Source organism: Macaca fascicularis, chromosome 17, assembly GCF_037993035.2.
Source record: "Macaca fascicularis isolate 582-1 chromosome 17, T2T-MFA8v1.1".
Taxonomy (NCBI): Eukaryota; Metazoa; Chordata; class Mammalia; order Primates; family Cercopithecidae; genus Macaca; species Macaca fascicularis.
Window position 1 is genome coordinate 7,284,018 of NC_088391.1, and position 143,625 is coordinate 7,427,642.

The following is a 143,625-nucleotide window of genomic DNA, read 5'->3' on the forward strand; positions in this document are numbered from 1 at the left end:
TATTCACCTGTTTCACAGGATTAATTAAAAATTAAGATAATATTTTAGAATTTTCTTGGTAAACTCAGCAGTTATAAATAATAGTGAATTTGGTAAATTCTTCACTACAGGGATGTCTGTGAAGGCAGGCAGGAGTGTGTTATACTTCGCTGTCTTAGTAAATGTTCACTGCTCTTTGTGTTCTGTGCCAGCACTTATCACAGAGCCTCACAGAGTCAATTTTCAGTAATTTTGCCAGCTGAGTTGAAGTAAAGTAGGGAACTGGTAGAGGACAGAGCCGTGATTCCTGTTTAGGGAGAGCACCTCAAAGGCAGGGGCTCTGAGGCTCCAGTAAACTCAGTAGTCGAGGACTTAGGATATACAGGAAAGGGAGTTGATGTTGGGTTATGGCTGGGGTGGGGGAGTTGTTTGTGAACAAGATGGGGACCCTTGGCAAAGTTTTGCCTGGTGACTAGAATTCAAGCTTTTATTTGACTGGGAAAGAGTTAATAACTTCCCAAGACTGCTATTATTTGCATATTACCAAACTCCGGCCTTTATACTCATTCTGAACACCCACAGATTTGTATATCTGTATCCATGCCTACGCATTTCTATTATCTTTTTAAAACCACTTCAGCATGCCTGTTATATTGGTTGCACCACAGTTTTACATAACGCTGGACACAAATTTAAAATGAAATGGCAGAACACAAGCAGCAACAGTTTAGACAAGGCTATTTATAATTCTACAGTTCAGTCATTTATTGTCTTCACTAGAAGGTCATGGATTATTTTATACAGTTATAAATGCAAAGAGCTCTTCCAAGGAGAATGAAATCACATGTTGAACTCTTCTGAGCAAAGGTGCAATGTAATTGCAAAGTGGAACATAATTATCACTGGGCAGAGAACAGTCTTAGGAATCTTCCTTATTGGCAGACCTTAAGCTACGATGGTCTTATTCCAGACTGGGAATGTAAAACAGAGAAGGAGGTGAAGAGAGACAGAGAGATGCAACATTCCACCAAGAAAGGACTCTTCCCTTGAAAGTGCTGGATTTTCACTCCAGGAAGGGGAATAGGGTTTATGGCCGATCTCCTTGGCAATCATTCTCTCTGTGAGTTCTTCATTTTGAATGGGGGTGGTGGTATGTCCAGCTAGAGGGAGGAATCATGATTGTCTAAACCAGTCATGGCCATCCCAGTCTTTGCTAGATACTTGAGTAATATCTTTCCCAGTTTGTTCTGGCCAGTGAGATGTAAGAGAAAGTCTGCTGAGTTCTTGTGAGAACTGCTTTATTTCATAATTAAAGAGAACAACTAACAGAATACTTCCTTCCCTTCCTGTTTGGGTGAGGATGCTGCGGGAGCCACCCTGCATCTATGAAGGAGAAGTGAAGGGAATCTGAGAGACAACAGCCCAGACCCCCATCACAGAGCTGCACGTGACCCTGGAACTTAAGTTTCCAGTTGTTCCCTATATATATATATATCCAGTTGCAACCAATGTAACAGGCATGGTGAAGTGGTTTTAAAAAGATAATAGAAATGCGTAGGCATGGATACAGATATACAGCTACCATTGTCTTTATGGTGCCTTTTCCCCCATCAGGGAGGAAGGTGCCCTGCTTCAGGTCTTTCCAGTTACACTGCAGTTTAACAGAGAAAATTGCCTTATGAACAGCCAAAAGTCAGTACAACTTAAATATGGCAGTTTATCTCAGGACATCTCCCAGCACACGTCCTCCTGAGAGCAAGTTGCTCTCAAAACCAAGGCAATGGGAAAATGGTCAGAAACATGACTTCTATATTTTCCAGTTCATACACTGAAGACACCATTCATTCATTCATTCATTCATTCATTTGGAAAGTCAGCCAGTGAACAAACATTTAATAAGGACCTTGCCAGTCCCAGGTGCCACTATGTGCTGGGTACTCGAGTCACAAGCTAGAGTCCCTGTCCTCCTGGAGACAGACATGAAACAAACATTCTACCAGAAAGTAATGATAGTTGAGATCAGTGCCCTGAGAGCAAGTAACTGCAAGATAGGGGTGGGGACAGTGGCAGTGATCAGAGACGGCTTCTCCAAGGGAGGAACATGTAAACTGAAGAAACCATCTAGTCTAGTTTACTTCAGGATTATTCAGAATTCTGCAGATGAGAAATGAGAACAGTAGGGATACAGAGAGGGAGACACGAAGAAATATAGGAGGAGAAATGATGGAACTTGGTGATTAATCAATGTGGAAGTGAGAGAGTGGGTAGACTCAAGGATGTCTCCCAGGCTTGGGCCACTAGGTGGATGGAGACACATTCATTAGCATGGTCAATTACAAAAATGGGCCCCATTCTCCACCACTCTCTGCTTCCTTGCCCTTTTCACATGTGACTCTTCTGCTGTTTCCACAAAGGGGTGGAGTGCATTTCCCTATTCCTTGAATTTGGGCTGGCCCCATGACTTTCTTTGACCAACAGAATGCAGCAGGAAGGGATGGGTTCAACCTCAAGGCCTGGGTCTCAAGAGGCCTTGTCCATTTCCACCCACTCTCTCGGAACTCTGCTCAGCTACCATGAGGGTAGGCCCTGGCCAACCTGCTGACAAGAGACACGTAACTCAGTCACTACCCTCCCTCATGATGCCAACAGCTGCCAGACATGAGTAAGGCTATCCAAGGGCAGCCAGCCCCCACCTCCAGAACCTGGAAGCTCCCTGCAGATGCACCAAAGGGCTCAACAACTGTAAGTGATTGTTGTTCTAAACCATCTAGTTTGGTGTGGTTTGTCATGCAGCAAAAACTGGTACAACCAGGGTAGAGAAAGGTATGAATAAGGGTGGGGCTGTCTAATAGGCAATTAGGTGAGACTGGAACACAGGAGGCCAGAAGCCAGAAAGTCTTCTAACTGTTCAAGGTTAAAGTCCTCAGGCTTCTGCCGTGCTGTTTCTGGTGGGCTCCGGAAATCCAAGAACCAGTCCATAGCTCTCTTTTGTGTCCTGTTCCTCACACTGCCCCCCACCCCACCCTAGACCCCACCATACACCTAGAAGTAAATACTTGGATAATGAAGCAAATGCATGACTCAAGCACATAGGATAGTATTAATGATGGATAGTTAGTGGAGAGCCAGGGCCGCCAGCCGGTGGAGTGCTCATGAGTGTTCAGGAATGAGCCAGTGCAATCCCTGCCTGCAGAAGAGGGGCTGGTAATGGATACTGAGCTGCTAACCATCACTGCCCCTAAGGGGACTTCATCTATCCCTAGCAAGGTCACAGTAACTGCAGTTGCCTCCACTGATACTAATTCAGAGCTCTTGCCCCCGCCCTCCCTTTTCCCATATTAACGTCATCCGTTAGCATCTTTTCTTTTCTTCTTTTTTTTGAGACGGAGTTTCGCTCTTGCGGTCCAGGCTGGAGTGCAGTGGTGCCATCTCGGCTCACTGCAACCTCCGCCTCCCGGGTTCAAGAGATTCTCCTGCCTCAGCCTCCCGAGTAGTTGGGACTACAGGCGCCAACCACCACGCCCCGCTAATTTTTGTATTTTTAGTAGAGACAGCGTTTCGCCATGTTGGCCAGGCTGGTCTTGAACTCCTGACCTCAGGTGATCTTGCCCACCTCGGCCTCTCAAAGTGCTGGGATTATAGGCGTGAGCCACCGCGCCCACCGCCTTAGCACGTTTTAAAAACAAAAAGGGCAACGTTTTACAGGAATCGGGGTCTCCCATTGTTGCAGAAACATCCAGCTGATCGCACTTTTTCTTCTTTCTTCTCTCGCCAACTCGTAACTCATCTCAAGTTCACCCACAGGTCTAGTGACTCCGGCTGGCTGCTGCGGGGTGAGGAGACTCGCAGAGTGCCTGACTAGAGGCCGCCCGCGCGCTCTGGATGGTGGCCGTATCTTCAGGGTCTGGGCCCCGGAGCCGCAGTCCTGCAGCAGAGCGCCTGGAGCCGCAAGCAGCGAGCAGCCCGGCGAACCGCACAGCCTCGGCGATAGTCAGCTCCGCGGCCTCTGCTCCCGCCCCTCCCGTCAGCTCCGGGAAGGGGCGGAGACGAGGAGGAGCTGGGGCGGCCGCCGCGCTCCCGGGCGCACCAAGCCCTTTAAAAGCCGCGGGTCTTGACAGCTGTGCTGGCAGCCGCCGCGGTCCCGGACTCCTAGTCCCGCTCTCCCAGCTGGCGAGCCGGCTCCGGGTGCGGCGAGGCCCAGTCCGCTCGGCTTGCGCGCCGGACCGCGGGACGCGCTCCATGCGGCCGCTCAGCATGTCGGGGCACTTTCTGCTCTCACCCATCCCCGAGTCCTCCTCGGACTACCTCCTGCCCAAGGACATCAAACTGGCGGTGCTGGGCGCCGGCCGCGTGGGCAAGAGTGGTGAGTGCGGCGGGGACCCCGGGGCGGCTTCGCTCCCCGGCTCCGGCCGCGACCACTGGGGGCGCTGCGGACGGAGAAAGGGAGCTTCGGCCGAAGCAGAGGGCCGGGGGGCAGGTAGAACCCGGCTGCTTTCGCGCTCGGGGGTCCGGGTCAGTCCCGGCCTGCTTCCCCGGCGTTCCCTGGGGCATCTACTCCTGGGCTCTCGGCGGAGTTGGCGCCTGTTCGGGGATGAGGTGCGGGAGAGGTGTCCCGCCAGTCGTACTCGCGGCCGAGCCCGCGGCACCTCAGTTTTGCGGAGCCTCTGGAAGCAAGCAGTGCCCACGGTTCTGCGCCCCTCACTCCCCCCAGGCCGTCGGGGGTTCCTGGGTTTGACCCGCTTGTCCGACTCCTTCGGTTGATTTGCTCATTTCCTTTTCAGCAATGATCGTCCGCTTCCTGACCAAGAGATTCATTGGCGACTATGAACCGAATACAGGTGAGAATACTTTCACGCTCCCTGCTTTTATGCTTGCGTGTTTCTTTTTCCGGATGGGCGTTTGAGAATTGAAAAGCAAACTCTCCTTCATTCTCCAGGCAAGCTGTATTCACGTCTGGTCTACGTTGAGGGGGACCAGCTCTCCCTGCAGATCCAGGATACTCCCGGGGGCGTCCAGGTAAGAACCGCCAGGGGCAAACAGCTCACTCACACCCGTCAGACCACCCTGGTGGGCACAGCACGTAGGGCGCCCACGCTGGGCGCAGGGGTCTGAACAAGGCATCTAAACCAACCTGTGCATTTACAGGTAGGAATGGGCTCTCCACAGGGGGGGCCAGTAGTTGGGGTGTTAGAAACTCTCTAAGGGGGAGGCATGGTTAGAAGCAGCCTCCTCTTCTTAAGCACCTGACTTAACTTCACTTTGCAACCCTGGTGGGCCATCACTACTTAGGCAGGTCACACCATTTCTTCCAGAGGTAGCCGTGGAAACTTTAACAAAGAGAAAGACATTTAAAACAAAACAAAACAAAAAAACAGGTAGGATTCTAGTGGGAGAGAGTCTTCTCCCCTGGTAAGCTCTGCTTTTTTTGAGACGGAGTTTCACTCTGTTCCCCAGGCTGGAGTGCAGTGGCTGGATCTCAGCTCACTGCAACTTCCACCTGGTAGGTTCCAGCGATTCTCCTGCTTCAGCCTCCCGAGTCGCTGGGAGTACAGGCATCCGCCACAACTCCAACTATTTATTTACTTATGTATTTATTTATATTTTTTTAGTAGAGATGTGGTTTCACTATGCTGGCCAGGCTGGTCTCGAACTCCTGACGTCAAGTGATCCGCCCACCTCGGCTTCCCAAAGTGGTGGGGTTATAGGCATGAGCCACAGCGCCCGGCCAAGCACTGCTGAAGTGCTGCTGTTAATGGCTGTTCCCTCAAGTCAGTAATTGCAATCAGATAACCCCTTGGCAGAGGGTCTAGAATGTAACTTGTTTATTAACCAGTTACTAATTGCTACTCCCTTCTCCAGAGGAAAGGTCTTGTGGAAGAACCCTAAGAAAGGAATTTCTTTCTGTAACATTCTTAAGAAGTGCATGTTAAAAATATTTTTATGGGTTTGGGAATAGATATTTATCTTGGCTTATTTTCAAAGTTTTGTTTATTATGAGTTAGTGTTTCCTAAAACTTGAGCCATTCTAGTTTAAGGTCATTCTTCAGTCAGCCATGGTTCACCAAAGACTGCCTGACAAGCAAGGGGTTTAAAAATAATGCAGGGATAACAGCTAATAAAGTAACCCAGGCAGGGAGTTTGCCTGGGAATCTGCTCTTTGCATATCAAAAGCCTGCTTCTGCAGAAGCTGGGTGGAAACTGAAAACTGTTTAGCGATTTCTTTTTCAAGTGTTTCTTCAAGGGTTGCCTTGATGTTTTTGAGTTTATCTCCCACTGAGGGTTTCCTTGACTGGATGTCATTTTGATGTTTTCTCAGATCCAAGACAGTCTCCCCCAGGTCGTCGATTCCCTGTCCAAATGCGTGCAGTGGGCCGAGGGCTTTTTACTGGTCTATTCCATCACAGACTACGACAGCTACCTGTCCATCCGACCCCTTTATCAGCACATCCGGAAGGTCCACCCTGACTCTAAAGCCCCTGTCATCATTGTGGGCAACAAGGGGGACCTTTTGCATGCCCGGCAGGTGCAGACACAGGACGGTATTCAGCTAGCCAATGAGCTGGGCAGCCTGTTCCTTGAAATTTCCACTAGCGAAAACTATGAAGATGTCTGTGATGTGTTTCAGCATCTCTGCAAAGAAGTAAGCAAGATGCACGGCCTCAGTGGGGAAAGAAGAAGAGCCTCCATCATCCCTCGGCCCCGCTCTCCCAACATGCAGGACCTGAAGAGACGCTTCAAGCAGGCTCTGTCTCCCAAAGTCAAAGCCCCCACTGCACTGGGGTGAACTATCTCAGACAGATGCCTCTCCTTTTTAATATGCATTTGTGCAGCTAAAAGACTGGGCTTCTTCCTTTTTAATCACACATTCAGAGTTTATTTTTATAAAAAGATTGATTTTCAAGTACATGTGTATTTCTGAAAATTCAGTGATTGCCTAGAAGCTGGATAAAATTTTGTTTTGGTAAAAGAACTTTTTTTTTTTTTTTTTTTTTTTTTACTGTAACCACTGGCCACTTTTCCATTAAAGGCAAAATGGCAACATTGCTCATTGTTTTCTCAATGTCTTTTTATAGAAATTGTGCTTGCAGCAGCTGCCAGAACTGTCTATGCTTGCCCTCGGTCTGAACTCTGATTGGTGTCTCGCAGTGGGGAGGAGTTCGTGTAGAGAGAGTCTGTTGTGGGAGAAAGGAAAGTATGTGGAGGAGGAGAGGGATTTGAATAACTGCAGGATGTCTTTAAATGGGACACTGCCACCAGTCATGAAATTGACACTGTGTGATTTTCACGGGAAGGGGTACAGTGTGAGCTGATGCTAAAACGTTACAAGTCATGAGTAACATTTATTGGTGCAAATACAAGTTTATACTGTACGCATATTACAAAACAAAAACCCCTTTTATAGTATTCCTTATGTCAGTAAGTGGGCCCTACCACCCAAAAGTTACCTCAAAATTCTCCTTCCCTTCCAATAGGGCACCAGATCTGTCCATCCTCACTCCTGTTTTTCTCTAAAGCCTCACTGTCCCTTAATCTAGCCCTCCCTTTGACTGGCAGGCAAGACTCATGTTTCTTGGCTTCTAGAATGGCATCTTCTATTTGTCTCTTCACATCAGAACAACCCTACTAAAACTAACCCTAATCATTTTACTTCTATAAAAAACTCAACTGGTTTCCCCTTATCTACTGGTTAAGATAGACAGGAGACATGGCATCAAGATTATTTACCACCTCTCCAGGCTTATCAACCCCTCCTTCCAACACACACACCCCAACAGTCAGTGCATTCCAACAGATTGTCTTTCTCAGCCTGCTCCAGACTCTTTCATGTCTTCCTGTCTTGGCACAAACTATCCCTCTGCCTCAAATATTTTTTCCAATTCTATATCTAATGGCTTGCTAACTCGTCTTTAAAAACTCAAGTCACATGCTACGTTCAGCTCTGGGAGGCCTTCTCTGGTCTTCCTCTATTCCTGGAACATTTGTGTTATAACCCAAGCCTGTCACGTAGCTATTTGTTACTCCATTGTAAGGAGTCCCCCTCGAGGGCAGTAGCTGCATTTTATGATCCTGTATTCCAACCTTCTAGTTCAGTGCTTGCCCATAGAGTGGTAAGTTTTAAGTAAACATATAATGAATACATGAATGAATACACCATTTATGGTGCCAAGGGTCAATGATGGGAGATTGGGAGATTACCATGAAACAAACTGTTACTTCTGCAAGGCAAGGACAGGTGTTCTGAGTAATTAAAGATTATTAGCTGTGATGGAGAGCTAATAATTAGAGATTATTAGCTGACATATGCAGCTTCTGGCAATCACAGACCATTACCCTTCCACAAGGACAGCTCTGTCCAGACCTGTGATGTCAGCACCGCTTTTCCCTGTAGTTGAACGGCGTCTACCTATACAAAGTGGTGTGAAGGGTTAAGAAAATTAGATAATGCATGTCTAAAAGAGTGTCCAAATAATTAAGTAAAATATTAATTTGGTCAGGAGGCTGAGGCAGGAGAATGGCGTGAACCCTGGAGGAGGAGCTTGCAATGAGCAGAGATCGCACCACTGCACTCCAGCCTGGGTGACAAAGCGAGACTCCGTCTCAAAAAAAAAAAAAAAAAAAAATCAATTTGGACTCCATCTTTTAAAAAATGCCTCACATCCTCCTCGTTTGCATGCTCTCAGAACAAAAGCTCCATCATCTGTTCTGCTTCCTGCCGTGCATCTTAACATTGCAGGTGTAGACCCAAGAACAACTGATTCTCCTAGTCCCTGCCATGCCTACAACATGTCCAGATTGCAGCCTGTCACCAGGGACTTCTCTGCCTTCAAGGAACTGAGATCAAACATCCCATGGGAAAAAGTTAAATCACAATCTAAAAGCTAAAGAATAAGACAAGAGCTGTCCACAGGCCACCTATGATCAAGTTTCAAATGAGTGAATGCTAAGAACAGAAAGTCATCTTGAACTCTTCAGGGGAGCAGGCTGTGGATCAGAAGGGTCAAAAGACGAGTCCCAAGGCCATTTCAAAGGGACTCACAGCCTTGTGGGCTCAGGCAGGCTGATGGGCCAAGCAGAAAGCACCCTCTCCTGTCTTCTTTCTCTCCCAGTATCATAAATGATTGACCTGCAGGGCTTCACGGCCAGCTTTATTCTCTGGTCCCTGAAACTGGCCCAGCACAGGAGCTGGCTTTTGCTGGTCGTGGAGAAACTTCGTTGTCTGTGGCCGCTCTTTCCCAGGCCTCCCGCTAATCAGCAGTGGGGTCTCCTGGGGATCATAGTGCTTAGGGAGTATCTGGAAGGCTCTTGGGATGGTAGCTCCAGAGATGGAAGAGGTGAGCATGGAGTTATCGGAAAGCGGTTAAACTGGAAAGTTGTGTAGGGAAGAGAGCTGAGGATATAGGCTTGGCTGAGTGCTAAGGAAGCCCTAACAGGGGAAGCTGAGCTCTAAGCCAACCTCCCCTTCCCTCACCAATGGGGAGGGCATAGTTGAGAGAGCCATGGGTGTTATTATTTTGCAGGCAGGGGCAGAAGTCCTGAAACACTGGACAGAACATTGGGTAGAACATTAAAAGAAACTTGGGTGGGTGTGGAGAGAACAGTATCTGTGCATTTTATCTAATAGTTTTGCCTTACCTCTGAGGTGTTATGGCCGGTGCAAGAATTTACCTCTATCCTCATGAGAGAAGTGGGACTGTAGCTTCCCCCACCCACTTCGCCTCCCTCCTCCATCCCTGCCTCTGTGGGAAAATCTGTCTCTGAAACCCCCAGGCCTCCACTGCTGGCATTCGTTCTCCTTCTGGTCAAGGCTCAGTCACTGATTCTGCTTTAAAACTCTGCAGAATGATTTAATTAATGTTGCAATCAGTGTTGTTCTGGAGAAATGGATGCAATCCAAAATGGCTAAATTGTACATCCTGCAAACATTCCGTACTTCACATGCAACTCATGAGAAGCAAACTCAAATAATGGAAAAATAAGTCAATTATAATAGAAGAAGATAAATTTGTTTTGCTTGTGTTTAGGCGAAGGGCACAACGGAAGTTCTAAAGTTTATTAATATCTGTTTAGAGAAATGGATTAAAATAAATACTGGAAGGCAGTGGTAAACAATTGAGCAAATAAAAAAGACAAGATGACTGTTCAGTTATAAATTGGGGCTCGAATTGCTTTTTTGCTCCTTGTATATGTTGCAATTTCAACTTCTCATTATGCAAAGTTACCAATTCAAATTTACAATGCAAATACATTTTCTGTGATTAATAAACTATTATTACCATTTACTCTCTCTCCAAAAGGTGGAATATTTTGAAAGACTTTGTTAAAATTAGTTTCAAGCTACTGTGGTGGCACTTAGGAAGAAACATGTGATATGGAAAAAAAAAAGATTATTTTCCAAACATCATTAATTGAGCTAGGGCCCTAGAAAAAAATTAATCTATGTAAGTGATGATTTGGTTGCAATTGCAAAGCAATTTTCAGCATAACAGAGTAGAAATGCGCCTGCCTTAGATGAAATGTCTAGAAATCTCCCTTGTGTACCCTCTCTTTATGTACTTCTCTAGTAGAAAGTCAGCTCTGTTAGGATTTGAGTGAGTCCTCATTTATCTTCAGCTCCACAGCACCTGTTCAAGTGTCCAGTACACAGCAGGATCCTCAAAAATATTGGCTAAGCTGAACTGTTAGAAATATTGGAGTCCCTAAAGTTACTTTTTTATTGTTCATGAGTACAGAGGTGTATTAGGGTTCTCTAGAGGGACAGAACTAATGAACAGATATATGTGTGTAAAGAGTTTATTAAGTATTAATTCTAACAATCACAGGGTCCCACAATGGGCCATCTGCAGGCTGAGGAGCAAGGAGAGCCAGTCCGAATTCTGAAACTGAAGAAACAGGAGTCTGGTGTTCAAGGGCCTTACCTCTGAAATGGAAGCATCCAGCACAGGAGAAAGGTACAGGCTGGGAGGCTAAGCCAGTCTCTCTTTTCACATTTTTCTGTCTGCTTATATTCTAACTGCGATAGAAGCTGATTAGATTGTGCCCACCCAGATTAAGGGTGGGTCTGCCTTTCCCAGCCCACTGACTCAAATGTTAATCTCCTTTGGTAACACCCTCTCAGACACACCCAGGATCAATACTTTGTATCCTTCAATCCAATCAAGTTGACACTCACTATTAACCATAACAAGGGGTATATATCTATATCCTGAGTTTTCTTCATCAAACTGTCAGAGACAGCCCCTTTCCCACCCATCTCCCCGGCCTCTTTTTTATCTTTTTTTTTTTTTTTTTTTTTTTTTTTGAGGCAGGGTCTCGCTCTGTCACCCAGGCTAGAGTGCAGTAGCATGATCTCAGCTCACTGCAACCTCTGCCCCCCAGGCTCAGGCAGTCCTTCCATGTCAGTCTCCCAAGTAGCTGAGATTACAGGCACGCACCACCGCATCCAGCTAATTTTTGTATTTCTGGTTGAGACAGGGTTTTACCAACCATGTTGCCCAGGCTGGTCCCAAACTCCTGAGCTCAAAGGATCCACCCGCCTCAGTCTCCTAAAGTGCTGGGATTACAGGCGTGAGCCACCGCACCTGGCCTCCTTTCCCCTTCTTTAACTCAGAGAACATTCTCCAGAGAAAGGCTACTTGAACAAAATAGATGCTTTCAATTTTGCTTATATCTTTAGAAAAACCATGACAACAGTGATTTGCATTATTTTAAATCACATCTATTGAGAATTCGCTTTGTGCAAAAAGCCCTGTGCTACATGTTGTTGTGATCAAGACAGCCTTCCTTTCCCAGGAACTGAGTTCAGTGGGAGTTCTGGGTCACACCTCCGAAGGGGTCACTTGTTTTCCGGGAGATGTGAATTTAAACTCTGACCCTACCTGAGGGTGTTGACAAAATCAGTGGGGGATGCAGATCACAGAGCCGAGGGGGGATGGAAGCAAATACCACAAAGAGTGTGAAAGTATCGTTACTAAGAAAGGATGTTTCTTACTTTACAAATTGTAAAGCATCATTTCCTTGGAGGCATGTGTTCAGTTCAAGATTAATGAGTTAAAATTGTAAAATATTTACTGCCATTTCTTATTGGCATTCTTTGCTCATATTGGAAAAACACTGTTAACTGCAGGGCTTACTTCTATAACCCAATTTTGCCTAGCAATACTAATGTGGATTTATAACTGGGAAAACAAGGATGCTTCCGAAGCTCCTGCCAATTAATAGAACCAGCCTTGTGGAGACAGAATAGCACGTGTTCCCAAATGAGGTCTGGGTTCAAATCCCAACTTCGCCATTGGTGATATAAGCGTCCTTATCTTAAAATGGAAATAATAGTACCCATCAGACAGAATTGTTTGTGGAATCTGACACATATATGGTGCTCAGTAAGTTGTAATTGTTTATTTATTTATTTTTAAATATTTTAGGCTGTAGTGCTGGCTACTTGGGAGAATAAGGTGGGAGGATCACTTGTACACAGGAGTTCAAGGTCAGCCTGGGCAACAGAGTAAGACCCCAGCTTTAAAAATAAATAAATAAAAGTAAAATATCTTGGTACATTATGAAGCTGCTTTTGCAAATGAGTGTTTCTTGGGCTTGCTTGGATACTCTAAAAGATACAGTAGTTGCTTTGAAGTACATGACTTTTCCCATTTCGCTTCTGGGAAAAAGAAGGTTTGCAAGGGAATAGTTGTTTCTTCAATAATAACACCTAACAATTACTGATCTTTTATGTATGCTGGGTTAATTTTCTAAATAATCCATTGAGATAGAACTATTATCATTCCCAATGATACAGGAATGCTGGGAAGGGAAGAGTGTGGTCCCTTTAAATGATACGGAAGAGGGGAAGGGAAATGCTGGGTAGAGGAGGGCATGGTCCCTGGCTAGGGCTCCACCCCCACGGACCTGGGTGAGAACAGGCTTTTTTGCTTTTCTGTCAAAAGTTACATTTCCCAAGACCACCCTGGCCTGCCGTGCCCCCATTCTGTGCCTATAAAAACTGACACCGCAGCAAGCAGACACACATGTAGCTGAACAGAGAGAGGAGCACATCAGTCAAGAAACACACAGGTGGCTGGAAGTCCAGAGCAACACATCCACAGGCACCCGCTCGCCAGCAGGCCAGCAGAACAACAGTGAGTTTGGCTGGGGTAGTTGGAGGAGAGCCGGGGCCAGCTTGACTCCAGTGGAAACCCACCTCCCTTCTGGCTCCTCCATTTGCTGGGAGCTACGTCCACTCAGTAAAACCTTGCACTCATTCTCCAAGCCCACGTGTGATCCGATTCTTCCAGTACAGCAAGGCAGGTAACCCCGGGATACAGAAAGCCCTCTGTCCTTGCAATAAGGCAGGGGTCTAATTGAGCTAACACAAGCGGCCTATAGATGGCAAACTGAAAGAGCACCCTGTAACACACGCCCGTTGGGGCTTTAGCTGTAAACATTCACACCTAGACACTGCCGTGGGGTGGGAGCCCCACAGCCTGCCTGTCTGTATGCTCCCCTAGAGGTGTGAGCAGCGGGGCACTGAAGAAGGGAGCCACTCCCCCATCGCGTGCCCTGTGAGGAGGACAAGCGAACTTTCCCATTTTAGTATATTTCGTTTTTTTACATGTGCCCCAAAAAAGTATCTCCCATATTTCAGATTAGGAAACTGAGGCCCAGAGAAGTCAAGCAATGAATGGCCGAAAGTCATATGAGCCAAGAAACCAGGATATCTGGCTTCAGGAAGGGAAGATAATTCCGTGCAGCTCAGGCTGTTTCCTCTGCCCAGTTCTTTGTGCCTGCTGACATATTTGGGGGGAACTTGTAAAAAATACAGCTTCAGGGTCCAGCCCCAGGGGTTCTGTTGCTATGGTTTTGAGCTGTGGTCGGTGGGGATCCTGCATTTCAGCAAACTTCCTGGTTGGCATTGTTACCTGATGTCTGGCTTTGAAGCTTGTGAGAGAGACCCCAGTCTGGACTTGTTCCAAGCTTCTCGTTTATCCAAGGGGCAGTCAGACTTGGACAGCAAGAGCCTTGTTGGGAAGAAGGCAGGAATTGCTGGGTGTCTTGCCATGAGGCTGGGTGCTGGGTGAGTTGATTCAGCAAAGCTGCGTCCAGGCTGCCTCAGTACCACTTGGCAGAGCTGAGTCCTTCTCCATGGCCAGGTGACCTTGAGTCACCCCTTTGAAAGCCATTCTGGGGTGGGCATAGCGGGCTGGAGATGGGGGTAGTGGGCATTATCTACATCAACGGGCCCCAGGGACACCCTCTCGCTGGCCACAGTCTCTCTTCTCTGACCAGTGCCCCTGAGAGGCAGCCTCTAAGGCAGCCCTTGGTGATTCATGAGCTTTCTCTTGTCTAGGAGGTAGCAGGTTAGCATCTTGTGAAGAGGAGGAGGTGACTGAATGTCATCCCAGTGTCCCAGGGCTGTGAGAGTGAATGGTTACTACGCCAGAGCAGAAATTGGCAATGCACCTTTGAGAGCTCAAAGCATTCCCCCCTCCCACTCCCGCCCCCGCCATTGATTTTGTCCGGCACTGTCTCCAGGAATTGCATGCTGTGTGTGCACGTGCACCTGTCCATGTGCTGGGAGAGGCAAGAGAGAGGTAGCAAGTTCAGAGTTTGAAAAGAAAGGCCAGGCCAGGTGCAGGGGCTCACACCTGTAATCCCAGCACCTTGGGAGGCCGAGGCGGGCGGATCATGAAGTCAGGAGATTGAGACCATCCTGGCTAACACAGTGAAACTCCATCTCTACTAAATATACAAAAAATTAGCCGGGCGTGGTGGTGGGCGCCTGTAGTCCCAGCTACTAGGGAGGCTGAGGCAGGAGAATCACTGGAACCCGGGAGGTGGAGAGGTTGCAGTGAGCTGAGGTCGCGCCACCGCACTCCAGCCTGGGCAATAGAGTGAGACTCCATCTCAAAAATAAATAAGTAAATAAATAAAATAAATAATAAAATAAAATAAGTCCCTGGACCATGGCGGTGGCAGAGAGAACAGACGGGATGCGGCAGATGCAGGAGTGATGGTTTAAAAGGAGAGTCCGCAGCAGAGAGATGTCTGCAACCTAGAGGTTGGAGCGAAGGAGACAGAGGTCTTGAAGGTGACCCAAACTTTTGAGTGCAGAACTGGGTGAAAAGAAACATTCTGTTCCGGTGGAAGGTACCCCAGCAGAGGGACTGGGTGGAGGAGGAAGTTGAATTGAGATTCGAAGATGCCCTCAGCTCAGAAGATAAGTCAGGGCGAAAGGAATAGATTTGGGAGGTGGGAGGGGCACGATGCCGAGTGAGTCCTTTTGAAGGCCCTGGGGTGGAAGTAATCATGGAGTGTGTAATATTCCTTATGCTGAAGGGCAGGCTGGGTGATGCAAATAGCTTAGAATTTAATGTTAATGCTTTTTTATCTTGGTAATGTTGCTTGGTAACATTGGTACCAAGCCAGATTAGTAAGATTTACCAAGATTAATAAATCTTGGTAAAATTGCTTAATTTCTTAATAATTATAATACGACTTTTTGTTGTTGTTTTGAGACAGGTCTCACTCCATTGTCCAGGCTGGAGTGCAGTGGCACAATCATGGCTCACTGCAGCCTCAACCTCCTGGACTCAAGTGATCCTCCCACCTCAGCCTCCCGAGTAGCTGGGACTACAGGCACCCACCACCATGCCTGGTTAATTTTAGTATTTTTTGTAGAGACAGGTTTTGCCATGTTGCCCAAGCTGGTATCAAACCCCTGGACTCAAGCCAACTGCCCACCTTGGCCTCCCAAAGTGCTGGGGTTACAGGCATGAGTCACTGTCCCCGGCAATAAGGTAACTTTAAAAATAGAAAATCTAGTTTGTTAAGACTCTACTTTTCTCTATCCAAGGAATACGTACACAACACACACACACAAATTATATATATATAAAATATATGTGTATATATGTATATATAATATACATATGTGTACATATGTATATATATGTATATATAACATACGTGTATATAATATATAATATGGCCGGGCGCGGTGGCTCAAGCCTGTAATCCCAGCACTTTGGGAGGCCGAGACGGGCGGATCACGATGTCAGGAGATCAAGACCATCCTGGCTAACACGGTGAAACCCCGTCTCTACTAAAAAATACAAAAAAAAAAACCTAGCCGGGCGAGGTGGCGGGCGCCTGTAGTCCCAGCTACTCGGGAGGCTGAGGCAGGAGAATGGCGTGAACCCGGGAGGCGGAGCTTGCAGTGAGCCGAGATCCGGCCACTGCACTCCAGCCTGGGCGGCAGAGCGAGACTCCGTCTCAAAAAATATATATATACACATATATATATAAAAAATATATGTGTATATATGTGTATATATAATATATGTGTATATGTTATATTATATATACATATGTCTAGAAACCATTGCTATGGTTACTAAATGACACCACATAGGGCTGGCAGGGCATCGTCATTGTCCATAACCAGTACCTGTTGAGCTTGTGCCAGATGTTTAGCGCATTTTCCACTTCGCTACTGCTCAAACTCTAATCTTTGAATAATGACTCCGTTTCTCTCTTGCAAGGGGCAAGCAGTCCCTGCTGCAGAGGAGCGGCCCCTTCTTTAAAACCGGTGCATCATCCGTTGGCTAGGTTCCGCTTGGGCAGTCCCTTCAGGAAATTCTTGGTTTTCTTTCTGGTTTCTGTGTCGGCGCTGCTTGTCGTAAGGAGGTGGGATAGAATTGGCGGGGGGAAGTCTCCATTGCCTGCTGCCTGGGACCCAGACCATGAGTCTTGTAACTGCATCCGACTCATCTGACTCCACATTTGTGTAACAAAGTTGTGAGTTGTTTTTCCAGGTTGAAGGTCATGTAACCTGAGCATGCCCAGATAAACCAAGTGGGCAACCACAGGCGGGACCTAATTGCTCAGACCAAGGAACAGGGAATGAATTAAGAAGCAGAAACCTGGCTGAGTATGGTGGCTTATGCCTGTAATCCCAACACTTTCAGAGGCCGAGGCAGGCGGATCACCTGAGGTCAGGAGTTCGAGACCAGTTCAGCCAACATAGTGAAACCTTGTCTCTACTAAAAATACAAAAATTATCTGGGTGTGGTGGCACGTGCCTGTAATCCCAGCTACTTGGGAGGCTGAGGCAGGAGAATCACTTGAACTCAGAAGGCAGAGACTGCAATGAGCTGAGATTGTGCCACTGCATTCCAGCGTGGGTGACAGAGTAAGACTCTTACTCTAAAAACAAAACAAAAAAAAAAAGCAGAAACCAGACAGCAGGACCCAGGACCCATTCAGATCATTCCTCATTACCCTCTGACTATCAAACCTGCCCCAACTCCCAGACTGGGGAGACAGATTTGAGGCTGACTCCTGTCTTCTTGTTTGGCAGCTTTGCAATAAACTACTCTCTCTATAGAAACTTGGTTCAGTGTTTGGCTTTCCAAAGTGTGGGCCAATGGGGCCAGTTCAGTTCAGTAACAGCCTTACCTGCTTTATTTCTGGCAAATCTTAGCCTCTTTAAAAAACACTTTAATTTTGAAATAAGTTTGGATTTACAAAAGCGTTCCCAAGATAGCACAGAGAGTTCTTGTGTGGTCTTCACTGAGCTTCTGTTGTTATTATCTTATATAACCATGGTGCACTTAGTGAAACAATGCTATTGTGTTTGTTTTCTATGGCTGCTGTAACAAATTACCACAGACATGGTGGCTTTGAATAACACAGATGTATTGTCTCACACATCTGGAGGTCACAAGTCCAAAATGGGTCTCACTGGGCTCAAAGCAAGATGTCGGCCAGGTGCAGTGGCTTACACCTGTAATCCCAGCAATTTGGGAGGCTGAGGCAGGTGGATCACTTGAGCTCAGGAGTTCAAGACCAGCCTGGGCAACATGGCAAAACCCTGTCTTTACAAAAAATACAAAAATTAGCTGGGTGTCGTGGTGTGTGCCTGTGGTCCCAGCTACTTGGGAGGGCTGAGGCGAGAGGATTGCTTGAGCCCAGGAGGTTGAGGCTACAGTGAGCCGTGATGGCGCTACTGCACTCCAGCCTGGGTGGCAGAGAGAGACCCTGTCTCGAGAAAAAAAAAAAAAAAGAAAAGAAAAGATATCCCTAGGGCTGTGTTCCTTCTAGTGGTCTAGGGGAGAATGTTTCCTTGTCATCTCCAGCTTCTAGAGGCTGCTTGTGTCCTTGGCCTGAGGCCTCCTTCCACTTTTTTTTTTTAGCTGTATTTATTTTATTTACGTAGAGAGGAGAAGCTTGCTATGTTGCACAGGCTGCCCTCACATTCCTGGGCTCAAATGATCCTCTCGCCTCAGCTTCCTGAGTAGGTAGGACTTAGGCACATGCCACCTCACCTGGCTTACTAAACTCTATTTTTAAGAACAGTTTCAGGTTCACAGTAAAATTGAGTAGCAAGTACAGACAGTTCCCATACATCCTCTGCCCCCACACATACATACACTCCCCCACTATCAACATCCAGCAAGACTTGTGCGGGATGGTACATTTGTTGCAATTGGTGAACCTACGCTGAGACATCACTGTTAACCAAAGTCCACAGTCGACCTTAGCGTTCAGTCTTTTGTTTTGACAAATGTGTAAGGACCCGAATCCACAATTACAGTATCATACAGAATGATTTCACTGCCCTAAAAATCCCGTGTGCTCTACGTAGTCACCCCTTCCTCCTCTCATACCCTTGGAAACCACTGGTCTTCTTACTGTCTCTAGTTTTGTTACCCACAGTGGGTGAGTTTGGCAGCTTAGTACTTGGCAGATATCAACCCAATGACCATAACCAAGGAGGATTTAGCGAGAGAATTTTATTTCTTGTAACAAGTAAGGAGAATACCAGGAATAGTTCCCAAATCATTGTCTCCCTACAGGGCTGGGTCAATTTTATAATCATAGGATAATGAGGTGTGATCTGATTGGATCTCGCAATGAGGTGATGCCAGGAGGCGTGATATAATTGGGTCCTGCCATGGGGTAATGCCAGAGCTTGATCTGATTGGATCCTGGATTCTGCCAGGTGGTGTCTGCTTCTTAATTTGGTCCCCTCTCCTTGGTCCAAGCACTTAGGTTCCCCCTGTGGTTGCACACTTGGTTCATCTGGGCATGCTCAGGTTACACGAGGGTCGATGGCAACTGAAAAACAACTCACAACTTTATTACTTATTGAGGCTGGGTGTGGTGGCTCATGCCTGTAACCCCAGCACTTTGAGAGGCCGAGGCAGGCGGATCACCTGAGGTCAGGGGTTTGAGACCAGCCTGGCCAACATAGTGAAACCCCGTCTCTACTAAAAATACAAAATAGCCGGGCGTGGTAGCACATGCCTGTAGTCCCAGCTACCTGGAAGGCCGAGGCAGGAGAATCGCTTAAACCTGGGAGGCGGAGGTTGCAGTGAGCTGAGATTGTGCCATTGCACTCCAGCCTGGGCAACAAGCGTGAAACTCCATCTCAAAAAAAAATAAATTAAATAAATAAACAAATAAATTTTTAAAAAGTTGACCCAGGTGGGGCCGGGCACAGTGGCTCATGCCTGTAATCCCAGCACTTTGGGAGGACAAGGCGGGTGGATCGCCTGAGGTCAGGAGTTCAAGACCAGCCTGGCCAACACAGTGAAACCCTGTCTCTACTAAAAATACAAAAAAATTAACTGGGAGTGGTGATAGGCGCCTGTAATCCCAGCTACTTGGGAGGCTGAGGCAGGAGAATCGCTTGAACCCGGGAGGTGGAGGTTGCAGTGAGCCAAGATTGTGCCACTGCACTCCAGCCTGGGCAACAAAGAGCAAAATTCCATCAAAAAAAAAAAGAAAAATTGACCCAGGTGGATCTGATGCAGTTACAGTTTTGTCTTTTCTGGAATGTCATATAGTTGGAGTCATACAGTATGTAGCCTTCTCAGATTGGCATCTTTCATTTGGCAATATGCATTTAAGGTTCCTCTGTGTCTTTTCATGGCTTAGTAGCTCATTTCTTTTTATTGCTGAGTAATATTCCATTGTCTGGATGTACCACAGTTTATTTATCCATTTGTCAGGTCATGTACATTTGGGTTGTTTCTACTTGTTGACTATTATGAATAATGCAAACAAATATGTACAAGTTTTTGTCTGGACATATGTGTTCATACCTAGGAGTGTAATTGCTGGGTTATATCATAACTCTATTTTATAATAGACTTGAATGCTGGACTGTTTTCAAAAACTGCTGCACTATTTTATTGTATTTCATTATTTTATTTTATTATTATTATTTTTTTGAGATGGAGTCTAGCTTTGTTGACCAGGCTGGAGTGCAGTGGTGCAATCTCGGCTCACTGCAAGCTCTGCTTCCCGGGTTTGCGCCATTCTCCTGCCTCAGCCTCCCGAGTAGCTGGGACCACAGGCACTGGCCACCTCGCCCGGCTAATTTTTTGTATTTTAAATAGAGATGGGGTTTCACCGTGTTAGCCAGGATGGTCTCAATCTCCTGACCTTGTGATCCGCCCACCTCGGCCTCCCACAGTGCTGGGATTACAGGTGTGAGCCACCGCGACTGTCTGCTGCTGCACTATTTTATGTTCCCACCAGCAATGTATGAGGGCTCCAGTTTCTCTACATCCTTGTCAACACTTGATATTATCTGTCTTTGGTTGTAGCAATCCTGGTGGGTGTGAAGTGGTGTCTCATTGTGGTTTTGATAAGGGTCTAGTATCTGAAATGCTTTTTATAGTACTTTTTTCCCCTCTAGTGAAAGATCCAGTCACATACTATATTCAATTGTCATGTCTTTTGAGTCACTTTTAATCTAGCTCTAATATTTTTAGATTCCTTTCCTCAAAGCCCAACATTTATTGGCAAAGGCATTTTTAGAAAATAATATACTTCAAGTATCATTTTGAATTCTCAAAACAACCTACACGAACAGTATCCTTGGTCGTTCTGAGGTAGCACCTCACTCATTTTCTTGGCACAAACCACTCCTTTTGTTTTTCTTCATACTACAGAAGGGACACAGCGTTGTACAAATTTCCCTTTACTGTTTCTTGAGTGCCTTGAAAACGCCAAATCCCGCAAACAAGCAAGAAGGAGGTGCCTGACCGACAGGATTAAACAAGAAGCCCCCTCTTCCTTCAAAATTCCAGCTGCCCGTGGCCAGGCACAGTGGCTCACACCTACAGTCGCAGCACTTTGGAAGGCCAAGGCAGGAAGATTGCCTGAGCCCAGGGGTTCAAGACAGCCTAGGCAACGTAGTGAGACTCCATCTCTACAAAAAAAAAAGAAAGAAAAAGAAAAACATTGGCCCGGTGTGGTGGTGTACACTTGTGGTCCCAGTTACTTAGGAGGCTGAGGTGGGAGGATTGCTTGAGCAGAGGAGGTTGAGGCTGCAGTGAGCAGTGATGGTGCCACTGCACTTCAGCCTGGGTGACAGAGCAAGACCCTGTCTCAAAAAAAAAAAAAAAAAAAAATCCAGCTGCCCTGGAAACCTGTTCAGTCCTCTCAGGGGATAATTGGGCAGCCACAGTCCCCTCTTCATTGCCCCTCACCCTAGCATACTTTAGGCAGCCAATATTATTCCTTTGTGATTCTATTTTAGGGAGTTTTTCCATAGGCACTAATTCCCATGTTAGAGGCCACAATGGGGGACAGCATACATTTCCCTTGGTTCCCACCCATTGAAGCTGGCAAGGCAGTATCAGCATGAGCAATCGTCTTCATCCTGTGAGTGGCATGAAACAAAATCACTCAACCAGTGACAGATTTAAATGTTCAAAAATAGGCAGTCATGTCACTTTCCCCACACAAATGCAAACGCCCCCAAGAATGGCCAGAACAAGAGCTACCGTGATTCCAACTAGAAGAACACTTGTGCTGTTTATAGTCAAACAGCTTGTAATCGTCTGCTTCCTTCCTCCCTCCGTCCTTTCATCGGAAGGAAGAACCATCTGCTTCCCTCCTCATTCTTCCCCGCCTCTCCTTCATCTCTGCAGGTTGACTTGAAGCCTGCCGGAAGTGAAGAACAGAAGGCGAAGTGGAGTCTTCTCTCTTAGGCACATCAGCTTCTTGCCTACACATCTGGATGGATAACCCACTCTTTCCTGACCCAATGGTCTTTCTCTACGTATCAGAACTTACCTACTCATCGATTGTAACTAGGTTTTGTCTTTCCTATTTCCTGGCCTTTATTCATGCTTCTTGGCCTTTATTCATCCTTCCACTTGGAATTCATCTGCTCACCAAAATCTTGGCCTGTGTGCAAGAGCAAACTCAAATGCCATTTCCTACAGGCAGCCTCCTCTGCTTTGCTCCTCCCCCAGGACACCTAGCACATAGAAGATGCTTGAGCAATACTTGTTGAATGAGTGAATGAAGGAAGGAAGAATGAAATATTCATTGCCTTTGTTGCTTCATGTAACTCTTGTTAAAGTCACAGAGTATTACAGTACAAGTGGTCCTGGGACATCCAGTCCACAGGAGATGAGTTACTTTGTAAGTCAGGGTATGACAGCTGAAGGCTGTCACAGGTTGGTGGTATGTAGATATGCATGCTTCACAGGGCCCCTTGGCCCCGACTCTTCTGTTTTATGCAGACAAGGATGTGGTCTTGCGGATGCTGAGTTCGTTCAGGAAACAGAAGTCCGATGTTTGCAAATATTTCTTTAAATGGAAGCATTAAGTGTAGAGGTTGTTTGTGTAAGTTCTTCCTGAGAAGTGTTGAGAGTTCAAGTATAACATGCCCATGGCAGATGACAAGATCAAGCTGCTCAGGCTCAGCTAGACTCTACCTTGCATGGTCAGGGGCCCTGGAAGCTGTACCCTACTCCTGCCTCTCACCCCCAGTCCCTGTCTCCAGTCATCACACTGCTCTGCAGTGCTCAAGAAGCTATGCCAGGTCGTGCCCATGATTGTGCTAAGTTTCTGTAGCTGTGGATAATTATATTGGGCTTATAGCATGATGTGGGATAGATGCCAGAAATAAAGCCCTTGCCCTCTATTATAGACTGAATTGTGTCCCCCTCCAAATTCACATGTTGAAGTCCTAACCCCCAGTACCTCAGAATGTGGCTGTATTTGGAGACTGGGTCCTTAAAGAGTTACATGAATTAAAATGAGGTCATGAAGGCAGACCCTTATCCAATACCACTAGTGTCCTTATAAGAAGAGGAGATTTGGACACAGATATGCAGAGGAAAGATGATATGAAGACACAGGGAAAAGCGGGATGTCTACAAGCCAAGGAGAGAGGCCTTGGGAGAAAAAACCCTGCTGGCATCTTCATCTTGGACTTGCAGCCCCCAGAGCTGTGAGAAAATAAATGTCTGTTGTTTAAGCCTCCCAGGCTATGGTACTTTGTTATGGCAGCCCCAGCCAACTGATACTCCTTTGATGAGGTTTGTTGTGGAGAGTTACATACATGGCTCAAACCTCTCTTCTGCTGGAAGGCATCGTGCACGAACCCATGCCTCCAGATCATCATGTGCTCTCCAAGGAGGACCTGGGGCTGTTCTCTTTCCTTATGGAAGGGATGCAAATGTCCATCCCCAAGTGACTCTTTCCACTTCGAAACAAAGAGGAGCTGGAAGAATTTGCCATTAAACTTTTAATAATAGTCACGTGTCTTCCTTATGCATTTTTATATTTGCTTGTACCTTTGTTCAATAGAAAATGACAAATGCATGACTCTCCAGCCCCACCCACTCAGCTCCCACGTTCCCAGCTGATTCAGTGTTCTCTGATCCACTGTCTCCGCTGGCTTGTCTCATCACTCCAACACAGGTGCTCACGTGCACATGCTTTGCCACTTCCAAGGGCATAGGATGAGGTGAGGAATGAATTGACAGTGTTGGGGTCTGGGCTTATCCACCTGCTGCTGGCATGGTCATCCATAGAGGCAAAAGGAGTCTCAGGTCGGTCATCACACTTGGCATTCTGGAGCGTTCAAACATTTTTCATGAATGCTAACTCATTTAGTCATCAAAGGAACCCTGCAAATTAAGCAGAGTGAAACTATTATTTTCATTTTCAGGAGGAAACTGGGGCTTAGAAAGATGACGTGCCATGTGCAGGGTCTCATAGTAAGGATGAGGGAGCACAGAGACGAGAGCCTTCTTTTAGTCACCACTCCTACGCTCTCCCACGCCTTGTGCAAACATAAAGAACTCTGTGCCCTTGGTTGTCCCGTCACCAGCATTAAACTGGCTTATCTGGTGACATAGTAAGATTTTGACAGCAACCACTTATGCAGTGTTGATGATGATCCAGGCACCTTTCTATGTAAATGCTGTACACGGATTCACATCTAACACCCTTAAGAAGTTAAGTCCTGTTATCGTCGCCCGCATTTGAGACTGAGGTGTGGAGAAGTGATATCGCTGGCCCAAGGTTACACAGCTGTCAACAGGCAGACTCAGCCTTCATACCCAGGCAGTCTGGCTGCAGGCTCTGCTCTCTTAGCTACGGTGCCGTACCTGCCCGTCACCGCTGTCTGTGGCCTCTGTCTGTGCTCAGGATGATCAAGACCACATGGAGGCCAGGAAGGTTGTTACCTGACATATGGACAGAACCTTTGTGTCCTCCCGAAATTCATAATTCAAAACCTTCCCCACTAATATGATGGTATTGGGAGGTGGGGACTTTAGAGGTGATTAGAATTAGGGGGGTCCTGAGGGCAGAGCCCTCATATCGGGATTGGTGTCCTTATAGGAAGGGACACCAGAGAGCTGGCTTCCTCTCTCTGCCCTGTGAGGACACGGCGAGGAGGTGCAATCCAGGAATCAGGAAGAATCTGCTGGAGCCTTGATCTTGGATGTCCCAGTATCCAGAATGACAAGAAATTGCTGTTATGTAAGCCGCTTGGTCTGTGGTGTTTTGTTATAGCAGCCGGGGCTGACTAAGATGACTGCCATCCCCCTCCACCAAGTGAGCACTCTATGCCCCAAATCAAGCCCTGGAATGCCCCGAAGTCTCAGCTCCCTGGAGCCCGAGCTCCTATCCCTCCAGCTAGCATCAGCTGCTCCTGGTGTCCCTCCATCTGGTGTGGCTTCATGTTCCCAGTGAAGCGGGCCAAACTAGGTCAGTGACAGCAGGAACGGGTGGCCTGCGCTTCCTGCGTCCTCCCGCTCCCTGAGCAATCTGGTCCAGTGGCTGAGAACAGTATCTCCCCAGGCTGCTGCAAAGCCCTGCTGAGGAGGATGGTGATTCAGGCTGAGTGTGTCTTAATGGTTCTGCCTGCTCCTTCTTTGCGTGTGTCAGAGCCTGCTGCTCTGAAGAGGTTTTCAAGCTCACAGAAACAATGAGGCTGGCAGTTTTCAGCACAGAACTTGTGCTCACCAGAGGGGACAGGGCTCTGAGGGCAGTGAGAACCCAGGGTATGCCAGGAGAGCTTCCAACAGCAGGGAGAAAGAACTTGGATATTTGTAGCCTTGGCTCCTCACCGGCTGTATGACCCTGGAGAGTATAGTCATCATAGTAGCACTTACGGGTCACTCATTATGAATCAGGCCCTTTGCTAAGCATTTTGCCCATATGCTCTTGTTCACTCCTCACAGCGACCCGGGGAGAGCGCCTCATTTTATGGATAAGGATATTGAGGTCCAGGGACAAGAAAGCTGAGTTATTTGCCCAAGGTCATACATTTAGTAAACAGCTAGGATTTGATCAAGATTGTTCCTTGTTCTCTCTCTCCTTTCCTCCCTCCCATCCACGCTCTCTCTCTCCTTTCTTTCCTCTTTCTCTTTTTTCCACTCAACAAATATTTGTAGCATCTGTCTGATGCTATGTCAACGGGGAGATACAGTAGTGAACACGACATTTTGGTCCCCACCTGATGCTAACTACGCTCTGTTGTCTCCCATGCCATTTAAGCCTTTTCCTGCCAAGCCACGCAAGGAGAAAACGACCCCTGTGAGGCCCCCACTGGGGTACAGAAAGCAATATCCCAAAGTCTGGCACTTTGATATGCAGAGAGGACTTAGAAGCTGCCTCAAAATCAAGGTCCCTGTAACCTTACCTTGTCCTCTTCCCCCTACCTACATCAAGTGCAGAGAAGGGCTCTCTGAAATTTCCTTCTCTGGCCAATAAAGCTTTTTTCCAAAGGAAATGAAATTGTTTTAAGACCTCCTCCCTAGGGATCCCATCAAGTAACCAGGAAAGATAAACTGAAAGAGAAGAGGCTGGGTGTCATCAACACACCCAGACAGATTTTTCATCTATTCCTTTGAGGCCAGCTCCAAGAGATGACTTGCAAGATTTTATCTGCATAATAAGACACCTTTTGTTCCTGTGCAGCTCCACCCCTCACCTTCCCTAATGCCTGCCTCCCACCTCCCAGGTCCTTAAGTCTCTTCCCTATGAAGAGAGTATTTAAGCCTCAACCATCTGGCCCTCTTTGAGTTCATATTGTATATGACTCCTGTGGACACACATGCGTGTAAATACGTTTTATACGCCTTTTTCCTGTTAATCACCTTTCGTCAGTTGATTTTTCAGCAAACCTTCAGAAAACAAAGGAAAAGTTTTCCCTTTGCTCCCACACCCCAATGGTCTTCCCTTGGCTTTTAGATGCATTCAGAAGTGGGCGTATTGAGACTGAGAAGCGGGAAGTATCTGGGCACTTGGGTGCACCTGTTTGAAGCTTGGGGAGAGGCTGGGGAATCAACTTTCAGGAGTGAATGAGTCTGTCCAAAATGAAGTGTGTAGTAAGAGGACAAGAGGGATGATGAGCCAAGGGTGGAACCAGGATGGTGGCAAGGCTGTGGGAATTAATGGATGGGTGAAGAAGAGAAAGCCCATGACAGGGCTATGAAGGAACATCAGAGAGGTGGGGGAAGAACCAGAAGAGAGTATTGTCCTGGAAGTCAAGGAAGGCGTAAGTGCCAAGTTATGGGGTGTGTTCAGCAGGATTACGTGGCAACCTGATAGTTTAGCCTTCTTCAGCAACATTTGTTTTTTTTGAATACACAGAATTCCTGCTCCTATTTCTTTTGAATTCCTTTTCCTCTTTAATAAAGTGGAAGGAAAAGCTCTGACTCTAGTCACCTGGACTCACTCCCTCAATGCCAACTCACTTTTGCCAGGTCCTTGTATATCCTTCCTGTGGTATTCTCTCCAGTTAATTTTTTGCGAAAGTAAAATTGTCAACTTATATACCTGTTCAACTGCTAGATGGAATTGTGTTGAAGTTCCACTTATACAAAAATACCCCAAATTCTGGTTTTTGTAAGTTTTGCAACATTCTTAATGTAATGTTGCAAATACAATACATTTTACATTATTCTCCACTTAGAGTAGGGTTGGTGGTTTGAAACAGAATGTTCCCTTCCCTCCTGAGAACTGCCACAAATTTCCTATTCCTGGCCTGAGGGATAGCCCATTTGCAGAATGAGAAGGTTGACACATGTGAAAACCAGTGAGCAATCTAGTTAATAGCTCTGCCAGCTTCCTGGTGTTCAGAAAGATCACTCACTTGGATTCATTCCCCAGTTAAGTGTCCTTTTCACCATGGCAGCTTTCAATATTTGAGCAAAGCTTTACCAGGCAGGATTGCCACCCAAGCGATCAGGGCATGGTTTTGCCATCACGGTAGGCACTGGGCTCTGCCATTTCCACCTCAAGGACATCTTGCCAGGTCCTCACCACGAGCTTTGGGCTCTCGTTCTTCCTCCCTCGCCTGGGCCCTTCACAGAACTTTCTGCATGGAAGGTGACAGCCAATATGTCTGGTGTAGCACAATCTTCTAGCTGTATTTTTTGAAATGTGTATGTTTTCATATAGTTAGAAATTTTTAAAAATGTAAAGAGGTATAAAGTGAAAATCTTCACTTCTCTTCCTGTATTCATTCACCCAGTTTGCGCTCCTCCCCATGTACCCAAAGGTAACCACTTGTATTAGTTTCCAGCTCAAACAGTGTGCTCTCCAAGGACCAGCATCTACTCCTCCCGCTGGGTCCCATTGCTCCTTTCTCTGACTTCCTGAGTTTGCTGGCACCTGTGTGAGAGAGTATCCTATGTTATAATGAGCTGTTTGGCTGTATATCAGGAGTCAGCAAACTTTTCCTGTAAAGGGTCAGATGGTAAATATTTAGGCTTAGGGGACAAGAGGCAAAATTGAGACGATTATATATGTCTTTATGATGAAAGAGAATAGATTTCCACAATATCATTATTGATAAATTCAAAATATAAGAAAAACTAAGTATAATGTTTTGTAATTCAGGTCTACTAATGAGAGGAATGTTTTTGATTTATGGACATTGTATCTGGGCATGATGACTCACATCTGTAATCCAGCACTTTGGGAGGCCAAGGCAGGAGGATTGCTTGAGGCCAGGAGTTTGAGACCAGCCTGAACAATAAAGTGAGACCCCATTTCTACAAAATAAATGAGCAAATAAAAAAGCAAAATGTTTTTTAAAAATTAGCTGGGCATGATGGCATGTGCCTATGGTCCCAGCTACTTGGAAGGCTGAGGCAGGAAGATCCCTTGAACCCAGGAGGTCGAGGCTGTAGTGAGCTATAATGGCTCCACTGGACTGCAGCCTGGGTGATAGAGTATGACCTTGTTTCCAAAAACAAATAAAAATAAATACAATTTATGGACATTGAAATTAGAATTCCATACAATTTTTTTTTTTTTTTTTTTTTTTTTTGAGACGGAGTCTCGCTCTGTCACCCAGGCTGGAGTGCAATGGCCAGATCTCAGCTCACTGCAAGCTCCGCCTCCCGGGTCTATGCCATTCTCCTGCCTCAGCCTCCCGAGTAGCTGGGACTACAGGCGCCCGCCACCTCACCCGGCTAGTTTTTTTTTTGTATTTTTTAGTAGAGACGGGGTTTCACCGTATTTAGCCAGGCTGGTCTCGATCTCCTGACCTTGTGATCCGCCCGTCTCGGCCTCCCAAAGTGCTGGGATTACAGGCTTGAGCCACCGCACCCGGCCAATTCCATACAATTTTACACCACAAAATATTCCTCTTTTGATCTTTAAAAAAATTATTTTAAAATGTAAAAATGTTTCTCAGCTTGTGGTGTATACAAAAACAAGGAGCAGCCAGATTTGGCCTGCAAACCGTACTGATTCCTGCCCTCTAGGATGTTATCTTCTCCTTGAAAGCAAGGTTTATTTTAGCGTTCCCTGTGACAGCTTGCAAAATCTCAACACATATTCATTCACCACAAGGGTCTTGTCCAGCAAGTAATGACAGCTTTCTCACAGACACTAAATGGAGAACTTCACATTTGCTATCTTACTTAAGGCTCACAGCAGCCTGATGAGGCACTATCATTATCCTCTATTACTGATGAAGCAATGGAGGAACAAGGAGCGAGTCTGTCCTACTCTGCCATGAAGCTGTTATGCAGTAGAGTTATGAAGCTGTTAAGTCTGCCGGCCCAGCCACACGCAGTGACTCACGCCTGTAATCCTAGTAGTTTGGGAAGCTGAGGCGGGTGGATCACTTGAGGTCAGGAGTTCAAGACCGGCCTGGCCAACATGCTGAAACCTCCATCTCTATTAAAAATACTAAAATTAGCTGGGCATGGTGGCATGTGCCTGTAATCCCAGTTACACAGGACGCTGAGGCAGGAGAATCACTTGAACCCAGGAGGCAGAGGTTGCAGTGAGCAGAGATCGCACCACTGCACTCCACCCTGGGTGAGACTCCATCTCAAACAAACAAACAAACAAACAACAACAACAAAAGTCTGTCGGCCCCTACAGCCCACAGACCAAACAGCACCCAGACTGCTTTCAGTGGGAGCAGGAGCAGAGACCCAGATCTGAGAGCAATTTCTTGGCGTTCCAGACTCACGGCCTGGAGAAAGCTGGTCTCTGGAAAGAAGGAGTTATCTGAGTGCAAGCAGAAAAAGCAAGCGCCAACCGTCACCAGCATCTTCCGGAAGCTCAGGACTAGGCGTTGATCCTAGAACAAGTTTCTTGCACCCCACATTTCAACAGGGGCAAGAGGAACCCAATAGCTTTGTTTTAATTAAAAAGTTGTTTTTTTATTTTTTTAAGAGACAGGGTCTCACTCTGTCACCTAGGCTGGAGTGCAGTGGCAAGATCACAGCTCACTGTAACCTGGAACTTCTGGGCTCAAGTGATCCTCTTGCCTCAGCCTCCTAAGTAGCAGGGACTACAGACACGAGTCATGGCACCCAGCTAATTTTTAAAATTTTTTTGTAGACGGCCAGGTGCAGTGGCTCACTCCTGTAATCCTAACACTTTGAGAGGCTGAGGCGAGTGGATCACCTGAGGTCAGGAGTTTGAGACCAGCCTGGCCAACATGGCAAAACCTTGTCTCTACTAAAAGTATAAAAATCAGTTGGGTGTGGCGGCACGCACCTGTATTTCCAGCTCCTCGGGAGGCTGAGGCAGGAGAAGTGCTTGTACCCAGGAGGTAGAGGTTGTAGTGAGCTGAGATTGCGCCACTGCATTCCAGCCTGGGCGCCTTTTATTTATTTACTTTTTTTAGAGATGGGATCTCACTATGTTGCCCAGGTTGGTCTCAAACACCTGGCCTAAAGCAGTCTTCCCACTTCTATCTCCCAAAATGCTGGAATTACAAGCATAAGCCACCACGCCTGGCCAATCCAGTAGTTTTGACTGACTTAACATTGAATCAGGTTGGTGTTTTTCCTTTATGTAACAAAATTTTATTTCCTAATAGAGCTAGGCATGCGGTTACACATACACACACACACACACAAATGTAGTACTGAAGCTTTTAAAATGTGGGTATACAAAACTATTTTGTAATGTAGGAAAATGTCTCCCATCTGTGGCTAACTAGAAGAAGCAGGTTAGAAACAGTATGGAGATTAATTAGCCGGGCGCCGTGGCTCAAGCCTGTAATCCCAGCACTTTGGGAGGCTGAGACGGGCGGATCACAAGGTCAGGAGATCGAGACCATCCTGGCTAACACGGTGAAACCCCGTCTCTACTAAAAAATACAAAAAACTAGCCGGGCGAGGTGGCGGCGCCTGTGGTCCCAGCTACTCGGGAGGCTGAGGCAGGAGAATGGCGGGAACCCGGGAGGCGGAGCTTGCAGTGAGCTGAGATCCGGCCACTGCACTCCAGCCTGGGCGACAGAGCCAGACTCAGTCTCAAAAAAAAAAAAAGAAAAAAAAAGAAACAGTATGGAGACCATGCTTCTGTTTAAACAATCAATGTGCAAAGCAGGAGAGAAAGAGGACGCACCTGAGCGCGCCCACAGCGTGCATCCCGGGGTGGGAAGATTAAGGTGTTACTTTCTTCCTTGTGCTTATGTGCATTTCTATGGCTTTTCTTCCAAAAACCGATTACTGTTGTAAAATGTTAATTAAAAAAGGAGCTACTGTCAAGGATTAGACAGGCTGCAATGACCATGCTATGGCGAAAACAACTGGAAACTGGATGTGCTCACTCCTGTGTGTGTGCCTGGCGGTTATGTCAGATGTATTACGTTCAGTGCTTGATTTGAGTCCCTTTTTTTTTTTCTGGAATGTGCCTTCATTTGACAATGTCAAATATTTTCATGAGAAAAATGTACCTGTTGAGGCTAAAATTTGACTTTGAATTGCTTTGAATTATAAACTCTGTGCATAGTATTTTTTTGAGGGAGAGGGGGATATAGGATTTGGTTCCTCTTTTTTCTCTGTTAGGAAACTAGTTCCAAATGGTTAAAACGTTCATAATGTTCGAACAGCATCGTGAACAAACTAAATTTACAGAAGGAAGCGTCATACCTCTTGAATCAGCGTCTTGAAGACATTGACTCAATAGATCATCTTCCCACTGGCGTGGCGCCATTTTGCCTTTTGCCAAAGGGCTTTCCCTGTGTGGTTTGGATTTAATAAAGGGCAGAACGAAATTTCATGTATGCAGTTTCCCACTGATTTGAGTCACTGTGTCACTGCTTTGGTGCAAAACCAAAATCACAAGACACAATCTATTAAGGGCTGGTGGGCAAAAGAGCTTCCTCGGCCCCAGATTAATGCCTGCACGGGAGCTCCTTAGTTTAATTTCAGCAACATAGTTTCACATGAAGCATCTTCTTAAGTTATTGGTTTTCTTTTCGTACGCAAACACTTCAAGACTTCTATATCCGAGTGAATTTTGTTCTTCAAAGTACTTCTTGTGAAGTAATCCACTTTTCTTAAAGCTGATAGTACTCTTCAAAGTGTTTTTGAAACTCTTCTTTCATAATTGTTCTCTGAACCAGCCTACAAACTGTAATAAAAACAGTCTTTTTACTTTATAGTTATGCCGGACATACAAATCAAAATGGAATTTCCCTATCTGGGAGAAAATAAAGTTATATTCTTAATCACATGTTACGCCAAAATAAAAAACAAATGGATAAAACATTAAACAATAAAAAAATGAAAACATGAAAATGTGAAAGGAAATTGTGAGAGAAAATTGTTTTACTAATCTCAGAATGGTGAAGATATTTTTAAATATGACACAACCATATGTATCAGTCAGGGTTCTCCAAAGAAACAGAACCAATAAGAGATCTATCAATCTATTTTCAATCAATAGATATATTGAGAGTGAGATAAAAAGATGGAGATTCAGATAAGAGTTGATGATGTTGCAATCTTGAGATAGAAAGCTGAAAATTTAGACAGGTTTCCATGTTGCCGTCTTTTTTTTTTTTTTTTTCTGAGATGGAGTCTCACTCTGTCACCCAGGCTGGAGTGCAGTGGCATGATCTCTACTCACTGCCACCTCCACCTCCCAGGTTCACGAGATTCTCCTGCCTCAGCCTCCTGAGTAGCTAGGATTACAGGCATGTACCACCACACCCAACTAATTTTTGTATTTTTATTAGAGTTGAGGTTTCACCACATTGGCCAGGCTGGTCTTGAACTACTGACCTCAAGTGATCCTCACTCCTCGGCCTCCCAAAGTGCTGGGATTACAGGTGTGAGCCACCGCGCCCGGCCTTCCATGTTGCATTCTTGAGGATAATTCCTTCTTCTTTCAGGAACCTGGGTTTTGCTCTTAAGGCTGTCAGCTGATTGGATGAGGCCCACCCCTATTACTGAAGTCATCTGCTTTACTCAGAGTCCTCTCACTCAAATGTTGTTGCTGTTGTTTTTGAGACAGAGTCTCGCTCTGTCACTCAGGCTGGAGGGCAGTGGCTCGATTTAAGCTCACTGCAACCTCTGCCTCCTGGCTCAAGCGATTACTACAGGGATACTCCACCACACCCAGCTAATTTTTGTATTTTTTGTAGAGATGGGGTTTCGCCGTGTTGTTTAAGCTGGTCTTGAACTCCTGACCTCAAGTGATCCTCCTGTCTCGGCCTCCCAAAGTGCTGGGATTACAGGCATGAGCCACTGTGCCCAGTTGTCTGCTGACTTAAAATGTTAATCACACCTAAAAAAATACCTCCACAGCCACCTCTAGATTAGCATTTGACCAAACAACTGGCACCATAGCCTAGCCGAGTTGACACATAACATTAATCATCACAACACGGAAACGGTAAAACAGGAGGCTGACAATCCGACCACAGACAGACACAGAAAGTGGACCACAGGCCCGCGCCCACGGGGCGTGCATTCCAGCAGCCTTGCTGTCAGTGCGTGGCTAACTCAGCCTGTCTTTATCCTTCTAAACAGCAGTTTGAAATGAAACATGGACTTGAGAAACAGCCCCCTTTTTCCCCTAAAGGCTTTTTAAAAGATGTATTTAAAATAAGAATTATTAGACTGAGAATAGAAGCTGAGCAGTTCTCCAGCAGCAGCATGATCGATGTGTCTAGCATGTGGAGACACTTACTGCTTTATCTTGCTCTTGGGCTGTTTCTTGCTTGGGGAAAAGGTTTTGAATGAGAAACTTCCATGTGTTAGTCCAGATGTCACTTTGTATTCGATATTAATTGTTCACACCACTTGACACTGATTTTTTAAATTATAAACTGTTTTGTTTTTTCTTGCGTGAATTGTCTCCATTTAATTGAATTTTAAAAAGTTTTAAACTGAGAACAAAGTTCTGCTGTGTGCGGCTTTCTTTTGTAATAGAGAAGTGTTTGGGAGTTTCCATTGGATTTATTGCTATGTATGTTAAAAGAATGTAGGGTGGCAAATCATAGTGAATATGGGAATAGTCATCACGGTGGTTTTGATTCGCTAAACTTCTGTGGGGGTGGTCGATAAGGTTTAGCTTTAGGAAGTTGGTTTGCATAAGCTTTCTCCAAAAGTCTGGACACTTATTATGGACCTAAGACTATGCTTATCTTTTTTTTTTTTTTCCCGAGATGGAGTCTCGCTGTGTCACTCAGGCTGGAGTGTGCAGTGGTGTAATCTCGACTCATTGCAACCTCCACTTCCCTGGTTCAAGGGATTCTCCTGCCTCAGTCTTCTGAGTAGCTGGGATTACAGGTGCCTGCCACCATGTCTGGCTAATTTTTGCTTTGTTTTGTATTTTTAGAAGAGACAGGGTTTCACCAGGTTGGCCAGGTTCGTCTCGAACTCCTGACCTCAAGTGATCCACCCGCCTAGGTCTCCCAAATTGCTGGGATTACAGGTGTGAGCCACTGTGCCCAGCTGAATGATGCATTATTTAAAAGAACCTCCAATATAAAGCTTTTACAAATATTAATCTCTGAGGGAAAAAATAGCAGCAGTTTTTTTGTTTTTTTTTTTTTAGAAGAAAACTAGGTGGAAATTTCTTACATAGCTGTCTTTCTTCCTGAGAGGAACATCACATGCCTTAGTTCTATTTGTGAAGTATAATTTCCTCTTTTGGCTATTTAGTTTCACAAAAGAAGAATTTCAATGGTGTTAGTAATAACTGGGGAAAAAAAGCAAAAAACAGGTAAGAAAAAGCAGCGCACAAAATGTACCATAAACATAGTGGAAAATAAAAATGGATTGTAATTAGTGCTGAGGACTCCTCCTTGCTAAGTCACATCTGGTTGCAGTGAAGTCTGTGAATTTTAGAAGAGAAAAGATTTTTGCCTGTAGAGTTGAAAATCATGTTGAAGGGCAATACAGACAGCTCACCAATACTAAGGCCATCTGCATGCCACAGAAGTGGGAGCCCTAAAGGCGCTATTGAGTGAGAGTGTGTATGTGTGTGTGTGTGTGTGTGTGTGTGTGTACACATGTGGGCTCTCCTACCTTCCTCATCTCCTGGCACCTCCCACCCATATTGGGAGAAGGCTGTGAATATATCAATATATGCAATAGACTGCATTGATATTGACAGATTCCCGTTCCACCCTTCCTCATCCTGTCGGTTCTTGAGCTGAACCCCACATAGGGTGGCCTGTGAACAGATCCGGGAAAGAATATTTTGTCTGTGTCATTTTGGTTTATATGAAAGCTTCTCCCTCTCTCTGTTTCTCTCGCTCTCTCTCTCTGTTTCTCTCTCTCTGTCTCTGTTTCTCTCTTTCTCTGTCATCACAGGGATTAAAAAGGATTTGACTGAGTCTTTCATCGGCCCCTCGTCTGTAATGATCTACAAACAGGCCCTTTGAAATGCCCTCCTCTTAGTTTGCTCCAGGCATCAGCATTAGCAGGAATTGGGGTGTCCTTCACAAAGGGAGAACAAACTTATTAGATAAGCCACTCTCACAAGGCAGAGCAGATACAACTTATATTCGGAAACGTCAGTGAGAAGGAAGTTGCCCTGGTTGAAAAGATGAGGAATGGAAATTGTAAGGGACAGGAAATAGTTGTTCTTTTTCAGCCATGTGAGCCAGGTGTGGCCAGACGTGTTCAGCTGATAGAGGGACCACTGAAATTGGGGGGCTCTGGAGCCATGATGCTCAAAGCATTATTTGAGTGGTTTGACTCTTAAGTCATGAAGCTGGTTGCCTCTGCATTTTCATTAATGGAAGAAAAAAATTATTTGGTGTTTTCAGCACTGGCAGTTTCTAGAAATTCTCAATTTGTGTCCATGGGCTCCAACCCCAACATTCTGATGCACTAGCTGAACTTTAAAGCAGCCACTGCAGGAGGTTTTGATGCAGATGGTCTCCAGAGCAGGCTTCGAGGAACATTGCTGCAGGCGCACACAATCGATCAGAGTGAGACAGAACCAGCCGCGTTTCCACCTCTCTGGGGGCCTCTCTGCTGGTTCCAGTCTGCTGGGGACTCGCTTACATTGAGACTGGGAGTGCAGGCTTCGGGCAAACATGACTTAGCAAGGCGGCGTCCTCAGCATTGAAGCACTCTGTACTTTCTGCTCACTTACTTTGTAAACATAAAACTGCTCAAAAACAGTAAGTCTATTGATCTAAAAAAAAAATCCAGGTAGGCTACTGGGCTGGCATAGCAGCTGTTGCCTGAGACCCAGGAACCTGTTCTTGTTCTGCCCCTGCTAGCTATGCTGTGTGGCCACTCCCCCATCGTGGTCCAGGATGGCTGCTGGAGTACAGGAAGTTCCAGAAAGCAGGCAGGAGTAGCCCTAATGACCTATGTTTCATTAAGCTTTGTAGAAGTCCTACCCAATGCTTGCATTTGTATCTCATTAGGCACATGGCCATATGTAGCTGCAAGAGAAGCTGGGGAATGCAATTTTCTCTCTGGACATATTGCCGCCCTTGAAATATTGGGGTTCTGTCACTAACAAAACATACGAGAACGGGCATTGGGCAACAACTAGCTGTCTCTAACCAGAAAGGTGCTACCATTCTTGAAAGCTTAGGATTTGCCTCAGAAGAAGCCCTGCAATTTCTCAGTGAACATGCTCAGTCTTCCACAGCCCAGAGACCTTCCAGAAGGAATTTCTGACTGCTGGGGAGGTGTGTGTTGACTGCGTGGCTGGGCAGGGAGCTGAAGAGGACCACTAGGACCACTGCCCACACTTTTCGCCCTCAAGTGAAGGCTCGCTAGGCTGCCTGCTGCCATCACTCTCCTACCGTGCGATAGACAAGCTGTGACTAGTGCCACCCTGTGAATGGTCTGAAGTAAAGCGCACTGAGAGGCACTTGCCTGGGTGCCAGGTGGTGTTTGGGAGCCAGTGCAGCAGGATATAACCCATGTGTTTTCTGCTCAGTGGGAAGCAGAGGTCTCTTAAAGAGCAAGTGCATTAATGATGGCTCCAGGACAAACATCTAGAACCGAAATGGGAAAACTTCCCTTGTCCCCCTCGCAGGGCGTGTGACAGGGCAGTGGCTCCCTTCTCCGCTGCCCCGCTGCTCAAACCTCTAGGGGAAGGATACAGAGGGCCAGGCTGTGGGGACTCCCACCCCACAACAGTGTCTGGGGGAATGTTCACAGCTCCTGAAGCCCCAGTGGGCGTGTGTTACAGGGTGCTCTTCCAGTTTTGCTGTCCATAGTCAGCTTGTGTTAACCAACTCAATTAGATCCTCTCTTGTTGTCACAAGGACAGAGCGCTTTCTGTATCCCAGGTTCTAGCCTTGGTGTACTGGAACAATGGGATTACCGCTGGGCTTGGAGAATGAGTGCAAGGTTTTGAGTGGAGGTAGGTCGGGGGAAGTCAGAAGGAGGCGGAGTGGAGAGATTTTCCCATGGAGTCAGGTGGCTTAAAGGCCTGGGCTCTCCTCTGACTGCCCCAGTCAAACTCCTCATCCTTCTGCTTCTGCCAGTCCTGTCAGGCCGGTCCTGTCTGCCAGTGCCTGTCGGTGCATTCCTCTCAACATCCAGCCGCCTGCGTGTTCTAGCCGCCTGTGTTCCTCCCCTGAGGTGCACCTCTCCGCTTCCTGCGTCTGAAATGTCTGCCTGTTAAGGTCTTGGGGGTTTTTATAGACACAGGATGGGGGCATGGCAGGCAAAGGTGGTGTTGGGAAATGCAACGTTTGGGCAGGAAATGTCTGTCCTCACCTAGGTCCGTAGGGGTGGAGCCTTAGCCAGGGACCATGCCCTCTTCTACCCAGCACTTCCTTTCCCCACTTCCATACCACACTCTTCTCTTCCTAGCACTCCTATATCAGTGCCAAGCCCCAGTTCCTTCAGCCAGGCTGGGACCTTTGTGTCAGGGAATGAATCCCAAGCCCTCCAGAGAGGGAACAGAGAGGGAACAAACACATGGGCAGAGCTGATGGGGTTTCTTCCTGATGACACCAGCAGCAATCCGGGTGTGGCAGGTGCCCTACTAATGGCTTTAGATGACTACACAGTCCTGGAGGACAGAGAAGCAGGCACGGCTGTGACAAGGAAAGAAGAGTGGTTGGAAGTCACTGGGACACTGGGTCAGAGCCAATTCATGATGTGCTTCTTTCCCCCTTCAACTTATTAATGGTGCTGTAACCTTCCTTAACCACCTACTACCAGCTCCTCAGCCCTGGAGCTAGCAGGACCTCTGAGGCATCAGACACAGGGTCCTGAGAACAGGCTTGGGCTGCTTGTAGGTAGTTCAAGCTGAACTTCCCTATAAATGGGGGCCTGCTTCTCGGCCCCACTCTCCTTTCTTGGCCAGACAGCTAGAAGCTCATTTGACTTTATGAACCAGAGCTCAGAGAAGTAAGGTCGAATACATTTTTCTCTTTGAGTGGGAAGAAAATACTTTTTTTACTTTGTTTTAAAACCATATGTGCCTGCTCATATATAACATCAGTTATCAGGGAAGGATCAGAGTCACTTAGAAGACCACTTCTGCCAGAGTCCAAGAGTTGAAAACGAGTAAGTGGACCACTTTGTATTTATTAGGATTTATTTATTTATTTATTTATTTATTTATTGAGACAAGGTTTCACTCTGTCATGCATGCTGGGAATGCAGTGTCATGATCTTGGCTCACCACAGCCTCCATCTCCGGGGCTCAAGCCATCCTCCTAACCCAGCCTCTCAAGTAGCTGGGACAACAGGTGCGTGCCACCGTGCCTGGCTAATTTTTGTATTTTTTTTTGTGGAGACGGGGTTTCGCCCTGTTGCCCAGGCTGGTCTCGAACTCGTGAGCTCAAGCGACCCACTTGCCTCGGCCTCCCAAAGTGCAGAGATTATAGACGTGAGTCAGCTGGGATTATAGGTGTGAGCCACTGAACCCTGCCCTATTAGGAGATATTTTGTGTTTATGTACCAAATGAGAGAAAGAAGCTTAAGGTTCTCTAGTAGAAAAGTGTCTAGTATAAAAAGTCACACAATGTTGCACAATGTTTCTTTCTCTTCATTCACTCAAAAACTTTTTCTTTTTTTTTTTTTTTTGAGACGGAGTCTTGCTCTGCCACCCAGGCTAGGGTGCAGTGGCCGGATCTCAGCTCACTGCAAGCTCCGCCTCCCAGGTTTACGCCATTCTCCTGCCTCAGCCTCCCGAGTAGCTGGGACTACAGGCGCCCGCCACCTCACCCGGCTACTTTTTTGTATTTTTTTTTAGTAGAGATGGGGTTTCACCGTGTTAGCCAGGATGGTCTCGATCTCCTGACCTCGTGATCCGCCCGTCTCGGCCTCCCAAAGTGCTGGGATTACAGGCTTGAGCCACCGCGCCCGGCCTCAAAAACTTTTTCAATGAATATCTACCATGCGCCAGGCGCTATGTTGTTTTGCCAACAAGTGAGGGGAGGTAAAAGTTGAGGGGTGGGGTCCTCTGGTCACCAATGACGGGCCCACAGTGATCACTGTTGAGACCGTCATTGTGGGCAGCCTGGTCCAACAGGCCTCTGAGCTTCCAGCCAGGCTGGGGAATGTCATCTTCCTGAAGGGCTGCCTCAGCCATCTCCCACCTCTCCTCCAGTCCAGTACGGTCCAGCCACCTCCCCTCAGGCATGGCCTGTGGCACTCCTCCCCACTTCTACCCAGCCTGGGATCTCCTGCCCTAGCCTAGGGAGGAAGGATAACCCATTCTCACCACATCCCAACTTCTCTGAAAGGCCTTTTGTATTCCCCAAATCTCCTCTCCATTGTAAATATGCAACAAGCATGATTCTGACTATCACAATTTATCTATAAACAGAATCTGCTAGAAGCTTTTAAGGGCCCAGGCTTCAGCAGCACCAAGCTGAGACACTCTGGTTGCCTCTGCTTTCTGTGGGTTCCTCTTTGGAGCTGGCTGAGCCTGGGCTTTGTCCCGGAATCATGCTTGTCTTTCCTGAGGCAGTGAAGACAGATGGAAATGATAATGGGATGAAGTCTCAAAGTGGCTCAAGGGGCATTCTGTTTCAAATAGGTAAAGAACTCTTTGTCACCATTGGAACACTTTTAAACATCCTGCAGAGAAACACACACATACACAAAATGGAAGGAAATGTTGAAATGAATGAGAACTGAATCGCAAGATCACTTAGCAGTAGTTCCAGTTGTCAAATCAGCCATTGCACCCAAGATTTTCCTTGACAAAATTATCTTCCTCTTTTTCACTCCCAGTTGTTGCTTTTATCATTTATTGTTAATTGTTAAGACAAGCTGGATGACAGGTTCTATCTTTTCCCATTTATCACCCACAGAAAGCTGCATTTTATAGTGTCATTTTGGAGGTTTACCTGAGAATAACACCAAGTTAGGACGACTCTTCAAATTAATCTTGCCATAAAGATACCATGTATCCTTAGTGATTAAAACAAATAAATCTTTACAGTCTCATCTATTCATGCCTTTTTAAAATTTTTTATTTGTTATTATTATTATTATTATTATTTGAGACACGGTCTACTCTGTCACCCAGGCTGAAATGCAGTGGCACAATCATAGCTCACTATAACCTCAAACTCCTGGCCTCAAATTATCCTTCTGCCTCAGCCTCCCGAAGTGTTAGGATTACAGGCATGAGCCACCACATCTGGCCAAAAAGAATTTTTTTTTAATATACATTTTTTCAGATCAGTTTTAGGTTCACAGCAAAATTGAGCAGAAAATACAGAGTTCCCACGTGCTGCCTGCCCTCACACATGCACAGCCTCCCCCACTAGCAGCATCCTGCATGGGGGGGGCGGCGGGGGGGGGCACATGTGTTGCAATTGACGAGCCTACATTTGCATGTGATTATCACTCGAAGTCCACAGTTGACATTATAATTCAGTCTTGGCATTGTACATTCTATGGGTTTTGACAAACGTGTGATGACTTGTATTTTCTATTATAGAATCCTACAGAATTGTTTCATTGCCTTAAAAATCTTTTGTGTTCTGCCTATTCATCCCTTCCTCTTCCTGTAACTCCTGGCAACTACTAATCTTTTTACTGTTTCCATAGTTTTCCCTTTTCCAGAACATCATATAGTTGGAATCATACAGTATGTAGCCTTTTCAGATTGGCTTCTACTAATATGCATTTAAGGTTCCTTGATGTCTTTTTGTGGCTTGATAGTTCATTTATTTTGATTGCTGAATATTTTATTATCTGAATATACCACAGTTTGCTTATTCATCCACTGACTGAAGGAAATTTTGGTTGCTTCCAGGTTTTGGAAATTATAAATAAAGCTGCTGCTGTAAATATCTGCACATAGTTTTTTGGTTTTGTTTGTTTGTTTTGAGACAGAGTCTTGCTGTATCGCCCAGTCTGGAGTGCAGTGGTGCCATCTCGGCTCACTGCAACCTCTGCCTCCCAGGTTCATGTGATTTTCGTGCCTCAGCCTTCCTTCCAAGTAGCTGGGATCACAGGCACACACTACCACGCCCAGTTAATTTTTTTTTTTTTTTTTTGGTAGAGACAGTCTTGCTCTGTCGCCCAAGCTGGAGTGCAGTGGCGCGATCTCAGCTCACTGCAACCTCTGCCTTCCTGATTCAAGCAATTCTCCTGCCTCAGCCTCCTGAGTAGCTGGGACTACAGGTGCACACCACCAAGCCTGGCTAATTTCTTTTGTATTTTAGTAGAGACGGGGTTTCACAGTGTTGCCCAGGCTAGTCTTGAACTCCTGAGCTCAGGCAATCTGCCCACCTCAGCCTCCCAAAGTGCTAGGATTACAGGAATGAACCACTGTGCCTGATCTTAATTTTTGTATTTTTAGTAGAGACAGAGTTTCGCCATGTTGGCCAGGCTGGTCTCAAACTCCTGGACTCAAGTGATCCGCCTGCCTCGGTTTCCCAAAGTGCTGGGATTACAGGCATGAGCCACTGCGCCTGTCCCCGTTTGTCTTCTTATTGTTGAGTTTTAAACTTTCTTTGTATATTTTGGATGCCAATCCTTAATCAGAAATGTGTTTTTTAGTTATTTTCTCTCAGTCTGTGGCTTGTCTTCTCATTCTTTTGATGTTGTCTTTCACAGAGCAGAACTTTTTAATTTTAACGAAGTTGGGCTTATCAAGTATTTCCTTCATAGGTTTTGCCTTTGGTGTTACATCTAAAAAGTCATTGCCAAACCCAAGTCATCTAGATTTTCTTCTATATTATCTCCTAGGATTTCATAGCTTTGCACTTTACATTTTGGGTCTATGATCTATTTTGAGTTAGTTTTTGTGAATGGCTTAAGGTCTGTGTCTAGATTCATTTTTCTGCATGTGGATGTCCAGTTGTTCCAGCACTGTTTGTTGAAAAGACTATCTTTGCTCTGTTGTCTTTCCTTTATTTCTTTGTCAAAGATCATTTCACTGTATTTATGTGAATGTATTTCTAGGCTCTCTATTCTGTTCCATTGATCTATGCCTGTTCTTCGCCCAATACCACACTCTCCTGATTACTGTAGCTTTATTAAATCTTGAAGTCAAGTAGTGGCAGACCTCTGAATTTGTTCTTCTCCTTCAATATCATGTTGGCTATTCTGGGGCTTTTGCGTCTCCATATAAACTTAGAATCAGTTTGTTAATATTTATAAAATAACTCTCTGGAATTTTGACTGTTATTGCACTGAATGTAATAAGTATGCATTTTTGTTGAGTCTTTACCTAGTGATGGAATTTCTGGATTGCAGAGTATGCATATGTTCAGCTTCGATTCAGTTTATATTCAGTTTTTCAGAATGGTTTTGCAAATGTACACCCTGCCGGAAGTATTGTGAGTATTCTTGTAGTTCTGCATCCTCACAATATTTGGTGTTTTTCCTTTTGACTGTTTTGGCATAATATGAGCGTTGTAGTTTGCATTTCCTTGGTGACTAATAAAGTTGAGCAATTATTCATATATATGTATATGTGTGTATATATATCTGTATGCATATATGTATATACATATATATACATATACTTTAAGGTTGGGTCTCCCTCTGTCACCCATGGTGGTATCATGGCATACTGCAGCCTTGACCTCCTGGGCTCAAGGGATCCTCCCACCTCAGCCTCCCAGGTAGCTGGGACCACAGGTGCATGCCACCATGCCTGGCTAATTAAAAAAAATTTTTTTTGTAGAAACTGAATAGTTCTCCCTATGTTGCCCAGGGTGATCTCGGACTCCTGGCCTCAAGCAGTCCTCCCACCTTAGCCTCCCAAAATGTTGGGATTACAGGTGTGAGCCACCACATCTGGCCAAAGTTGAACAATTGTTACTTTTTATTTTTTTTCTGGAGACATGGTCTCACTCTGTCATCCAGGCTACAGTGCAGTGGTGTGATCATGGCTCACTGCAGTCTTGACCTCCTGGGCTGAAGCGATCCTCCCACCTCAGCCTTCCAAGTAGCTGGGAATACAGGCACATGCCACCATGCTGGGCTACTTTTGTTCATATTTTTTTGTACAGATAGTGTCTTGATATGTTGCCCACGTTAATTTTTTTATGTTTATTGGCCATTTGGATGTCCTCTTTTGTGAAGTTTCTGTTCAAGTCTTTTGTTATCTTTTTCTAGAATATTCTTTTTCTTATCAATTTGGAGTTCCTTTTAGATTCAGAACATAAATATTTGTTGATCATATGTTGCAAAATCTTCTTCCAATATGTAGGTTCTCTTTTTACTCTGTTAATAGTGCCTTTTGGCGAACATAATTATTTATTTCAATGTAGTCTAATTCATTATTTTTCTTTATTATTAGTGGGTTTTTTTGTTCTCTGTTTAAGAAATCTTTGCCTCCTTCAAGATCATGAAGAGGCTTCCCTCTAAGAGCTTTATTGCATTGCCTTTCACAGTTAGATCTGTTATCCAGTTGGATTTTTTAAATCTAGTGTGAAATAGGAGACAGCATGCCTTTTCCATATGACTTAGCATCTTTTTTAAAATTTTTTTTTTTATGACAGAGTCTTACTCTGTCACCCAGGCTGGGGTGCAGTGGCATGATCTCAGCTCACTGCAACCTTCACCTCCCGGGTTCAAGTGATTCTCCTGCCTCAACCTCCCAAGTAGCTGGGATTATAGGCGCACACCAGCATGCACACCTGGCTAATTTTTTATATTTTTACTAGAGACGGGCTTTCACTATGTTGGACAGGCTGGTCTTGAACTCCTGACCTCAGATGATCCACCCACCTCGGCCTCCGAAAGTGCTGGGATTACAGGCGTGAGCCACCACGCCTAGTTGATTTAGCATCATTTGACTGAAAAGGGCTTCCTTATCATAGCTTCTTAATAGATCTTTATATTTGAAAATGTTCCTTTTTTCAAGATTGTCTGAATATGTTTTTGACAAGAATATAAATTAACTGAGCTGCTCCTTAATGTCAGGTGGTTCTTCAGTTGATCATTTGACTTTGTCAAAGGTCCTCAATGTTTAATTAATTTTCAGAGTACCTAGTTAGATCTGAGAACACACCCCTAGTCTAAAATATTTCTTTTCCCTTTAATGATATCTACGTCCAAATGACACACATGGCTAGCTCTGGAGATGAAGTGTGCTTTAGAGCTACTATATTTTATTATGATAAATTAATGCAGTAGGAGTTTACATAATTGTCGCTGCTGTTATTAGCAACTAGTGATAAATGGGGTGACAGATTTCATGGTCAGATTGCCCTCACATTGAGACACTAAAATATTTTTATCAATGTTAATAGACACTTTTCTCACTCACAGGGTATAAGAGGCTGTACTAGAGAGAAAAACATTGAATGTTTGGTTAACTACAGTCCCAATCTATTATGAACCTGCAATTCTGGTGAGGAAATAAGATGGACACATTGATAAACAGAAATCAATAAATCAATCAATTTTTTAATGCAAATTTATCTAGAACAAGAAACCTGAACTTCGTCATAGCTACTCAGCATAGAACCCTTGTGATTTTTTTAAATGTTTGTTCCTTCCGCATATGTATATGCCCAGGATAGGATGTTCAAAGTGTGGTTGTAGAGTGGTTACTTGATGTTTAATGTTTCTTGCATACATTCACATCTAACACATTCTACCACACCAAGAAGCACCAAGACACCAATACAGAATATTCATGCTGAAAGTAGTGAGACACCATTGGGGCAGGGAATCATTGTCTGAGATCATTTCATGCATCATGTTGACAAAGAGAATGGACATCAGAGGATAGTGGCCAGTCTACAAAAAGAACCTAGACATCATATTAAACAAGAAATGATACAAGGAATTGAGAATGGTCAACTTTGAAAAAAGAACCTGTGGTGAGGGTGTTGGGGGCGGGTGATAAGTGGGGCAAAGGGGACTTGCAAATGCTCTGCAGGCACTGGTGGGGATGATGGGGAAGGGGAGCTAGGTTTCTTGTTTGTCTCTCCAGAATGCAGAACAGCAATTCGTGGGTGAGAGTTACAGGGAATGAGTTTCAGCTCAAGAGAAAGAACTTTGAAAGTAACAATGGCCCGTGGAATGGGTGTTCTCACGAAGCAGTGGGTTCCTCCACACTAGCTGTGCTCACACATCTGGCCATCCACCTGCCAGAGGGCATCATAGTAGATGGGCATCTAGTTATATGCCCTTTAAAGTCTTTTCTGCCTCCAAAAGTTATTGACTGATTGATTGATTAACCACAGAAGATGTCCCAAAGAAGGGTAACTTAGACTTAGAATGAAATAAACCCCAGGATTTAGTACAGTGGAGAGGGGCAGAGCCAGCCTTCAGTCGAAGAACAGTGTTGGGACGTGATGGAGGAGATGTGTTAGGGGCAACGACTGGAAGACAGAACAAATGTTTATGCCCAGAGCAAAATTCTATTGTCAAAAATGGGGCTTTGTATGATGATGGATGTGTTCGCTTATCCATTCACTCCATAAATATTACTTTTCTGGTATATTTATATAATGGAGTACTATACAATAGTCAAAAATAAATTAAGGCACAGTGGGTTATGCCTGTAATCCCAACACTCTGGGAGGCCAAGGCAGGAGGATCGTTTGAAAGCAACGTAGGCAACATAGTGAGACCACATCTCTACAAAAAATTTAAAAAAATAAAAAAATAGACCGACATGGTGGTGTGTGCCAATAGCCCCAGCTACTTGGGAGCCTGGGGTGGGAGGATTGCTTGAGTCCAGGAGTTTGAGGCTGCAGTAAGCTATGACTGCATCACTGCATGCCAGCCTGTGCAACAGAGTGAGACACTGTCTCAAAAAAATGTAAATATATAAAAATCAATAAACTACAGTTGCTTGTATCGACATGAATGTATCTCAAAGGGATAATGTTGAATGAAAAAAGTAATATAGAAATATAGAGCAGTGTTTGATTCTAGTAGTATAAAGTAGAAAAAAATAAGCAAAATTGAACAACATGTTGTGTAGAAATGCATGCAATTATGAAATACTCTTCAAAAAACACAAAAAATGATTGATGTAAGATTCAGTATGCAGGTACCTTGGAGGAGGACAGGCCTGTGCTCAGAGGAGAACACACATGGGCTTCTAAGATGCTGGTAAAGTCCGTTTCTTAAGCTGGTTGGTGAATACACACGTGCTTATTTTATTACCCTGCAATCTACATATATACACTTCATGCAGTCTTTTGAATGTAGGACATGGTCATGGTAATAAAAAGAAAAACAGAGAACAGATGAGCATTTAAATTGAAAGAGCACACCAAGTCTTAAGCCAAAGAGATATAAGTACGCAGCAGAGTACAATAGCAGAACATCAAAAGCATAGAGAAAATCTTCAACACCGCCAGAAAGATAGGAATCTAAAAACCAATAATACTGGGCTGGGCGCGGTAGCTCATGCCTGTAATCCCAGCACTTTGGGAGCCCGAGGCCAGTGGATCACCTGAGGTCAGGAGTTTGAGACCAGCCTGACCAACATGGTGAAACCCCGTCTCTGCTAAAAATACAAAATTAGCTGGGCATGGTGGTGCATACCTGTTATCCCAGCTACTCCGGAGGCTGAGGCAGGAGAATCGCTTGAACCCAGGAGGTGGCGGTTGTGGTGAGCCGAAATCGCACCATTGCACTCCAGCTTGGGCAACAAGAGCGAAACTTCATCTCAAAACAAACAAACAAAAACCAATAATACTTCAACTTACAGCAGACTTCCCTGCAATAATAGATGCCTTCAGTGACCTAAATGGTATCTTCAAACTGCTGAGAGAAAATAACCACAAACCAGAATTCCTTACCTGTGAATTCTCCCTAAGGTATAAGGTGTAAGAAAAATATCTTTAAACATAGACACCAAGAGAGGTCACCCCTCACAAAACCTCACCGGAAGAACTACTGAAGGAGGTTTTTTTAGTAAGAAGAAAATTGAACCCAGGAGGAATGAGTGGGAATCCAAAAACTAGAGACAGCAAAGAAACTGGTTGACTTGTTGGAAACGCGACATTAATATTAGCTGTAAAATACACACAAAAGACTATTGGGGGGTTTTAATGATAAGGTGCAATTAAATAACAAACGGCAATAGCATGACATGGGGCTCAGGATTAAAGGACTCTGAGATTTTCATCTTGAACTCTAGGAGAAGCAATACATTAACCCTGGACTTTTGTAAGGTACACGTGGCAAAAACTTTTAATGGTAACCTCTAAAATAACGGAAACAATGTACAATTTAAAAGTAAGAGAAGAAAATAAAAGAATAAAGAAAACATATTAGTCCAATAGTAGACAGGAAATGAGAGAAAAGAAGCATGAAGATGCATGGTAAATAGAAAAGTAAAAATTACCTGATAGACCTAAGGCCACCTATATGAGCCATCCCAAGAAATGTGGATAGAGTTAAACCATATATCGAGTTATATATTAGTAAAAACACTCCAATTGGAATAAGAGGTTAACAATAAAATCCAGCTCTCTGCTATTTTCAAAAAAAACAGAAAGATCAAATAGGAAAGATCGGAAAAAGCAGAAATGTAAAAGAAAGTAGATACAGCAGGGATTATGCAGAGGAGGAAATGTCTCAGGCTGCTGGCCTGGGTGGAGGGGACAGGCAAGGAAGGCCTAACTGAGCATATGACAGGAGATTTGAGATGGAAAGACAAGGGTGAGCCAGTCATGTGCAGTTCTCTCTTTTTTTTTTTTTTTGTTTGTTTTTTGAGACAGCCTTACTCTATCACCCAGGCTGGAGTGCAGTGGCACAGTCTCAGCTTACTGCAATCTCTGCTTCTCAAGCTCAAGCCATCCTCCCACCTTAGCCTCCCGAATAGCTGGGACTACAGGTGCGTGCCACCACACTCAACTAATTTCTGTATTTTTTTTGTAGAGATGGGGTTTCACCATGTTGCCCAGGCTGGTCTCAAACTCCTGGGCTCAAGTGATCTGCCTACCTTGGCCTTCCAAAGTGCTGGGATTACAGGCAGTTAGTGAACTGTTGAAGCAGCGGTACGAGAAATTGATCATGAAGGGTCTTGAAAGCCACAGAAGGATACTGCATTTTATTTTCAGTGCGATGAGAGTTCTTAGCAAGCCAGTCACATGATCTGTCTTTATTTATTTTTATTTTTGAGATAAGGTTTGGCTCTGCCACCCAGGCTGGAGGGCAGTGGTGCTATCGCAGCTCATATTGCAGCTTTGTTCTCCCAGGCTCAAGCAAACTTCCCACCTCAGTCTCCCAAGTAGCTGGACTATAGGTGTGTGCCATCACACCCAGCTAGGTTTAAAAAAAATTTTTTTTGTAGAGATGTAGAGAGGTCTTGCTATGTTGCCCAGGTTGGTCTTGAACTCCTGAGCTCAAACGACCCTCCTGTGTCAGCCTCTCAAAGGGCTAGGATTACAGGCATGAGCCACCAGATCTGTCTTTAAAAAGACCATTCCGGCTTCTGTGTGCAGAATGCATCACAGAGAGTTATTGGGAAGCAAGAGGGAAGCAGAAAAGCTACTTGGTGGTCAGTACAGTTACTCTAGTGAGAGAAGAGTATGGCTCGTCCTAGGGAAGTTGTAGTAGACACACAGAGACATGACCTGGTTGGAAATATGACTTGGTAGTTGAGTCAATAGGATTTGTTGATTTACTGGATACAGAGTCCACAAAACGGAGGAATCAAGACTGAGTCTCACCTTAGGGGCTTAAGCATCTAGGTAGGTATTAGTGTCCTTCACTGAGATGGGGGTGACTGAGGAGCTGCAGATTAGGTGGGCAGCGGGAGGTGGTTTGCAAATCAACAACTCTGTTTAGATTTGAGATGACTATTGACTAAAAAAGAATTATCAAGTAGGTAATTAGATGTTCGGTGTGGAGGTTAGTGCAGATTTCCGGGCTGGAGATATAAATTTGAGAGTTATCATGATATAGATTGGATAAGTTCACCCAAGATACGGACTGGATAAGCTCACCCAAAGATTGAGTATAGATAAAAAAAAGTTTAGGGTGGAAGTTAGAGTTGCTTGAGTTAGCAAACAAAAATAGAAGACACTCAGTTGAATTTGAACTTCAGATAAACAATAAATGTTTTTTAGAATGAGTATGTTCCATGCAATATTTGGGACATGTTTATACTTAAAAAAAATTGTGTTGTTTATCTGAAATTCAGGTTTAGTTGGGCATCCTGTAATTTATTTGGCAACCCTACCTGAGGCACTCCTATGTTTAGATGACGAGTAGGGACGGATGAGAAGCGAAGGAAATGCTAAGTGCGGCTGTGTACCAAATTTCCCCAGAATGTGGTGCCGTAAAACAGCCATTAATTATGCCCACAGATTCTGTAGGTCAGGAATTTGGACAGGGATTCATGGGCACGGCTTGCCCCTGCTCCGGGGCCTCAGCTGGAAGACTCGACTCAAGGGCTGGGGACTGGAATCCTCTAAAGATTCATTGACTCATGGAACTCATTGATCCACTGACATGTCTGGCGGTGGATGCTGGCTGTTCACTGACATGTCTGGCGGTGGATGCTGGCTGTTCACTGACATGTCTGGCGGTGGATGCTGGCTGTTCACTGACATGTCTGGTGGTTGATGCTGACTGTTCACTGGCTGTTTAGCCAGGGTCATCTGCTGAAGTCCCTCCATGTGGCCTCTCTACATGGCCTGGGCTTCCGCCCAACATGGTGGTTGGATTCTAAGGGCTGGTAAGCAGAGGGAAAAGGGGAAGAGAAAGGAGGAGAAAGAGAGGGAGGAAGAGAAGGAAAAGGGAGAGAATGAGTGAACCAGGTGGAAACTATATCTTTCTTACGACTAGCCTCCAAAACCCATAGCATTATTTCTGCCGTGCTCTATTAGTCAGAGCAGCCACAAGCCCAACCAAGTTTAAGGGGAGAGGAAATCATTACATCCTTGATAGGAAGCAGTAAACTTCCGTAAGAGCATATAAGACCATACACATGGCTGTGGTCATTGTTGGACAATACAAGCTGCCTCAGGAGAGGTTAGTGAAATAGGACAAAAATCAGGAGAAAGAAAGCTAAGAGAAGACCTTGTTTCAAGGAGGAGGGAATGGTGAGCCAAGTGGAAGGAGGCTGGTGTGGAAATGCACCCAGGGTGCTCAGTGCAGAGTGCGGGGCTGAGAGCGGGAGGCTGGGAGAGGGTGACTGTGGATGGGGTGCATATGTGTGCTAGACTTGACAAGAGAAAGAGAAGTCTCGTGATGGAGGAATTCAGTGGTAAGACTGAAGAACATGTAAGGCAGTGCGTGGGGAGAACCAAACCTGGCATGGTAAATGGGTGAACTGCGCATGGGCAGGTGACCGGGAAGGAGAAGGAGTGAGGAAGAATAGAAAATGTGAGTGCATATCTTATTGAGGAGCTAGTTTAATCTCTTTTAAATACACTTTATGGAGACTTAAGGTAATTTTCCTAATTTGCAAAAATGAATAAAATTAATATTTTATGGTACTGAGGAAAAGGTGCTCTGCATGTTCCATAAATTTTCCATTAAAAAAAAAGTTCCCAAGCCTATCAAATAATGCTACCCAGCATGTTTTTCTTTTCACAGTCCTTGAGAAGTAATTTTCAATGCTTCTGTGTTGATCATTTTTTGCTGAGTGAGTAATTGACCCACACATGCAGCTGCAGCCTTTGTATTCAAGGTTTGTTCTGAGGAATACAGTTTAAAGAAGGGAGCCAAGATCTGTGAACCCTGCCTTGATGTGCAGAGTGGGGACCAGGTGCCAGTGCCCCATGGCTGGGCTGTGGGATGGGAATGTGGTCCCTCAGGTCACCACAGCAACCAGCATGCACACCTCCATACACTCGTGGTGTGATATCAGCACACTTCAGGGAAGCTGAACTGTGCCAGCCTGGAGTCTAACAGACAGCTTCCCTTCTAGGATACACTCTATGCTTGATAAAATGCAGCACCTACTATTTCTAACCCACATGTGGGTTTTCAGGGTAAGCAGAAACGCTACCAGGAAATGTCTTGATGGGGTCTCTCTCCTCCCTGAGCGCCAGCCTATTGGAAAATATTTCTAATCTATCAAACATGGTTTTGAAATGAAAAAAAAACAAGAATCTGCTAGTTAATTTTTTTTTCAGTGACTTCACCCGATAAGCAAGTGGAAAACGGGTTGCATTGTGCACATGCAGACCAGGTCACAGGAGATAAAGGGCCTTATCTCACATGACGGACAATTCAGGAGACTTTATCGCTCCAATCTCCTGACGCCACCTCACTTGATCCATTTCAACAAGGAAATTTTAATGGAGAACCTCCTCTGGGTCTTGATTTATGCTCTGAATCACAGCAGCGTTAGGAAGAAAACAATTATTCACTTGTCAAAACTTTATAGGCCAGGTCCTGTGCAGGGGACTGGGGATACAGAGGTGCTTAGCCATGGCCTCTGCCCTTGATCACTTACTGTGTGGAGGACGCAGGCAGAAGCAGGCAGGGGTGCCAGGAGTCAGGACTGGGTGGGGCATCCCAACCAAACTCTGTTCTGGCTTTGAAGGAAAAATAGGAAAAACGGAAGCAATTTAAATAATCTAGTAGGTGATTGTATTAGTCCATTTTTGTACTGCTATGAAAAAATACCCGAGATGGGGTAATTTATAAAGAAAAAGAGGTCTAATGGACTCACAGTTCCACATGGCTGGGGAGGCCTCACAATCCTGGCAGAAGGCGAAGGAGGAGCAAAGGCATGTATTACGTAGCAGCAGGCAAGAGAGCGTGTGCAGGGGACTGCCCTTTATAAAACCATCAGGTCTTGTGAGACTTACTCACTATCATGAGAACAGCATGGGGAAAACCTGCCCCCATAATTCAATTACCTCCCACCGGGTCCTCCCACGACACATGGGGATTATGAGACCTACAATTCAAGATGAGATTTGGGTGGGGACACAGCCAAACTATATCAGTGATGAAGGCCCAGACAGGGTGAGAAGCTGAGATACTGAGGGATGACTATATATCTGAAGAACTTCAATTTTTCAACGCTCTCTTTTTCATGAGGTCTTTTTAACGAGTCCCAAGGAAAGGCCAGTCACAGTTTGAAACTATCTCCAAAATCATGTCATCAACTCTGGGACACAGGAATGAGGAGGAAGAGGAATTCCCGCCAGGTGGCCCTCTGCTCAGTGGTGATTCAGAGATTAATTTTATGATCTTCTCGTTGACATCAATTAATGGAACAGCTGGCTGAGGGCTTCTGTTTTTCTTTACTGAGTTATCACCTGACCCAAGAAACCCAACAGCGAATTCTTAGGGACAGAGGAAGAACTCAGCATGTGCGTGTATGTGTGTGTGTGTGTGTGTATATGTGTGTGTGTGTGTATGTGTTCACAAAAAATATGCATGTCCAAGAGGTCCACTGGCCCACAGGAGACACCAGCAGGAGTGTGACTGCTGTCTGTTGGGTGCTGTGAATCTACGTGTTTTTTGATAGTTCTAACATGTTACTCAATTCCTGGTTGTCTCTTTGGGAATATAGGAAAGTCTAGATCTAATTATATTATATATTAATATACATCACTAACTTAGCAGCTTTGAAGGCAAAAAGATCAACCAGACAGAGATCCTGCTCCTGAGTTTACAGAGTAAAGCAGTGTTTCTCAACATTGGTTACCCATCGAAATCACCCAGGGAACTTCAAACAATGCTGATGCCAGTCTCACCCACAGAGATCCTGAGTGAAATTGGTCCAGGATATGGCCTCGGGCATTGAGATTTGAAACTTCTTGGTTGATTCTAATGTGCATGCAAAGTTGAGAACAATTGCAGTAAAGGAAAGACAAAGTCCTCAGAAGTCTGTAAGCTAAAGAGTAGTAATGGCTGGGCACGGTGGCTCATGCCTGTATTCCCAGCACTCTTGGAGGCCGAGGCAGGAGGATCACCTGAAGTCAGGAGTTCGAGACCAGCCTGGCCAACATGGTAAAACCCCATCTCTACTAAAAATACAAAAATTACTGGGGTATGGTGGCATGTGCCTATAATCCCAGCTACACGGGAGGCTGAGGCATGAGAATCGCTCAAACCCAGGAGGTGGAGGTCACGCCACTGCACTCCAGCCTGGGCATCAGAGTGAGATTCTGTTTCAAAAAAAAAAAAAAGAGTAATAACAATTTTCAGTCTCTAGGAGTGATAATACCACTATATAAATAGTGGAAGTATAACACGTAAACATTGTGGAACTGTAATACAATTTGAAGTTGCTGTTTTCTCTTGCGTGCATATGCATGTATGTATGTATACATATATACACACATATATTACATAAGTAATACGTTCTTCTTGTAATGGATCCAATGATATAGAAATGTTCCTGTTCCCACAGATTGCTCAATGTGCAATTCCCCAGTCCCCTTTCTATGCATTTTAAGCGCATTTATATATATATGTATCTAGTCACATACCAACAAAACTGAGATCAGGTTATCTACTCTGATTTTTAAAATGTTGGCTGGGCGCAGTGGCTCATGCCTGTAATCCCAGCACTTTGGGAGGCTAAGGCGGGCGGATCACGAGGTCAGGAGATTGAGATCATCCTGGCTAACACGGTGAAACCCCGTCTCTACTAAAAACACAAAAACAAAATTAGCTGGGCATGGTGGTGGGCTCCTGTAGTCCCAGCTACTTGGGAGGCTGAGGCGGGAGAATGGCATGAACCCGGGAGACAGAGCTTGCAGTGAGCCGAGATTGCACCACTGCACTCCAGCCTGGGCGACAGAGCAAGACTCTCTCAAAAAAAAAAAAAAAAGTTTAACAACTTTCACACCTACACTTTTTAATGGCTATTTAGTGTCATTGGCTATTTGGTATAGTTAACACTCTGCTTTACTAAGCCACTCTCCAATGACTTAGTAAACTTAGCTCTTTCTAGTTACTTGTGTTTCAATTGCTATAAAAACTCTTTATAGCAGCAACAAAACAACACAAATAGTTAAACAAGTAACTCTAAAACAAGAGCTCAGAATTTCCTTAAGATTTAGGGGCTGAGTGAGATCACTCACACCTGTAATCTCAGCACTTTAGGAGACCGAGGTGGGAGGATTCCTCGAGGCCAGGAGCGTGGCCAACATGGCAAGACACTGTCTCTACAAAAAATTTAAAAAATATTAACCAGGCATAGTGCATGCACCTTTGGTCCCAGCTACTGGGGAGGCTGAGGCAAGAGGATCACCCGAACCCAGGAGGCGGAGGTTGCAGTGAGCCATGACCGTGCCACTGCACTTGAGCCTGGGTGACAGACAGATCTTGTCTCAAAAAAAAAAAAAAAAAGTGAATAACAGCCTGTGATTGAAACCCAGAAACCTTTCATTTTTAATCCTGGAACCACTTCTGGCTTAATCAAATGCTCAGGCTTTAGGGCAAAGAAAAAAAAAGGGAGAAATGTTGCTCTGGAAAATAAGTATGGTTTCTAGTAGAAACTCTGAAAGGAACATAAGCGTGGACATTTTTGAGTAGGAGGAAAAGAATAAGGAGCAATACATTCAACTGAAAAGAAAAGAAACCAGAAAGGGCGAGGTAGTAAGGAGACTCTGCAACAATAAAATCCAGATTTCCTATTTTATTTCATTTTGAGATGAGGGTGATTACGCATATACAAGTAAATCACTTGAGATGACTAAGCTGAAGGTGGGGTAGGAGGCGACAATTGTCTCTCCACCGTCACTGGCATGAGCAAGTGAAGTTAAGTGGGAATAAAATCAGGAGATGCAATTTCATGAAATCACCAGTGCTATTGTGGAAAGTGGCAGCTGCCTCTGAGGACGGCTTGCCTGGCAGTGAAATCAGCAGGTAGATTTTCCAGGCCGGAATGCAATTGTTTAAGCGGTATATTAGATGTCTATTTCATCTGAAATAATAATCATCCGGTGCCCTGTTACGCGCCGTAGCGGCTGCTTCTCTCCTGGCGTGGATGGGATTGGTGTAGAACCTGATGTGATGCTGACTTACCCCAGAGTTAACAGCAGACACCCACAGCAGATGTTATGATTCAACAGGTCATGAGGCAAGCTCTCTGATGCTGGAGCCTGGATGATCGCCCCGAGACTTGCTGGTCAGAGTTTAATTCGATCATTTGTCAGTGTTATGACACTGGATATACTTGTTCCCACAAAACCTTAGCTGTTTGGGGTTTAGTAGTGGATTCATTTCAAAATTGTTCGAGAATTTTTTTTTTTTTAAGAAATAGATGAGAATATGCCTGTTTAGGCAGTTTGACTTCCCAAGTATCGTTTCTTATCTCGTAAATAATTACCTCACATCGAATATGACAGATTTGGGGGATATGTCTAGGCATGCGCCCAGCACTCACCAGATGATGTTGCTGGAGCTGGGGGTTCCTGAGGCTTCTGCCAGGCAGTGGTCTGTTCACTCAGGGCTGCATGCTCACAAATGGCTGTAGCCAAAGGCTGCAGGTCCATTCCGCTGGAAATGCTTTCAGTAATCAGCAGGAAGACAACATTCTGAACCCTCATTTTAGGCAAATTTTAAGTTTCATCTTTTTCTGAACACTTCATAGGACATAGAAAATAAATGCTTTCCCTCCTCCCTTTTAGAAAGTGCACTAGACAGTGGTGGTGAGGTCTAAAGGTAGATAAGAGGGAGAGGAATGGAGAAGCAAAGCACCTGTGTAGGTAAGCCAGCAATGATCTGCCTCAGACATCGCCTTGTTTTATCCCATGTGGTCTGTGGAACTCCCATCCCTCCTTTGCTGGGTGACACTCAGCACAGGGGTTGGAGTGACAGCATGAAGGTGATGGCCCACCGGTGTCAACGGCCTGAGACTGCCTGGTGAAGAGTTGGTGGTGCATTATGACTAAGGCCTCTTATCTTCCCACCCACTGTTCACGGAACCAAGGGTTTCATCAGGATTTGTTATTTCGCTCAAGTCTGGGAATTAACTGTGACTCAGTGTTGAGGGCTAAGGCATAAGAGGGCAACTAGCTAGTTTAACAACAGCCTAGTGGACAATCAGTTATCAATTCTGACTATTCTGAGTCAGGCCACAGCGATCCCTTATTAATTCTGACTGTTCTGAGTCAGGCCAATCCCCAGCCCACCAGCAGCCCAGCATCCACAGTTGCTGACCACGCTGGGGTCCCTGGGCCATGTACCTTCCTGACGTTGCCTGGCAGGTCCAGCACAGGACTTTCTCGCTGGGAGCTCCCCAGTGTTTGGACCCACAGTGAGAGAGCACACAGATATTTAGAAAGTTCCGGTGGTGGGAAGCAGGGTGCAGTCCAGGCAGGGGCGTTTCATCCTGCTCAGCCGGCTGCTGTCCCCACAGGAGGGCAGAACACTTGGTGGGGAGAGCACAGGGCCCACATGTCTGCGTGTGAATGCCATGAGGACAGGCCCGTGTGTGTCCTGCTGACAGGTCCTCAGCACTGAGCGCATGGCAGGTACTCAGTTAATATTGGCTAAATGGACGAAGAGGTCAGAGAGGGACAAGGAAACATTTAAGTCAACAAGATAAACAGGGAGAGTGGAAGATGCTCTCACAAATGAAATACTACCATACAGTGCTGCTCAAAGTTCCCATCGAAATAGCCCTCCTAAGAGAAGGGCGGAGGGCACGCTCAGCCTAGGTGGCCTGGAGTGGAGCCCTCAGGACAATAAGGCACGTTTAGTGATATGCAACTCACATCCGGTTTCCGACAGCCAGCCTCGGGTTTGTGTTGAGGTCCCTGCCGTGGACGACTCCTGACGAGCTCCTTGGCTGCCTTTTGGTAACTCCTACCCCCGCGAGAGTCCCTGAAGCATGTTTAGACCCTTCAAGGTCTAGCCCTGAGGATCACAGCCCTGAGCTAGAGTTGCCTCCGCTGTGTGACTACAACGTCCTTCAAGTCCTCCTTTCCTGTGGAGGTCTTGGGATTGCCTCTTTTTTTTCCTGGAGGAGAGGCTGCCCTCCTGCCCCAGAGGTGTGGCCTGTACCTGGGGCAGTGACAGCGCCCAGCATAACTTAGCAGAGTCCAGCAACAGCACCAGGGATGCCACTTGCGGAAGTTGAGACAACGTGGGAAGAATTTCCTGACAAGCTGGTGGATATTAACGGAGCCTAACAGAAGCTGAAATCCGCTGGCAAACCCCGCACGGTGAGAAGCCCTTTCGCCTGCGCAGACTGCGTGCGGATGAGCTCACTTGGAGTTCGGTGACCTCCGAGTGAGGTCTGAGATCCCACCATTCCACAAGCCCCTTTCAAAATATTATTGTGACCCAGTTTTAAGCCAGTAATTAGACAGTCTTATTTTACAGCCCAGGAATCTAGGCCGTGGCATGGTGGGCCGTTTGCCCACAGTGAACGGAAAGCTAGGCTTTGTCAGCTTTTTGCTATCCTCCGAGGAGCTTCCAAAATTGGCAATGCTCTGGTTTCAGACTTATAATTAGCCTTCAGAAAATGATGACAGATCATCCTGCTATATCGAGGCCAGTCTCTTTTTCCCAGGAACCTGACACAAGGTCCCACTTCAAGCATTCCATGACCCAATTTGTCTTTCTTGGTGACCGGAGTGTGGTGACTGCGGGAGAAGCAGCCTGTGGCTGGCAGCGGCCGAGCTCGAGCTCCTGCCCCTGCCCCTCTCCTAGAGGACGGAGCTCCCCGTAGGGAGCTCCTTTTGGCCGAGGCCCATGGACTCAGCTTCTTGGGGCCACTGAGCCTCAGTTTGCACCCCGAATGCTGACAGTACTCAGAATTGATGTTGTGGGTAGTTACAGGCCCTGGGTGTCTCAAGCCGCTTTAGGGGCTTCTGATTTCTCCTTACGGCTCCGATGCCCTCCCTCAGTTCAAAGTCATTAAGCCCACTTGATTGGCCCTGGAGCTTTTGAGGTAAGCCTTGGGTTGGGAGATATCTCAGGCCCGAGAGCAGTCAAGGCCAGCCCTACTCATCCTGATCCCACTAATCTACTCCCCACAGACCATCACACTCCGCACCCCCACCGCAATACACACCACACATACGCACACACCGCACACTCACACACACCACAGTACACACCACACATACGCACACACAGCACACACTCATGATCCCACTAATCTACTCCCCACAGAACATTACACTCCGCACCCCCACCACAGTACACCCCACACATACGCACACACAGCGCACACACACACCACACACTCAGCCTCCACTCCCCACAGACCATTACACTCCGCACCCCCACCACAGTACACCCCACACATACGCACACACAGCGCACACACACACCACACACTCAGCCTCCACTCCCCACAGACCATTACACTCCGCACCCCCACCACAGTACACCCCACACATACGCACACACAGCGCACACACACACCACACACTCAGCCTCCACACCTCACACCTTGTAAACACACATATACATGCATCACACACCACACACAGTCACACATATACTCACACCCCCACATCCCATACCACATACACAGATACCACATATCACACACACAACACATGCACACTCACACCCACACCACACACACAGCACCCTCCTCATGCCCTCCACATCCCCACACCCCACACACTCATATACCACACATCATACACACATACATTATGCACACCTCACAACTACCCATCCCCATACTCACACACCATACCTCACATACACATACCACACTCACACCTCACACACACAGCACAGCACCTCTACATTCGCAGAGTTGTGTAAGGTCTTTCCAAAACCCATGCACTGCCAGCCTGGCCAACATGGAGAAACCCTGTCCCTACTAAAAATACAAAAATTAGCCAGGCATGGTGGTGGACGCCTGTAATCCCAGCTACTTGGGAGTCTGAGGCAGGAGAATCACTTGAACCTGGGAGGCAGAGGTTGCAGTGAGCCAAGATTGTGCCACTGCATTCCAGCCTGGGCGATAGAGCAAGACTCAGTCTCTAAAAATTAAAAAAAAAAAAAAAGGAAAAAACCAAAACCCATGCAATGCCTCACTTCTGGCGATGGCCAGGGGTCTCCCTCCCCAGTGTCTGTGTGCCATTCAGTGTCCATAAGCAAGACGACACCTTCACTGTGGGTTTTCCGGCTAGAGAAAGGGGTCCAGCTTGGGGACATAGTTTGCTAGTACATCAATCATTAAGAAAGTCATGCGGGCCGGGCGCGGTGGCTCACGCCTGTAATCCCAGCACTTTGGGAGGCCGAGACGGGCGGATCACAAGGTCAGGAGATCGAGACCATCCTGGCTAACACGGTGAAACCCCATCTCTACTAAAAGTACAAAAAAAAAACTAGCCGGGCGAGGTGGCGGGCGCCTGTAGTCCCAGCTACTCGGGAGGCTGAGGTTGGAGAATGGCGTAAACCCAGGAGGCGGAGCTTGTAGTGAGCCGAGTTCGCGCCACTGCACCCCAGCCTGGGTGACAGAGCAAAGACTCCGTCTCAAAAAAAAAAAAAAAAAAAAAGTCATGTATGTTTAAAACATACTGAATTTTATTTTCTTTGGAATTTTTTTTTAATGTTTTACTTAATATTACATTAGGATACAGTATAACACAACCTGGATTTGAATCCTGGCTCGGCCATTTACAAGTCAGCCAGCTAACCTTGGACAAGCAGCTTGATTTCCTCATCTGTGAAATAGGAATGACTATTATTTTTTAAACGCTTTTTTTTTTTTTTTTTTTGAGAAAGGGTCTCGCTCTGTTGCCCAGGCTGGAGTGCAGTGGTGCCATCTCAGCTCATGGCAACCTCTGCCTCTCAGGCTCAGGCGATTGAAATAGAAGAATTCCACGTGTCTCAAAGGTTGTTGTGAAGGTAAGGGCCAGCCGCACAGCGCCCCTAGTGTTCTGTTTGGCACATGGTGGGTGCTCAGTGCACGGTAATGAGGAGATAAGGAATAGCGTTGTTCTCATCTGGCTCTGCCTCTCCCAGTGGCAGGCGCTGTACCCATTCTCAACATTGCCTTGGGCCAGGGCCCCCAACTTCTCCAGCTCCTGGGCAGCTGGTGTATGCCACCGGCTAAAGGATGAATGTATAGCTTTTGGCCGATCACCTCTCCATGAGCGTTCTAGCTCATCTTCTAGCTGAAGCTATCTCCCTATTGGGCACAGTAGCTCACACCTGTAATCCCAGCACTTTGGGAGGCCAAGGCAGACAGATCACTTGAGGCCAGCAGTTCGAAACCAGTCTGGGCAACAAGGTGAAAACCCGTCTCTAGTAAAAATACAAAAATTAGCTGGGCATGGTGGCGCACACCTGTGATCCCAGCTACTCAGAGGCCGAGGCACAAGAATTGCTTGAATCTGGGAGGCAGAGGTTGCAGAGAACTGAGATCTCGCCGCTGCACTCCAGCCTGGGTGACAGAGTGAGACTGCATCCCAAAGGAAAAAAAAGTCTCCTTCTTGGGGCAGTCTGGTTTCTCTGGAGGTTCATTCGCTCCCTGCAGGCACCTCTCACTGGCTTTCTGCCTGCCAGTCTCACCTGCTTCCCTGCATGAACTGCTCTAAGGAAAGGTCAATGTTCTATTTGTTGTCCTGGGTGGTGGTGACTCTGGTGTTGACTTTCTAATACAGAGATGATAGACTTCATAATATTTTTAATAAGTGAAAAACCAAAGTAGCAATATCGAGGGTTGCCTGGAAAAGAGCTGGGCTGAAAAGGAGATGTTAGGAGGCTCCTGCGGGATCCAGGCGAGAAGTGGTGACGGTCTGGACTTGGGCACTGGCAGAGAGAATGGAGAGGTGGGGAGGGCATCCTCACACCCCAAGGTGGCGGAAACTAAGGGCTTTGGCACCTGCTGTTGCACTGAATGCGTACGATGGAACTGTCCAGAACTCCAGTGACCCCTGGGTTTCCTTTAGCAGACTGCATAGTCTGCGGTGGGTGGGGCAGCAGGGGAATGGGATGAAAGGGATGATACCTTTTGTTTAGGATGAGTTGAAGTTGGCGTGCTTGTGGGAACATCCAGGTGGAGTGTCCGGTAGTCAGTCAATACGGGGACTGTAGCTCAGCAGAGTCAGGAGCAGCTGTCTTCAAAAAATGCTCGCCTGCTAAAGATGGCTCCAAGTACAGTCATCCATTGCTTAACGATGGCAATGTGTTCTGAGAAGGGCATTGTTAGGCAATTGCATCATTATGCGCACATCACAGAGTGCTTGTACACAAACTGGATGGCATAGCCTGCTGCACACCTGGGCTATGTGATCTGGCCTATTGCTCCTAGGTTACAATCCTGTACAGCAGGTTACTGTACTGAATCCGGTAGGCAACTGTCACACGAATCACTAGGCAACAGGAATTTTTCAGTTCCGTGGTAATCTTATGGGACCAGCATCCTATATGTGGCCCGCTGTTGACTGAAGCACCGTCATGATTTTTGTTATTTCCTCTTCTACTTGACTGGAGGGGCCAGAATCTCCCCCCCAACCGGGTAATTTTGCAGACTGAGTCACTGGATGGCCTTTCTCCCATGGTCCTTCTTTCTTTACCGAAGCACAGAGTTTAATGATCTTTTCAGGCTCCTTTTCCCTCGGTTATAATGTGGAACTGCTCAGCCTGATACTTGAGAAGCTCATATCCCATTTAAACCTTATTAGAAATCTAATTCCTCCACTAGAAAATGACGGTGCAATAACTTCAGCTTCCTATGCTAAGTGGGGGAAAGAGGCATCAAAAGCCACAAGTAAACGGGAAAGGCAGAGAGAATGAAAGCAAACCTAATATTTATTCCCGGCCCTGGGGCCTCGTTCACGGCTTCAGGGAGGCGCCTCTGCTCTTTGCGCACACCTCCGGGACTCTCCCCTAGTGTCTGCTAGTGGAAAAGACATGCGGGGAGAGAGGCGTCCTCCCATCACCTCCCTGGCCCAGTGGCCAGCCTGTGAGGAAACAGAGACCAGGGAGGTGATAGAGCCTGGCTGGGGTGATGGAGCTGTACAGAGAGCCAGGGCAGGGCTGGGGGTAGCGACAGACGCACCCGGGCGTAATGTGAGGAGCTGCTCCGCCTGCCCTTGCACAACCCTTACAGTCACCTCAAATCTCGGACTCTAGACACTTTTCTTGCTTCAACCACCCCAGACCGCGGTCACAGACTGAGGATAAAATCCCAGGTATCTTGATGCTGGAGTCTGTGTTCTTCTTTGCTGTTCCACACTTTGTGGATTATTTCAAACTCATCTTTCACAACTGGGCTCCAATTTCCCTTCCATGAGGCTGCCCTCCATCTACAGGTTCCAGAGGCCTCTCGCCCCCACCAACCTTTCCCTGGCACTTGGTTCATACTTACCTTTAAGTATTGATCCCGTTAAGGCTTATGTGCCTGTTTCTTCTCCCAACTCTATCCCAGGATAGTCTTTATAACACAGAACTCAGTATATGTCACGCATTTAATAAATACTAGTGAAACAGTGAATGAATGAATGAATGGCCCTGTGATTCGCCGTTCAGAATGCAGAGGTGTGGTCTGGGAACGGTGTGCTGTGGACACAGCTGGTCACAGGGGTCGGGTCCCTGGATGCTTCCTCTCTTTCTACTCTTTCCTCCCCACCCACATGCAGACCTCCTTCCAGTCTGCAGAGCTGGGCCCTTCTCAGGACTCAACTCTAGCTGGGAGGAGTCTTTCCTGAGTGCAGAGTCCCGTGCTCGGTTGCCCTCCCTTTTTCCTTACTCCACTTCGCTGTTCCTTCCAATCCTGGTACCTGGCCCATCATCTGCCTCTCAGGCCGTTTCCATCACAGAGAAGGGATGTCCCCCAACACCTCTCTTCCGGGAGGGCCCCAGGTGGTTCTGAGCACTGCAGGTGCCCAGCAAGGAAACGGGTGAAGCTGACTTACATCATCTACTGCTGTGCCCCATAAACCTCATACTTTACTGCTTTTTCTAAGACTTTCAGATTCAAGGGTGCAACCTGGATGTGCAAGTTTCTTACATGGATGTGTTGCAAAATGCTGGGGTTCAAGCTTCTATTGAGCCCGCCACCCAAATAGTGAACATAGTACCTGAAAGGCAGATTTTCAACCCTTGCCCCCTCCCTCCCTCCTCTCTTTTGGAGTCCCTGGTATCTACTGTTTCCATCTTTATGTTCATGCGTTCTCTTTGTTTAGCTCCTATTTATAAGTGAGAACATGTAGTATTTGATTTTCTGTTTCTGTATTAATTCATTTAGGAAAATGGCCCCCAGCTGTATCCATGCTGTTCCAAAGGACATGATTTCAAGGCTGGGCACCGTGGCTCACGCCTGTAATCCCAGCACTTTGGGAGGCTGAGGCGGGCAGATCACCTGAGCTCAGGAGTTTGAGACCAGCCTGGCCAACGTGGTGAAACCCCATTTCTACTAAAACTACAACAACAACGTAAAAAATTAGATGGGTGTGGTGGCACGTGCCTATAATCCCAGCTACTCAGGAGGTTGAGGCAGGAGAATTGCTTGAACCCAGGAGGTAGAGGTTGCAGTGAGCCGAAATCGTGCCACTATAGTCTCACCTAGGTGACTTCGTCTCAACAAACAAACAAAAGGACACGATTTCATTCTTTTTAATAGCTGTGTAGAATTTCGTAGTGTATATGCACCATGTTACCTTCATCCAATCCACCATTGGTGTGCACCTAGGTTGGTTCCATGTCTTTGCTAATGTGAATAGTTCCACCAGACATCGGCTGTGGCGTGTTTATCACAGCTTTACTGCTTTTGTTTCTATGTATTTATTTAAGGGGCCATGCTAATCTTCTCCGTATCATTCCAATTTTAGTATATGTGCAGCCAAAGCAAGCGCAGCTTTACTGCCTTGGAGCCTACTTTTAGCATCTGTACGTAGACCCGTTTCCCCAAGCGTTCCTTTCCTGAGTCTCTCCTGTGGTCCTGATGAAGAAGTGAACCCTGGGGACAAAGCCTCACCAAGTCCTAAGAAATATTACTACCTGCTTGTTTGGGTCTCATGTTTCTTTAAAAATTAAGACGAAGCATGTCCCTCAGTCTCCTGGAAAAGGTAATCAGAGATGATGATGAGGACCAAAGGCCCACAGTTAAAAATCATGGGTAGAAACACGCCAAACTCACTGTGCTAAAAGCGGGGTGGCAGCTTTGCTGTGTCCTCTTCAGACACAGAGGGAGCAATACCTGCTTTGGGATCCAGGAGATTTTGGGCACCTGAAGAATCCCACCTTCAGACAGAGGGCAAGAGCAATGCAAAAAATTCCTGGACATTGCTCAGCAAAGCACAGATACGAAGTAAAAGGAGAGTAAGCCTGGGCAGCCCTGGGCTCTGTCTCTTGGCGTCCCCGGTTTCCATCCCATTGCAGTGGGAATGGACTTGGCTTAGACATTCCCATTGCAATGGGGCAGACATTCTGATTATGGCAGAACCCAAAACACGTGATAAAGAAATGTCTTTTGTTTTAGCTTTTTATTTGGATGTAGTTTCAAATTTACCAGAAAATGTATGAGGAACATTTATAAACTCTTTACCTAGATTCACTGATTGTTAACATTTTAACCTGTCAGCTTTATTGGTTGATCATCTGCTCCCCACTCCTCTCTCATAATTTAGAAAAAAAATTATTTGGAAGTCAGTTACATATGTCATGGCTGTTTACTCCTAAATACTTCAATGGGTATTTTCTTTTTTTTTTTCTTTTTTTTTTTTTTTTTTTGAGGCGGAGTCTCGCTCTGTGCCCCAGGCTGGAGTGCAGTGGCGTAATCTCGGCTCACTGCAAGCTCCACCTCCCGGGTTCACGCCATTCTCCTGCCTCAGCCTCCTAAGTAGCTGGACTACAGGCACCCGCCACCGCGCCCGGCTAATTTTTTGTATTTTTGGTAGAGACGGGGTTTCACCGTGTTAGCCAGGATGGTCTCGATCTCCTGACCTCGTGATCCGCCAGTCTCGGCCTCCCAAAGTGCTGGGATTACAGGCGTGAGCCTCCGTGCCCGGCCTCAATGGGTATTTTCTAAGAACTGATGTATTAGTCTTTGCTATACATCGCATTACTATAAAGAACTACCAGAGCCGGGCATGGTGGCTCACACCTGTAGTCCCAACACTTTGGGAGGCCGAGGCAGGAGGATCAGTTGAGGTCAGGAGTTCGAGGCCAGCCTGGCCAACATGGTGAAACCCCGTCTCTACTAAAAATACAAAAATTAGCCCGGCGTGGTGGCACACACCTGTAATCCCAGCTACTTAGGAGGCTGAGGCAGGAGAATCACGTGAACTCGGGAGGCGGAGGTTGCTGAGACTGGTAATTTATGAAGAAAAGAGGTTTGACTCACAGTTCTGCAGGTTTAATAGGAAGCATGACTGCGGGCCTCAGGAAACTTACAATCATGGAGGAAGTTGAAGGGGAAGCAAGCAAGAGAGGGGAGAGAGAGAGAGAGAGAGAGCAAGTGGGGACCTGCCAAATACTTTGAAACCATCAGATCTCGAGAGAACTCACTCACTATCACAAGAACAGCATGGGAGAAATCGGCCCTCATGATCCAGTCACCTCCCACCAGCACCCTCCCCAGTACTGGGCATTACAATTCAACATGATATTTGGGCGGGAACACAGAGCCAAACCATATCAACAGGGATATTCTCTTCCATAACTGAGGTTATCAACTTCATGAATTTACATGGCTATGATGCTTTCTTTTTGAGATGAGGTCTTGCTGTGTTGCCCAGGCTGGATCTGAACTCCCAGGCTAAAGTGATCCTCTGGCCTCAGCCTCTGGAGTAGATGGGACTATAGGCGTGCACCACCATGCCTGGTCACGATGCTTTTAACTGAATATTAAATTCATGTTAATGTTCCAATTTTGCCAGTTGACCCAATAATGTCCTTTATAGCATTTCTCCCACTGCAGAATAGGATCTTGTCTCCTGAGCTTCCTTTAATCTGTAACATTTGTGTCACCTTTTGCCTTGTGGAACATTAATGTTTTTGAAGAGTCCCATCCCCCAGTTCCTGTCTAATGGAATGCTGCTTATGTTGTGTTTGTTCGATGCTTCCTCGTGATTAGATTGAGGCTGTGCATTCACCGTGGGAGACAGCGTAGGTGACACTGGTGTACTTCTCAAGCCACCACATCTGGAGGCACATGATATCCACGTGCCCCACAATGGTGGTCATTTTCATCATCTGGACACTGTGTTGCCTGACTTATCCACTGTGTAATGACTATTTTAAAACAAACTGTCTTTTTTTTCTTTGAGAGAGTCTCGCTCTCTCATCCAGGCTGGAGTGCAGTGGGACAATCATAGCTCTCTGCAGCCTTGATCTCCTGGGTTCAAGTGATCTTCCTGCCTCAGCCTCCCAAGTAGCTGAGACTACAGGTGTGCACCACCATGCCCAGACAATTTTTTTACTTTTTGTAGAGACAGGGTCTTGCTTTGTCAGCCAGGCTAGTCTGGAACTCCTGGGCTCAAGCAATCCTCCTGCCTCAGTTTCCCAAAGTGCTGGGATTACAAGTGTGAGCCATGGCCCCCGGCCAAAATGTCTTTTTGAATGTTCATGTATTTGTAATGTAACAAGTGATTTCCCAAACACACACACACAACCATACACACACACACACACACACACACACACACACACAATTTCATCTTCCAATAAAGTTTCTTCTTTGCAGTGCCACATACGCATGAACTCTGAGGTCTTCAAATTCTGCATGGGCAGCGTTGGTTTGCAGAGGACAGAATCCTCTCAAATAGGTTTCATTAAGAAGGGATTTAGGATATTAACGTACTTACAAAAACACTATGACATTTGAAGAAATGGATTATAAGCTAAAGCATGCCTTAGAGTTGGTCTTCCAATCTTCTAAGAGCAGGCAGCCTCCAACTTCAGAATCATAAATTTAGGTCATAATCAAGAAGCTGCCAGGTGGGGCATGGTGGCTCATACCTGTAATCCCAGTTCTTTGGGAGGCTGAGGCGGGAGGATTGCCTGAGGCCAGGAGTTTGAGATCAGCCTCGGCAACGTAGCGAGACCCTGTCTCTATGAGAATTTTTGAAAGCTACCCAGGTGTAATGGCACATGCCTGTAGTTCCAGCTACTCAGGAGGCTGAGGTGGGAGGGTTGCTTGAGCCTGGGAGGTTGAGGCTGCAGAGAGCTATGATTGCCCTGCCCCACTGCACTCCAGCCTAGGCAGCAGAGCAAGACCCTGTCTCTAAATAAATAAATAAATAAATAAATAAATAAAAGCTGCCACGAACCTCAACTGGTTGCTGGATCACACTGTACCTGCTACAGTCCATGTGGACACCCAGGAGGCTAGTGACCAGATGCTGGGCATGGGGCAGCCTCTGCTCATCTCCCACAGTAAAGCTTAAGACCCCCAGGGACAAACTGGCCTGCGGGCAGAGCAGGTACAGAAGGGCAGCCTCCACCTAACAACCACCAAACCGAGATCGCTCTCACAGCCCTGGCTGCAATGGGTCTAGGAACTGCAGTCTGTTGGTTCCAGCCTGCACTGTCCTGGGAGGGACACTCGGAGGAAGGCGGAATGGGTGGTGAGGGCTGACCCATCCCATCCACCTTGCCCCTTGCCCCAGGCTTCCTAAGATGAAGCAGCAATCTTCCTAAGAATTCAGACACTCCCTGTCCCACGCTGTCCTCCTCTAAAGCAAACCAAAGAAGGCTTCTCTTTTGTAGTGAAAATGCCGAATGTCAGAGGGCAGCTGGCTTTGAGACCATCCACGCCACAGCTAAGACTCAAGGGACAGCTTCACTCTGGATCTCCACGCATAGCTTTTGATTCTGTGCCTTTCTATAAATATATTGTTTGGAGCATAAAGCTAATAGGAAAACCAATTACTGTGGTCAGTTGCTGAAAGCATCCCTTTAGAGAATGATGCTGACCCAGTGGGCTAGCAGGTGAGGACTGAGCAGTTACAATGCAATCAAAGAGAGAGCCAAGGAGGGCAGACGGCATTTGGCTCAGAATCAAAGTCAGCGTTGGGGATGGGTCACAGCTGCAGGGGCGTTTCTGGGGCACTGGAATAGACTGCTTGAAACTGTGGGAGTTACGGGGGCAGGTGGGGACTGATGAACCAGGCAGGGAGCGGGCACAAAAGCCACTGGCTAACAAATCACCAAGGGACTTGCTTTCTTCTTCTTCTTCCTCTTCCTCTTCTTTCTTCTTCTTCTTTTTTTTTTCTGAGACGGAGTCTCGCTCTGTTGCCCAGGCTGGAGTGCAGTGGCACAATCTCGGCTCACTGCAACCTCTGCCTCCAGGGTTCAAGTGATACTCCTGCCTCAGTCTCCCGAGTAGCTGGGATTACAGGCACCCGCTGCCACGCCCCGCTCCTTTTTGTATTTCTTCAGGGAGCTTCTATTCATCCCTGCCCCCCATTTCTCTTCCACTCTTCACCAGCCAGCGAGACACTCCACATCGTTTGCCTGAGTGTCAGTGAGAAAGAGAACCACACCGACCATGTAGACCACAACTGTCCATTGGCAGCTGTCCACAGCTCCATTTCGGCACAGTCCTCAAGACTCACCATTTTCTTTCTTTCCGCGTGTGTGTGTGTGTGTGTGTGTGTGTGTGTGTGTGTGTGTGTGTGTGTCAGGGTCTTGCTCTGTTGCCCAGGCTGGAGTGCAGTGGTGTGATCATAGCTCACTGTAGCCTTGAACTCCTGGGCTCAAGCCACCCTCCCACCTCAGCCTCCCAAGTATCTGGGACTACAAGTGCATGCCACCACACCCAGCTGGCGTATTCTTTTGAAGTTCCTCTAACCATGGCCTTCAGTGATAGGTTTCAATGGGGCATGGATAGGGCCCTGTGAAAGAACTGCTATTGAGCCTTCATTCCCTGAGTGGCGAGGGGAGGCGGCAGCTGAGGATAACACGCAGGTGTGTAGCTTGGGAGACTGGCAGACGAGCAGGTTCTAGTGGGGGCAGATTCCAGTTTAGCTTCAAACAGATTGTGTGTGAGGCGACTAGGGGACATGCCCAGGAGCAATGATACCTACAAGCCTGCAACTTGAGACAGGTCTGAGTTAGATACAGTGATGGGGAGTCACCAGCAGTAAGGTTCTGGTTTTTAAAAAGGATGAAGTGGATCACAGTGTTACCATGGCAACAGGCAGTTGAGCTCGTTTTGGGGATGGAGGGTGAGGCAGGGCAAGTCCATGACTTCCATTTGATGGCAGGTTGGGAGCTACCTTCTAGGGAAGTGAGTTCTAATCTTGGCTTTGCCACTTGATTGAGCCATGTACCTTCACAGCCCGTAAAGTGTATGTGAGGCCAAATTGTAAGCAATGCAAAGACAAGGGATGACTATTGTTAGTGACTTTGGACATATATAGTTCTGTCTAACACCAGATGTACTAGAAGTGGGTAATACATATTAAATATAAAAAAACTAATTTAAAAAGTAGCCGAGCATGGTGTTGCGAATCTGTAGTCCCAGCTACTCTGGAGGCTGAGGTGGGAAGATTGCTTGAGCCTGGGTGGCGGAGGTAGCAGTGAGCTGAGATTGTGCCCCTGCACTCCAGTCCGGGTGACTGAGACCCTGTATCCAAAATAAAATAAAAAAGGCCCCTCGCTAAGATGAAAAATTAATTTTAAAAATTACATCCAGGTGCCATGGCTCATGCCTGTAATCTCAACACTTTGGGAGGCTGAGGTGGGAGGATCACTTGAGACTAGGAGTTCAAGACCAGCCTGGGCAACACAGGGAGATAGGGAGACACCTGTCTCTACAAAAAAAAAAAAAAAAAAAAAAAAAAGCCAGACGTGGTAGCAGACACCTGTAGTCCCAGCTACTTGGGAGGCTGAGGTTGGAGGATCACTTGAACCCAAGAGTTTGAGGTTGCAGTGAGCCATGATGGTACCACTGCACTCTAGCTTGGGCGACAGAACAAAACCCTATCTCTAAACAACAACAAAAATTACAAATAGGCCAGGTGTGGTAGCTCAAGCCTATAATCTCAACACTGTGGGAGGCCAAGGTGGGAGGATCCCTTGAGCCCAGGAATTCAAGACCAGCCTGGCCAGCATATAGCTTCTCAGGAATGCTGGGTTGCTTGGTCACAGGTCACGGGCACTGAACATTCCGAAAAATAAAGCTGAGTCAGTGTTGGCTCCTCGCTGCTTGAAGTTCTTGTCTAGGGAAAAACTACTGCAGTAATTATTTTCAAGAAGCAGAAGGGAAAAAGGAAATGAATAATTAAGAGGAATTGAAGAGATGCAAATTTCCCTTTGCTCAAAGCTGGCATATCAGGATGCTTCTTTACCGAGAGGATTTTCTTCCTGTTTAATTTGCTTTTCCACTCCTCCTGAGTGAGTAGAAAAGAGAAGTTATTGGGGGATGGGAAAAATAAAGAGGTGAACAAGAGCAAAAAGAGAAAAAGAATGAAATCATCTTTCTATAGAAAAGATGAGTTACTGCTATTCTATCAGAAAAATAAAATGAAAAGAAATCACTATAATCAACATGTAAATTTTGAGGAATGGGCGAAGATTGATTCATAATCCTTTTGGGAACCCCAGTGTCACAAGGGAAGCATGTCTGTGCCTGTGCCTCAGTGAGAGTGCAGTCTCCTGGGTCCCCAAGTGTGGCCCTCTCCCTCTGTCTCCATGCACCTCTCCTAATGTGAGTGTAGGACCAGTTAGCAAACAACTGCAATCCACTCTTCTTTGACCTAAAGCTCATCAGTAGTTCCCTTTCACTGCCTCCGCTGGCCAGGCACCGGCTGGGCACCTTCCATTTGTGGAAGTGACGTCTCGAGCCTCCCCAGCACGGAGGGCTTCCAGGCTGGCCTGCAGGAGTCCTGAAGCACCCTGCATGGAACCTCTTTGTGGGGGACACTGGAGGAAGGGCTCCCTAAAGGAAAGAGCTGTTGAAGTTTGGTGCCAGGGCTCAGAGCTTCTGGGAAGCTGACCTAGGGGGTGCCTGGTACTGAACACAGAGCCCTCCATGCTCCCAGCAGGGCACTTAGATGTTGAGTTGTAACCGTCCCCTCCTAGCCTGTGAGCTCAAGGCCCTCACTGTGCTCATCGCTGTACCCCTGGCACACAGCACAAAGCCTCACACAGTGGGTGCTGGACAAGTGGATGAATGGGCTGGGTGATGGAAGAGGTGATGTGCTAAGAGCTGCTGGTGTGTCTGGAGTTGGTTCCTTCTGGTGGGTTCTCAGTCTCACTGACTTCAAGAATGAAGCCACGTACCCTTTGCGATCAGTGTTACAACTCCTAAAGGTGGCACAAACCCAAAGAGTGAGCAGCAGTGAGATTTATTGTGAAGAGCAAAAGAACAAACATTCCACAGTGTGAAAGGGAACCAGAGCGGTTTACGATGCTGGCTGGGGTGGCCAGCTTTTACTCCCTTATTTGTCCCCGCCCACATCCTGCTGATTGGTCCATTTTACAGAGTGCTGATTGGTGCATTTGCAATCCTCTAGCTAGACACAGAGCGCTGATTGGCACGTTTACAATCCTCTAGCTAGACAGAAAAGTTCTCCAAGTCCCCACTAGACCCAGGAAATCCAGCTGGCTTCACCTCTCACTGGCATGCATCACCTTTGTCACTCTACTGCCATCCTGAACCCAGCCTGAGCAGGGGAGAGCACAAAGATACGGCTGATGGGAATGGAAAGAACAACACCTCGGGGGGTCAGCAGCTTCCACAATGTGGGAGGTGGCACCTGTGTCCTCAACAGCACTGGGTCTTTGGGTTTCTCCCGTGGCTTCAGTTTAGTGAACCTTGGAGGCTTTGGGCAAGTATTACTGGCCTTGTCTTCCCATCCCACAAAAGTAAGCTGGGCAGAAGGGGAGGAAATAGCAAACCCTGGGCCAAAGCTGGGGTGCCGTTCATGAGGACGTGAGGGTCCCTGCCAGGGGATGACCAGCGACTGGAGAAGAATTCGGTGAGGAGAGAAGGTCCACATTGACCAATAAGGAAATGCTGAGAGTTATTGTTTTGGGGAGCTTCAAATAAAGTCCAGTGGGGGCATGGCCAGGGGAACACAGGTCAAACATAATAATATCTGATTTCTTTATTTCTTTCTTTCTCTCTCTCTTACTTTCTTTTCCTTCCTTCCTTCCTTCCTTCCTTCCTTCCTTCCTTCCTTCCTTCCCTTTCTCCCTCCTTCCTTCTTTTCTTCCTTCCCTCCTTCTCTTTCTTTCTTTTTGAGACAGGGTATTGCTCTGTCTCTCACAGGCTAGAGTGCAGTGGCACAACCACAGCTCATTGAACTCATTGCAGCCCCCACCTCCCAGGCTCAGTCAGTCCTCCCACCTCAGCCTCCCAAGTAGCTGGGACTAGGGGCAAAAGCCACCATGTCCAGCAAACTTTTTATAGTTTTTGTAGATACAGGGTCTCCCTATGTGGCCCAGGCTGGTCTCAAACTCCTGACCTCAAGTGGTCCTCCTGCCTCAGCCTCCCAAAGTGTTGGAATTATAGGCGTGAGCCACTGTGCCTGGCAATTACCTCTAATTTGTAAAACCACCTTGTGAGGTAGGTGCCCTTTGTCACCCTCAATTTGCTATGAGGAACTGAAGTCCGAGAAGGTCAGGTTGCTTGCCCTGGGTCGCAAGGCTGGTGAGCGGGGAGCTGAACCTCACGCACAGGCTGCCTCTCCGTATGGAGGCGGCCATACCCATGGAAGTCACACCTTGGAAAAGAAACCCCACCTTGCCCAGTCCATGACATTTGTTTTGTGACAGCAGATGCTGCGGCATTGCCCTGGCATTGCGTCCTTTGGGCAAAGTCTCAGTCAAAGGAGAGAACGTTGTAGTAAAGAAAGCAAGACAGAGCTTTCAACTCTTAGGCCTGGAAAAGCCTGCACCAGGTTCCTCCTGTGCATAGAAACAGGGAGGCAAAGGAATGAGTTGAGTAATAAGCTCAGGGCTTCAGGTATTACAAACAGAAGCAATAAAATTGACGCTTGGCTGAGTTATCAGGAGGCAAAGAGGCAAAAATCCAATTTAAAAGATTATGCCAAATGGAATAAATCCAAAGTAATGGGATTGCTGAGCCTTAGCTGCCATAAAGGGAAACCATAGCATGTCTTGGTTTAAAAAAAATAATAAAACGGAGGATAAACACAAGCTGATTTAGTGTTTGGACTTAGTGTTTGGGGAAATAGTTATTATTTTTCCAGAGAGGTCTATAGTCAAGGACTGTGTCTCCAGTGCAATGCATTCGATAAATATTTATGGAGAGTCCTGAGACCTCAAGTGTTCTCAATGCACCCAAGCCAGTGGCATGCTGTGTGTGCATCTGGGGTGGTGTGTGTGCGTCTGTGGTGCTGTGTGTGCGTCTGTGGTGCTGTGTGTGCCTCTGGGGTGCTGTGTGTGCGTCTGGGGTGCTGTGTGTGCGTCTGGGGTGCTGTGTGTGCGTCTGGGAGTGCTGTGTGTGCATCTGGGGGTGCTGTGTGTGCGTCTGGGAGTGCTGTGTGTGCGTCTGGGGGTGCTGTGTGTGTGTGGTGCTGTGTGTGCGTCTGGGGGTGCTGTGTGTGCGTCTGGGGTGCTGTGTGTGTGTGGTGCTGTGTGTGCGTCTGGGGTGCTGTGTGTGCGTCTGGGAGTGCTGTGTGTGTGTGGTGCTGTGTGTGCGTCTGGGGTGCTGTGTGTGCATCTGGGAGTGCTGTGTGTGCATCTGGGGTGCTGTGTGTGCGTCTGGGGTGCTGTGTGTGCGTCTGGGGTGCTGTGTGTGCGTCTGGGGGTGCTGTGTGTGCGTCTGGGGTACTGTGTGTGTGTCTGGGAGTGCTGTGTGTATGTCTGGGGTACTGTGTGTGCGTCTGGGACCGGGCGCCACAATTCTTCATATGCTGCTGCCTGAAACCCCACATCAGGTTTGTGGGATTTAGGAGGACTGGGGTGAACGGGACGTCTCTCATGGGAAGATGTGGATTTGGGAGGCACCACCCCAGCGCAGAGGTCTTTCGTGCCCTTCGAGGGGCCTTCAGCTGGAAGGAGGAAAGCTGGAGTCACTGCAAGAGAATCTCAAGCACCGTGACTCACGTTTGATTATACTAAAAGAGAAACTGCTTTGCAGGTCTGCATAAAAATCTCATTGTGTTCCTCATAAGCAGTTATGTTCTGAGGTGACCGAGATTTTGTAAGGCACAGTTCTTTTCCATCATTAGTCTGCAGCACTCAGGACAGCCTCATCTCGGCTGTGGAACAGAGACCAAACGTTCAGAGGCAGGCACCAGAAAGGGTGTTTGAGAAGTGAGGTAAGAACAGCTCTGGCTTTGAGTGCTGAGAAGCACTGTGCTAAGTGCTTTATGTGCTGTCTTTGTGTAGCTACTAAAAGTACCTCATCTGATAGATTCGAAGGCTGAAAGAGATTCAGTAACTTGCCCAAGGCCACGCAACCAATGATTAGCAGAGTGGGGATAGCAGTACTTGACCCCTCTGCTGTCTGGTTTCTCCTAAAGGGGGAGACTTTAAAGCTAGATAATTGGGGGAACAATTCAGCGAAACAAGTAGGGGTTTGAGCTAGTAAAGGCCACATCCAGTTCTGGAGTTTTCTTCTCCTTTGTTTTCTGCTTGTTCAGAGAAGAAGATAGTACAGACATGACTGCAGTTCCCCACCCTCGAACAGTGTCTGCTACACACAACAAAAGCCCCAGTCTATGCAGATCAGGATCACCGACAGAGAATGTCCAGATGTGTGACAAGACGGTGACACAAACATAAAAGTGACACAGTGTCTCAGTAACGGTTTATAGCACAGAGGGTATCATGTGTAAAGAGGGATTTCTATTTGTCTCTTCAGACAAAAAACTTGGTAGTCCAGAGGAAGGAGACTCCCACGCCCTGTGACCCTGGTTGATAAAAAGAACCGGTTGAATCAAGGTACATGGGCAGCTCTTGGTCCTGCTCAGAGCGGCAGCACCCAGGCTGCTGCGCCCCACAGCCAGGCACGCAATCTGCCCACTTACCACTGCCGTCTTCCCGGCACCAGAAAGACCCAGCACAAAGAAGTTTCCAACTTTTTGAGGATAGGCAGATAGGGAAAAGGAGTATCCCTTGTGCTCTCCACTCCTTTTCCCTATCATCCTCATACCACCCTCCTCGGAGCTGTCACTGTGAAATTCATTCATTCATTCCTTCGTTCTTTCATTTGTTCCTTCCTGCATCCAGCCCCTGTCTATTCATAACTCAACATTCACGCAGCCTGTCAGATGCCACACTCAGCCCTAGGGTTATAAAAATGAATAAAATGCAATGAGAGAGCATCTTACACCACTCAGAATGGCTACTATTAAAAAGTAGAAAACAACAGATGTTGGTGAAGATGTGGAGAAAGGGAACCCTGCTGGTGGGAATGTAAATTAGTTCATTCACTGTGGAAAACAGTAAGGCGATTGCTCAAAGAACTAAAAATAGAGCTAGCATTCCACCCAGCAGTCCCACTACCGGGCATCTACCCAGAGGAAAAGAGCTCATTCTATCAAAAACATATCTGCACTCATCTGTTTATTCCAGCACTATTCACAAGAGCAAAGATTTGGAATCAACCTAAGTTTCATGATTGGGGCATCATTTTTGAAATGTGGTGTATATACATCATGGAATGCTACTTGGCCTTAAAAAACTAAAATCAAGGCCGGGCACAGTGGCTCACACCTATAATCCCAGCACTTTGAGAGGCTGAGGCAGGAGGATCACTTGAGGTCAGGAGTTCCAGACCAGCCTGGCCAACATGGTGGAATCCCATCTCTACTAAAAATACAAAAATTAGCCGGGCATGATGGGCACGTGTGATCCCAGCTACTTCAGAGGCTGAGGCAGGAGAATCGCGTGAACCTGGGAGGTGGAGGTTACAGAGAGCTGAGATCACACCACTGCTCTCTGGCCTGTGCAACAGAGTGAGACTTTGTCCCAGAATAAATAAATAAATAAAAATAATGTCTTTTGTAGCAACAACGATGGAACTGGAGGCCATTATCCTAAGTGAAATGACTCAGAAAGTCAAATACTGCATGTTGTCACAAGTGGGAGCTATACAATGAGTACATATGGACAAACAGAGTGGAAAAATAGACAGGAGACACCAAAACGTGGGGAAGTGGGAGGAGGGTGAGGGTTGAAAAAATTACCTATTGAGTACAGTGTTCACTGTTTGGGTGATGGGTGCACTCAAAGCCCAGACTTCACCACAGGGAAATACGTGCATGTAAGAAGCCTGCACTTGTACCCCTAAATATTTACAAATGAAATTTTAAAACTGAATAAAACACGATCCCGGTCCTCAAGCTACTAATTGTCTAGAAATGAGATTGACACATTAAAGGGTCTACGGAGCCTCCCTGCCTAGGAGCTGGGCTGGGCTGGGCTGGGCTGGCAGGGCCCTGGGAGGGCTTCAGAGAAGAGAATCTTCAGCTGAATCTAAAAGGGAAATGGGAGCTGACCCAGGTGGAGGACTGCGGGGCAGGAAAGCGGTTTTCAGTCTGAGGGAGCAGCCAGTGTAAACTGCACAGACAAGAAATCACAGGCCCTTGGGTGGTCCAGTAATCCTCTGGCAACCCCCTGCTTCCAGATCGCCCCACTGCTGATCAAGTCAAAGTCTACCACGGCGTTCTTCTTCCAGCCCGGTTCCCACCATGTCACTCTTCTGTTCCAGTCTTTCGTGGCTTGAGACAAAAACCCCAATGTCTTGCAGTGCCCAGGCACTGTGCAACCTGATCCCCACCTACTGCTGGGCAGGTTTCTGCTACACCCTTTAACCAGCGCGAGTCTCTGAAAACTCAGCCAAGGGTTGGAAACTCAAAGCCTCGGAACTCCAGGCGCCGGAAAGGTGGGAGGTGCAGAGTGGATGACAGCAGGACACATATGACAGCAGACTACTGAGTTGCTTTGTGTGAGGACACAGGGCTGTCCCGGAGCCTGTCCTAGGCTTGGTCCTACTCCCAGACCTTTGTGCAGGGCACACCTGACGTGGCCTCCTCTCCTATCCATTTCCTTTCCTCTCTTCCACACTTGCCTCTCATGGAGACTTCCTAAAATACTTCTGGAAACAAAAACTCTCCTCCTTTCATACTAAGAAACAAATCTATCCAAAACCAGATTTATCTTCCTTTTTGAAACTAGCTCCTTCTCGGTTTTTCTGTCTCTGGGCACGGTCCTGCTCTTCTCCCAGTCACTGAGGTCTAAAAACCCACGTTCCTCCTGTCTTGCCGTCACCCTCAAACCCTGTATGTGCAAAGCATAGAACTGCAGGCCATAGCAGTTGGAAGGGACTTCGGATATTGTCTAATTTACCCGCCCACAAATCCAGGCATCTCCTTTAGAGCAACCTTTATAGCAATCAGATCTCTGATCAATGATCTTCCAGATTATTTTTCATTCTTCTCTAATTGCTTAAAAATTCTTCATATTGAATGAAAAGCTGCCTCCCTGGGCCCCTGTTGGTCTTCTTCTCCAGCCACACAGAATGGGTCTCATCCCTCTTCTAAACACATTTGTCATGGGATTCTTTACCTTCCTCCACTTAAACATCTTTTCAGTACTTTTTAAAATTTATTTTTATTTTTATTGTTTTTGAGATGGAGTCTCGCTCTGTCGCCCAGGCTGGAGTGCAGTGGTGCCATCTGGGCTCACTGCAAGCTCCGCCTCCAGGGTTCAAGCAATTCTCCTGCCTCAGCCTCCTGAGTAGCTGGCACGACAGGTGCCCGCCACCACACTCAGCTACTTTTTTTTTTTTTTTTTTTTGGTATTTTTAGTAGAGACAGGGTTTCACTATGTTAGCCAGGATGATCTCAGTCTCCTGACCTCATGATCTGCCCGCCTCGGCCTCCCAAAGTGCTGGGATTCCAGGCATGAGCCACTGCACCTGGCCCCCTTTCAGTATTTTTTAGGTGACTTTCCCATGACTATCTGGTTACCTCCTTTAACTCGTCAGCATTGTTCCTAATATGTAAACTGGGATTCAATTATATTCTGCTCAAATGATATTTTTTGGGTCTACTATGAGACAAGCAGCAGGTCAAGGTAATTCTGGGCATGAATTCAAGAGTGAGACTGACTGGGGCCAGACCCTGCCCCTACTCCCTACTGGCTAGATGATGTTGACCTTCGGTGCTTCCTTCAAGGCTATGGATAGTAAAAGACTGAGAACAGAGTAATATCCAGTAAACATTCAATAGATGATTGCTCTTTTTCTTTTTGCACTTAAAAATATGAAACATGAAAAAGTGCTAATGATTGAAACTGAGTGATGCATATTTGTGGGTTTATCAAACTTAAAAAACTTTATGTATGTTTGAAATGTTCTATAATGAAATTAAAATTTAAAATGTCATATTAATTAGGTGGGATACACCTATTTAATATCTGGGGATATTATAGCAGCTGGGATACAAAAATAGTAAAAAAGTTCCTGCCATTACTAACCTCTGAGTAAATAGGGGAGATATACATGTAAACCAAGTTTCAATGTAGCATTAGATATGAAATGCAGGCTGGGCATGGTGGCTTATGCCTGTAATCCCAGCACTTTGGGAGGCTGAGGCAGGAGGATCACCTGAGGCCAGGAGTTTGCAACTGGCCTGGGTAACAGAGTGAGACTTTGTAAAAAGCAAGGAAGGAGGGAGAAGAAAGAAAGAAGGAAGGAAGGGGGGGGAAGGAGGAAGGGAAAGAAGGAAGGAAGGAAGAAAGGAAAGAAGGAAGGGAGGAAGAAAGGAAGGAAAGAAGGAAGGAAAGAAAGGGAAGGGAAGGGAAAGAAAGAAATAGAGAAGAAGGGCTGGGCGCAGTGGCTCAAGCCTGTAATCCCAGCACTTTGGGAGGCCGAGGCGAGCAGATCACGAGGTCAGGAGATCGAGACCATCCTGGCTAACACAGTGAAACCCCGTCTCTACTAAAAATACAAAAAATTAGCTGGGCATAGTGGTGGGTGCTTGTAGTCCCAGATACTCGGGAGGCTGAGGCAGGAGAATGGCGTGAACCTGGGAGGCAGAGCTTGCAGTGAGCCGAGATCGCGCCACTGCACTCCAGCCTGGGCGACAGAGTGAGACTCCGTCTCAAAATAAATAAACAAATAAATAAATAAATAGAAAGAGAGAAGAAGGAAGGAATATGAAGGAAGAAAGGAAGGAAGGAATGAAAGGAAGGAAGGAAGGAAATGTGGAGATGCATCCAAGTAATCCAGGTAGCTCAGCAGATGAATACTACAGTGAATGGGGCTGGGGGTGGAACCACAGGTGTCTTTTGTTTTGGACGTTACCTTCCACCCCTTGCTAGGAGTGCATTAGCTGACTGAATAGCCTGAATTGACTTGTACCCATCTAGAAAGCCCAGTTTGGGGTTTTTCACACATAATTTCCTGGGCTCTGGAGTCAGAGTGTCTGGGTTCAAATCCCTTACTTCCAATGACTTAACCTCTTTGAGCCTCAGACTTCTTATCTCTGTTGGGGCCAATAACAGCACCTACCTTGTGGAATTACGAAGTTAAGATGTGGAGATGAGCAGAGCGTTTGGCGTTGTGCTGGGCACGTTGTTAATGCTCAAGCGTTGGTTGTTTCTTACTTCTTCACTCCGACTCCTAAATTATTATTACAGGTAACTCTTCTTCTCTCCTGGAGTTTGTATCCAATCATCACCCCTCTTTCATCCCCACTTCCAGCAAGCACATTCCTGCAAGCCTTCCTTCTGATGGGAACTGGAAAGGCTGATTGGCCAAGCTTTCCATTCCTTCTGCTACCTCGTTCCCTTGGGGAGGCTCCAAGTGACTGAGGGGCCTCTGGGCTGGAGGAGACAATGGAACGCAGGATGATGGGAGGGGGTTAAAATAACTCATGCTCTTGAAGAAAAAGGGTAAAATCAGGCCTTGGGTAATGTGTAAGATGGAGATGTTTAAAAGTGACCCTTCCCTCTAGGGAGAGAGAAGACAAAAGCTCCAGGTTCCACTTATGCTGGTTTAGGGCCGGGCTCTGCTTTTTTGAGGCTACAGCTCCACCTTGTGGCTTCATCCACATGTCTGTCTTGCTGTAGCCCACACTATCACTGTCTTCTCATAAACAAAAATTTGTCCATAATTTAAAAACCGAATGCAATATCTAATTTATTTTCTAAGTCTGGAATGCTGGCTCATACCTGTAAGTCCAGCACTTTCAGAAGCCAAAGTGGGAGGATTGCTTGAGCCCAGGAGTTGGAGACCAGCCTGGGCAACATTGCAAGACTCCCATCCCCACAAAACAACTTAAAAAAATCTGCTGGGCATGGTGGTGCACACTTGTGGTCCTGGCTGCTCTGTAGGCTGGAGGATCACTTGAGCCCAGGAGGTTGAGGCTGCAGTGAGCTGTGATCATGCCACTGTACTCCAGCCTGGGTGGCAGAGTGAGACCCTGTCTCTGAAAATAATAATGATAAAAATTGGCCGGCCGTGGTGGCTCACGCCTGTAATCCCAGCACTTTGGGAGGCTGAGGCAGGTGGATCACTTGAGGCCAGGAGTTGGAGACCAGTTTGGCCAACATGGTGAAACCCCGTCTCTACTAAAAATACAAAAATTAGCCAGGCATGGTAGCATGCACCTGTAATCCCAGCTACTCAGGAGGCTGAAGCAGGAGAATCGCTGAAGCAAACCTGAGAGGTTGCAGTGAGCCAAGATCATGCCACCGCACTCCAGCCTGGGTGACAGAGACCCGGTCTCAAAATAAATAAATAAATAAATAAAAATAATCATCATGGTTTACTTTCTCTACAGTAAAACACTGGAAACATTATGTTCATTCTTGCCCTAATGAGATTTTCATCTTGGGAAAGCATTCTCTTCTGCAGGCGAAGACACTGTTTTGAAATTGCATTTCAGTTACTGCCTTACACATCTGGTACTCCCTTGTATTGTATGGAAGTGCCAGTTTCTCTCCTATAAAAACAAAAAACAAAACAAAACTCATGTTCTAGAATGATACCTGCACAGGTAAGATGCTCAACTCATGTCTTTCCTCCTCTTCCTGCAGATACACAGCAAGGTGTCCCATTCAAACCTAACCTTGTTCTTGCCTCAGGGGTCCTCCCTGGAATGCTCACCCTGCACCCAAGCTGGTTTTTCAGAGTCATTCAGACCCCCTCTAAGGAATCCCTTTTCACTGGGCCCTCTCGACTATAAAATCATCACCAGACATTTCGTCTCCCTTGTAACAGCTACACTCATCAGTGTAGCTGATTTTTCTTCTCCTTATTTCTTGTCTGCTTCTCCCGGCTACCATGCATGCATCATTAACATTCCACGTTTGTTCTCTGCTTTCTTGGCAACATATAGTGCCTGCACCTCGGAGGGACTCAGTACTTTTTTGTTGAATGAATCAATTAATTATATCTTTAAGAACTGGGTTCTGGCCCGGCGCAGTGGCTCACTCCTGTAACCCCAGCACTTTGGGAAGCTGGAGCAGGTGGATCACCTGAGGTCAGGAGTTCGAGACCAGACTGGGAAATAGAGTGAAACCCCATCTCTACTAAAAATACAAAAATTAGCTGGACCTGGTGGCGGGTGCCTGCAGTCCCAGCTACTTGGCACTACTTGGAGACTGAGGCAGGAGAATCACTTGAATCCAGGAGACGGAGGTTGTGGTGAACGGAAATCATGCCACTGCACTCCAGCCTGGGCGACTGAGACCCTGTCTCAAAAAAAAAAAAAAAAAAAAAAAAGGAAGAAGAAGAACTGGGTTCCTCTGCCAGCACAGCAGCCCACCCCATCGTGTGCTGGCCCAGGGGCCAGGGAATGAGAGGAATGACAAAAATGCCTGTGTCCCCCTTGAAGCCGTTATTTTGCAGGAAGCAGTGCGATGGTTGAACATATAGATCGACATGTTTTTGAGGCACGCACTGACTTTATTATTTAGCTCACTGAGCAGCTGTCCAATGAGGCTGGGTTTAGATTGTTTTGGGAAGAGATTCACATCCTTCTCCAATTACCTTTTCCAAGTTAGTCAGCCATTGCTGGTCGGTTCCCTCTACTATGAAGTGGTGTGTGTGTGTTTGTGTGCTCGCACCCTGCCCTCATAACCCAGTTGCAGGCTGAGGAGAGGAAGCATGTTTTATTTATTATTTTTATTTATTTATTTCTAAAATTTATTTTTATTTTTATTTTTATTTTTCTGAGACAGAGTCTCACTCTGTCACCCAGGCTGGAGTGCAGTGGTGCAAACTCGGCTCACTGCAACCTCCGCCTCTGGGTTCAAGTGATTCTCCTGCCTCAGCCTCTGGGATTACAGGTACCCGCCACCTCTGGGTTCAAGTGATTCTCCTGCCTCAGCCTCTGGGATTACAGGCACCCGCCACCACGCCTAGCTAATTTTTGTATTTCTAGTGGAGACAGGGTTTCACCATGTTGTCCAGGCTGGTCTTGAACTCCCGACCTCAAGTGATCCACCCTCCTCGGCCTCTGAAAGTGCTGGAATTACAGATGTGAGCCACCTCGCCCGGCCTGTGTGTGTGTGTGTGTGTGTGTGTGTGTGTGTGTGTGTGTGTGTGTAGAGAAGGGGTCTTGCTATGTTACCCAGGCTGGAGTGCAGTGGCCTGATCATAGCTTCCTGCAACCTCAATCTCCTGGGCTCAAGCGATCCTAGAGGAAGGGCGTTTCGGTATGGACACTTCTTAGGAAATCTTTGCTGCTTTGGAGACTAAAAGAGCCCGAAGACAGGTAAGAGAGCCGCGGATACAAGCCTCCCTGTTGTTGCATACCGGTCTCAGGAAACTGAGTGAGGAGTAAGGAGGGCAGTGGGTTAGGAACAGCCAGCAGATGGCGCCAGCCCCCAAGGCATGACGCGCCGGCCGCAGGAGCGCCTGGGAGTGGCCGCCAAGCTGGTCCCCAAACAAAACTGGAGCCAGTGCGCTCTCTGGGGTCCTTCACATCCTGCCACTGAGCGTCCCGAAGGAAATCAGCTACTTCCTGGCTCTGGGGCTTCACCTTTTAGTGAGCCTCGTTAGCCGGTTTTGTTTTCTTTTGGGGGACGTGCGTGTGATTTGTGACCCCTTTTCCCGTTGACGCTCGGAGTCCAGAGCTCCCCGGGTCCGCCCTGAGCCGTGGCACGGCCTCGCCTCGCTCCCGCGCCCAGAGCGGCGCTCGCAGGTCCGTGGCTGCCGGCACAGAGGTCTGTCCTGGACCTCTTAGGTTAGACTGTCCCATCCCTCCCCGTAGCCGCTGCTGTTTGGGGACTTGGACGCCCGTCTGCTGAGACAAGGGATGCCCCTTGCCTCCAGCCCCATGTGACATCTTCCTTGAAGAATCGCTGCCTCACCTAGATGTCCCTTGGGCGGTGCAGTTCGTTGGCCTTGTAGGAAGGCTGGTTGCGAAGAGCAGGGCTTTTACTCAGGGCCCCCGTGGCTGATGATTGTGTCCTGCATGGGATAATGTAAAATGCGCACAGGTCACTCCCTGATCAGATGTCCCAGGGAGATCGAGGGGTGGGTGCAGCTTGATGGAACCTCTTCAGGGCAGCAGAGGGAGGGAGGGCAGGCCTGCCCCGCTAGCCTGTTTCCAAGAACCGGTCTTAAACCAGCTCACATATCCCCCATCGCTCCCGCTGTGTGTCCTGGCTTCCCTCCTCAGCTAGGAGCATCGGACACGTCTACCTGCAAGGTGAACTATGCCGTCCTGTGCCAACCAACAGGGATCAGGGGAAGGTGGACAGAGGGGGTGCACATCTGTTCCCCCCCAACCCCCAACCCCAGGTCAGATCTCCATTCCCACAATAAATGGTACCTAGCGGGGTGCAGGTGTGGTTTAAAGACATTCTCCTGGCCAGAGTCAGTGGCCTGCAGCGTGGTCTTCCCCAGATGTCCTCGCTGCAGGCCTGAGGCCATGCTAGGTGGCCAGGCTAGGCTCCCAGGAGTGGTCCTGCCAGGCCCTGCTGTCTGTGATGTGTGGGGAGCGGGCCTGGAGGAACTAGATGGATGCAGGGACAAGCATTTCCCAAAGGCCTGATGACCTTTACTGGATTCAGCTGCCTTCATAAGCCTGTGTTTCTAGCTTTCAGTGTTTCTGGGGTTAACTTTAAAACAAAATCAAACCAAAAAAGTTTTTATTATATACTGTGATAGTCCACAACTCTTAAACACAGGGCAATGACAGTTTAATGCGCTACCACATCTGCTCAGGATCATAGAATTCTCTACAGTTAAGAGTCGGGGGCCTGGCACGGTGGCTTACGCCTATAATCTCAGCCCTTTGGGAGGCCAAGGTGGGTGGATCACCTGAGTTCAGGAGTTGGAGACCAGCCTGGCCAACATGGTGAAACCCTATCTCTACTAAAAATACAAAATTAGCCGGGTGTGGTGGCGTGCATGAAGGCATGTGTAATCCCAGCTACTCGGGAGGCTCGCTTGAACCCAGGAGGAAGAGGTTGCAGCGAGCCAAGATTGCATCATTGCACTCCAGCCTGGGCGACAAGAGTGAAACTCAGTCTCAAAAAAAAAAAAAAAAAAAAAAAAGAGCGGGGCAGTGGGGCAGAATTCCTAGGCCTCCTGGTAAAGCAGGGTAGCTTTGAGCCTGTAGGAAAGTTCACTTTTCTGACTCAGTCTACTTTAAAGTGGCCTCTGAGGGACAGAGACCCTGATAGGATCTGGTTGTCTTGCAGAAAGGGTCAGTGAAGTCACTGACTTATTTTGTGGATGAATGCTGTTGCTGGATGTCCTAGCAGATATATTCCTCATTCTCCACTCAGCTTTCTCTCTCTCCTCCTGCCATGTTAGCCCTACCCACTTCCATTCACAAATGCACCTTATGGATGGTTTGCAGGGTGCTTGAGGCTCATACCAAGGGGAATGAATGAACACAGGCATCTCCCGGAAGACAGCAGTCGGTAGAGAGAACATCTGTATTTCTGACTTGCGGACAGTGTGTGTCCTTTTATATAGCATCATCAAGTTCACCTTTCTCCATCTTTCTCACAAAGAAATCCTAAAAGACATTGAACGTGCTTAGGTTTACAAATGGGAGGGCATGATACAGTAGGAAGAGATGGCATTTGTCATGCATCCCCACTTTCTATCGGTGGACATGGGGCAAATTTTCTATCCTCTTTGAGTCTCAATTCTCTCATCTGGAATATGGGGATAGTGGTGCCTCTGCTGTGGGGATTGGTTGAGAAAACAAAGTGCCCAGCATGGAAAGCACACATCAAATGACAACTCTCTTATTTCCCCTGGACTAAGGCAGTAAGGAGCTGAAGTTCAAGTTCAAGTTCTGCCACTCACCAGCTGTGACCAGAGCACTTTGCCTCATTTCAGTGAACCCCGGGTTCCCACCCGTACATGAGTCTAAGGTGCCATTTTCCACGATTCTTGGATTTATTTTATCCACATGTCCTGCTGACTTCCTCTTCACAAAAGGAGTGAGGTGAGTTTGCCCGGCCTGGTCTCCTGATGACCACTGTGGTCCCCCTATTTGCTTGTCATCCCTCCTAAGCTTTGACACAGGTAAGTGGCAGAGATGCTAAATGACAGTGCAGGGAGTGCAGGAAACGCCAGCAACAACCTCTTCCAGGTCCCAGTGCGTCCCCCATGCCCCCTCACTTCCGGGATTCTGATGGCCCTGGCCCTGACTGGGTGTGATGGGACGCACCTGGCATGAGCCGGGGGGACGCGCACTCTCTCCTGTCCCGCTCTGTCGTGTTCCTTCCGTCCTTGCCTGTTTGAGTTTATTCTCTCCTTGAAGAGAGAAAACGAGGCAAAATCATCGGGTAGTTGAGTGGCTTTCTGTCTTCCTCCTGGAGTTTGTTAATTTTTCAAATTTCCTCAAATCTTTATTTGATTTATTTGTTTATTTTGAGATGGATTCTAGCTCTTGTTGCACAGGCTGGAGCGTAGTGGCACAATCTTGGCTCACTCCAACCTCTACCTCCTGGGTTTAAGCGATTCTCCTGCCTCAGCCTCCTGAGTAGCTGGGATTACAGGTGCATGCCAGCACACCTGGCTAATTTTTGTATTTTTAGTAGAGATGGGGTTTCACTGTGTTGGCCAGGCTGGAGTGTAGTGGCACAATCTTGGCTCACTGCACCCTCCACCTCCCGGGTTCAAGTGATTCTCTTCTGCCTTCGCCTCCTGAGTAGCTGGGAATACAGGCATGCACCACCACGCTCAGCTAATTTTTTTGTATTTTTAGTAGAGATGAGGTTTCACCATGTTGGCCAGGCTGGTCTCAAACTCCTGACCTCCTGAGGTGATCCAGCCACCTCAGCCTTCCAAAGTGCTGGGATGACAAGCATGAGCCACTGCACCCGACCCTTCCTTCCTCTTTCAATTGTGTTTTGAATGAATCAAGAAGTGTAGAATTATTAAAGTTGCTGGAGAGGAAAAACGTCTAAATTGCTACCTCTGTGCAACAATTCCAGTCTCGGTTCTTACAGTGAATCTGCTTTTGTAAAGAGCTAGAGAGTGATTGCTATCCCAGGGTGCAGCTATTCACAGCACAAAGCAGAAACGGTCAACATGAATAGTGTGGGTAGATTTCTGCAAGCTATCCTCAGTTTTCTTCCCTTCATTTAAAATACATTTTTCTCCTCACGTCTTGGGTAGCTTGAGAGACACATGAAAAACAAAGTTTGCTTTTTAAAATAAAATGCTAAGTAGAATAGCACAAATGACTCTAAAATCAATGTATATGTGTATTTCTTTCAAACTTTAATGTATAAAACATACATTTCTTTTAACAAGGACCTTGGCTCTGATGGTCTCCATGTTTAGAATTTGAGTTCTTAAGTGAATGAGATCCAGAAAAAGTACTTTTTCAGAAATAAGATATGGGTTATAATGACATCGCCAATTCACAACTGCTGTAATAGAATATCAAAGAGGTTAATTTGCTCAAAGTTATGGCCCAGAGTGCTGGGATATAAATTCATGTTTTCTGGCCCCAGTGGTTTTTACCGTCAGCCACCTCTCATGGGTGCTCCCACAGCTTACCTATGTGACATTTCTCAGGATATTCGAGCTGATAATTTTTGGAAGGACAAGAGGGCACGGAGAGTTTCAGGTATGTGAGGTTTGCTTCTTAAGCACATTCTGGCAAACGTCGGGCCACGTTTTACTCTGGGTCTCCATCAGTGTGCAGACAACAGCACTGTCCCCTTGACCTGCTGCAATATTCGTCTGTGATGGTCTCTGCCTCTTCAGAGCTGCCGCAGGACCCCGTCTCAGTCAGACGGAAAGCAAATGGCACTGGAAGAACGTTTCATCTCCTGAGTTTGTGGGATCAGCCCCAGTACAGGCAAAAATCTCATGCTTTCATACCAACCCCTCTGGTGCTTTCATCTCTGCTCCAAAAAAAAATGGACAGTTTCAAAAATTCAAAAATCAATTGGAATGGAGCCAGCTCTGTCCAGCGGGTTATTAATGGCCCTGGAGCTGACTAATCATATTTGCACAGCCTTTCAGTAAACAGCTTCAACAACAACTAGGGTGGAAAAGAAAACACACACCCCATCCAATCAAGACAAACTTCAAGTATTGATTTCACCACCTCCTTCTCCCCTGCTGCCACTTTTGAAACAAATTTAGAGTATGACACCGGGGTCGCTGATCATCGCCAAACCCCCACGTAACCAGGTCCTGACTATGTTCGGCCGGAATAGTACATCGCTTCATTCTGCTGAAATAACTTTTTCAAGATTTCCTGAGGCCAGGAATAGAAATGGCTGGATCCCAGGGAAGGCAGCAGGGAAAGGAATATCCGGTTGGGCTCAGGTACTCCAGGTACCTCTTCCTGACTGATCACTTCTCAGGTGCCACGTAAACCTCCACAGCAGCCGTGGGTCCTCCCTGAGCCCTGCAAACACACCCCATTCCTGCCCCAGAGTCTTTACGGAGAGGCTTCCAGGTATCTCCATTAAACTTCTTTCTGCTTTAGCTTCGGTTCTGTTTGTGGGAAAGACAGGGAGAACCATGAGAGCTATTTCAGAGGGATCTTGTCTCACCAATCTATACCCTGGGCTTGCTGCCCTGCCAACTTTAAAAAAAAAAAGTTTTAGGACCGGGCATGGTGGCTCACGCCTATGATCCCAGCACTTTGGGAGGCTGAGGCAGGCAGATCACGAGGTTAAGAGATGGAGACCATCCTGGCCAACACGGTGAAACCCTGTCTCTACTAAAGATACAAAAAATTAGCTGGGCGTAGTGGCTCACGCCTCTACTCCCAGCTACTAGGGAGGCTGAGGCAGGAGAATTGCTTGAACCCACGAGGTGGAAGTTGCAGTGAGTCAAGATTGTGCCACTACATGCCAGCCTGGTGACAGTGTGAGACTCCATTTCAAAAAAAAGAAAAACAGGTTTTGCTCCTTACTCATAGTGACAGAAACAATGACAACCTGGTGACACACAGACATCAATTTCCCCCTCTCTTCATTGTTTTAAAATGTGATGTTCCCGGCTGGGCATGCTGGCGCACACCTGTAATCCCAGCACTTTGGGAGGCCGACACGGGAGGATTGCTTGAGCCCAAGAATTTGAGACCAGCCTGGGCAACATAGTGAGACTGTCTGTAATACATACATACATACATACATACATACATACATACATACACACATGCATGCATAAAATGTTTTGTTCCAACACAAATTAACTCTCTAATTGTGCAACATCCTCTTCAACCCTTCACGTCACCTCCATGTGTTTCAATGATTAATAAAACTGATTAATAAAGCAAGAATAACCTTACTTGTTTTATCCTCTTTGAGATGTTTTTGTCTCCTATTTGACTATGTTGTCACCCTAATGGTTGAGCCTGAGGACACTGTCTAGGGTCCACTATCCAAATAATGACAACGGGGAAGGGGCAAGAGTAGGGGTGTTATTGACAGATGGATATGAGTTCATTTATTCATTCAACAAACCTTCATTGGGGGCCTGCTGAATGCCAGGCATTGTGCTGCCTCTTAGCTGTGCCACTCACCCAACAGCGGCCATGGGGTGGGTTTGGACTGGTTCCTTAAGCCCTAAGCCACAGCTGCCTCATCTGAAACAAGGCAGACAATGCCACCTCTGGGATTCTGTGAGGGCTTAATAAAAACTATCACAGGGCCGGCACCCGGCAGTGCTCAATACATTTTTGTTTCTTTTTACCTTTGGGCCTAACACAAGGGAGGCAGTTTGGGAGTCTAATGTAGATTCATGAACCCTCAATTTGTTAGTCAAATGGACTTTGTGGAGACCTAGGCACCCTCTTACACTTTTTATACTCTTACAGGGTATAAAAAGCAAGTCCTCTCACCCCGCTCCATATCTTTGAAAAGTTTACTTTAGCTGGGCAAACACTAGGTATCAAAGAAACAAATAAGAGAAACACAAAAGTTCAGTTATTCCAGGTGGGAGTTAATTAGACAACTAAAGTCATCAAACGGCGTCTGGACTGTCAAGTTTTAGGGTAACTCAGTGGGAGCAGTCTTGTGTTAGGAACCAGCAGACCTGGGTCACCACTTACTTATAAAAGCAAAGAGAGTGACTTTGGACTTCACCTCCCTGGCTCTTGCAAACTTCTCTTTATCTGAACAAGGAGGGGTTCTAAGGTGCTGGAAGGTCTAAGAGCCATCCATCCCTTCCCCACTTTCCTCTTTCCAGAATATCCCCCTGAGTAACTCCTGTGAAACCGAGGCCAGTAAGACTGGCCCACTGTGGAAGTGACTGGTCCACAGCAGAACTCACATCAGGGGCGAGGCGGGGAAGACACATGTGGATGCTGCATTGTCATTTCTGTTCTGGCTGTAGTATAGGAAGCTCCCAAAATGATACCACTGTTCTGTGAACCCAAACTAGGACCAGGAATCACTGTTGGTGTTTTTCTTATGGCTTTCAGTTCTGTTCTATTGTAACAAAACAAAACAAAAAAAACCCCCAAAAAACCAAACCAAAACAAAACAAAAAACGATGAGGTGGACAGAGATGCCACAAAGAGCTTCCTGGGGCAGAAGAATCATCAGATACAGCTAGGGTCACATTGCCGGGCAAGTGTCAGCACCACAATAGACATATTCTTTTTTTTTTTTAATTGTGGTAAAATATACATAACATAAAGGTAATACATGTGTTATGTATATTTTACACCATCTTAATCATTTTAAAGTGGCATTAAGGACATTGGCATTGTTGTGCAAGCATCACCACCATCCACCTCCAGAATTTTTTATATCTTCCCAAACTGAAACTCTGCACTCATTAAACAACAACCCTCGCCTCTCTGCCCCTGGTCACCACCGTCCCACTTCCTGTCTGTGGATCTGTTGCTAGATGCCTCATATGAGCAGATTCCTATAGTGTTTGTCGTGAGCGGAATTGCATGGAGTTTGTTATGAGTGGATTTGAATAGTATTTGTCACGAGCAGAATCACATAGTGTCTGTCATAAGCATAATTGCATAGTGTTTGTCATGAGCAGATTCACATAGTGTTTGTTGTGAGCCAATTTGCATAGTATTTGTCATGAGCGGAATTGCATTGTATTTGTCATGAGTGGATTTGCATAATGTTTGCCATGAGCAGAATCACGTAGTGTTTGCCGTTAGTGGAATCACATAGTGTTTGCCGTGAGCAGAATTGCATAGTATTTGTCATGAGCAGAATCGTGTAGTATTTGTCCTGAGAAGATTTGCGTAGTATTTGTCACGAGTGGAATCACATTATATTTGTCATGAGTGGATTCACATAGTGTTTGCCGTGACTGGAATTGCATAGTGTTTGTCGTGAATGGATTTGCATAGTATTTGTCATGAGCGGAATCGCATAGTATTTGTCATGAGCAGAATTGCATTGTATTTGTCATGAGTGGATTTGCATAATGTTTGCCATGAGCGGAATCGCATAGTGTTTGCCATGAGTGGAATCGCATAGTGTTTGCCATTAGCAGAATCACATAGCGTTTGCTGTGAGCGGAATTGCATAGTATTTGTCATGAGCAGAATCATGTAGTATTTGTCCTGAGAAGATTTGCGTAGTATTTGTCATGAGTGGAATTGCATCATATTTGTCATGAGTGGATTCGCACAGTGTTTGCCGTGACTGGAATTGTATAGTGTTTGTCGTGAATGGATTTACATAGTATTTGTCATGAGCGGAATCGCATAGTATTTGTCATGAGCAGATTTGTATAGTATTTGCCATGAGTGGAATCACGTAGTATTTGCCATGAGCGGAATTATACAGTATTTGTCATGCTGTGATGGTAGCTGTGTTCCTCTGCTGAGGGTGGGAAGGAGGGCTGAGTCCACCTGCAACTGAGGCTCCCACTGGACCAAACCATCCATGGGGAAGGAATTAATCTGTGTGAAGATTGCTGCCTTATGTTATCCCAACAGCATCAACCCAAAAGTCAGCCTCAGGGAATGTGGGTTGTTGCCATGGAGATTCTGCCCAGTGGTCAACCTCTGTGGTCCACGGAAGGAAAAGGTTCTGGCAGCAAACCCTTTCCTTAGTCCTGGGGCCTCTAAGGGGCCCCTTCACATCTGAAAACCCATCTTGCCCTCTCTGAGCCTTGCAGGTGGCCCTCTCTCTGCCCATACCCTTCACCCCTGCTTGCCAGGCCAGTCCTCCCCACCCAGGAAGGCCTGATTTAGCTGTTGCTTCCCGCAGTAGCATCCTATGAGTTTGGTGCCACCTCAGAGTTACCTCCATGGAATTCCTTATGATAAAAAATTGCCCCTTTACTGATCAGTCTCCCCCAGCAGAGCATAAGCTCATTTTGGGCAGGGGCAACTGCTTCTTCATTGCTCATCTCTGAGCCTGGCAAGGGCGGACAGCTGTTTCAGGTCAGGCCCCTCTCTGGAGTAAGGGCTGGAGGGGGGGCACTCAGGGGGAATCCGCAGGGAGGAGAGGGAAGTTATCCAGGGAAAAGCTAAGCAAAAGTGTGGCTTCAGATGAGTGTAACCTGACCTGATTTCCCTGAAGAGTTCTGGTACCTGAATGCACCACAGAGTTGCCACGCCGTGTGTTGGGGGCCAGGTTTTTGCACCTGTATTAGTCAGTCACTGGGTACCCCCTTCCAGGCATAGCCAGGTGGTGCGATGCCATTTGCAGAGGGCAGCTCTCTGGGAAGGCGGCAGCTGTATCTGCAGCTGGCACTCACACACTCTCATGGAGGTGGTGGGAACCAGGAGCATCTACCACAGCACAGGTGAGTACTTGTCCAATGAATGCTTGTCAATAGTAATGATGAAAACAAAATTAGCTGCTAATGTTCACTCTGTGCCAGCCCCTGTGCTCTTTTGCTTACACTGTTTCATTCAGTCTCTACCACCACCCTATGAGGTAGTTGCCAGTTGTATGAGGAAATTGATGTCCCACCGAGCTGAGTGACTTGCCCAAGATGCACAGCTAAGGGCTGGCAATGCCCAGGCTCAAACCTAAATCTCCTCGCCTTGATCCCAGATGATAGGCACGCGTGTTAAAGTCCAGGAAGCACTGTAGGGCAAAGGACATTGAGACTTTTTCCCTTCGTCTCTCTCTGAAAACTTTTGCTCATGTTAATTTCCTTTTGCCAGCTTGCTTCTGTGCAACGTGGGCCTGTGGTAACCTGCAAGGTTGTTAAACTGGTAAAATCATTTAAACAACACCTTGATCAAGTGACGCCTCCTCCCAAGTAGGCTTTGCCTTTCCTTCTGCAAAGCTGTCCCCTTAAATACCAGAGGTGTCAAATGGCTGCAAGTTGACTTCCTCTTGGGTCCCCACAGACAGAGTCCTTGACACAGGTAGACCTAGGGTCAGTGAGAGAGCAACGCTTACAGCCCCGGACTGCTTCTCTATTTCTGCACTTCGGCCCTTGGAAACGTCCTGGTCAACACTTCCTTGCTGCTTTATCTTTCAGAGGTCCCAGGCCACCACAGTATTTGTCCTAATTAGAGTCAGTTTGCTTTGCAAACCACACTCAAGCTCTCCTAGACACCGAGCAGCTGCTCCTCTGACGTCCCCACCAGAGCCCTTGTTTGCACTGTATGTTGTCAGCAAACAGACCGCCTTGAACAAGCCACTTGGGAACGCTCCTCACTCGGGACTGGAGCAGCAGGCACATGGAAAACTCTCCCGCTTTTCCTTAACAGACGGCTACCTTGCTTCATCATTTCAAAAAATGATAGCAAGGAATAAAGCACTCATGCAAACATGTACAAAGAGGTCACGGAGAGTGGAAAGAACAATATGCCCACCGAGGAGCAGCCTCTTGGCCCTTGCTCTGCCAGAACGTGTCCTTCTCGGTAGGAAGAAGTTCAGCAGAGGATTATGGAGATGGTCTCAGCAACACGACTGCCTGGATTTCCATCCTGGTTCCTGCCCCAGGTGGCTTCACCTCTCTGCAGTTCGGTTTCTTCACCTGTAAAACAGGGATAAGAACTCTGTTGGAAGAATTAAATAAGCTAAGAGGTATAGAGTACTTGGTGCACGATAGACTCTCTCTAAATAGTAGAATTTTATTTGTCTCTCTGCTGGCCAAAAGCACTGAGAGATGAGGTTGTTGGCATTGGTGGTGGTATGTTATTTCCAGAGTAAGGGTCCTTCCAGGCAGAACATCAGCAGGGTGAAATGCTTGTCAGTATCTCTACTTCACAGACGTAGCAGAGACTTTGGCTGGAAAAGGAAGACGGTTTCTTCAGAGAGAGGCTGAGGAGTGATAGCAGCTGGCTGCCCCTGGCCTCTGGCTCTGCGCTCACTTCTGTTGTATTTATGCCAGTTGAATTTACCCCACCCCTCCCCACCACATCCCAGGAACCATTTCCAGACCCAGCAAGACAGTATGTGTCTGTATATGCCACTGTTCCTGCGTTTGTGCAGCTCCAAGGGTCTCCTCATACATTCTCTTGTTCCATCTTGCAGGTACCACATGGATACTTGACTGCTAAACTGGTTGTCCTTGGGTCCTTCATGCCAGGCTCCCAGCGGCCCTGCCCTCTGAACATCAGGCAATGCTTCTACAACACATAGCTTTAATCAGCAGCAAAATAAAATGGGGCTCACTGAATAAGGCTTACAAAAATGATGAGCTCCTGCCTGGGTTTGCATTGCCTGCTGTGCAGACGAGCCGCATCTGTGGATTCCTCCTTAGTCGGACCAAGTTGCCATCTTTCCCTTGGCTCCGAAGGTGTCCTATGAGCTGCCACGCCTACTCTAGGAATGCCCAGCAAAGTCCTGACTTGGCAACGGGGACCAGAGAAGGAGACTTTGACACATCTCTGGTGACTCTTCTGGAAAGGAGTGGAAGATCTGCCGGTGAGCGATAGACATGTCACACCCTGGTTCGGAAACCCAGCCCCAGACATTCTGGTGCCAAGAAGTGTCACTTCCTGGCAAAGGTAAAGGGAGGGTCAGTTTCTCCCTGCTGTTCCTGATTCCATCAGCTCTTGTCCCACAGAGCAAACACGTGCCCAGCCTCTGCAGCGACAACCAGGTGTTCTCCTGGACTCACCCTGGCCCAGACCCGCTCGGTGGAGCTGGCATCTGCCGTGAGCCTCCCATTTTATTTGATGGTTTCCATTTAGTAGGTATTGGTAGATGCAGCCAGTCCTTTGAGGAATTATTATACTCATAAAGTGCAGAGAAAATGGTACAGCCCCACCTACTTCTCAGTTTTCTGAGGCTCAGGAATAAGCACTTTCTTTTCCTGATTTCGCTCTAGGCTTTCCTCACTCCCGCAATGAGCAGTAGGGGTCACTGTGTAACCACAGAGCGACTCCACGAGGCTCCAGAAATCTAACTCCACCTACCTCCAGCCTGGACCAGAACACCTGGATGAAACGGCTGTCTCACCACATCTTCACAAAGTCAGGGGACGCATTTAGCAGGATCTTTTCTGATTGAAATGATCAATGGCTATGGGTGGTTTCCTGGGTATTTAGAATTGGACAACGGCCCTGGCTGCCCCTCACAACCCCTACCACCTCTGCCCACCAGGGGGCTTCACTCTTTTCCGCTTGGATTCTCTTTACATCCTCCACCGGTCCCCCACTCCACTCACCCATCCCCCAGTAGATTCCCTCCACTCTCTCCATTTCCCTTCTTGTTTCCCAGCTGGTCTACGATCTAGCCATTAAGACTTCGGGGAGAAACATATGAAAATCAGCACAGCCAACCAACTCCACTGCCTTGAAACTGCTTCTGCGTCTGTCGGCGCGACTGCTTTCCACAGTGTGGCAAATCCCGGCGTTCAACAAATATTGTGGACCACCACTACACTAGAACCACCAAAGAAATATGATCAAGGCTGCAAGAAGCACTGCACTGAGGATCCACTGCTAATGAATTTGGAAAATTTAAAAGTCACAGGCTGGGCACGGTGGCTCAAGGCCGGGAACGGTGGCTCACGCCTATAGTCCCAGCACTTTGGGAGGCCAAGGCGGGTGGATCACGAGGTCAGGAGTTCGAGACCAGCCTGGCCAATATGGTGAAACCCTGTCTCTACTAAAAATACAAAAATTAGCTGAGGGTGGTGGCACGTGCCTGTAATCCCAGCTACTCAGGAGGCTGAGCCGGGAGAATCGCTTGAACCTGGGAGATTGCAGTGAGCTGAGATCGAGTCACTGCACTCCAGCCTGGGCGACAGAGCATGATTCTGTCTCAAAAAACAAAACAAACAAACAAAAAACCCACGCACTGAAACCATTTTCTAGTGTCCAGTTCTGTAGTATTAGGTAGATTCCCGCTGTTGTGCAACCATCACCACCATCCATTTCCAGGACTCTGTTCACTCTGTGGAATGGAAACTCTGTAGCCATGAAACGACTCCCCATTCTTCAGTCCCTGGCAACCAACACTCTACTTTCCATCCCTATGAATGTAACTACTCTAAGTATTAAATGAGCCAAACTCATCAGCAGTCAATCTTCAATGCCCTGACTGCTTCATGCAGCTTTGATCATATTTCTTCAGTGGCTCCAGCACAGTGGTGGTCCACGATATTTGTTGAATGCCAGGGATTTGCCACACTGTGCCAGGCAGTCAGGTTGACAGGTGCAGAAGCAGTTTCAATGCAGTGGAGTTGGTGGGCTGTGCTGATTTTGCTGTGTTTCTCCCCAAAGCCTTACTACCTTGTGCGAGTGGAATAATACACTTATTTGTCCTTTTCTGACTGGCTTGCGTCACTTAGCATACAGGTTCTTCATATTTTAGCACGTATCGGAATTTCCTTCCCTTTTCAGGCTGAATAATATTCCATTGTATGGATATTCCACATGTTGTTTATTCATTCATCCACTGATGGACGCTTAAGTTGCTTTCACCTTTTCACTGTTGTGAATAATGCTGCTATACACATGGGTGCACAAACATCTATTCGAGTCTGTGCTTTCAGTTCTTTTGAGTGTATACCTCAAAGTGGAATTGCTGGATCACATGGTAATTTTAAGTTTAATTTTTTGAAGAATCATCATACCATTTTCCACAGTGGCTATACCATTTTACATTCACACCAGTAATGCACAAGTGTTCCAATTTTAACAGCTCCTCAGCAACACTGTTATTTTCTGTCTTTGGATAATAGATAGCCATTCTAATGGGCGAAGTAGTTCCTTCATTTTGTGACTTCATCCTTTTCGGTTTCCTCTTTGTATGTCAATGGTTTTGTAATATCATCTTCTATAGAATGTCAATTCAGTATTTCTTCTAGCACAATGGTTGGGATTTAGAAACACGTGACTTCACGCAGACATATTTACCATGTATAGCACTACTATAGACTTCTGTCCTACAAACTCAGAAATCCTGATAAACACTTGATTCTCATAAAAAATAAAAATAGTCCGGGCACGGTGACTCACACCTGTAATCCCAGCACTTTGGGAGGCTTAGGTGGGAGGATCTCTTGAGCCCAGGAGTTTAAAACCAGCCTGGACAACATAGTGAGACCTTATTTCTACAAAAAAAAAAAAAAAAAAATTAAAAAATTACCTGGGCATGGTGGCACATGCCTATAGTCCCAGCTACTCAGCAGGCTGAGACAGGAGGATTACTGGAGCCAAGGAGGTCAAGGCTGCAATGAGCTGTGATCAAGACACTGCACTCCAGCCTGGGCAACAGAGTGAGACCATGTCTCAAAGTAAAAAAAAATGATTAAATAAATCAAAATACGATGCATTCGATTTATAATCATTGCATTATTGAGTATATCCCTGAGGGAGAAACCTTCTGTTTAGACCCAGCGTCATTAAGGACTGGCTTCTCCACTAAAAATTTTATGCCTGTGATTAGAAGAATGTTGTACCGTGTGCCTTGATGCTGGGAATAGTGTGCAGGGGGAGCAAGCACATTCTGGAACCCATTCTTATAGCAGAACAGCTGGCGACAACTGTACACAGAAGTGGCTGCAAACCACACAGATACGTCTCACTAACCCAAATTATGTGTATTCAACTTTCTCTTAGCAAGATCCTAAAAATGCCTGTGCCCATTCCAATGCCACCCAATACTACGGGCAATGTATGTGTTTTTTTTACTTATTGACCTGTGGCTGTTCTTTATATATTACAAATATAAGTCCTTTATCATTTTTATGTATTACAAATATAGTGTTGAACTGTGTGGCTTGCCTTTTCACTCTTTTTTTCTTTTGAGATGAAGTTTTGCTCTTGTTGCCCAGGCTGGAGTGCAGTGGCACAATCTCGGCTCACTGCAACCTCCGCCTCGCGGGTTCAAGCGATTCTTCCACCTCAGCCTCCCGAGTAGCTGGGATTACAGATGCCTGCTACCATGCTCAGCTAATTTTTTTGTATTTTTAGTAGAGACGGGATTTCACCATGTTGACCAGGCTGGTCTCAAACTCCTGACCTCAGGCAATCCACCCGCCTCAGCCTCCCAAAGTGCTGGGATTACAGGCGTGAGCCTCTGCACCTAGCCTGCCTTTTCACTCTCTTAATTGTGTTTTTGATGAACAAAATTTCTTAATGTTAATATAGTTCAACCTATCTATTTTTTTTTATGGTGAGGGATTTCAGCGTCCTGTTTTCTAAGAAGAGTTTTCTCTACCTCAGGACCAGGAAGATATTTTCCTGTTTTCTTCTAGAAACTTTATACATTTACCTTTCATATTTAGATGACCAATCCATCTGCAACTGACTTTTTTGTATATGGTATGAGATGGGGTCAAAATTTATTTTAAAAAAAGAAATAGAGAGCCAATTGCCCTAATACCAGTTATGAAGACCATTATTTCCTCTGTCCTCTGAGCTTCAAGTTTTGGCATAAATCCAGTTTTGTCGATGTGTGTGTAGATTTATTTCTGGACTCTTTGGGTTTTTGTTTGTTTTTGTTTTTGTTTTTTGTTTTTTGAGACAGAATCTGGCTGCACACCCAGGCTAGAATGCAGTGGTGTGACGGTGGCGCACAGCAGCCTTGACCTGTGCTCAAGTGAGTCTCCCATCTCAGCCTCCCAAGTAGCTAGGACTTACAGGCACATGCCACCACGCCTGCATTTTTTTTTTTTTTGTAGAGACAGGGTTTTGTCATGTTGCCCAGGCTGATCTTGAATTCCCAGGCTCAAATTATCTTCCTGCCTCAACCTCCCAAAGTGCTAGGATTACAGGCATGAGCCACTGTAACTGACCTGTTATTTTTCTATCCTTACATCAATACCTCTTGGTCTTAATTACTGTATGTTTATAATAAGTCTTGATTTCCAGTAATATAAAAACTTCGATTGCAATCTTCTTGATGAATGTCTTACCTATTTTTGGGCTTTTGTATTTCCATATATTTTTTGGAAACAGGTTGTCAATTTCTTAAAAAAAAAAAAAAGCTGGCATTTTTATTTGGATTATATTGAATCTGTAGTTCAGTTTGGAAAATAAGTAATTTAACTTTTCTAAGTCCTACATTTCTCTTCTGAAAAAAAAAAAGAAAAAATGCTCACTGAGCAATTTTTAAACTGGAAAAAATCACTGTAGAAATGCTGGATTTGTATTATAAAGCGAGAAGGAACACAGGCAAGGACTGGGGCAAAGTCAGCCTATGGTGGATTTCCAGAAGGTCGAAGTGACTCTGGAAACTGGTTGCTCTCCAGCGGCACTGGCCGAGGCTGCTGGAGTACGGGCTGTCAGGCTGCAGCTGGTTGAGAGTCAGGCTGGCTTCTAACTCACAGGCTCGGGTGCAGGAAGAAGAGGTCGTGGCTTTTTCCTGCACCGTTGTTCCCATCCCACCTCCAGGGGGCGCCACATTCCTTCTGATGATTGTGTGTTTGCCTTCCCGCAACTTTTTCTTTGTAGACTGGAAACTGCAGAGCAGTCACATTACCTTTATTTTTCAAATGTGTCCACTGTGTGTCAGGCCCAGCTCTGCATGGATTCACTTCCTCTCTTATTCTGTACAGAATGGCACACTTGGAGAGAGGACCAGACGTGCCAGTGGGGAAAGGGCATCAAGACAGTCCCTCGTGACCCCCCACTGCCTCTACCACCCCCCTTCTGTTCCCTGGAGCATGTCCTGAGCCGACCTAAGGCCATTTGTGTGTTTATGTGACCAGGGCATAAAGGGGACACAACCGTCTTTCTCTGGAGTCCGCCCATTTAGGAAATGCGAGGGTCTGACACATCCTCTCTCCACACTGCCGGCCTCAGCCTTCCAGTCCCAGTGGTTTCTTTCAGAGCTTTCACGGCAGTCCCCTGAACAAATACTTTTTTCCCAAGAGGCGTCCCCAGGCTGAAACAAGGGGAAGTAAATGTGACCCCACTGTACTGCCTCCCACAAGTCATTCTGCCTCCTTCATCCTGTCCTGGTCTTTGTCCTGTCCTGGTCTTCAGGGAGCCCCTGGGAGGGAAACCTGTGTCTGCAGTGGCCAGTGTCTAGCAGAGGTGGTGCCTCTATCCAAAGCCACGGCCCACTCTCCTGAGTGCTGAGTGAGCGCCAAACAAACCTTGGAGAACCTTCCTGTTTTCAGGTGCCCCAGGATCCCTGAGCACTGCTGCCCATCTAGCCTCCTGGAGGAAGCCCAGTCGGGGGCGGGTGGGGGAGGGGCAGTAGGGGAGTTAGCACCCTCTTGAGAAAAGCAGCAGCCAGGCAGCAAAGGAGAGAAGGATGCTGGATGTAGTCTGCTCAGCCCAGGTGCCTGGGGAGGGTCCTCAGTGTGTGCAGCGGAGTCTGGATGTCCCTGCAATGGGGCAGAGCCCCACACTGGGCAGGGCAGTGCTGGCTTGGTGAGGAGTCCTACCTGCCTCCACTGTTCCCTGAGTGCTGAGGGGCGTGTGGGCTTTGCCAGGATGGCTGAAGGAACAGAACAGGCCCTGTGGTGCACTTCTTTATCCCACTGGACCCGGCCCCTATGAGGCAGTGTGGCAGGTGAACCCCCTGAGGACACCCTCAGACCCCCTTCTCGTTTCTAGGGACAGGAGACGTGCTGCAGCCTGACCCCAGGAACACTGGGATTCCTACCTGTCCTATCCCCCCTCCTGTCAGGGCAGCCAGCCCCAGCTGAGGGGAACCAGATGTGAGAGCCGGAAGCGCACCCTCACCCTCCCTTCCCAGCAGCTGGCTAGAAGGCCTCTCTTAAAAGGCCCGGGTACCTGGCCGTGGGGGGTGGGGAGGAAGGAAGGGAGTGGGAGAGAATTAGACAAAGGAAGCTCACCATAAAACCAGCAGCAGGTCTGTAATCACGAGAGCCCTTTGTTTAGAGCCGGTTTAAACAAGTTGTGATCCTTTGGAAGGGGAGGCCATAAACCGAGGGGGGAAATAAAAGTGTTTACAGCAAGGGAGACCCAGGTGCCGGGGGATTCGTTTGGCCAGGATCAATGTGGGAGCGGGGCCGGTGCGGCCTGGCCTGGCCTGGGCTTGGAGAATGGGCTTCCTCTTAGTACCGGACGGCTCCAACATCACAGACTCCAACCCGACGAGGGGCGGCCCTCCCCACCCACACCGGCGGTCGGCGGTCGAGGGGCAATCTCACATTCCAACCTGGGGACATGGGGCAGGGAGCCTGGGTCTGCACCGTCAAGAGATGAATTGCCTGGGGCTGCAGAGCTTACAGTCAGCTTCTCTGCTTGTCTACAATTCCTTCAGAATAGACCTGAGGGAGTTACACTAATAAGAGGGTGTAATAAGAGGGTGTGAGGACAGTTGTTCCTCACAGACACACCTCTTAGTCCCCACTTATCAGGCTGCGAAAGCTAGGGTTACAGCTCGAGGGAGTAATCTGGTTATATCTGACATGTCCCCAGCCCTGAGCTCCCCACACCTACCACCATTTCTGTCCTCTGCTCTGTTTAGCAACGCTGAATACATAAACGTCACACAGTCAGTCAGTCATTCCGTAAGTTTAATGAGCACCTCTGGTAGGGCAGACAACCAGGACGGGGCGACAGAGGTACAGGACACAGACTCTGTCCTGAAAGTAGGGCAGTTTGGGGATGACTAGCAATAACATTCTCAGGACATGTCAGCTGGCATATACTCATGTTTTTAACATAATACTCATGTTTTAATGCTCCCCAAGAATATATGTGTCAGTGCAACGTGATACCTTTGGAGAATGGCAGTACCAAGTAAAGCTAACATGGTCCTTGGAAGAATATCGTGCTGATGTCCTCCCCACGTAATCTGTTGTTTGTGCTCATCAGGAAAGCCTGCCAGACTTTTCTGCAAAAATTCACACTAGGTCACACCCATACTAATAAGGAAAATGAATAGTCAGAGGCACAAGATGGATCAGGTCCCTCTTGCCCCTTAAGACATTTGTGTGGCTCTTTAGCTTGCAACATTTGTGGAAGTGGGGCAACTATGTGGGGACCTCTTAAAGAGAAAAGTCCCCGTGAAAATGTCCCTTCTGACATTCATGTATTCAATTCTTGGATCAGCCTGGCCAGTTAAAGAGGTGAGCTTTGTTCTGTAATACTCAATATGTTTTCTTCATTAGAACAGTTCAGAAAATAAGCGGAGATGCCAGTTTTATCTTTAAAATGACTTCATTTCTTATAAATTGATTTCAAATACATTCTAGTCTAAGCCTGGCCACTCTGGTGACCTCCCTAGGACCATTTCCTTATTTGTAAAATAAGCATATTTATAATCTCTGCATTCCTGCTTAGTTAACAACAAGAGCAACAACAACAAAACCCAGATAAGATTCTAAGTAGCAAAGTGGCCTGATCAGTTGCGCTGGTGGGAATCACATTCCTAATCACACAGTTAGGAAGCAGTTTGCGCCCTCCAGCATTTGGTAATATATATACCGTTTACTGGTGGGAGAGGCACTGGCCGCTCTTTGTCTTTCAGTGACTGATGCAAATTCTCTACTCTCCCAAAGCTCAGCTCCCTGGGAGAGAAGTCTGGAGACTGTGCACTGTGCACTGTGAGGTCCAAAAGGTGGCAGCAGGCTTTATCTCTGATGGCTGGCATCTTGCTGCCTTTGCTGAACCGGTTCCTGTGGGCCTCCCCATTGCTCTAAGGCAGGAGTGTGTGTCCTTCAACTGTGGTGCTCAGCCACTGCACCAGGCGCCTTTCAGATGCATAGCTGCTGGAGGAGGACCAACCCTTGATACGGGGGTGCTGGAAAGGGAAGAGGGTGGTCCCTTTAAACGATACAGAAGCGGGGAAGGGAAGTGCTGGGTAGAGGAGGGCGTGGTCCCTGGCTAAGGCTCCACCCCATGGACCTGGGTGAGGACAGGCGTTTCTGTTACATTTCCCAAGACCACCCTGGCCGACCTGCCACGCCCTCATCCTGGGCCTATAAAAACCCGCGATGCCAGCAGGCAGACACACAAGCAGCTGGACGTGGAGAGAAACACATCGATGAAAGAAAACAAGCGGCTGGACATCGAGAGACATCAAGGGGAGCATGCTGGCAGAAGAGCACTGGACAGATGCCGGCAGGCCGCAGGCCCTTGACCGGCGGACGGAGGCGGAGTTTGGACGGGGCAGTCTGAGGAGAGCCTGGGCAGTCTGAGGAGAGCCTGGACCGCCAAGTGGCCCAACTCCACAAGGAAAACCATCTCCCTTCTGGCTCCTCCCTTTGACGAGAGCTACTTTTACTCAATAAAACCTTGCACTCATTCTCCAGGCTCACGTGTGATCCAGTTCTTCCAGTACACCAAGGCAGGAAACCCCGGGATACAGAAATACAGAAATATGGAAGGGCATCTAACTGAGCTAATACAAGCTGCCTGCAGACAGCTAAACTTTTACAAGAGCACCGTGTAACACATGCCCACGGAGGCGTCAGGAGCTGTCAACATTCACCCCTAGGCACTGCTGTGGGGTTGGAGCCTCACAACCTGCCCGTCTTCTAGAGGTTTGAGCAGCTGGGCACTGAAAAGGCGAGCCGCACCCTCCATCGCACGCCCTGCCAGGGGGACAGGGGAACTTTTCCGTTTCAGCATCAGGAGAGTCAGCTCAGCCAGCTCGGAAGATCCTGAGAGAAGCGAGTACACGGAGATCGTGCTCTTGCGTCCTGAAGGATCTGTTTGGTGAGAGGAGAAAACAGTGCAGAGAAAAGGCATGAACTTTCAAATCCGAGTCAGTTTTGAATCCCATCTCTGCAACTTAGTAATTGGACAATTTATTTAACATCTCTATACCTCAGTTTTCTCATCTGCAAAATGGGGATAATAAGTACCACCTCCCAGGATCTTGTTATGAGGATTACATGAGATGATGTCTATAAAACTTCCTGGCGTTATGAGTCCCTCCCTGCCTCCCTCCCTTCCTCCCTTCCTCCCTTCCTCCCTTCTTCTCTCCCTTTCTTCCTTTTTCCCTCCTCCCTTTCTTCCTGTGAAACAAAATTTAGCATCACTCCCCACATATTCTGAAAAATGAAATATAACAAAAATACTAAACCCTATAGATGAGCCCTTCCTGTGTATGAAACATTTCAAATTCCTTCATCAAAAGGAATGCAGTTTCACTGTCCCTATACATGGAATAGTGTTGGGGTGGTACTTCGGGTTCATGCACTGGAACAGACAATGGAGGTATAAAAATGAATGGAATGATCGATCGTTAAGCACAATGCAAAGGAACACAGAAGCAGATAATTTCAAAGGCATGATGGATTTTGGGGGAAGACGGTGGAGTGCCCTGCCTGACTTGGAGTAGGAGCTGGGAGAATGGGGTTCTGGTGTTACTCTTCCGGAGAAAGTGATGTCTTTTGTAGAAAACAAATTTCTGAACTTTCAAGATATGTCAACTAAGTATCAACAAAATTGATTTAGAAATGATTAGTGGTGGATTCAATAGGAATAAGGATTTGCTCTGTATAAGGTCTCCTGACAAACAGCTCCTGGGTGTCTACTCGTGAAACTGCACAGTTGTGCAGATACAATGTATAAAAATGAATAAGAAATGACCCGGGCGGGGCGCGGTGGCTCACGCCTGTAATCCCAGCACTTTGGGAGGCCAAGGCAGGCGGATCACGAGGTCAGGAGATGGAGACCATCCTGGCTAACACTGTGAAACCCCATCTCTACTAAAAATACAAAAAATTAGCCGGGCGTTGTGGCGGGTGCCTGTAGTCCCAGCTACTCAGGAGGCTGAGGCAGGAGAATGGTGTGAACCCGGGAGGCGGAGCTTGCAGTGAGCCGAGATCGCGCCACCGCACCCCAGCCTGGGCAACTGAGTGAGACTCTGTCTCAAAAAAAAAAAAAGAAAGAAAGAAAGAAAGAAATGACCCGTTCTCCAAGGAGCTTGCATTCTAATAAGCAAGTAAAAAACACTATGATCAGCATAGCTGATTCTTTGCTAGAAGTGCATAAAAAGTATATTGAAACTGAGTGGCTTCTCATTTGTAAAGTTCTAGTTTTCAGCCACTACATTACTTTAGGGGCCACTCTTTGCAGGTCTGTGTTCCTTTCTTGGCCCTGCATGTAGGTGGTTGGAACCTCAGAATTTGCTCTTGGCTGGGCAGCAACAGCCTATCTCTTTGTAAAGCGTTTTGCAGTAACGCTTATCAGAGAAGTGAGGCACTCATCTTACAGAATTCGCTGGGGAGTGGGTCCAGGCCAGGCAGTGCTGGGGAGGACTTTAGATAGGGCAAAGGAGATGCAGGATCAGAGGCATCTGGTCAAGTTGGCCACCTCCCCCGACTTCTGCATGCTGATTTCTTTTCTTAAGCCTCCTCCCAGAGTCCCAGCCTGATGGTGCTTGAGAGGTGGGCTCCAGATGGAAAGAGGGAAAGGAAACCCAATATTTAGTGAGCATCTATTGCAAGCTAGGCACGATCCATTGAATGGTGACATGGGTTCTGGAGATGGGCACCGTCCCTCTTACAGTTCGGGGAGCTAGGGCTTGGAGAAACCTGTCCCAGGACCCAGTGAGCCTCGGAGCCAAGCCTGAGCTCCACCTGTGCACTCCACAGTCTTTGCACACCTGTGCTTCCTAAACCAGAACACTGCTACTCCTCACCATATGTGCTTAGTGGGGAGCTGGCAGATGAGCGCCAAATCTCAGTTACTTTCTCTTCATTACGGCACATGATATAAACTTCAGTTTTAAACTCTGTCAGATGTGAACATATCACAGAGTAGAACGCAACCTGTATGTGTGTGTTAAGGGTCAAGAGATGGAGGCCATCTGGGCCAACATGGTGAAACCCCATCTCAACTAAAAATGCAAAAATTAGCTGGGCGTGGTGGCGCTCGTCTGTAGTCCCAGTTACTCGGGAGGTTGAGGCAGGAGAATTGCTTGAACCCGGAAGGCGGAGGTTGCAGCGAATCGAGATCATGCCACTGTACTCCACCCTGGCGACAGAGTGAGACTCTGTCTCAAAAATAAAATACAATAAAATAAAACAAAACATGATATTCAAAGACATTTGAAGTTTATTATCAGTCTGTACCCCGTTGTGCCCTTCCCTGCACCCAAAGTACCTGCATCATTCCATCTCCCTGGGAACTCTGAGTCAGAGCCCATTGATTCAGCCTGCCTTGTACATCACAGGATATGCACATATCTGCCGTGATTCACATGGAAAGTGCTTTGATTGAGTGCTGAATGCTGTGATGAGCATTAGAATACAACAGGGATTCAGAGGGCCAGAGGTCTGGAGGGCTGGCAAAGCCAGGGGAGCACCTCTCAGGAGAGGCGGGTGTGGCTGGGTGCAGAGGAGGGGTGACATTCTGAGAACCCTGAATCCTGGAGGTGGTACTCTGGTGTGTAGTGTGTGGACGCCGGGAGGCTGGACAGTAAGGAGGACTGCTGGGGAGGAAATGAACTGCTAATGGCAAGATGGGGATCCATTTGTTAAAGGACATCAGTCTTGGGTTTGCTATGAGACTTTTGCTTGTGGGTTCGTGACACTTTGTGGTGCTGGAAGCAGGAGGTGGGCTGTCAGCACAGGAGAGACTGGAGGGAGGAGGCGGCTGGAAGTCTACAGACTTCTTTTTATTTATTTAATTATTCATTTTTGAGACAGGGTCTTGCTCTGTCACCGAGGCTGGAGTGCAGTGAAGTGATCACAGCTGATTGCAGCCTCGAAATCCTGGGTTCAAGCGATCGTCCCATCTCAGCCTCCTGAGTAGCTGGGACTACAGGTGCATGGCACTAAGCCCAGCTAATTTTTTTTGTATTTTTGGTAGAGACAGGGCCTTACTATGTTGCCCAGGCTGGTCTCAAACTCCAAGGCTCAAAGGATCCTCCTGCCTTGGCCTCCCCAAAGTGCTGAGATTACAGGCATAAGCCGTCACGCCTGGCCTGCTTTTTCAATTTAGCCTAAATTCTGTGGCAGGCCATCTACTTGCTTCATTTTAGTCCCTAAGTCTCGTGCGATTGGTAACTGGCAGCACCACCAGTGTGCAAAGGGCTGAGGAGCTGGGGAGGAGGCGAGGGGTGAGGACTGCACCAGGTGCTAATGTCCACTTCCTGTGGCCTCGGACTGGCAGCTCCCCTCTGGCTCAGCTGTGTGTGGCCGTAGGAGGCTGCAGAGGGGTGGGCAGGCTGGGGCGCCCAGAGCCCACAGTCCGGTGCTTGAGTCTTTGAGACGCTACACAGCAACTTTTCTGAGTCTGATTTTCTGAAAACGTGTAATGTGCATGCTCCAGCTCCACATCAGCAACGACCCCCCTTTCCCCCCCACCCTTTTTTTTTTTTTAAAGGGATAGAAAATAAAAGAAAAGGGATGTTCCCTTTCTGTGGGGTGGCTTGGAAATAGAGCTCAGAGCTATGGTCTCTTAAGATCCATTAACAAACAGATGCTGGCGCATCTGAGCAGAAGAGTTCTGATTTCACTTTGGGTTCTCAGTGACACATTGTAAGGAGAAACAGACGCAGAGAGGAACAGGCAGAGGCACACAGCAGACGCTACACAGGCCTCGGGTTTGTGGAAAAGATGCCTGAACGCTGCTCTGTTGTGGGTACGTGCCCTGAGCCCTCCTCGCACAGACCAGGAGTCAGGGTGAGAGGCACAGGGAAGCAGGGAGAGAGAGAGAGGAGGGGAGCATGGGAAGCATGGGACAGGGAGAGGGAAGGTTTAGAGAGGGGGAAGGGAGAGTTGTAGGCGGGAATGGGTGGGATGCAGAGAGAGAAAGTGCAGATAAAAACAAAAATTGTCCTTTGGCATCTCTTTATTCTCCAGGCAAGTTTGACCTACTTTGTCTCCTCTGTCATCTGCTTTGGTATCTAAATAAGGCTTCCCAGCCACTGAGTTCAGATTACTATCCAGTTATTTGAAGATCTGTTATCTCCTGACAGGGAGATGCTAACTGTCTTCCCATTCTTCACACCCTGCCACACCTCACAGCCCTTGGCCCTCTCCTTTGCTTAACATACACTCATCTGTGTGAGGGCCAGGGACTTGCTGGGTGGCCAGGGAGCCTGCTGCCTCCAACCCACAGAAGCCTATGGACCGTCCTGTTCCTGTTCCCAACCTCGTAGGCCCCAGCAATTACTACTGCCTGCCTTGCTGGAGTTATGGAGAGGCTAGATAGTCTTCAACAGAGAGCATAGTATAATGACCTCCATGTACCCATCCCCAACTCCAGTGCTCAGCTCATGGCCAAGTTTGTTTCCCCACCCCTACTCTTTTGAAATACATTTTATTCAAAATATATTTTATTATTAATTATATCCCATATAGCTCATCACTGATAAATATTTTGATAAGTATTTCTAAATGCTAAAACTCTAAAAAATATAACCACAGTATTATCTCATCTAAAACATTAACAATAACCCCTCAATATCATTCAATTATCCAGTCAATGTTCACATTTCTTTAATTGTCTATTGCTTATTAATTATTTTAAAGTTTCCTTGTTTGAATTGGGATCCATAGAAGGTCTGTGCATTGGGATATGTCTCTTGACTATCTTTTATTCTGTGTAGATACCCGCCCCCCCCAACCCCTCAGAAACTGAATTGTTTCCCCTGTAGACTGCCTATAGGATAAGTTTTGCTGCTGAAATTCCTCTAGGGGTCTTTAATGGGTGCTCTGTTCCTTGTATTCCCAGAACTAGAGGCTTGGTCAGGTGTGTGTCTGCAAGATTGCTTCATGGGTGGTGTGTGTCCTTACTGGGAAGTACACAATGACTATTTGTCTCCCCTTGTGTAATGTTACTAGCTATTGTCGGGCATTGCCTAGGGCCATTCATTTATTTGGATTGCAAAATGATGATATTCTAATTCTTTCTTTTCTTTTCTTTTGAGACAAAATCTCACTCTGTCGCCCAGGCTGGAGTGCAGTGGTGCCATCTCCACTCACTGTAACCTTCAAGCAATTCTTGTGCCTCAGCCTCCCAAGTAGCTGGGATTACAGGCACCCACTACCAGGCCCAGCTAATTTTTGTATTTTCAGTAGAGGCAGGGTTTCACTATGATGGCCAGACAGGTCTTGAACTCCTAACCTCAAGTGATCTGCCCATCTCAGCCTCCCACGGTGCTGGGATTACAAGCACGAGCCACCACATCCGGCCTTCTAATTCTAGCAATCCTTCTTTATCTATTAGCAATGCTGTATATTATAAAGCAAAGCTTCCCTCATCAACTCTTTGGTTACCCTGAGGTCCAGATCTTATAGAAAATAAAGGACAAATGCCTGATTTTTTCCCCTTGATTTACCAGTTCAAAAATAAAAGATTTGATTCCTTAAAATCATCCAAAGGTACCAGATAAGCTGCTGTCATGTTGTGGTGGTGTTTATATTACTGTGAACTTGGGGACTTAAACATATTTGACCTGTTTCAATCCACTGTAATTTTCATCCTTATTAAAAATGTTTGGCCGGGCATGGTGACACACGCCTGTAATCCCAGCACTTTGGGAGGCCGAGGCGGGCAGATCATTTGAGATCAGGAGTTTGAGACCAGCCTGATCTCAATGCAAAAATGCAAAAATTAGCCGGGTGTGGTGGCATGCGCCTGTAATCCAAGCTACTCAGGAGGCTGAGGCTGGAGAATCGCTTGAACCCAGGAGGCGGAGGTAGCAGTGAGCCGAGATAGCACCACTGCACTCCAGCCTGGGTGACAGAGCGAGACTCCATCTCAAAAAAAAATGTTTACATTGTCTTCTTTGGCCTCTTCAAGCTTGGCTCCAAGTCTTGTTTTTTTTTTCTGTTTTCTGTTTTTGTTTTTTTGAGATGGAGTCTTGCTCTGTCACCAGGCTGGAGTGCAGTGGTGCAGTGGCACAATCTTGACTAACTGCAACCTCCACCTTCTGGGTTCAAGCAATTCTCCTGCCTCAGCCTCCCCAGTAGCTAATCTACTGTAGCGCCACCACGCCCTGGTAATTTTTGTATTTTTTTAGCAGAGATGAGGTTCCACTATGCTGTGTCAGGATGGCTTGGCTCCAAGTCTTTTGGTGCCACCGGAATAGCCTTGAGAGCTTGCTTGCTTTCTGGTGTGAGAAAATATGGTACTTTTTCTGCCCCAGACATGCAATGGGCTGTTTCTCCAAGGACTCCTGGTTGTGTTTCATGGGAAATGCTGCGTAGGGATCATGATCTGGGTACCGGGAGTGTTAATGATCCCCAGGGGGATCATGGTTTCTAGGCCTTTTCTGTGAACACATGTAGAAAATATGTGTACTTTATTAAAGATAGAACTCCCCATAAAGTATTATTTTGATACTTCAGTGTAAACCCAGTATTACAAGGACCGTACTTCATCAATCTTACACCCTATCTCCTTACAACCATAGAGAAAAGCTCTCAGAGACGCGAGCACAATTACTCATTTGATTTGCTCCACAAATACACAGACAACAGTCTCAGAACAACAATATCAATGTGCCCATCAGCAACATGACTGAAAACCATGGAAGGCTCTGTTTGCAGCTCTTTTTGTCCTTAGGGTTAGATCGAGACCATCCTGGCCAACATGGTGAAACTCTTCTCTGCTAAAAATACAAAAATACTAAATTTAATTTTAAATACTAAAATTAGCCAGGCGTGGTGAGGTGCACCTGTAATCCTAGCTATTCAGGAGGCTGAGGCAGGAGAATTGCTTCAACCTGGGAGGCAGAGGTTGCAGTGAGCCGAGATGGTGCCACTGCACTCCAGCCTGGTGACAGAGTGAGACTCTGCCTCAAAAAAGAAAAAAAAAGATATTAAGAAAATGTAGATGCTTTAACTAATATATTTGTTATAAATCAAGACTAAGCACTTAGCTTAAGTAAAATAAATATTCAACAGGTAATCCATTGCAGTCTACCTGATTTCAGGACTTATTAAGTAGTCACAATTATCAAGAGTAGGTGGTATCGGTGGAGGGATAGACATCCAGATCAATGGAACAAAATAGAGAACCCAAAGATAGACTCATATGAATATGCACAACTAATTTTTGAAAAAGATGCAGTGGAGGAAGGAAGGATCCCCTTTTCAAAAAGAACCTAACCTGATCCTCACACCTTAATACAAAAATTAACTTTAAATGAGTGACATACAGAAATGCAAAATGTAGAACCGTGAAATTTTTAGAATGGCTAAAATTAAAAACAGTGACAAAATCAGACATGGTAGCTCATACCTGTAACCCCAGAACTGTGGGAGGCTGAGACGGGAAGATGACTTTAGTCTAGCAGTTTGCGACCAGCCTGGGCAACACAGTGAGACCCCATCTCTACAAAAAAAAGAAAAGTACAAAAATTAGCTGGCCATAGTGGCCGGTGCCTATAGTCCCAGCTACTCAGGAGGCTGAGATTTGAGAATTGCTTGAGTCCAGGAGTTTGAGGCTGCAGTAAGCTGTGATTTCACTGCTGCGCTTCAGCCTGGGCAACAAGAGAGACTGTCTCAAAAAATAAATTAACGAACTAACTAACTAACTAAATGAATGAATAAATGTGGCAGCACCAAATGCTGGCAAACATGCAGAGGAGCTGGATCACTTACACACTGCTGAGGGCATGTAAAACGATGCCACCAGTGTAGGAAACATTTTGGCAGTTTCTTTAAAAACTAAATATGCAATTACTGCATGATCCAGCAATTGCACTCCTGGACATTTATCCCAGAACAAGGAAGATTTATGTCCACAGAAAAACTGGTACACAAATGTTTATAGCAGCTTTGTTCTTAATAACAAAAATTTGCAACCAACATTGATGCCCTTCAGTGGGCGAATGTGTGAGGTTGTGGAACATCTAGACCATGGAATAACAGCAACAAAAAGGAATAGACAGTGAACATACACAACAACGTGCATGAGTCTTCTGGGAATTGTGCTGACTGAAAGAAACCAATCCTGGAAGGTTATATACTATCGGATTCCACTCACATTACGTTCTTGAAATTATAGAAATGGAGAACAGATTAGTGGTTGCTAGAACTTAAGTAGTGGTGGGGACTGGTGGGAAGTGGTATTAATAAAAAGGGCTGCTTTTGGTAAACAACTTAGCTTGCCTATTTGTCATTTTCCCGACTTCACTGGATTTCTACAGTTTATTCTTTGAACACGTGTGTCTTTGATCAAAGGCTAATTTAAGGCTTTGGTCTTAGAAGGCCTGATGAGCAGACTGAGGAAAATTCCTGTTGTCGTCCAAAGGTTCAGGTCAGCCATAATCTTCACAATTAAGGTCTAGAGCAATGAGCAATATGTACACGTGAACATTTTCATGTGTTTCTGTCTTTAATTAATTTTTTTTTAGAAATGAGGTCTTGGTATGTTTCTCAGGCTGATGTCTTTCTAATGCAAGAGTTCTGATTTTTTTGGTCTTCGGACCTCTTTACACGGCCAAAGAGCTTTTGTTTGTGTGGGTTATACATCTACTCCTATTTACCATGAACAGAGGAACATAAAAATAATGATTTGAGACTGGCGTGGTGACTCACACCTGTAATCCCAGCACTTTCGGAGGCCAAAGCGGGTGGATCACTTGAGGTCAGGAGTTCGAGACCAGCCTGGGCAACATGGCGAAACCCCGTCTCTATTAAAAGTACAAAAATTAGCTGGGTGTGGTGGCGCACGTCTGTAATCCCAGCTACTCAGGAGGCTGAGGCACAAGAATCGCTTGAACCCTGGAGGCCGAGATTGCAGTGAGCCAAGATTGTGCCACTCCACTGCAGCCTGGGTGATAGTGAGAGAAAAAAATAAAACTGATTTGTTAATTCACTTAAAATAACAGTAGTAAATCCTTTACATGTCAACATACATATTCTTATCAAAAATAATTATAGTTTTCAAAACAAAACATTAAGTGGAAAGAGTAGCATTGCTTTTCATTTTTGCAAATCTCTTTTTTTTTTTTTTTTTTTTTTTTTTTGAGACGGAGTCTTGCTCTGCCGCCCAGGCTGGGGTGCAGTGGCCGGATCTCAGCTCACTGCAAGCTCCGCCTCCCGGGTTCACGCCATTCTCCTGCCTCAGCCTCCCGAGTAGCTGGGACTACAGGCGCCCGCCACCTCACCCGGCTACTTTTTTGTATTTTTTAGTAGAGAGGGGTTTCACCGTGTTAGCCAGGATGGTCTCGATCTCCTGACCTCGTGATCCGCCCGTCTCGGCCTCCCAAAGTGCTGGGATTACAGGCTTGAGCCACCGCGCCCGGCCGCAAATCTCTTTAGTGTCTTGCTTTGTAGTTTGCAAATCCCTTTAACAGCTGGCTCTCACGTGTGTTTCCATTTGTTGTAATAGGCTGTTGAGCTGCAGGATATTAAGAACACCTAGCATCACTAGATACGCTGCTGGGAAAGGGAGAAGCCTGGGGACCTCTGAAAGTGTCTTGGGTCTCCCAGGGATCCTTGGACCACACTTAGAGAATGGCTGATCTAGCGGATTTCCTCAGGTTTGGTTTAATCTTCTTTCCTCTAGGTTGCAGTAGATATGCAAAGCTGGACTTTTTTATTCTAGTCTTTGGGCAATGCGGTCTTTTTAAAAAATTTGGGGAATAGTCAACTGAAAATGGGATAATGAGGGAACAGAGCGTCTCCAGAAGGCTTTTCTTCGGAGGAGGCGGTGAAGTTTTTTTTTTTTTCTTATAAACAAGACTCTGAAGACAAGGTCTGCCTGCGCTCAGGAGGCTCCAGCATTTGGCGGGACTGAACAATGCTCTGAAACTAGCCCGGCCGCGGAGGACGCCCAGGTGATCCAGTCCTGGGAAAACGGGGAGTTTTAAGCAGCTGTGTAAAAGTAGCGTCTATCATGGCTTTCCTTTTAACGAGATTAGTCTTGCTTTTCCCCTCCTCTTTATTTCACTGTCTGCGGGCCACCTCTTGGCTCTCATGGTAATGTGATTAGCTGGCCTGTGGCCCACACCGAGACCACTGTCACAAAGATCTCTGCTTACTTGAGTGCACCTCACTCCTGAATGCAACATCTTGTGTTTATAGTCGCAGGGGGTATTGTTAACTCTGGGATTCAAATAGAATGGGATATTTACGACACCCTCCTACCTCCCCCACCACCATAAAAGTTGATTCAGGGAGACATTTAGGGAAGAAATAGACAGAAGACAGATGTGTTGCCTTCCCCAGATGCTGAGGAGCCTCAATTGTTCTGCTTATGTAATGACTTTTTATGGCTGCTTGCAAATGCCTCTTTTGACTTTTAAAAAGGTGCCAAAGTCAAATATAGGTAGTTACTGAGAACGTTTTAGTAATCTCACCGGACACTCCAGCTAGCTCAAAACCCTCCATCAGAGGATATATAATAAGCATACATCCCTTTCCCACTTCATGGATATAACTGTGGTTTCCTCCTGTTTATATTTAAGACTGTGTGTGTAGCTACAAAAAGCGATAGCATCTTACTTGGACAATGAACGTTTTTCCATAAATCCTTAATGGTTCAATAATTGTTTTAAAGGCAATTTATATAATTACAGCAAGAAGAAAATGAAATTAATGGAGATTGGGGACCTCTACTTATTTTCTTTTAATGCAAATCAATACATCCAGTTATCTCTGAAGGACAAATTTGATTTCAGTGATTTTGATAATTTAGGTTAAATTGAACAGGAAAATGTCCAGGACAGTGAGAGTTTTCCTGTCCACAATGCTGTATTTTCATCGGCTTTTGGCCTCTCACTTTAGAGACGTTCTGCTCAAACACTCTCCCACTAGATGTGATCCCAGCACACGGGTCAGCATTGTGCACCTCAGCCTTGACTTGGGAGGGATGTGTAGGAGGGTACTGGGTGCTCCACAGACCTGCGTCCATCGTTACTTCTCTCCTTCAGAGCCTGCAGCTGAGAAGCAAAGCCATAACTGAGAGAAAAATGGCAAGACGGGGCAGAGTGCTGGAGAACACGCTTCCCAAGAACAGAGATCACTGTCCGCCTGTAAGCCCAGTGCAAATGTCTTCTCACCTTTGAACAGTAATGGTAAATGTTTAACAACTAGCTCTTTGGGGAGAAAAAGAATAAGCCCTGCTTTGTCGTGTTTGCCATTCCTGTGGTGTAAACGTTCCCCCGTGGCTGATTTCAAGCCACCACCGTGACGTTGCTGAACCTGGGGTTGGGAAGAGATGTGGGCACTGGTTCTCTGCATACACTTCTGCTTTTTTCTGCTTAAATCATGGGTTTGATACCTACACGCTTGTTCTTTCAGGGAGACTGTAAGCATGGTGAAGGCAAAGGGAGTGTCCTCTAGTCCCTGCATCATTCACAGTGCCAGGCACAGTGCCCCAGAATACAAAGTCCCCCATAAATTGTCACTCAATTGCATCACTATACTACTTTTATCGTTGCAGTTGTTAGTATTGTTAGTTAATATTTATTGACTAAAATTTACTTTTGTTTATTTGTTGGTTTTTGAGGCAAGAGTCTCACTCTGTTGCCCAGACTGGAGTGCAGTGGTGCGATCTCTGCTCACCTCAACCTCTGCCTCCTGGGTTCAAGCGATTCTCATGCCTCAGCCACCTGAATAGCTGGGATTACAGGTGTGTGCCATCATGCCAGGGTCATTTTTTTTTTTTTTTGTATTTTTAATAGAGACAGAGTTTCGCCATGTTGGCCAGGCTGGTGTTGAATTCCTGACCTCAAGTAATCCACCGACCTTGACCTAACAAAGCGTTGGGATTACAGGCTTGAGCCACCGTACCCAGGCTAAAACGTATTCTTATAAGAGCTTCACTTGTATTATTTCATTTGGTGATGACAACATAAGCATGTATTAGAGAGAATTAATATGTTGGTTGAAAGAATTGAAGAGTTGCTATCAGAGTTGTCCTCATTCGATGTCTGGAAACCAGGAAAGAATGTTTATTTATGTTCTCACCTCGTCTCCTTTTGCTCTTCCCTGCTTCCCAGAGCACTTCTTCCTCCCTGTTCTCTTTCCTCTTCCCACCCATTGCTTGTCCTCTGTTTTTAATTTTTGTGTATATACAAATATTTGCAAATAATTCTCAATCATTCGAGTGAAAACATTTTTCTTTATTCCACTTACAATGATCAACATCATCCCCTTGCAAAAACAAATCTTTTGTGTGTTTCCCTTATCAAGTAGTTAGGGGAATCCAAATATCTTCTCAAATCAAACCTTATAACCCTCCTGACGTTGCAGCCCCAGAACGCCAGACAAAGCGTGAGCCAGAAAGGGCAGATGACAGGACCATGTTTTTTTCAGGCCTTTGCCAACCTGTGAAGGTTCTCTGGACAGTGCTCTGAAGGGGACTCGAAGGTTCAGTGACCCAGGAGCCCAGAGACTTGAGTATCATTTCAGCTCAACTACAGAATTACGTAACTTTGGGCAAATCATTTCCCCCATATTCATTCAACATTGGAAAAACTTCCATGTTCTAATTTATGTATCAATCACTTGGGAATAACAACACATTTTCTTATAGGTCTTCTTCCTTTCGTCGAGTTCAAATATATGAGTTTGTGCTTTAAAAGCATGAGGTGCAGCATATGCCCACGTCCACAGAATGTGAGAGCCTCATATTAGATATTGTACACACATTGAGATGAAGTATTATTCTTTGCACTTTAGACAAGAAAGTGTAAAATATATGGCTGATATAGACATATAGGTATTTTACTATACTGATCCAAACTTGTAAAATACTTCTGATTAGCATCGAGAGTATTTATTAAATATCCAGTTTTCACTTTCGTGGTGTGCTGGGCCCAGCAGCAAAGGTGACAATTTGTCTTTGAGTACAGTGAGGAGCCATGTGGCCAAAAGTGGAAACGCATTTGGCTGAACCTATGACTAATGTCCTAGGAGATGCTGTCAGTGCCAGCTCCTGTAGGTGACTACATTGCCCCACATTTCTGGATTGGGCAAATGTGACAGAAATGTCCAGTTTCTATTAAAGTTTTGTCCTGTGCTTTTGTCAATTTAGGCTGATGTTGCTATAACATCTAACTTTATCCTCAGATATTGAAATTTGGTCAATATATAGATGGGACTATTTAAACAAGATTTTTATTTCAACTACTTTAGTCACCTGCCCATATGTATTTTTGGCATACATCCAGAGAATCATTTTCTACTTTGGGTTAAGCACTATTTAGTCAATAACTTGTTGAATGAATGATGTTCTAGATTCACAGCTAGTCTCCTCAAAATGCTGCTGTGAGAGCTGTCATTTTATTCAGGAAGGAGGTCTGGGAAGGGGTCATGTCTCATCCTCCTCATCCACTAGTCTCAGGACTTCCAGTTTTTAAGACAAATGTACTCATTGTGGCCCAACAGGAGACACCTGCCTAAGCTCGTAAAAGAGTCTCGTTCAAACAACCAGTTTTATATTCTTGGGCCATTGGAGAACTCTGCCCCCACCTGGGCTGGTGCAGGGATGAAGGACTGAAGCATATTCCAGATAAAGCATGTTCACATGTCTTGTCTTACTGGGCTCACAGCCTCTCCAGAAACAGGGGAGAAGTGACTGTCCTGTTAGGATACCCATAAAACACACATGGGTAGGGAGGTGCAGAGGAAGCAGACCCCAGAAAGCAGGATTCAGTGAGCCACTGGGAGGTGTAGGCAAATCGCAAAACCCATCAGTCCATTGCTCCCTGCCCCCTGGTCACTACCAAAATGAGTCAAATTGAGAGCTAGGCTTACTGGAAACAAAGGAACATTTAAAACTCATCAAGGAAGCCCAGCCGGCAAGAAATGCAGAAGCAGCTCAAAAACCAAAATGCATTTCCTATTAAAAGACCTTTTCCTTAAAGCAGTTGTGTCAAGGCGCCATCTGGGCACAAAGACACGAATCTATTTGGAAGTACACGAAGGCTATCAGTGTCGACGTTATTCAGACTGTAAGTGATAGTTCCATTCCTGCCAGTGCTGTCTGCATTCTTCCTAAAGCAAACTGGTGGATCTCAAAAGGTTGCCATTTTCCCTGACTTAAAGAAAGGAAGTTAGGCCTCTGCCCACTTTGTTCAGGCTTCTTAAGTCAAGAATTGTTTGTTTGTTTGTTGTTCAACTTATTAAATATTATTGAATAGATGGTGCTTATTTAAATATATTTTTTCTGTAGCGCTTTCCAAAGGGCAGATTTTAGCACTCAAAACTTCAAGATGGCTTCCAAATTTATAAGCATTTTTCTCACAAGGAGATCCCAGATGAGAGCTCCTCTGAGAAAAGAATAGTTTCAAAGTCTATATGAATTGGAACCTGGGACAGGTCAGAAACAGCCCTTAATGGAAGCAGGGCAAGGAAACAGGGCCCATCCACCTCCAGCACCCTCACTCATTCCAACAAAGCAAAAGATGGAGGGAATATTTTGGCTTATTTCTAAATGAATGGATCCTTTTTGAAAGAAATTCAGATCCATTGTCATTAAAAATCAGATAACATGGGCCAGGCACAGTGGCTCATGCCTGTAATCCCAGCATTTTGGGAAGCTGAGGCAGGTGGGTCACCTGAGGTCAGGAGTTTGAGACCAGCCTGGCCAATATGGTAAAACCCCGTCTCTACTAAAAATACAGAAATTACCCAGGTGTTGACAGGTGAAGATAGCTGGACTTCCTGGGTCAAGTGGGGACTTGGAGAACTTTTCTGTCTTACAAAAGGATTGTAAAATGCACCAATCAGCATTCTATAGCTAGGACTGTAAAACACACAAATCAGCGCTCTGTAGCTAGCTAGAGGTTTGTAAAATGCACCAATCAGTGCTCTGTAAAAACGCATCAATCGGTGCTCTTCAGCTAGCTAGAGGTTTGTAAAATAAACCAATCAACACTCTGTAAAATGGACCAATCAGTACTCTGTAAAATGGACCATTCAGCACTCTGTAAAATGGACCAATCAGCACGCTGTAAAATGGGCCAATGAGCAGGATGTGGGCAGGGACAAATAAGGGCATAAAAGCAGGCCAGCCACCTTCAGTCCGTGGCAGCAATCAGTTCTGGGCGTGTTGTTTCTTGTAGAAGCTTTGTTCTTTTGTTCTTCACAATAAATCTTGCTGCTGCTTACTCTTTGGGGCCCCGTCACTTTTAAGATCTGTAACACTTGTTGCGTCCATAGCTTCATTCTTGAAGTCAGCAATATCAGGAACCCACCAGAAGGAAGAAACTCCAACTCTGGACACAGTGTGGTGGTGGATACCTGTAATCCCAGCTATTTGGGAGGCTGAGGCAGGAGAATTGCTTGAGAATTGGTTGAACCCGGGAGGTGGAGATTGCAGTGAGCCAAGATCAAGCCATTGCTCTCCGGCCTGGATGACAGAGCAAGACCCCGTCTCAAAAACAAAAAACATGAAAAGAAAAAACTTTTAAAATTCACATTTGGCCAATAAAAGGACTAATACAGTTACTCACATGGAGGAAAAAAGCATTTTTAGTCATTGGATCGGTATTATAAAATGTGTGAATCATGTATACATGTCCTTGGAAATGTCCTTTGGTATTGCGATTCGAGTTTTATGATCTGCTTATAATTAAAGTTTCCAGTTAAGTTTTTAAGGGAGAGAAAATGAAACACTCCCAAAGCCAACAGCTTGTTTCTCAGGACATAGCCCGTGGCAGAGTTTTATGACTGCACTAGGCTTTTAGTCACTGGCTAGCACTTCCTTCCTAATTCTCAAAATGCTTCCAGCACTTCCTCTTTATGGTGGGGCTGGGCTTCCGGCACCTCCAGAAGTGCAGACTTGCCCATCCCATCTTGGCTGTAGACAGACTGCTCGGCCCAGAGCGGGGCACTGGCAGTGGCTGTGACAAGGGGAGTAGGAATGGGAAACACAAGGAAAAAACAGACTTTCCTAAACCACTGCTGCACTCAATGTTGTGCCGAGGCTGGCTGGCATAGGCTGGCGAGCATCTTCACGAATCTGTTATATTTAATAACTTCCCAGTTATTAAATATAGCCACTATGGATAATTAAGTTTTATAAAGGTACGCTGAAATAAGGTGTATAAAAAACAAAGGTAAAAATGCTCAAAGCTCATTACTTCCTAATTTTTTTGCTTCATTGTATTACGGTTTATGTTCTTGAGATTACTTAGGCTACTGAAGGTGTATGGTAGGAATACTATAGAAAAGTGTATTACTGTGACTCTTTCCCCAACTCTGCGGTCAGTGATGCCCGTCAGTAGATTGAAATCGGCCATGGTGGGAATGTTTACCAGAACAAGGGCAAACACCACAAGCCAGGGCTTCATTGTTTAGTTGATTGCCAGAACTTAAGAAAATGATGGAGAAAATGTTAATGATGCAGATTAAACTTACAACTGTGTAATGTGCATAGCCATTAAATTGCAAATTGCTTAAACATTGAAAATACTTTCTTCTAGCTTTTGAAAATACTATCTGATTTGACAAAACAGTCACATCATTGATAAAGGACTGAAATTTTGACATAGTCTTTGTTATTTCACAATTTTTTGTTGTTGTCGTTTGAGAAGAGATTTGCTCTTATTGCCCAGGCTGGAGTGCAATGGCATGATCTCGGCTCACTGCAACCTCAGCCTCCCAGGTTCAAAGAATTCTCCCGCCTTAGCCTCTCAAGTAGCTGAGATTATGGTTGCCCGCCACCACACCTGGCTTTTTTTTTTTTTTTTTTTTTTTGACTAGTCAAGTGCAGGAGTGAGGAGGAGGAAAGTGTAGAATAAAGAGTTGGATCTGTAACTAACTATGAACCATCAGTTGAGATAACTCACTACTTTCAGACCAGCCACTTTTGTCTTACTCTTAAACAAAATGCAACTAACATTTATGTTGGAACTACACTTGTTCATCAATTGCAACTACAGTTTGGCTATGGATACAAGATTCAACAAAAATCAACTGCAAGCATTTAGTGACAGTCGGTTATATGGGATTTATGATTAAGAGTATTATATATTTAATTGTATATTTATTTGTAAGTTGCACATCGCACATCTGTATCAACATTTATAATAAACATATATTAAACATGCACACACAGACACACTTTTTACCCCTGAAAGCTGGCTGCAAACACCTGTACTAGCACACCACTGCATACACTGGTGTAATGTAATTCCAGACTTCTGGGACTGGAGCCTGCCAAACTTTTTTGACAGCACCCTACTTTGACAAGCCAGAAACCTCATGGCCTACCTCCCTCATTCACTTTCCATATGGCATAGGAAAAGGGATCCCCACATACATCTCGCAGAGTCATAAACATTTTTTATTTAGAAATAGCAGCACGGGTGCTTCGTATTTGAACCCAGTGCGTTTATGTGTTCAAGTGTAGTTACCAGAACAGCATAGGCAGATGCTAGAATATATCATCGCACACTAACCAAACAACCCACAGCGAACTAAGTTGGCAATAAAGACACAAAACCAACTGTAAGTTGTAATTCAAAAGCAAGAAAAAGGCCGGGCGCAGTGGCTTATGCCTGTAATCCCAGCACTTTGGGAGGCCGAGACTGGCGGATCACGAGGTCAGGAGATCGAGACCATCCTGGCTAACACGGTGAAACCCTGTCTCTACTAAAAATACAAAAAAAAAACTAGCCGGGCATGGTGGCGGGCGCCTGTAGTCCCAGCTACTTGGGAGGCTGAGGCAGGAGAATGGCGAGAACCCCGGAGGCGGAGCTTGCAGTGAGGCAAGATCGCACCACTGTACTCCAGCCTGGGCAACTGAGCAAGACTCTGTCTCAAAAAACAAACAAACAAACAAAAAAAACAAAACAAAAGCAAGAAAAGCAGCAATTGTAAAGCATGACAACCTCAAGACAGCACTAATAGCACAGTGTTCCTCTTCCAAACTCCAGGAATTCCAACTATGTTGCATGTGTGGGCCACAGAGCCTTAAGCCTTGCACAGCATCCAGACCTCTGGGAAGGAACTGAAGTTAAACCCTTGGTAAATGCTAGTTCTGTGCTAGTTTTAGTGTGTGAATAATAAACTGTACCGACTCCTAATGACTCACTCCTTAGGTCACAAATAATTAGGCTTTTATAAAAATGAAAGTGTCCGGAACTGCCTGTCATTGACACAGTAGACATGCAAAAAGAACCTGAGTGGTTGTATCAGTCATCTGCCTAGCAGGAGGCAGGCTGGGCGTTGGGTTAGCAGTACTGGCTCTAGAGAATTCTACCGCATCCCTGATACCTTACACAGAACAGCTGTCTTCCTGGCTCGGGCTTCACTAAGGTCATTTCCAATCACCACCAACCTTGATTTCAACTTTGGAGTCAATGCAATCCTTGTGCTAAATGAGATCCTTGCTGGTAGTTACTGGCACTGTCTAGCATATTTGTGGAAGCATTAACTCCTTGAGATAGTCAGTCAGTTGCTGCTGGAGCTACTAAGCCCACGACAGAATTTCTGCAGTCAGCTCTAGGCGGGCCCACCTCCTGCCACACTGCTCTCTAGGCACATGGAGGGGTTTCCCTCACCACCAGTTTACTCCTGGGGCCTAGCTCGGTCTCAGGCAGGGCAGCACTCGGGAAGATAGCCACACATCACTGCACTCGAGGCTGCCTCTGGTCTGGAAATTGCGGGTCTGCTCCACTGTGTGCCGTAAAGAGCTTATCTTTCTGTTTATTTGTTTCTCCAGATCGAAACAGCATTGGCGGAGGGACAGAGCCAGCACCGGGACTGACCAGGAGCTGCTCCTCCTTCGCCTCGGTTTAGAGTTGATTTGGAGGTTAAAGATTACACTTTTTGAGAAAGGTAGTAAAACATTAATTATGGGTAAAGTTCTTTCTCTCTTGCGCCATAGATTAACTGGCTGATTCTGTTTGCTCTATAAAGTGAACCATATTTGCTAAGGGTAATTTGAAATCAGCAGTGCAAATGGCCCCCTGACTTCCTCCTGCTGTTGGGCACTGTGTTGAGGTGAGCGCTGCAGGGCTCATGGTCATCAGGTCCCCCCAGGGGGACAAATGCCGCATATCTTTTGAGAACCACTGGATTACTGAGGTGTTAGCAGTCCCATGGACTTCTCAGAGCCTGTCGCTCATCAGGAAATGTGCCATCTAAGGCATGCACATCAGTTCACAGTGATGCACAGTAAAACCGAAAGCCAGGGGTCTGATTAACTTGCATCATTGAAGGCTCTGATTTTATTCCCGTCCTGGATGACCTGGGAGCATGCTTCAGATTGTGCATCTAGGGCGTGATGGGTTTATTTGGTCGTCGCTGTCTTCCTCGGGTATAGAGCAGGGTCTGGCATGGAGCAGGCGTTCCGTATTTGCTGAGCGAACACATGGATCGTATGACCTGCTCTACACCTGTTGCTTGCTGCCTCCACGTCACTTACCATCTCGCTGGGGTGATGTGGGTGTTACACGTGAGACCATGAGACAGCAGGAAAAGACTAGCAGATCCAGGAGCTAAAACATGGGCAAGGCCAGCAGGTCCCGGCAGGAAGTCTGTGGGCTCCAAGGCCCTTGTGGGCACAGCGCTGAGGTTGGGCAGGCGCCTCCGTGTCTGCTGGGCAAAGATCAGGTTGGCACTGGGGGTGGGAGGCTGGACAGGTGTGGAGAAGCAGGAAGCACATTCCAGGTTTCCCTAAGGAAATGGGAAAAACTAGTTGTTTTAAAAAAGGAACTGAATTTTTTTTTTTTTTTTTTTTTTTTGAGATGGAGTCTTGCTCTGTCACCAAGGCTGGAGTGCTGTGGTGTGATCTCGGCTCACTGCAACCTCCACTGCCTGGAAAAATTGAACTGAATTCTGTCTTAGCCAACTTCCAGAGCATGGCCAAAGTCATCTGTAGCACAGTGTCCCCATGGACTGGGTCTGGGGCTGTGACTTAGTGCCTGCAAACATTGGCACCAAGCTGAGGCTCTTATGGTTCCATTGTTTGTGGTCTTGAGACTTGGTCTTCATAAACACAGCTCAGCAGAGGCCTCGCTCTTGGGCAGGCCACTGCGAAGTTGCCCAAATCGGTGGAAGCGCCTGGTGAATCCTGACTACTCTCTAAGCAGAGTGAGAAGAAGCCTTAAAAGTCACATTTTTGAAGTGTCTCTTATGAGTGTTGATGACAGGGGTGTCTTGCTGAGCTTATGCAGGAGGCTGTTTGCTTATTTGAGGGCTGAAGTTTATATGCAGACTGGTGGTGCTTGTGTATCACCAGTCATAGCCAAAGCAACTTGAGGAGGCTTTTCACTGTTGTTCAAGCTGTTTATAACAGCTGTGTATCCGCAGGTGACACTACTGCTTGGAGCAGCAGAGGAGCCATGCTTGGGCAGCAGCTGCTTTGCAATCCATGCCCTGAAATTCTGTCCCCTGTGCTGGGTGGGGATGCTCTCTATGGTGCCATTGAACTCAGTGTGTGTTGTTGCGGTTTGCAATGTGCTAAATGGCTCAGATGCAATGATGGATGCTTCGAGGAGAAGCAACATGAGTCCTTGAATTATACAAATTGATATTCCACGGCCTCGCGAAATCATCTCTGCTGAATCAGGTTTCTCCCTGATGTGGAGGGTGTGGCTGCACAGTATTTGATAGCATGAGAGAGCAATCAGACTAATTTCTTATTATGTTCTAACAATATAAAAATCCAAACCACATAATTGAAGCAAATAATAAATCTTTCTGGACCACGATTACCCAATTTGACTGTTTACTTTAATCAAATCACAAAATAATGATCAAATTTGGATTTGATTATGTGCCTATAAAGATAACCAAGAAGCAAATGTAAGTAACTGTCAGTCAAAGTCTTCTCAGACAATAGCTCGCATTACAACACGACAATTACATTTTTATCAGGTAGTTAAGTTAATTACCTGTGGTAAATGTGTTAGTGGGACGAGTATAGATTGCTGTAAACATTTGCTGACCACTTTAAAATGCTGCTGGACCATATGGGAGGATTCAAGGGTACAATAGCATGCAGATGTATTTACACCTGCTAATACCATATAAAATCCAATAGTGTTCATGGTGAAACCTGTGTGTCTTTTTTCCACCACAAGATGGCTCTGTGGTGGTTTCTTCTCGGAAACCACATGGGTGGCAGGACAAATTCATGGTTGTGAAATAGCACACACACTCTGGGCAATGGTGTTGTCGAAACTGGGCATTTGGTTTGAACCAGTAACTTCAACCTCCCTTCCTTGCTGAGAAAACCCTCTCCTTCCCACTGTGTCCCCCAACCACCTAGTGCCTTTGACTTTCCTCTATCGAAGGTTAAAACAACATCTGGGGTGGCTGCAGTGGTTCACACCTGTAATCCCAGCACTCTGGGAGGCAAGTGGATCACCTGAGGTCGGGAGTTTGAGACCAGCCTGGTCAATGTGGCAAAATCCCGTCTCTACTAAAAATATAAAAATGAGCCAGGCGTGGTGGCACGCATCTGTAATCCCAGCTACTCAGGAGGCTGAGGCAGGAGAATCACTTGAATCCAGGAGGCAGCGGTTGCAGTGAGCCAAAATCACACCACTGCACTCCAGCCAGGCGGCAGAGTGAGACCCTATCTCTCAAACAAAATAAAATAAAACCAACAACAAAATACCCAGCATCTGGATCCTTCTGTGTTGGCAGGGACTTTGCCTATTTTGTTCATCACTGTCTTCCCAGTGCTTACAGCAGTGCCTGAAATTGTGCTTAGAAATTTGGGGTGTGCCGGTGGAGGCTGCAGCACCTGTGTGAGTCAGTGTCGATTCCAGGTTGTAGCTACCTCCATTTCAGGGTGCACTGCCCGAAATTCACTCCCTGCATGGAAGGGTGGTCAAGCTTTATATAATTTTAATACACAAATTATTTCCTTTGCCTGTTTATATTAAGATAATTCCCTTCCAAACTCCCCAACCCTGTGCAGTTCAAAACTTACTTCCAGTCGAGCATAAGTCAGCCTTATTCACATTTCTTCACATACCATTCCCAGGCAGGACCAATTGCTGTCAGTTCTTTTCTCAGGAAGTCTGTGGACTTAGCTTCTTCAAAGTATTTTCTTTTTCTACCTAAAAAAGCCTAAAGCTTTCCACAATAGTTTTACCGCACTTGACTGTTTGCAGTGCTTAGCACGTGTTAACTTATTCAATTCTCTCCATGGCTTCTTGCCTCTGCTCAATCAGTTACCATCCAACTTTTGCTTTCCAGCATCCAAAAATGTTGTTGCTACAGTCTCTTGTCTCTGGTTCATTTGTCCTTCTGGGGTAATATGCTTTTTTGAGAAAGGACCTCACCATTACTTATTTGAGGGTTCAGAGGAAGCAGAAGTAAATGCTCATATTCAATCCAACATCTTTAATAAGGAGCCCAAAGTGAGCCCTTTGCATGTAGTATCATGGACTCATCACAATAATCCTGCACTGTTATTATCCTCATTTCCCAGATGAGGAAACTCAGGTATTGAAAAGTTTAATAACTTGCCAAGACCACACCGTCAGGAAGCGGGACAGAACTAGAATCCAATTCCAGGCAGTCTGACTCCAGCATTTATCATCTTTTCCCTAGAAGAGGGGAGGTGGTAGAAATAGAAAACTGACTGAAGGTCTGTTTAAGAAGTAGTTAGACCCCTAAGCACACTGCACACACATGTATGCATGCATACATACACACAGAGACACACACTGTACCAATTCTCTCCTATTTACCATGTTAGTGAGGGGTGATCTGCCCTAAACAGTATAAGATGGCTGAACACATGACACCCAGCACTGGGCTGATGAGATGACAACAGTTCATCAGTCACACACACTCACAGGCAGGGGAGGAGGACGCCACACACCGTGCAGGGCCACACAGCGGCTGCACTGAAATCAACCAGTAGGGGCTGTGGGAGGAGGCTTTGTAGTAATAGGAGCATGAGGTGCTCCCTGGTTTCCACAGGAGGATGTGATTGGTTTGTTTGAATAATTCCACAGACTGGCAAGAAGGTGAAGCCCGAAGCCCGTTAGGTGGAGGATCAGGTGGAGTGCCGCTGGTGTGGCTGAGAGGGGAACTGGCCCGGTGGGGGAGATTTGTTGCTTGGGGGAGCATATCTAACCAGAGCAGGGAAACTCATAGGCCTTTGGGGCCCTGTGAGGCTCTAAGACATCACGCAGTACAGGACATTTGAGGTCTTACAACATGCAACAACACACACACAAATGCACTCACTCCTCACTGGGGGCAATTTCCCCTTTCTCTTTCCAGAAGACGCCTGGAGATAGTTATACCCAATGAAGATGTAAAAGCACCGGGTCTCTGGATTGATGGGAATGGTACAGTTGAGGGTACAGAAACTAAGGAGAAGTTTATATAATGAACAGGGCAACCCCCACTCTCTTTCCCCACAACGAGCAGCCAGAAGAACGCAATGTGCGGGGACTTGAGGGCTGTGACCACCCCAAGAGGAAAGCCCTACAGACACCAGGGCTCCCAGTGAAATGGCCCAGCTCTTGGTCATCACTCATGAGTCCAGGGCTTCAATCAGTTTTTAATTAAATATGAGAAAGCAGCCAGGGATCTGTAGGGGAGGGAAAAAGGGCTTCCCTCCACCCTTCAGCTGGGCTACAAATAATTAAATGGACATAAGACAGATTATCAGGACAAAAACCATGGTTAATTATGTGCATATGCACAGCAGTCCCACAATATATGAGACTTGACGGAGGGCCAGACGACCAAAGCTTATACCCTATCCTGAGCTACAGAAAGAAATAGGGCCTTGGGGCTTCTAGCAGGAGATGGCAACAAGGTATGGGAGGAAGAGGGGTGGAAATGCATGGTGAACAAAGTTGTCTTGTGCAGATAAAAGGTCTTTCAGGTAATAAAAGTTGTCTGGAGCATCCGTCTTTCTGATACAGGTACTTTTTTGTTTTCATTTTTAAAGGAAGTTATGACATTATAAGAGACAGAAGTTTTTGTTTGTTTGTTTATCTGAGACAGGTTCTTGCTCTGTCACTCAGGCTGGAGTGCTGTGACGTGATCATAGCTTACTGCAGCCTCAACCTCCTGGGCTCAAATGATCCTCCCACCTCAGCCTCCTGAGTAGTTGGGACTATAAGTGTGTACCACCACACCAGGCCTGATACAGATACTTCTACTAGATTTTCTTTCTAGATGTTACCTCCATTTACAAAAGGACAGCTTTTCAGAACTACTCCTGTGTCTGCAGTTTCTCAGAATAATCAGTTCAAAACGTGCCAAAGTAGTATATTTGGGGGGGGGGTATCTTCTAATCCCCTATGTATTTTGGGGTGGTGTGTTCTGAGTTCCAGAAGATCACCAAATAGCTGAAGAATTATCTCATGTAAGACAGGGACCAATATGAAGAGAAGAATGCAAAGTGGAGGAAACAGATCATTTGGGAGTTTCAAATTTCAAAATCACTACTATTAATACCCTCAGATGAGAAGATAGCACATGCATGAAACAGGAACAGGATGCTATGAAAAAGTAACAAGCAGAGATTAAACTTAAAATTTTTTAATTTAAAACATAGCAGAAATTTTAAAACACAAAAATATGATAGAATATTATACAATATTTTAAAAACTTAATAAAAGGGTTAGAAAATAAAGCTGGAGAAATCTCCCAGAAAATAGAGCAAAAAAAGAAAAAAGAAAAAGAAATGAAACATTTTCTAATGAAAAGATGAGAACACTAGAGGATTTTTTTTTTTTTTGAGACGGAGTCTTGCTCTGTCACCCAGGCTGGAGTGCAGTGGCCGGATCTCAGCTCACTGCAAGCTCCGCCTCCCGGGTTCACGCCATTCTCCTGCCTCAGCCTCCCGAGTAGCTGGGACTACAGGCGCCTGCCACCTCGCCCGGCTAAGTTTTTGTATTTTTAGTAGAGACGGGGTTTCACTGGAACACTAGAGGATTAGAGAGCATCATCCAAGAAGTAATTCAAGAATATATCCTAAAACTACAGATATAGATTTCTAGATCATGAGAACCCACTTTGTACTCAGCTCAATAGATGAAATAGACCACACCAAGACACATCATTGCACATCATTGTGAAATTTCAGAACACTAAGTAGAAGGAGAAGATCCTAAACATTTCTAGAGTGGTCGAGGCAAAACAAAGCCAGTAGAGGCATATATAAATGATCAGGAGTCAAAATATATTTTGTTTTCAGACTTTCCAGCAGAATGCTGGAAGCTAGGTGGCAATGAAGCAATGCCTTCAAAATCCTGAGGAAAAGATATTTCAAACTTAGAATTCTATAGTCAGTCAAGCAATCAATGAATTATGAGGGTAAGCAGACAAAATACATTTTTATTTTTATTTATTTATTTATTTATTTAGTTTTGAGACAAGACCTCCATCACCAGGCTGGAGTGCAGTGGTGTGATCATGGCTCACTACAGCCTTGACCTCCCAGGCTCAGGCGATCCTCCCTCCTCAGCCTCCCAAGTAACTGGGACTACAGGTGGGTGCCACCACACCCAGGTAATTTTTTTTTTTTTTTTTTTTTTGTAGAGAGGGGTTTTGCCATGTTGCCCAGGCTGGTCCCAAACTCCTGGGCTCAAGCAAACTGCCCACCTCGGCCTCCCAAAGTACAGAGATTATAGACATGAGCCACTGTGCCTTAACAAAAGATATTTTTAGATATACCAAGGTTTCCCAAATTTTCCTTCCTGTGTTGACTCCTCTCATCCCCAGGAAGCTACAGAGCATTCCATCAAGACAAAATAGTAAACCAGGAAAGATGAAGACCTGGGATCCGAGAAATAGGAGATGGGCAAAGGGAAGCCCATGGAAAATGAGGAGAGGGGATCCCAGGATGAGGGCTCTGTAGCAGGTTCTGGGAGCTCCCAGTCCACATGGGAATAGGTCAGAAGTGCTCCAGGAGAGGCCAGGCATGGTGGCTCATGCCTGTAATCCAAGCACTTTGAGAGGCTGAGACAGGCGGATCCCTTGAGGTCAGGAGTCTGAGAAGTGCTCCAGGAGAAATTTCTCCCAAAGCTAAAATTAGTCAAATATCTGATGCAACATTGAGCTGCGATTCAGATAAGTTGAATTTGTGATAAATTTATAAGACACAGAAGAACAGATAAACAAACAAAAAAATAATTTTAAACTCTGGGTAAAATAAAACGTCTTGCAAGAAAGAAAGAGAAAACACAGTTTACCACCTACATAGCACTGATGTAATCATATTAGTATAAATACTGAAGACTGGTCTAACTAAAATTATGGCATAATCCCAGCATATGATGTGTAATTGAGAGCATAGACTCTGAAACCATACTGTTTATATTCAAATCTGTATCCATCACCTGCTAGCTGTCTGACTGGGCCATTCACGTAATCACTCGGTGACCCAGTTTCCTTATCTGTAAAACGGGGATCATCACAGAACTTATTATCTAGGGCTTGGGGGAGTATTGAGTGAATTAACACATGTAAAATGCCTAGAACAATGCCTGGAATGTAGTAAGTTCTATATAACAGTAACCTAGTATTCTTTTGTTTGGTTTTCTTGGTTTTTTTTTTTTGAGATGGAGTCTCTCTCTGCTGCCCAGGCTGGAGTGCAATGGCACGATCTCTGCTCACTGCAACCTCTGCCTCCTGGGTTCAAGCGATTCTCCTGCCTCAGCCTCCTGAGTAGCTGGGATTACAGGCGTGAGCCACCTGTAATTTTTGTATTTGTAGCAGAGACGGGGTTTCACCATGTTGACCAGGATGGTATTGATCCTCTGACCTTACGATCCACCCGCCTCAGCCTCCCAAAGTGCTAGGATTACAGGCATGAGCCACTGAGCCTGGCCCCTAGTATTGTTTCATAATCATGTTAGGAAAATGGAGAGAAAGAGGTGAGCTGAGGGTAGGGGTGGGGATGGAGGGTGGGAACTTAATTGTCTGTCATATTCCATAGAGGAAAATCAATAGAAATGCCTAAAACTGAAAAATCAGGAAGCAGTACTATAGGAATGTTATTTAGAGATCTGAAGGAACATAGGAGAAAAAAAGCTAAAACAAATGTTAAAAAAAGCTAAAACTGTCTCCATGGAATGAATCTGGGGTTTGAGAAAGAACCCTACCCCATAATTGTTCCTCTCCTTCAAGCTTGAAGGCACACAAGGTGTTGGGTACCTGGAAATGCAAAGCAAATCTTCCTGGAAAGCTGCTTCCTGGAAAGCTCCGGTTGCTTCCGGAGAACAAGAAACTGAACGGAATCCAGGTGATGATGGCACATTGTTTTCACAATAAGCTTTATAAAATGATTTGACTCTGAGTTCCCCAGAAGCAGACCCAGAGATGGAGATTGGTGTGCAAGTGATTTATTAAGAAAGTGCTCCCAGGGGAAACTGGTAAGGGCAGGAGAAGCACATCCCAGACTGCACCAGACCCTGCTCCAGCTCCAGGCAAGGCTGCTGGGCTTTGTCACTCCCTCCAGCACCTCTGGAGGGCCAGGCACTGAGATGGAGAGGGCCAAGGGCACCAAGGGCCACAGGTGGAGAGGCTCCTGCACCCCAGGGCACCCAGAAGGCTGGTGACATACCTCTGAGATGTAAGAGGATCTGAGAGGATTTGGGTGATGACCTCGAAATACCTACGAGTCCTAAAATATAGTTCAATATGCTGCAATCTGCATCTCCCAGCCAGACTTTTCCAGATTTGTACATCACATGGGACAGGCAATAAACCCAACTTGTTCAAGCTCAGGGGGTCCCAGAGATCTGTGCTGGTGGGTGCTAATGAGCAGCTTTCCAGGAAGATTTGCTTTGCATTTCCAGGTACCCAACACCTTGTGTGCCTTCAAGCTTGAAGGAGAGGAACGATTATGGGGTAGGGTTCTTTCTCAAACCCCAGATTCATTCCATGGAGACAGTCACTTACTTCTAGGTGGGCATTAATGTGATGAGTGGGCTACACTCTGGAGATTAATTCTTGCTGTTTATTACCACTCCTGTGTAATTTATTCAAGTAAAAACAGTAGTGTTTCAGTAAAGTCTATTTTAGAACAATGATAATATTCAGAAAGTATTTTTTTTTTTTACAAATACGGACAGCAACAAAAAACTCCTTGTTGCTCCAAATAACTTTGAAAGAGAAAAACTGGCCCTTTAATTTTCTCCAGAGGACTATAACCTAGATTTCTCCCAGTTTTACATGCTTTCATTTATTAAGCAAAATAAACTAAACAGAAGCTTAATTAAAAGGTTGTATGCGATATGAACAAAGCTCACAGGAAATCTCTCTTTACCAATCCTGCTATAAATGAGTGACCTCACACTCTAATGTTTTAAATACTTTTTACCACGAATGTGGCACTGGCCCCAGTTGTCTCAAGACAGCGAGGAGCCAGAAGGTTCTGTGGCACATGCCCTGAGCATCACCTTGGGGCTGGCACAGCATGCCACACGGAGATGCCCAAAAAACATCTGACAGACAGCCGGGCAAGGTGGCTCACGCCCATAATCCCACCACTTTGGGAGGCCGAGGTGGGCAGATCACCTGAGGTCAGGAGTTTGAGACCAGCCTGGCCAACATGGCAAAACCCCATCTCTACTAAAAATACAAAAAATTAGCTGGGTGTGGTGGTGCGCACCTGTAATCCCAGCTACTCGGGAGGCTAAGGCAGGAGAATCATTTGAACCTGGGAGGCAGAAGTTGCAGTGAGCCAAGATAGTGTCATTGCACTCCAGCCTGAGCCACAGAGCGAGACTCCGTCTCAAAAACACAAAACAAAACTGAAAGAACCAACCTGAAGCCCTTATGTGCGGGTTTACTCCATTGTCACTGCTACCATAAGCCAATGTCTTTCTGTGGCAGTTGCTGAGGAAGGTGAAGTCATGGGTAAGAAAACCACCTGCTTACACGCAGGATTCCTTGTCACAAACGATCCCATGGGAGGACAGGCTCCCTTCCGGAGAATCCTGGCCACCCACCTTTGGGATGCTGGAGGAGGGTACTGAGCTGGAAACAGTCAACAGCTCCAGGACTTAAACTGTGACAATGAAGACCAACTGAAGGATCTAATTTTTTTTTTTTTTTTTTTTTTTTGAGATGGAATCTCACTCTGTCGCCCAGGCTGGACTGCAGTGGCACGATCTCGGCTCACTGCAACCTCCGCCTGCCGGGTTCAAGCAATTCTCCTGCCTCAGCCTCCCAAGTAACTGGGACTACAGGCATGTGTCACCATGCCCGGCTAATTTCTTTCTTTTTTTTTTTTTTTTTTTTTTGTATTTTTAGTAGAGACGGGGGTTTCACCATGCTGGTCAGGCTGGTCTCGAACTCCTGACCTTGTGATCCACCCGCCTTGGCCTCCCAAAGTGCTGGGATTATAGACATGAGCCACCACCCCCGGCAAGATCTAAAATTTCAAACCATGTTGCTGTCCCCATTCAATCTCAGCTGCCCTAAGTTACTTTCGAAAATTTTTTTTCTTCTGAGTGCCATGGCTCATGCCTGTAGTCCCAGCACTATGGGAGGCCGAGGTGGGAGGATCATTTGAACCCAGGAGTTTGAGGTCAGCCTGAGGAACATAATGTGACCCCCATCTCCACAAAAATATTTAAAAGACAACCATGCAGCTGTAGTCCCAGCTACTGGGGAGGCTGAGGCAGGAAGATTGCTTGAATCTGGGAGTTCAAGGCTGCAGGGAGCCATGATCACTACTGTGCTAGAGCCTGTCTTGAAAGAGGGGAGAAGGGAGAGGAGAAAGGAAAGGAAAGGAAGGGTGAAAGAAAGATCCTTTTCTACGCACCTCAGGAACAGGAATTCTGAACCTGGGGTCCGAAGTCCATGAAACTGCATGACATATGTTTTGCTTCTGTGTGTATATTCTGGGGAGGCAGCCGTGGGATGGTCCTCCAGTTGTAGTGATAGAGTGGTAAGCGTGTGTAAGGGTGTAAGGGTGTAAGGGTGACTAAGGAAGAGCTTTCGGTGTGCTGTATTTTTTTTCTACATTTGCTAAAGGAAACGCCCACATAATTCAGTGTCTTTAACCCTATCTCCATTGGGGAAGAGAATGACAAAAGGCCTGGAAAGGAGAAAAGCTGAATAGAAACATATCATCCCAACCCATTCCAGCTGCAAGCAGATGAGGGCATGTTCCCTTTTTCCATTCTTTCCTCCCTCTGGACGGGGCGGGGCAGCGCAGTCAGGAGAATTCACAACTGTGCCTACATCTGCTCTAATCCCTATTTTTAGAAGAAGGAACATTTGAGACCAGCTGTTTTCTCTTCTCCATGGGTAAGAGAGTATTTATAGAAGTCCTATTGAGATTCTGGGGCAAGTTTGTATCATCACGTCAAGTAGAATAGCGGTTTTCCAGGATATATCCTGCAAGTTCTCAGACAGGACCCCAGATGTCCCCAGAGAACAGAAACCCTTCCTCTTCTATCCCTTCTCAGTCCAGCTCCACCGCAAGAGAGATGGTTCCTATCTCTGAAGCTGGCCCAGCGACAAGCAAGAAAGGACTGCACCCGCCTATACTTTCCTCATCTCTTTTGTCTTACATTCCTGTTGAGGTCAACATAGAGGCTGGAATCTCCTCAACATGAACTTTTTTGAGCAAACATGAACAAACCCGTTAGTTTGAAAGTTCCAAGAGGGAGAGAACTTGCCGCAAGTTTTAAGTCTCCCCCTGCAGGGGCTGGAGGCCACCAGGCACCTGGTAGTCTGGGCTGAGAGCCTGGGCTTCCCCGTCCTCTTCAGGAGGTGAGGGGAGATGGATGGATTCTACCCCTAAAGTAAGCTAAGGAGCCATCCAGAAATGGGGTGAAGGCTCCCTAATGGTGACTGCTCACCTCTGCCAGGGGCATCTCTGGTAGCTCAGAGTAAAAAGCTATCAGAGGAAATTAGCGAACACAAGGATCTTGCATGTGCTGTGGATGGAACTGTGCACATTCAAGCACCTGACCCTGTGGGTAATCAGAGAGCAATTAGGCCTCGCTTACTAGATGGAATCTGGCCACCACAGACTGAAATGGATTTGAAGTGGATGGCAGTGATTAAGCCCAGGCCTGTGGCGGTACCCTGCAGGGTCAATTACAGCTGCAGGAAAACGTGATGCTCCAACCAAGTGAGAGGAGGGCTAATTAGAGAAGCCGGGCCGGAATCGCAGATGAGCCCATCATCGAGAAGGCAAGACGGTCCTGTGTCTAAACACCACCCGCTAGATGATTCCAGAGAAGCAAACATCCAAGGGAAGTGGTGGGGAGCATTCAAAAAGCTGACCCTGAAAGAGGGTGAGAAATCTGCTGATGAGTTCAGCTGGGAGCCAGGACAAAGGCACCGGTGACAGCTTGGGGGACCTGTCCTAACTGGGCGATTAGACAGTCAGTGGCTCCTTGAGGCTTCCTCAGAGACTGAGATATAGCAGGAAAGTAGTCTAGAAGTGAGAATCTTTCTTGTTCAATCCAGAGGCAAAGTGGAGAGCACTTTTTAAATCCCTTGTCTTCCAGCTCACCTTGCCAACATAATGGTGCTCATCCACTCGTTCACTGTCTGTCTGGGCCAATATTTGAGAACCTATTGTCAGACACTATTGTCAGATGGTGGCACTTTGTCACTGACACGTGTTCCAGCAGATCATAATGATAACAATGCGAAGAGCTAACATTTCCTGAGCAATTCCTCTCTGCTGTGTCTTTTGCTATGTGCTTTACATGTATTTTCTTGTTGAATCCTTACAAACTGAGAGGTAGGTACCATTATCATTGATTGATGAGGCAGACAGAGGTTAACTTGCCAAGACCTCATGGGATGCTTGTAACACCCCTGTGAGTGAGGCAGGCAGGGTCTCCTCCATTCTTTAGAAGAGGTCATGCAGGCTGGATAGAGTCGCCTGAAGTCAGACTCAAGTCATGAATGGCAATTAGGGTCCAATCTGAAGGTCTTTCTACCATGCCGTGTGGCCGGTAAGAGGAGAAACAGAGCATGTGGTCTGCTTCTTTAGTTAAAGGTGTGTTTCTGTGGTGACGTCCTGGTTCCTTGCCTGACCTGCATGGACAGTGGCTCTCACTAACCACCTTGGCTGTGCTGCGTCCATCTGGGAGGAGATAATGTTGGAGATAACAGGAAAATTGGCATACAAGGGACCACCCATTGAAGAATTTTCCAGGACAGTCCACATTTGAGACAGTTTGTGCAGTTATCATCATAACTACACTCATTCTTGTCACACTGTGTACAGTAAGTCCTCACTTAATGTTGTCAATGGGTTTTTGAAAACCACGACTTCAAAGTGAAATGACATCCGTTTGATCCTTGCAGAAGGCCATTTCTCTAATGTTGATGGCAAAAAGAAAATGTTTTCATTCAAAGTCATTTACTTTAAGAGTTGCAGTTTCCAAGAACCTACTGACATTATTTTATTTATTTATTTAGAGACAGAATTTCGCTCTGTCGCCCAGGCTGGAGTGCAGTGGCACGATCTCGGCTCACTGCAACCTCCGCCTCCCGGGTTCAAGTGATTCTCCTGCCTCAGCCTCCTGAGTAGCTGGGATTACAGGTGCCCGCCACCACACCCAGCTAATTTTTGTATTTTTAGTAGAGATGGGGTTTCGCCATGTTGGCCAGACTGGTCTTGAACTCCTGACCTCAAATGATCTGCCCGCCTCGGCCTCCCAAAGTGCTGGGATTACAGGCATGAGCCACCACGCCTGGCCCCTCTGACATTATTAAGTGAGGACTTACTGTATCTGATTTATGGTTAGGAAGACATTTTGTAAAATGGCTGGATTTTGTGTCAGAGCCCCATGCCCTGCCAGAACCCCCTTTGTTCAAATGCTCCCTCCTCCATGTGAGTTCAGAGCCACCAGGCCTAGAGTCATTTTGTGGCATGAAAAGCCTGGACTCTGTGTATTAGTTATGCAGCATAACAAGTTACCCTAAAACGCAGTGGCTGAAACCAAATACACGTTTATTATCTCACAGTTTCTGTGGGCCCAGAATCAAGGTATGGCTTAAATGAATTCTCTTTCAGGGCCTCTCCCAGGATGCAGTGAAGAAATCAGCCAGGTTAGGGTCTCACCTGAAGGTCTGACTGCAGCAGAAGCCAATTCTAAGCTTGCAGGATTGCTGGCAGAATTCAGTTCCTTCTGGGCTCCTGACTGAGGGCCTCTGTTCCTAGTTGGCTGTTACTCAGAGGCCACCAGCAATTATTTTCCTTGTAGACTTCTCCAACAGGGTAGCTGGTTAAAGCAAAATGTGGAAGCCAAGAAGGTCAAGGAGGCAAGGAGGAGAGTCTGCTAGCGAGATGCAAGTCTCAACCTTCTGTAATCTAATTGCAAAAAAACAAAAACAAAAAAAAGACTACTATTTTTTGATTGCTTACTATGTGCTGGGCTCTGTGTTAAACACCTCGCATGAATTATCTCATATAATTCTCACGACCATGATGTGACATAAATATTATCTCCATTGTACAGAAAACCTGAACTCCAGAGGGATTAAATATCTGTCTCAAGGTCAAATAGTAAATGCCAGAGCCAGGATTCAGTCAAGTCTACCAACCTCCAAAGCCTGTGCCTCCAACCACCACCATTGCTGAATTGCCATTTAACCTAAACACTCAAATTTCTTCTACCTGTCCCCTTCTTTTTGGTTCCATGGTCACACCCTGGAGTCCAGACCTCCTACTCTGGTGATGATAATGATGATACTGTCAGGAGAGTAGTGTGCCTTCCTACTCTACGACTCTCTCCTAATCCTATTCTACATCCTTATTTGCTTTAGTACCATATTTATCCTGTCAAGCCCTGACTCAAAAAGTTATCACTACCTCCCTCTTTCTTATCATAGAATCATAGAACGTTAGAGCTGGAAGTATCACATTTATCTTGCCAACCTCTAGCTCAAAAAAGTCTTACCATCTCCCTATTTCCTGTCAAAGAATCAGAATGTCAGAGCCGGAAGGGATCTTGGCTTTCTATTTGATGCAAATTCATTCATAAGTTGGATAGTGGCAAGCGGGGAGGCTAATGTGGATTTCCACATGCTATGCCCATGATAAAATCACACTCACTCAGATGGTATAGAAAGAAGGCCCAGTCTTGGCAGACTAATGGGAGAACTGGGGAGATGTGGAACCATTTGGGGGAGAATGGCCCCTGAGCAGGACTCTTTCCACATGACTAGGGGATGGCTGGTTTGCTCTCTGGACACTCCTTTTCTGATGGAATCACAGCTGACTATGGGAACTAGAGGATCAGAGCCCCCCTTCGGTGTCACTGAAGATGGGGACATAAAATCAACAGTGACAGATCATTTCATAAATGCAAGGGTGAGAGAAGGGAAGGAGCCGTGGGTTCATTCAGCTGGGTGGATGGTGGCACTGCTCATGGAGACAGGGAAACCCTGAGGTCAGTGGGGAGAGCAGTTTTGAATATGCAGACGTTGAGATCTGTGAGTCGTAGATTGGGCCTGGAGGCAGTTAGATGAAACAAGAATGGCAAAAAATTGGCTGTTGAAACGGGATAATAGGTCCAAAGGGGTTCTTTGTACTACTCTATTTAAAATTTCTGTGATGATGATGAAAGTGTGAACAGGCAAATTAGAAGATCATGGACTAATCTTTTCAGTGAATTTGGCCATGAAGGGAAGGAGTGAGATCCAGCAATGACTGAGAGGCATAAAAGGGAGTTGTCTGATTAAGAGAAGAGAGAGTAATATAGTTTGAATATTTCTCCCCTCCAAATCTCAGGTTGAAATTTGACCCCCAAATTCAAATTCATAGGGATCAAATTGTTAAAGGTAGGGCCTCACGGGAAGTGTTTGGTTAGTGGGGGCAGATTCCTCATGAATGGCTTGGTGCCATCCCGAGGTAGGCTGTGAATTCAGAAGCAAGTTCAGAGTTCTTGCTCTGTTAGTTCATGCGAGAGCTGGTTTAAGAGAGCCTGGCATCTCCTCTTCTCTCTCTTGCTCCCTTCCTCTTACCATGTGATGTCAGCTCCCCTTCCCTCCCACTATGAGGCCATCAATAGAAGCAGATGCTGGCACCATGCTTCTTGTACAGCCTGCAGAACCATCAGTCAAATAAACCTTTTTTTTTTTTTTTTTTTGTTAATAAACTACCCAGCCTCAGGTATTCCTTTATATCAAAAATAGGCTAAGACAAAGAGACCTGAGCATGTATATTGGCTGAGGGGAAGCACCAGCAAAGAGGGTCTATCAGCTAGCTATTGCCACAAAATTGCTGCATGACAAAACTACCCTAGAGCTATTGGCTTATGGTCATTTATGGTCACAGATCTGTGGATTGGCTGATGGGTCAGCTGATGGGAGGTCAGGCTCAGCTGGGATGGCTCGGCTTTGCCCCCTCACATCTCTCTTCTTCCTGAGACAGACTAATGCAGAAATGTGGTCCTTGTGGCAATGGCAGAGCACAGGGAGCAATACGTGAGGTCTCTTGAGGCCTAGGCTTGGAACCTGCACACTGTCAGTTCCAACTTACAGAACTGAAGCACGTCGTGTGGATGGACTCATAGACAATGGGTGAGAAAATATCTCCAGCCCCCTTTATGGGCAAAACAAAGCCACATGGTAAAGGGTGGCTAGTACATGACATTTACTCGCTTGGGCAGGCACACCATAGTTCTGTTTAAGTTCACCTTCGAGGTTGACCTTCATGACCCACAGTTTTATCACCTCCAGACCGAAGCTCTGGGCCTGGGGGAGAGCTTGAACCCCAGTCGGGCCAAAGGTTCTCTTTCAGGGGTCATTAGCCATGGGGAGTTAAGGGAATAGATTACATAAGGTCTGGGCTGTTTGGGTGGAGTCAAAGCCCTCGGAAAACTACACTCACAGAGGAAGAAACTCAGCCTTATGGATGAAGCTGATCTGCAGAGAATAGAGTGGAGAGACAGGCAGAGGTGAGGAAAGGCCTGGGCCTGTGAGGACTTGAAACCTGGGAGGGTAGGTGGGCAGGAGGGAGGAAAGAGAAGGTCAGGGGAGGGACAGCTGAGCAACACACACGTATGTGCACACAGGACATGAATGCAGCAGTCTAAGAGATGCCTGGAGAGCAAAGGGGGAGCGAGACTAAGGAGAACAGCAGATTCCAATGATGACAGACTGAGACCCAAGCGTTTGCAGACAACTCTCCACCCTGAGGCCTTTCTACAGTTGGTCCCATGAGATCCCCTTGTATCCTTAGAATAACTCCCTTTTCATTAGATTAGTTTGAATGGAATTATGTTCCCTGCACACACAAGATTACTTGCTGAAGACATTCATGTACAATCTTTAAGGCTTCGCACAATGAGTTCATAGTTGTTCATTCGACTAACAAATAATAAGGTTATCCCTTCATGTATGCATGTCATCTTGCTATTGAGGACTTGAAAAGAGTATCTTCCAGTCCCTAGCCTTATAGAGGTTAAACCAAGATCAGGGAAATAAGAAATTATGTGCCTGAATAGTTAAAAATAACCCAACACATTTGAGGATTACTATAGAAAGAAAGGGCCACAAAAGTTCAAAGGAAGAGAAGGCAGGTGAGGGTTGTAGTCACCAGGGGAAGCTTATCTAGAGGAGGCAGAACTTGATCTGGGCCTGGAATTGAGCCTCAGGTAGGAAGGGGCCTGGAGGAGGCCTGCACCCTGGGCTTCTGGGTCCCACCTGAGCACTGTTACCTGGTTTGTAGGAATAATTGCAAGCAGGAATAAAAATGCTTTGCAAGTATTAGTCTTGTAAATTTAAACCTATAACGAAACTACCCTAGAGCTATTGGCTCAGGTGTTTTAGGGAGATGACACGGCAGCTATATTATGCAAGAGAGACTAAAGGTAGGAGAGTGTAAAGGCAGGAAAATCTGTTGACAGGATGTTACAGGTGGACCCACGGCATAGACACTCTCTCATAATGCAGACTCCACCCAAGCAGCCCAGACCTTACATAAACTATTCCCTTAACTCCCCATGGCTAATGACTCCTGAAAGAGAACCTTCAGCCCAATTGGGGTTCAAGCTCTTCCCCAGGCCCAAATAGCTTCGGGCAAAGAAAAGCCTAGCTTTCTATCCAAGGAAAATGGATAGGACAGGTGCAGGAGCCAGCTAGGGAAGTGCAGATGAGAGAGCAGGTGATACTGTCAGTGGTTTCCAGCCCTGAATCAGAGACTCATTTCACTGGTATGGTGGCATCAGCATTTTCAAAAGCTTCCAGGTGGCTAACGTGCAGCCAGGGTTGAGAACCACTGTTGTAAGTTTTCATGACTGGAGACAGAATTATGCCACCATTGACAGAGAGAAAAAGGGCAAAAAGAGGTGTGGCAGATAAAGGCAATGAGATTGACTTACAAAGAATATTGAGTTTAAGGTGACTGCCTGACATTCAAGTAAAACAAAGAAAAAAGAAAAAAACAAAAACCACAAACCCCAGTTGTCATCTAGAAATGTGGGATATTAGAAAAATTAGAAAACCACATTGGGGGCCAGGCACGGTGGCTCACGCCTGTAATTCCAACCCTTTGGGAGGCCAAGGTGGATGGATCCCTTGAGGTCAGGAGTTCAAGACCAGCTTGGCCAACATGGTAAAACCCCGTCTCTACTAAAAATACAAAAATTATCCAGGTGTGGTGGTGTGCTCCTGTAGTCCCAGTTACTCAGGAGGCTGAGGCAGGAGAATCATTTGAGCCCGGGAGGCAGAGCTTGCAGTGAGCTGAGATTGCCGAAATTCCACCACTGCACTTCAACCTGGACAACAGAGCAAGACTTTATCTAAAAAGAAAAAAAAAAAGAAAGAAAAAGAAAAAAAAGAAAAACACATTGGGAAGTAAACTGCAGAGAGAAAGGAGGTGGAGCTGTGGATCACACGGTGAGAAAGAACAAAGAAAAAAGACCAACAGTTGTTGAGTATACAGAATGACCCGCATCCTATTAGCTGCTTTACGTGGAGAGTTGTTGGAAGAGCTGTAGGTTGGTGGTAAATGTGTCTAGCACAGGGGATGGCACCTAAGAAATACAACTATTGGTTAATAGAATCTCATTTAATTTTTAAAATGGCTCTAACTGGTGGGTATTAACAGTCTCAGTCTAGAGATAAGAAAAGAAACTCAAAGAGCCCTTATCCAAAATCCTACAGTTACTAAATTTAGAGTTGGAATTCAATGTCAGGGATTGACGCTGAAAGCCAGAGCTCGCCTGCTATATAATACGTCAGCGCACAGGGCTAAGAATCAAGCTAAAAAGGTGGAAGAACGATTGTCCAAGGAGGCAGGACAAGTCAGGAAGGCAGGGGGAAGCCATGAGTGTGGCCATGCTGCATGGAGTCAGTGGCCAAGAAAGGCCAAAATAAAGGAGGATCTCAGAGATTTACCGTGCACCCTGGCCCTGGGCATGAGGCATGGGGAGGAGAAAACCAGAACTCGCGCAAGGGAAACCATTTTTGACTTCCGGAGTTGTAGGAGGGATGGGTGTAGAATTCTCTTATCCATGGACGGGGGCTGGAGTGGCAAATAAAGAAAGGAACAGGTGGACCCACGACATAGACACTCTCTCACAGCCCCGTTATCTTGAGACGGAGGACGAGATAGGCGTTATCACCTTTCCCACTTTCAAGATGAGGAGACCGAGGCAAAGGAGTGTTCGTGAACTGGAATACTCAGTTCATAAGCGCTGATGTTAAGCCCCGGCTTGTTTCCAGAACTGCGCTGCTGTGCGGGGACCTGTTCATCAGATTCCGACAAGGGCTTAATGATTTGGAATAATGCAGGATGTGAAAAATACGCATCTGGCGATCATCCCACAAATCATCCTGCCAGTTATCTGTACCCAAGGACATTTTTTAGGCACGTGGTCCTCATAAACTAAGATACTTATATTCATTCAGGCGTCTCAAAAGGGCTTCTCAGGTTTTAATATGCACTGAGTCACCTGGAGATTTGTTTCAAGTAGGTTATCAAGACTCCAGGGCAGTGTTCCCAAATTTTTCCTTTATTTTTTTCCCAACCACCTGGTCAGTTTGCGGGGGGTGGGGAAGGGTAGGATGGGGAGACATCTGTATTTATTCTTTTAGAGGTCCGGGTCTCACTCTGGGCTCAAGCGATTCGCCCTCGTAGCTGGGACTACAGGTGCGCACCACTGTGCCAGGACAGTGGTTCCCAAACTTTTCTGCGAATTGAAATCACCTGGGAAGTTTCCAAAAATACTGACACCTGTTTCCCACCCCCAGAAATTGTGATTTAATTGGTCCAAGTATGCTCTAGGCTTCGGAATTTTGTAAAGCTCTCCACGTGCATCTGAGCTTAGGAACCTCTGAGCTGGGGCTTGCAGCAGAAGCACGTAGAGCATGCAAGGAAACGAATCCACAAAGAGGACACATTAGCAATGTGGCAACAGGCTAACAAATTATGTAAGGCTAGTGCTTTCCAGAGTGTACTGGAGGACGGGAAACAAGTCCCATTTAAGCAGTGCCTCGGGATTTGAGTTGCCTGTGAAACGCAATAGCCTTTTGCAAAGGACGCAGAAGCCCCGCCTCTTATCCAGGGCGGGCGGGGCGCGTGGCGCGGGCGGCGGCGGCGCTTTCTGGCGCATGCGCAATCTCCCGGAGCATGCGCAGCCGTGGCGCCAGCGCGGGGCGGGGCCTGGTGCCCCCCCGCCCCGCGACCCCGCGCTCCCGGAAGTGTGCCGGCGTCGCGCGAAGGTTCAGCCTGGAGCAGTGGGCCGGGCGCGCCGGTTCCCGGCACGTGTCTCGGCACATGGCAGCGCGCCTGGCCCGGGGCGTGGAGGCGCCAGCGCCCTGGATCCGCCGGCCGTGGTCGCGGAGTCGGTGTCGTCCCTGACCATCGCTGAAGCGTTCATCGCAGCCGGCGAAAGCTCAGCTCCGACCCCGCCGTGCCCCGCGCTTCCCAGGAGGTTCATCTGCTCCTTCCCCGAC

The 143,625-nt window shown here is 46.4% G+C and overlaps 2 protein-coding genes, 2 long non-coding RNA genes and 1 other non-coding gene across 9 annotated transcripts in view; 3 read left to right on the forward strand and 2 right to left on the reverse strand.

Moving 5' to 3' along the window:
• The first annotated feature begins 2,645 nt into the window (after positions 1–2,645).
• On the forward strand, positions 2,646–95,554 carry RASL11A (RAS like family 11 member A). Of its 5 annotated transcripts, none has more exons than XM_074021763.1 (5): positions 4,105–4,342; positions 4,761–4,817; positions 4,916–4,995; positions 10,800–10,928; positions 94,035–95,554. In XM_074021763.1, the coding sequence occupies exons 1-4, from the start codon at positions 4,219–4,221 to the stop codon at positions 10,899–10,901; spliced, it is 363 nt and encodes a 120-aa protein (XP_073877864.1). In that variant the 5' UTR covers positions 4,105–4,218; the 3' UTR covers positions 10,902–10,928; positions 94,035–95,554. The 5 variants fall into 5 exon arrangements, with proteins under 5 accessions (XP_045232931.2, XP_073877864.1, XP_073877863.1 ...); XM_074021762.1 differs by lacking the exon at positions 94,035–95,554 and adding an exon at positions 21,921–23,537; XM_045376996.3 differs by lacking the exons at positions 4,105–4,342; positions 10,800–10,928; positions 94,035–95,554 and adding exons at positions 2,646–2,721; positions 6,296–7,022.
• Positions 63,988–64,090, reverse strand: LOC123569955 (U6 spliceosomal RNA). The gene has a single exon (XR_006693825.2). It is a non-coding gene; the product is annotated as a U6 spliceosomal RNA (small nuclear RNA).
• A 5,879-nt stretch (positions 95,555–101,433) lies between the features above and the next one.
• On the reverse strand, positions 101,434–114,829 carry LOC135968075 (uncharacterized). The gene is made up of 3 exons (XR_010582520.2): positions 114,697–114,829; positions 111,086–111,178; positions 101,434–103,590 (listed from the first exon to the last, which is right to left on the reverse strand). It is a non-coding gene; the product is annotated as an uncharacterized lncRNA (long non-coding RNA).
• On the forward strand, positions 113,227–114,863 carry LOC141408952 (uncharacterized). The gene is made up of 3 exons (XR_012426771.1): positions 113,227–113,333; positions 113,535–113,630; positions 114,726–114,863. It is a non-coding gene; the product is annotated as an uncharacterized lncRNA (long non-coding RNA).
• A 28,405-nt stretch (positions 114,864–143,268) lies between these two features.
• Positions 143,269–143,625, forward strand: part of GTF3A (general transcription factor IIIA) — a 10,267-nt gene continuing 9,910 nt past the window's right edge. Inside the window, exon 1 of the mRNA XM_005585532.5 lies at positions 143,269–143,625. This exon is cut by the window's right edge and continues 63 nt beyond it. Coding sequence (XP_005585589.3) covers positions 143,281–143,625 — 345 coding nt within the window. The 5' untranslated portion in view covers positions 143,269–143,280.

What these genes read in the sequence shown, in the direction of transcription:
- RASL11A (XM_015439096.4), top strand. Translation starts at nt 4,219, where the DNA reads ATGCGGCCGCTCAGCATGTCGGGGCACTTTCTGCTCTCACCCATCCCC. An exon ending in CGACTATGAACCGAATACAG is followed by an intron (nt 4,818 to 4,915) that starts GTGAGAATACTT and finishes TTCATTCTCCAG; the next exon opens with GCAAGCTGTATTCACGTCTG. An exon ending in ATACTCCCGGGGGCGTCCAG is followed by an intron (nt 4,996 to 6,295) that starts GTAAGAACCGCC and finishes ATGTTTTCTCAG; the next exon opens with ATCCAAGACAGTCTCCCCCA.